Source organism: Tribolium madens, unplaced genomic scaffold (assembly GCF_015345945.1).
Source record: "Tribolium madens isolate multiple individuals breed KSU strain unplaced genomic scaffold, Tmad_KSU_1.1 Scaffold_91;HRSCAF=231;Tcas5.2_LG7, whole genome shotgun sequence".
Classification (NCBI taxonomy): domain Eukaryota; kingdom Metazoa; phylum Arthropoda; class Insecta; order Coleoptera; family Tenebrionidae; genus Tribolium; species Tribolium madens.
Window position 1 is genome coordinate 6,731,863 of NW_025401063.1, and position 144,179 is coordinate 6,876,041.

The 144,179-nt window shown below is 32.7% G+C and overlaps 8 protein-coding genes and 1 long non-coding RNA gene across 12 annotated transcripts; 3 read left to right on the top strand and 6 right to left on the bottom strand.

The window, feature by feature from the left end:
• Positions 1-20,034: 20,034 nt before the first annotated feature.
• Positions 20,035-22,205, bottom strand: LOC123010715 (protein fork head). The gene has a single exon (XM_044407797.1). The coding sequence runs from the start codon at positions 21,968-21,970 to the stop codon at positions 20,675-20,677; it is 1,296 nt and encodes a 431-aa protein (XP_044263732.1). The 5' UTR covers positions 21,971-22,205; the 3' UTR covers positions 20,035-20,674.
• A 9,568-nt stretch (positions 22,206-31,773) lies between these two features.
• Positions 31,774-41,913, bottom strand: LOC123011497. 2 transcript variants are annotated; one of them, XM_044408948.1, is made up of 5 exons: positions 40,995-41,913; positions 34,635-34,729; positions 33,292-33,435; positions 33,210-33,239; positions 31,774-33,005 (listed from the first exon to the last, which is right to left on the bottom strand). In XM_044408948.1, the coding sequence occupies exons 1-5, from the start codon at positions 41,697-41,699 to the stop codon at positions 32,837-32,839; spliced, it is 1,143 nt and encodes a 380-aa protein (XP_044264883.1). In that variant the 5' UTR covers positions 41,700-41,913; the 3' UTR covers positions 31,774-32,836. The 2 variants fall into 2 exon arrangements, with proteins under 2 accessions (XP_044264883.1, XP_044264884.1); XM_044408949.1 differs by lacking the exon at positions 33,210-33,239.
• LOC123011500 lies at positions 34,014-37,381 on the top strand. The gene is made up of 4 exons (XR_006413150.1): positions 34,014-34,550; positions 36,369-36,525; positions 36,589-37,170; positions 37,248-37,381. It is a non-coding gene; the product is annotated as an uncharacterized LOC123011500 (long non-coding RNA).
• LOC123011499 (protein D2-like) lies at positions 34,765-38,968 on the bottom strand. The gene has a single exon (XM_044408952.1). It carries the CDS (start codon positions 36,157-36,159, stop codon positions 35,623-35,625), a length of 537 nt encoding a protein of 178 aa, XP_044264887.1. The 5' UTR covers positions 36,160-38,968; the 3' UTR covers positions 34,765-35,622.
• Positions 41,914-42,303: 390 nt separating the features above from the next.
• Positions 42,304-71,818, bottom strand: LOC123011496 (hypoxia-inducible factor 1-alpha). Of its 3 annotated transcripts, none has more exons than XM_044408947.1 (12): positions 71,571-71,816; positions 62,180-62,367; positions 61,974-62,125; positions 61,739-61,921; positions 61,490-61,689; positions 61,329-61,435; positions 56,096-56,243; positions 49,394-49,686; positions 47,667-47,890; positions 47,269-47,611; positions 46,952-47,220; positions 42,304-43,602 (listed from the first exon to the last, which is right to left on the bottom strand). In XM_044408947.1, the coding sequence occupies exons 1-12, from the start codon at positions 71,609-71,611 to the stop codon at positions 43,354-43,356; spliced, it is 2,397 nt and encodes a 798-aa protein (XP_044264882.1). In that variant the 5' UTR covers positions 71,612-71,816; the 3' UTR covers positions 42,304-43,353. The 3 variants fall into 3 exon arrangements, with proteins under 3 accessions (XP_044264882.1, XP_044264880.1, XP_044264881.1); XM_044408945.1 differs by lacking the exon at positions 71,571-71,816 and adding an exon at positions 63,344-63,704; XM_044408946.1 differs by having other exon boundaries at positions 61,974-62,367; positions 71,571-71,818.
• Positions 59,156-60,189, top strand: LOC123011498 (lopap-like). Its single transcript, XM_044408950.1, has 3 exons — positions 59,156-59,315; positions 59,363-59,651; positions 59,704-60,189. The coding sequence occupies exons 1-3, from the start codon at positions 59,196-59,198 to the stop codon at positions 59,964-59,966; spliced, it is 672 nt and encodes a 223-aa protein (XP_044264885.1). The 5' UTR covers positions 59,156-59,195; the 3' UTR covers positions 59,967-60,189.
• Positions 71,819-73,236: 1,418 nt separating the features above from the next.
• LOC123011007 (mitochondrial intermembrane space import and assembly protein 40-B) lies at positions 73,237-73,861 on the bottom strand. The gene is made up of 2 exons (XM_044408252.1): positions 73,618-73,861; positions 73,237-73,571 (listed from the first exon to the last, which is right to left on the bottom strand). The coding sequence occupies exons 1-2, from the start codon at positions 73,859-73,861 to the stop codon at positions 73,387-73,389; spliced, it is 429 nt and encodes a 142-aa protein (XP_044264187.1). The 3' UTR covers positions 73,237-73,386.
• Position 73,862: 1 nt separating this feature from the next.
• Positions 73,863-74,422, bottom strand: LOC123011008 (ribonuclease P protein subunit p14). Its single transcript, XM_044408253.1, has 2 exons — positions 74,241-74,422; positions 73,863-74,160 (listed from the first exon to the last, which is right to left on the bottom strand). The coding sequence occupies exons 1-2, from the start codon at positions 74,270-74,272 to the stop codon at positions 73,863-73,865; spliced, it is 330 nt and encodes a 109-aa protein (XP_044264188.1). The 5' UTR covers positions 74,273-74,422.
• Positions 74,423-95,304: 20,882 nt separating this feature from the next.
• LOC123010625 lies at positions 95,305-98,226 on the top strand. The gene has a single exon (XM_044407662.1). The coding sequence runs from the start codon at positions 95,349-95,351 to the stop codon at positions 96,072-96,074; it is 726 nt and encodes a 241-aa protein (XP_044263597.1). The 5' UTR covers positions 95,305-95,348; the 3' UTR covers positions 96,075-98,226.
• The last annotated feature ends 45,953 nt before the right edge of the window (positions 98,227-144,179 follow it).

Sequence of the window (144,179 nt, forward strand, 5' to 3'; positions counted from 1 at the left end):
GCACCGGGAGGAATCTAAATGCATCACCGAATATAATTAAAGCCACCCGCGCAAGTCTAATACAAGCGATAAACAGTAAAATCATAATTGATAATGATGTCAATATAACAAAGAGTTGTATTTACATTTACATTAAAAAATCGGTGGAATTTACATAGTTTTATTAATTACACCTACTCAATAAGTAGAATAAAAGCAGTCAATTTTTGACGTTTTTGCTAGGGGCGAGCTGAACGAAAGGGTGGCCAGTTATAAGCTTGCCAGGATTAATTCAATCTCCGATGTATTTCTCGCTCAATTGTTATTCTATTAGTTCGAAAGCTCTGTCAGTATGCTACTTATCTTATACAAATTTTTGTAGTTCTAAACAAGTATGTACTATATTAATAAAATTTGTTATAAAAGTTTACAACTTCGAATGAGATGTTTTGATAAATAGCTTTTTTTTATTTAGTTTGTTTCACCATTATTAATGACAGATTAAGTTAATACATACTTATATTAATATAAATCATCATTAAACATTTGCAAATATATGAGAACAAAAACAATTATTAAAAAATTGTACTCTCATTCTCGATTTATTTATCTATCGTGTAGGGGTCAGCAAACCGCAATGTCGATAAACTGTATCCCAAAAGCATACAAAATCATGATGATATAAGTTCAAAAAACTAGAAAATACTTATCATTTATTCTGATTATCGCAAATTTAATACCTTAATCTTTGAATTATTTATCTAGCTATTAGCTGTAAGCTATATCACAAAACTACAAGAAATCCTAACAATTATAAATTTATATTTTACAATTATTATCCTTGATTAATTTTTCAAACATTGATAGGATTGTTCAGTTAGTGACCTTAAATTAAAAAAAATGTAGATAATGTTTAAGAGTTTTTCAGAGGGTTGACTCAAAAAATGTCTAAAAGAATACAAATGCATACAATTTTTTTTACATTAACGAAAATGGTTGTACTTCGGGTTCTATTATTATAACAAGACTGTACATACTAATAAAGTTAAGTAAAAAAAACAACAAAACATCAGATTGACCTGTAGGCATGGCAAATGTCTGATACATCAAAACCTGAATTAAAAAAAAAAATGCTTGCCCTTACTTTGATAAAAAATTTGTATAGTTTACAGGAAAATTTTTGCCAGACTCAAGATCTGTTTATTATCATCATTTATTAGTAACTGAACATTTTCCTATTGTTGTTGATGCCTGAAAAAAATGGTACCAAAAAAATTCACTAGCTTGTGAACTTGTACCTATTTCTTTTTCTTTTTATTAGGAAATTTGTAAAATTATGTATTGCATCCATTGAGCTAATTTCAAATATATTTTTCCAATCAATAAGAAAACAAATTCAAAAAAATGTACAAAAACTATCCAAATTTCATTTTTAACAATGGATAGCATTCATTAAACCACACAATGTGCAACCTTTTCTTAAAACGAATTACTCACTTACTGGTAATATTAACCTGTCCATTTTACAAGTGTTTCGGTCAATTTAAGTGAAGAAATATAGTAATTGGGAGAAATTTTCCTCTTCATTAAAACGAACTGTTCAAGAACCTATTTTTAAGGCACTTAAATTCTGCCTCAGACAAGAAGTAAAAAGAAGGTTGTTGACATAAGCACCACATGGTCCGGTAAGACCCAAAACACCACTTTCTAAATAATTTGAAGTTCTAATAATGTTATACCGAGCGATCAAGATAATTTGTAATCGAGTCAACCTTGGATTTGAAAACGTATGTCTGTAAAATGTCAAGTAAAATGACAAGTCAAAAAGTAAAATGGCATGATCAAAAAGGTGATGATTATAATAACTAAATTTATAATTTACCTTCAAAAAAGAGCGGTCCTACTCGTATTATTATACGTCGGCGACTAATTCCAGCCCATTTTGCCGTTTTACCTTTTGACTTGTCATTTTATTTGACGTTTCACGTGCAGTTAGACATACGTTCTCGGATGTAAAGGTGACTCGATTACAAATTATCTTGATCGCTCGATATGTTGTCATACAGAAAAAATATGTTTGTAAATTTGCAAAAATTAGAAGAGTATTAAAAATGACTCTCTCGTAAATATACTTAGTATTTTTTTAATCATCATGGTGCAGGAAAATCGTTAAACGATAACGAACTTTGCCTGTTTATTCATGATGATATTATTATTTTAAACTCATGGCAAGGATAATTTAATGACCGATTAGGGTTTTCTATTAAAGTCCAAGGATACATAGTAAAAGTCGTTATCTTGTAGTTTGTAATTACAGCATCATCAGTACCAGTAAATAAATATATTTTTGGAAAAAAGATTGATAAATGTTATAAGCACCAAGTAAAATATGACTGAGCAGTATCTTTAGGAAATCGATTATAATTGTAGGTGCTATATGCACCTCATTAGAAATGAATGTTCCGGAAATAATAAAACATTGTATGTAAATATTAAATCTTTCAAGTCCATATGTTGCTACTAAAAAATTTAGCGAGTCAAGTTGTACCAGGGCAGCAAAACAAGTACAGAACAATAAATCGCATTTCGTACCTACATACAATAAAATATGACCCTTTATATTCCGTCAAAAAGCTTACGAAACACGAAACGGAATTATGTAATTAATTATTCAGATCCTGTTGCATTTTATACAAGGGTTAAACGCTGCCACAGCAGTCACGCAATTTTGCGTATGCTACACTATATTTTCACTTTAGGTTCATTTCCACCCCCCAACACGTAAAACTAAGCCGAATTATAGATTAATTTGGTTCTCTAATGTATTTTTGGCGCATATGATGTAAAAGTTGTGCCGGAAATACAGACGAGCGATAGGGGGATGAAATCTGGCGAGATTGGAATATTCTAATATCGAACAGTGTTTGTTGAGAGAGCGCGCTGAAATATTAAAAGTTGAAGTCGGGCTGAGCCCGGGGCTGGAGGACCGACGGTCCTGATGATGGCGGCGGCGGCGGGGCCGCCCCTTTGTACTCAACTTTCTATATTACTTTTCAATTTTGTAACTGTCAGAAAACGACTTCCGCTCCTTCACAATGAGTATATTGCTGTTTGAATTTTTCAGAAATGAGAATGTGAGGATTAATTATTGGCGAATTTCAGGCCGCTGATTGCAATTTTGTCCGCCTGAAAGAAAGAATTAAAAACGGTTCGTTAGTCAAGTGAAAATTAGCGTCTTTTTTACATTTCATTAGCAAATCCAACAGTCTTTAAATACTTTGACAACTTCTTAAATTACTTATAATCGAACGCCGACTTTTCGATTCCTAATTCAATGATCTTCTTTTAACTCACTTTGTGTTAATTTCGATGGTTATTAACGCTTCAATTTGATTTTTTCATTAAAACAAGTCCCGGCTTTTATACAGAGCTGATTCTCAATGTCCCGCGCTCTTTTTTATCCTCTAAGTAGTCTTTTAAACAAAAACTCAATAAGCGGTTTATTATATCGACGAAAACGCTCGATAGCTCGTATGTTTTCATCGAACAAAGGAATAACGTTCAAGTTCACCCTCACTTGTTATTCGCGTCAAAGCCGCTCTGTTTTTATGATTGGCAGATGATCAAGTGCTTCAAGGAGCAGGAGGAGAGTTTTATTGGATTTTTGAGGCTGCGAATATGACCCACAGACGACATAGTTTGAACAAGAAAAATCAACAAGAAATCGCATACTCATAAATCCACAAATTAAACGTTTGCTGTTCATGAACATATGTGGAAATTATGTGTTTGATTAAGACTGGACGCGTTACATGAATCACAACGCCATCTTTACTCACGTGACTTCAGAACTAAACCATGTCTGATGTAAAATCAATCCTGACCGCTGAATTTTTCATGTGACATTATGACAAACAGCCTTCGTGTCAGTCCACAAAACACCCTCCCCTACATATCGCATAAACAAAAAAATTTTGGAGCAGGATTTTTGCTTTAAAAAAATGTTATTGGGGGAGATCGAAAACCGATGACATCAGCTGAAAGTAGTGCTGATGTTGAAATTTCCCGGTGAGAAATAGATAACGAGAAAATATGTGAAGACAATTGGACGTGTGTGTACGTGACATCCAAAATACAACAATGACACAGAAAAGATTTTCTCTCGATTTTATACATAACAAGTCGACAAAAGCAAATAGAGTAGGTCATAAAATAAAACAACATTCTTGGAAAATCATATGAGAAAGCATGGCGGAAACGCGGACCGAAAAAAACAGAGTCGAACGAGCAAATACCTAAACGATTGTCAATAGAGAATTGTGACAAGTAAATGTTTACCGTGTAGCAGATTTCCGAACCTGCCTCGCCTAGTCTCATCCGACTCATATCTGCATCTATTCGGCTGAGATAACGACATTAACACGTCGAAATCTTCGTTTTTTCAAAATAAAATAAATAACGGGCAGCGACTTATTTTTACAAAACTTTGTCATGGTTAAAATTAAATTAAGAAATAAATATTTATAAATGATAAGAGCAAAAATCGTTGACATTGGAAAAATGTATGTAGATATGTTTACATTACCCTTCCGACGAAGCAAATAAGGATAAGTCCCTGAAAACTACAATGAGTCAAATTTACTCCGAATGTGGCATTCTTATCAAAAAAAATCGAGGTACCTAATAATTATTTACATTATACATGCGGTAGGTAGGTACCTATAATTTTACAGAGTGAAGTTTTAATATTGAAGCTCGAAGCGAAGCCGAGAGCTTTTAAAAAAGTGAACGTTGTAAAATTCCTAACGCACAAATAATAATGTACAAAACTTTTTGGCTGAAGGCCGTTTTTCGATTAATTTAAATTTCGATTTGTAGATTTGTCAATACATAACGGGTCTATGCGTTTACTATTTTCACCACGAGATAGCGTTGAGCAGAATCTTGCCAAAAAAAATAATTTTGTGTATTTTTGAATACTAAATACTTAGATAAATTTGTGCGGTAACTTCTTTCAGCATTAACGGACTTTATTTACCATAAAGTATCTTTTTTTTCGGAGTCTCTGAACGCCTAAAATCTTCTTGTTATTTTACTGCACTGCATGCGCGAAACTGCACAAATGCTTTGTAAAAATCAGATACCTACCGTAGCTGTCAAAAATGTGTAAAAATGCCAGTTACAGTTGTCAAGGTCAAAAAGAATTTTATCTAGTTCCATGTTCAAATTTTTAATCCAATTAGAGAAATCCCTGTTTTCGAAATTAAGTTATCAACACTGAACAACGTAGGTACGCGAAAAATGAACTACACGGCCAAATTTTCTTGTAGGTGTGAGAGACAGAACAAAAATATATAATATATTGCACTTTCAAATACCTACTTAGGTACATTTTAACAGAAACTATTTACAGGTTGTCTAGAATAAGAAAGACACTGAGTCGCGGGTGCGCAGTGGACAAAACAGGGGTGAGGACAAAAGCGACAGTTTTTTTGGCCGTTGTTCATCAGTCTCGTACAGAGACTCCCTCTTTTTATCTTCTGCGCATCTCGCGGCATTTCTTATTAAAGACAACCTTATGTCTACTGCGCACGTAACTGCGCCAATAAACTTTGGTCGAGCTATACTCTCATAATTTCTCTCTGTACTTTATTCAAAGTTGCCAATTTAATTTAAAACTCACAGATTAAAAATATACGAAAATACGAAGTAGCTACTAATTATTATGGAAGTGTAGGTACCTATACTTAACAAAAATTTGAATTTTTAATGTGCTAGTATTTGATAACTTAGGAAAATGTGTATAAAGCTATTTCATCATCTAACCTGTCAGCCTATCTACCATAAAAAGATGTTGTAGAAAATTAATAAAAATACATAATAGCTTATTACAGTTATTAATAAAACGTTGTTACGTAAAACTAAAATTATATATTTTTTCTATTGGTGGTTTTTATATTACAATTCTTATCGGATTTTGACTCCATCACTTTACATATTATGCTATCTATACTATATTATAATCATAACTTGTCTCACCACGCAGGTATAAGTTTTTTTTTTTAATTTTATTTTATAAATCGTCCATTTTTTTCATAATAGGCACATCATCTATAATAATATAGGGTGTAACGAAAAGATGGGGACAAAAAGTAACCTGGAATTTCCCAGCTCCAAATAAAGCGATTTAATCCACCTTACCTTTATACTAAGTTGCAACGTTTAAAAGTTAGAGGACGCCACGCAAATTATGATTTTTTTGTTTAAATTATTAATTAATTAGGTACATTATTGTTAAATAACACAAACATAAATAAAGACACAAAACCTATTTTTTTTTTAATTCAAAAACATTTAAGTATAATACCTAATAATTATAGTCAACATCCAAAATTTTAAAACGTCTACTTAAATTATTTTTTGCTCTAAAACAAAGGACGATACAAAAATGTTTTGACATTTATATTTATTTATAAAAGCAACCCCAATATGTTGTTACAACATGATTCGTCTATCAGTTCTGATTTCGTTAACCCTACACTATACAGGGTGTATCAGAAATACGTGTGATAATTTTAACATGTGAAAGAAAGAACTCACCAAGTAAAACAATATTACATTTTGTAAAATTCTTATTAATTGTTTTTATTGTTTTCCCCCATAATTTTGTGTAAACGAGCCGTTCAATGTTAATAGATAATCACAACAATGCAGTTCTTTTAATGTAGTTCCGTTTCTATCACAACGAAAATATTTCGTAATTTTTAATTTAATACCCATAGGCGGGTATACGTTTTGATATGTTATCTTTAGAAAGCTTTTATTGAAAAATTACAAATAAAAAAATATATTATTTATCAAGATGCGTTACATTTTAAAATTAACACACGTATTTCTGATACACCCTGTATATAACAGATAAAATTCATCTTTATAATAGAGCCCAATACCTATACATTATAGTACATATGGAGTATATTTAGAACAAAGCTATAAAGTGATTTAAATACGGTTGGCAATTCGTCTAATAACCCAACAATAGGCACGCTAATAGCTATTGCGACAAAACATAACCGAGGGCGTAAATCCACCCCTTACAAGATAAAGATACAATCAATCTGTCCAAACCCCCGTTACGTTTCGGTCACGGCTGTTGTATGCGTGGTGAATTCAACATATGGACGCTTAAACGGGCCTTTTATGCATGTTACAACGGCAATAATGTTTTGTTTGTCCACAATTATACTTTGCAGATTTTTTCCCGGATTATAACAACGTGCAACATCCAGTCTAAAATAAAACAAGCGCGGGATGTGCGTCTTTTATTGCGTACAATATCAATTAATTAACATAATTATTTAAATAACATGTCATAAATAAAAATTTTATAATGCGATAAGCATGAAACTAAGTACCATATAGCATTAATTTTTTTATTAAGTTAGTGTCCTTAGCGTAAATTAAAGTCACCAAACACAAAAAGTGGAAATTTGCAGAGAGCGCATAAAAAATGCAGTGATTACACAACTGGACGACACAGTGACAAGTTTAATTTGTAAAGAATTTTGCAAGTGGGTGCGAAAGCGTCATCATACGGTTTCTAAAATTCATTCGCTTTTGATTAAATTATTACCATATGTTTGCACATAAACGTGGAGAAAAGTTTCGAAAAGTCGAATATTATCGAATGTACTCAGTCGGCAAACACAAAGAATCAGAGTTTGTTCAGGACCAAGTGGTCTATAGTCAAAACATCTTATATTTTACCTTTCCATTAGTATCGTCCCAGTATTTCCTGGTCCTCTCAATGAAATCCACAGTGACCTACCTTGTTTCCACGAAATTTTGTTTAGTGGTAATGTAAAGGTAAGGTCAAGTGAGCCTCTTAAACATAATTAACTTTTTTAATGTCTCGCAATGATTATCAAGTCGATGGACACTTGTGTTAATGGATATCTGCTCTTACAATATTCATAGCGGTTCATTAAAACAGTGAAGAGGTAAATTATTTAACAATTGCACGTCTCCGGCTTGAGTGTATAATCGTACACTTTACAAAAGTCATAAAATCCATACTAATTCGAGATTGCGAGATCGGATTTATGAGGAAATTGGAGCGGCTCTTTAAAAGTAATAACTTAATAAAGCGATATATTAATTAAGCGATTCACTGCAAATATGTGTTCACAACAAACAAATTTGTAAATGATAACATCTAACTACTAAGCCAATATAATTAATACCCAATTATTAACAAGATAAATAGTTAAATATACTTATACTTTTCCCAAACATAAACATTAAATAAGTACTCAACAAACAAAGTACAATAAATAAGGAGAGTGTATTTAACTATAAAACAACTAATCACTCCTCTCTCTCGCAACATATACGGAGTGATTGAGTTAGATGTAAACAAACAGTGGTGTTTGTGCCATCAAATATTGGTAGGTACACTAATTTACCTATCGTTGTAAATACGATTAGAATATTTTGATGACAGTAAATTATTGCCTTAGTTTTTACGTTCTGTTTGCACAAATCATTGAGGTAGGTTGGGATTAAACTTGGACTAATTCTAATCTACTATTAGCAATTGACTTTTATTTATCGATTTAAATGACATTGTTGGAGGAGCACTGATTACTGATTATTTGCACTTAAAAGTGTTTTTGTTAATGGGAGTAAATAAATGCACAATTTTTTGTTTGTACATACAATATAAAGTAGTTTGTTAGATAATAATTACCGCGTTTTTGTTTATATATTTGTCTAGTCATTTATTTTTCCGTAAATACAACGTTTTATTTCTGTTGATTTTTCTATAGACGTGAATAAATTTGTACAAACATTTTATTGACTAAAATTATATACAATATCTCACTTATCCTACGGTTGTAATTAAAAATATCTACTACTATTTGCAATGTAAAAATTTACATTACAAACACGACATATCCCTGTTTATTGAAGCTTAAAGTCTGTTTTCTCGTTCATGCTTTTTAGGAAACATATACACCTTTGTGTATGACATGCATACACCAATAAATACTACACACGCTTTTTATATTTTTATTTATAAATATTTTCTCAATTTTTTGTTATGGACATTATTTAAAACTAACACTTAAAGAAGAATAAAGAATGTAATGCTAATGAAGTATCATCGATATTTTAATTTATTATGTGCTAATAACTATGAGCGTCCAAATAAAAACCTATGGTCAGGAGTATATGAGTATAATGACAAAATTCTCTATAGTTTAATTGAATACTCGTAGCTGAGTGAAGAAAACCAACAACTGTAAAAATTAAGTTTTGATAAAGTGAAAAAACACATTTTATACTACTCCTTTTCAATCTTACATCGAAATTGAGCTTAATGGTAAAAAAAACACTCAGCGGTAAGTAAAATTAAATATTACTTCATCAAAAATACAGGGTGTTTCAGAACTTGCGCTCCATAGAAAAGTGCCATGTAAGATACCAGGAACATGGAAAAATGATTTTTCAAAGTTTTTGCTACACGCTATTAGAAAAGGAAAAGCTGTATCCTAAATTGTAACTATATATTTAACATATATTTATTTGTGACTCTTATTGACAAAATTTTTACCATTAGGTACTAAATAATTATAAAAAAACTTACCAAGTGAATAAAAAGTATGGAACCAAACGTTTTTTGCTTAAACTATTTATTTTTTGGAAAAACTAATTAATGATTAATAAAGTTCTATAAAAATGTAAAACATCACATTCACAAGAATAAAAATTTTCGAAATTTTTCTTTGTTTTTGAGTTCTACAAAATTTTTTATTTTATTAAATGGCAACCCACTATAAAACCATTTTTCTCATAGGTAGAGAGCCATAAAAAATGGGATCGTGTTTTGAGAATTAAGTTTTATTTTGTTTTTGAGTTATGACTAAAGTCATCATATACATTATTACTGAATAATAAAAAAAAACATAATCGCGACTATATGCACACAACAAAATACTTGCATCATCTAAAAGAATATTTTGAAAAAGATGCGGGTACCTATGTATTAAAATTAAACAGAAATGTACATGAACATTATACATATGATTCATAAATTACCTTAATCTAGAATTATAAACTTTATTTAGAGCTTTTATGGTTACAGTTTGTCAGTTATGTAAAATATGTATATTTTTCATTGGCCTAATAGGAAAATAAAGCACCTGTGTGAGATACGATATCCCCGATAAGATAAAACTTAATTTATAATTTTAACGATCCAATATTAACAGTAAGTACACATCGTAGAGCATTATGAAACAGACACTAATTAGTGAACGCATATTCAATACGGCACCACCAACACGATTCCAATCAGACGACGTGGAACGAACCCTACATACACATCCACATCCCAACGAGGATATCCATCGGGTCGATAACGGTGTGATGTTATATAACCTAGCGATAACATACAGCCTGTCCAGGCCGTTCCGGCGGACGATTTTCGTGTCCTGGTTGTAGTTGGATGGATTAAAGGCTGACCCGACGTCCACTCGGCGCTGATTCATGAGGGAAACAATGGACGACATCATCATGATAAATCGAGTTATATGTCGAAATTGTGTGATGTGTTTGGTGGGCTTTGACCTTTTCACTGTAGAGCCCCAGTCGAATAGATAACAAAATTGGGTCGTTCCATGTTATTGCCTTATTATTACGACATGGAATCTTTTATACTTTAGAAATGGATCGATCACGATTTATAAGCTTGATCCTTATTTTCATCTGTTAACAGCTAGACAATAGATACCTACTGAATCAGATTTTATGAAGACAAAGAAGTGGGACCAAAAAAAAACACATCAAAGAGGAAGAGATTTAATTTAAATTATGTAGGTACGTCATAAAAATAAGTGTTTAATCAAAAAAAATTGACCAACCAGACATAAGATTACCGCGAATTTTTTATGAAAAATGGTATTTCGAGATTTTTATTGGAGTCATAATTTCGTCAAAACTGAGTTTATTTTTATCGATTAAATAAAATAGAACAGCCGAGACAAACAATCCATCTGATTCATAATTTGATAAGTTTACTTAAAGTGTGCTTTAAACAACAAAACTATAGATTTATTTAACCTTGTTTAATAATTATTAAAATACCAGTACAAGTGCATCAGAGAATCAGTAAAAATAAAGTAATATTTCAAAAAAATCATAAAAAAAAACTAAGTAATAATTTTAATACATTGGTAATTACAAGCTAGAAACAGAATAGTAGATTACATAACGAGGTAGAAAATGTTTTATTTCTTTATCTTGTGACAGAAATGAAACTTTCCACCGAGGTTTGTTTACAATTTTATTCATAATTGCATCTTTAATTGTCGTAAAAAAACCTAAAAAGAGATGTTCAAAATGTGTGACTTTTTGATCATCTTAGCCGCTTTTATCGTCATGATAACAAACACTGCAATCAACATAATGATGCTGTTCCACTAATAGGTGCCTTTAACTGTGACAAAAATGGAACTAAAAAAAGGGAACAGTAATAGAGGTAGGTAATAAAGAAGTCAGTAATGAGTCTCTTTCCAAACTCCGTCAAGGTTAGAAAAGTCAACATTCCTACATATAGGGTAAAACAGGGAGAGATGACGCGGCGGGAGAGACGACGTAGTCCGATAATTCGCGAAATCGGTGTATGTGGCGTTAGTTGCCCAAGTTAGGTACTTATAGAGGATCTACTCTTGCCGTTCAGGAAAAATCGTGGTAAAAGTGCAATAGTCTTGCAAGATATTTGGTGATATATCGTTGGTAGTACTACAAAAGTTTGCAAGATATTTAGTTTGATCTACTGTTTATTAGAAATTCTCTAAAAGGCGACGTTCTGACGAATGTAGTTTAGAGTTCGGTTATAGTAGAAGCTGTATTCACAAAGCAATTGCTACATCTCGGAATTTCTTGCAACATAAACAGGTGTGTCATCTATCCTATGGGTTTGGGATAGATGACGCTTAAGGTTTTCGGACAGATGACGTACTAACAATATCCCTGATAGAACACTACGCGCACGCTTAGCAAAAGAAAAATTCATTAAGTGTAGCAGTATAGGCGGAGCACCCTTTTTGGGCAAAGATGAAGAAAGGAAGCTGTGTAACCACATAAAAAAATTGCAAGCTTCTGATTTTGCACCTACGTCGCCCCAGATGTCTTCATGATACGTGCACACTCTTTAAAAACTACTGTACCTATGCCTTGTAGGAAGAAAACAATTGCTGAAAAGTAACGAGATTGTGTTAAAATCCTATTAGCAATCTCTCCCACACCCAATGCGTCGTCTCGCCCATGGGGTGCGGGAGAAATTGCCAAATTCAGAATTTTGTATTATTTTTTTTTACGAAAAATGTTTGAGTTTATTATGCCGTTGAATTTATGTAATAAAAGTTTAATGCCTAAAGCGTTAGTTATTATTTTAGAACCACGTTCAGTTTAAAAAAGTAGATGTTTGGCGCGTTTTTCAAAAGGTGCGTCATCTCTCCCGGTTTTACCCTACTGTTGTGAATAATAGTAGATTACATACCGAGGTGATGGGAGTGCCTCATTACCAAGGCGAAATCTGATTACCAATCAGATCACACAATCACCTTCCTTCATGAACAGGAAACCAATAAAGAATGTTAACCTGATTTCGTGGAAGATGGTTAGCGACGCTAGCGACGAATTTAATGATGGTTTTTATTTCCCTTTATCCTGCAAACCATCTTCCACGAAATCAGGTTAACATATTTCAAGGACAAGAAACACAAAATGGAGAATTTCACCAATAAAGAATTTATCAAATTTTGAAAAACATGACATAGGACAATTCAGGTTGGCAAGTGGTCACTTCCTTGTCAGTTTTCTAGCTGGCAAGTGGCTATTTCATCTTGTATTTCATATCACCAATTGTTAAATGAAGTTAAAATTATTCTTTCCGACTTTTCACATGCAAGGTACATAATTTGACTATTACTTTATGATTGTGAATAAAAAATATTACTTAATAATTATTAATACTATACACCCAATCTTCAACATTATTCTAGCTACACTTTTTACGTATAGGTATTTGTTTTGCTTAGCATTCAGAGTCAGAATCGGAGTCTACAGAAGACTGTTCGTATACAAACATTTTATCAAACAATAACACAAATTAATGTACATACTCATAATTATTATATTCTTCTAATTAGCTTAAAAGGAATTCTAGTTTTCTTTATTCAGATTGTAAATTTGTGAAAAATAATGAGATTGCTACAAAAATTATTATACACTATTAAAAAAAAACAATAGGTACCAATGCTAAACTTATTGATAAATTAGTACCTATGCCTAAGTAATATACAGTGCGATCAAAAAGTCTTTCTATGAAGTAAGCGTCCTAGTTGAGGACGTATGTTGGTTGCATGGCAGTTCGTATGTTATCTAGATGTCAAAAAATTATTTTATTAAAATTAAAACATTGAGCTAATTAAATTGAATTATTCTATGAAACGTCTCGAAACAAACTAAAATAAGATTTTGTTGGTGTTTATTCATAAAAATCGTTCACCACGGTTTCCTGTCATAATTTACATAAAAATTATTTTGACATTTCTCATTTGTCTTTGTAACATTTTATCTTCCACAGACATACGTTTTAAATTTCTACGCTTGCTTAATAGACAGACTTTTTGATCGCACTGTAGTTTTAACACAGAAGAAAATCTTAATCTTAAATACGACATTGCTTTTTTATAAAAAATACCAAAAGTAATCTTCCCTCTCTAAAAAAATGTCAAGATTTATCCCTATAGGAAGCACTAAATTCATCATGTAGATACACCTCGTGACTTTTTTTATAAGAATTTTATCACTCTGCATAAAATAGTGGTTTAGTTATAAGTACACATTTTTTAGTTCAGTAAAATATAATAGGTCAATAAGAATTTGTGTAGGTGTATTATAGGTAGGTATAGAAAGTTATTTTTGCGAAATCTATTTTTATTTAAGTACAATTTTTTTATGCAATAAAACTGAATAGATTTCACAGATATTTTTTATCTGACAATTGAAGCGCAATGGCAGTTAAAACATGAGATCAGTTCCATTAGCTAAATTATTTAGCAAAAATACTCATTTATCAAACTTATGTTGATTAGATAGTGTAATGACATAATAATATAATTTTATCTTTATTTTCGTAGGTGGGCACGAAACTTACCCACAAATACAGAGTGTCCGGAAAGTCACGCACCTCCGTGACACTGTGTCATTGGGCGATGCCCTAGACAACAAGACAAATGTTAAAAAAATGTATCTATACAAATTTTGAAGTTAAAAGACTTTAAATTTTGCACTTTGACTCTATTTATTTTTGTTGGAAAAATAATTTTCTAAGTTTTTTTGCTACAGGCTATTAGAAGAGGAATCAAGGAAGCTGTATCCTAAATTGTAACTCTGTTTAATGTTACTTGTTTGTGGCTTTTATTGGGAAAATTTATGTACCTTTACTAAATAATTATAAAAAAACATATCCTATACAAGATCATCAGTATCATCAAATACCTACACATAAAAAAATCTCAAATGTCAAAAAATAAACGTCAAATTTTTTTGACAGATAGAATTTTTTAAACATTTTTCAGTACTCTGGAGGACATTCCAATTACTCCCTTTCAAGGAAGTGCGCGATTTTCCGGACAGCCTGTATAAAAAAGTTGAAACTAAAAAAATAGTTTCTTTACATTTCTTTATTTTTAGTATTATTTTGGAATAGAAAATTAAAAATTCCATTAATTCTTTCATCCCTTTTAAATTTACACTTTAATGTCCACAAAAGTCAAGCATATCCCTATTTATATTTCATCGAAACAATTTAAGTCCACTTTATTCGTCCGTTAAAGTTTGTTTAGGATCTTTAATCAACTCTTATTACTTGCGTTATATAATTTTCCAATTTTTTCTGTGAGTTACAAGTGAGCTTTCGATAAAATACCACCGCAGAAGCGAAACAACGAAATCGAATTATCTCCAAGTCAAGTATAAAAAGTCCTTGAGGCGTCCATTTTGTATAAGTAAACAGATCTCGTCGGGCAGCGATCCGTCGTATGAAATTCCGTAGATAGGAAGCGGTTATATCAAGTTAGTTACGTTTTATCGTACCACGGCGAGCTCTTCAAGCACGGATTGGTGCTGGTATTGACGGAATAGGGGGCGCAGGCGCGCCTCCCTCGCCACCCCGAGCCCCAAAGCCTCCAGCAGAGACAACCAAAGTGAAAACACGCCGATGAATTATTCGGGTGAAATGTCCGAAGACGATTTCTGGGAGGCCCGATCGCCCTTTGAGCTCTTTTCCGAATCGGCGTTTTAATAAAATGATAAGAACGAAGCCACACAAATTAGGCTGTTTGCAGAACGATGAACAAATCATTAAAATATAAAGAAGGGTTCAACAATGGAGAATAAAGAGATAAAAATGATAAACCATAAAACGTTTACTTGCGCAAATCCATGCTTTGACTCAAAAGGAATACGAAATGATGAGACCACCGATCCGACGCAAGAGCGCAACCGGCCACTGCTGCTACGCACAATAAAACGATTTTCAACTTGAGTATAATATAGCATGAAAGTGGCTTATTTTGGGTTTAGGCAAAACCGGGCTCAGGGTATTTGAGATAAAGCCCACGTATTTTGTGGTCGATGAAGTATCTAAGCAGTTATTAAGTCCGTGCCTGATGCATATACGCTTTTACAATCGCAACAGAAATTTTATATAATATAGTTGTATGTAATATATCAAACTATACATTTTGAATAACTACACATTACACAATTAAAATAATATTTTTTCAATTAATCTCAATTACCTACACAAGGTGTTCTGTTTTTATTGTTACAAATTTAAAAAGAGGATAGAAAATATTCTGTCTATTCTACAGGGTGTGTTAGAACTCGCGCCCCAGAAAAAACATTTCAAGTACCAAGAACACAGAAAAAATATTTCAAAAATTCTATTTGTTAAAAAGTTTTAACATATATTTTTGACATTTGACATTTTTTATATCCATTTAATGATACTGATGATCTTGTATATGTTTTTTTATAATTATTTAGTAATTATAATTATTTAGTAAAGGTACAAACATTTTGCCAATAAAAGCTACAAATAACATTAAACAGAGTTACAATTTAGGATACAGCTTCCTTGTTTCCTCTTCTAATAGCCTGTAGCAAAAAAACTTGAAAAATTATATTTCAAACAGAGATAAGTAGAGTTAACGTGCAAAATTTAAACTCTCATAACTTCGAAATTTTTATAGATAGAACTTTTTAACGTTTTTTCCATGTTCCTGGTATCTTACCTTACATGGCATATTTCTCTGGGGGCGCCAGATCTGGCGCACCCTGTATCTAATTAAATACAAGAGATGCAAGTATAGAGAAAAGCCAAAGTAATTAGAGCAAAGTAATTAGAGTAGGTACTTTTTACGCTATACTCCCCAGTTTGAGACGCTCCTGATTTAGACATATTATGATCTTCGAATGTGGATGAAGGTTATCATCTGTACCACATTTTGTGATTTTATCTAGATAATGGTTTCTAAAATATTTAGAAAAACCCATTAAAAACGCACCCCTTTCAGGGGATGTAGGAATTATATAGTATTTTTTGATACATCTTTATACAGGCTGCCCCACCTAAGACTTTCGGATTTAATATTATTTATAATATTATTTGCTAACGGATTCTAACGAAATTTAAAACTAGAATATTTAGTAGGTAGAGATTATAATATTGCACCTACTAACACAACCCTAGGCCTTAAAATGAGATTTTAACATGCCTTTTAAAATGCTAAATTACATAAAATTTATCTCAAATTGTTAATCGCCAATAAAAAATGTGATATCTAAGCAAAAATCTGTCCTTGAAACAGGTCTCGCTAACCAGTTCAATAGGTACAACAAAAAATGCTCGAAGGTACCACCATTGGCATCATAGAATTCTAAAGATTCTAAAGGTGTTCTAACTTAATTTACCACAAGTTTTTAGGGTTGTTCAAAATGGTAATTCGAGACGGTAAACTATTGTTTTAAAGTTAACTTTTAACAAATAACAACATAATCCACGTATTTCTGCTGATTCAATTAATTTTTGTGCAGAGGTCTTTTTTTAGTTAGTGCTTAATAATGTAATAATAATTTCGCTTAATTTTAAATTGAGAAAATACGTGTTATTACGTTATTATGTTTTTTATCTTAAGGTAATTGTATTTACTAATTGAATCTCCACCTTTTAAGTTGTCTACATTTTAAATTTTAAAAATTCGTTGACAAATAAAAGAGATATTAAACTCGAAAGTCTTATGTGAGACTCCTGTAGAAAACTTTTGTTTACTTGTCTAAATTTGTAAAATTAAGAACGAAAGACCCTGTACTTTATTTGAATATATCCACAGCTATTTTTTCAATGGCTGCTACCAGTACTAATTTATTACGTTCGTTCTCCATTTTTAGAAACTTCCTACACATTAAAAATAAATAAAAAAAACTACAAATGCATACGAGTAGTAAATTTTAACGTAAAAACATTGTTTCGGACTTGTAGAACATTGTTTTCGCACATATTTTATCACTTGAATAAACTTTTCTATAGGGACGATTGGAATTTATTTTGTAACAATTTTTAGAAAAATTACAAACAGCACAAAATATTGCACCTACTACTTTTTCGGATAATAAATAAGTGCCTACAATAAATCACTTATAAAATAGAGTACTTATATTGGTGGTGAAATTTGTCCAGTTCATAACAATTTGAAACAAATTTTATACACCAAATACTTAGGTACCTTACATAAACCATAATGTATAGTGTGTGCGTAAATAATTTGAAAGTGAGTTAGCAGAAAACATCTTCAAAATTAAAAAAACTTAAGTACAGTAACTTTAATTTTTAATGTACGCACCCAAATATACAAAAGTCACAGAACACTGGATATAAAAATACACATTTAATTATTTAATTTTTGGAAACTCATGACAGTAGTTGTCAAACTGATCACTGTTTCATTAATAGTCATAAACTGCAGTTTTTCAGAAACAATTATCATTTGTTCTATCAAGAGACGGCATGAATATGATTGTAGTTTATCTATCTTAATCACTAACTAACTAAAAACGTTGTAATTTTTGAAAGGGTGAACAAACTAGAGAAGATTATCTAATTTTTCAAAATTTGTAATCGAGTTCGTATCGGAATATGTGTTATTGATTGCATCTTACAGGCGCAGGCCTCGTAAAATTACGTGAAACACTCTGTATAACTAAAAAACTTAGGTGTATTATAACAACAGAGACTTAGGTATAGTTTTTCGTTTTTATACAGTTCAAGTAATATTGAAAGTTTCATAATTAAACCGTTAATATGTGTATCTTTTACAAAGTTACTTGATTTCTTGAAATGTTTTATTATCCTTAATCACTTATACAGAATGTTTTCGAGGATATAGTTAAACGTATAAATATCCGCAAAAACAGACTTTTTAGTATATAGGTACAGTATACAGTTTTTGTAAGTAATTTAGATTTAAAAAAAAAAACAATAATTAACCCACAACGAGCAATTGATTAAACAAACTTTTCACTCTACATTTGTGTTTGATGAGCATCAGGACAAGAAAAAGAGAATTGAAATCGTGGGGTTGTATAGGTTTGCAAAATGCTTAGAAATAGTAGAAAGCTGCGATTAATCCTATTAGAGACTTTCTTATTGTCCAGTTTAAATTTCTAAAAACTGATGTTTTTCTCGGAAGTCCCAAATTCATTAATGTTATATGAAATTACACAAATATCTAATATTGTTACTAGTCTATTAGTTAATAAATATCCGCCTTTCAGCCATTAAATTTATGTGTTATCAAAATGTCGGCACCAGTAAATAATAATCAATAAGTGATATGCGATTACTACAAACTTCACAGAAATCGTTGCGGTAACACAAAAAACATGCGATATGTAATAATATACCTAATAATTAATATTCTTCAAAATACATAGAAGTGAAACTGATGAATAGAAAAATGTAAAAACCTAGTCGAAGCATCATAAAAAGGATATCTTGATATGAAGGATGAATGCTAATATAAATACCTATTGTTTGAGTTCTTGTAAAAAATGTATTTTTTTGTAAAGGTAAACCTAAGTATTTAACAGATGTAATCAGTTTGAACGAATATTTCATTCTCACTTACAATGAATGAAGTGCCATTGAGAAGATTTAAACAAAGATTAAAAAATAAATTGCTAAAAAAGTATTTTTTTTTTCTTTTCTTTGTTTGTAGTAAAATATTATGTCCTTAGTCTTATTATGAAAAGTCCTTATTTTCTTAAACATTAAAAATATCTTTTTATTTTTTTATTATATATTATTAGGGTGACCAATGTGTGACGAGGTTTAAAATGTTTCCTAATCGTGAATAAGTACATATTTTTTTCAGTTCAATAAAAATTTAATTACCTACATATTTATTACAATTTCTGTCATCTTAAGATAATAATAATTAATAAATATTATCAAGTTAACAAAAAAATACCAATAAAAAAATTTGGTCAGTTCGTTAGACGAAAATGCATTAGGTACCTAATTCAAGTCCTTGTAATTACAAGAATTTGTTGTATTAATGTTATCGTCAATTAAGATTATTTCAAAATTATTTTGTCATATAGGTAATTGAACTAATTCAACTCAAAACAAATAATTATTATTAGATAGGTACGAGCCTCGATAATATAACTTCTTTTTTTAGAAAATTATTCAACTAAACAGTATAATTTTGTATAAGTAAGTGTATAACTAAATAAATATTACTTATTTACTACGATGGTTACAAAGCAAGTATTTGCCCATTCATTTTTACTTTGTTTACCAAATTTAACACAAGCATCAATGACATGAATTTTATAATATAGGAAAAACAAAAGAACGGACAGAAACTAGGAGTAAAATAAAATTAATATAAAGACAAATAAAAGACATCATTAAAGAGATTGACATTTATTGTGACAAAAAGTCAGTTTAATACATTTACATCATATAATATACATTTTTCTATAATTTATGTACAAATTTTGGTTCGCAGTTGCACATTTTCCTTATATTAAAAACCTTTTTAAAATACTTCTAGTAAGTACCTTTTTTATAGTTAGGTATGTATAATACAAATTTCAAGTATTCGATATAAATCATATTTGAAACATCACAAATTCTTTAAGAAATTTGTACATTTATTACAATCACTTTGTACATAACTATCAACAAAGTTCGTAATTAAAACACATCAGAATACAATAGGTAATATAAATAAAAAAGTAAGAAACTTATAGGCAAAAGAAATACATATTCTTATTTGAGGAAACAGATTAATAGAAAACCTAGCAGATCGAACGTAACGACGAGATTTCGCGGAAAATGATAAAAAAATTCCTCATATACTCACTCGCGCGACATAGATAACATCTAAGCAAACGATATTTGCAAAATTGAGTGCTTGAAAAGTTGCATTAAAACACTAACAAAATCTAGTATTTACAATGCACGTTAAATAAAAACGTATTGTTTTATACAATCAGATTATATTTACATCATAAATTTATTCGAGGCTTTCTCTTATGCCAGAGGATACTGTCACAAACTCGTCGTCCCTGCTGACGTATGGTACAAGGGGCTGTTGTAATAATCGTTTCCTATGGTCGAGTGGGAATGCACCGAACTCGGCAATGGACTCAAAGTGTTATATCCATACTGGTGCATATCTGCGTACATTTTTATATCGGCTTTGCTTTCAGCGGTGGGTAATAGCCTGTTTATGGAAAAGGGATGATTCGAGGAGGTGAAACCTGACGGTTCCTGTTTCAAATGATGACTCATGGGGTTGTGATGCAGCATCGCTTGATGCTCACTCGACAGACTCAGCGGATGACACCGATTCACCATCGCCGAGAGCTCCTCATGCGACATATTCTGCTGATGATGCTGCTGATGCATATTCAGATCATTCGAGTGAAGAAGATTCATTTGCTCTACGTCCAGTTTCGACGGGTGGATGCTCAACATTGTGCCCAAGGTGTTTTCGGGGTTTTTATCCAAATGGTGATTTTTATGGGAGTCATCACCGTGTTGTATCGACGTTTTCTTCTCAGAACTGTTACTGTTGTCCACAGAATGCGAGGGACTTTTGTGGGTCTGCCTTATAAGTTCCTTTTTCTCATCTTTGAACCGCTTTTGTCGTCGCAAATAACAGCCGTTCTCGAACATGTTGCCCGAGTCCGGGTGCAGACTCCAGAAGGAGCCTTTTCCGGGCTTGTCCGGAGTTCGCGGAACTTTGACGAAGCAGTCGTTGAACGATAAGGAGTGCCGGATCGAGTTTTGCCAGCGTTGCTGGTTTTGTCGGTAAAACGGGAACAAGTCCATGATAAATTGGTAGATTTCGGAGAGAGTGAGCATTTTCTGGGGGCTGTTCTGAATAGCCATTGTAATGAGGGAGATGTAGGAGTACGGAGGCTTCGCATGGGTGTAACTGCGACGGTAGGTCTTGTCGGCTCGGGCCCGCTGCAGGGCCGTGTTAGGCGAGGTGTCGCCGCCGCCCAGGTCGCCCCGACCGAGCGTGCCGACGGTGCCGTAGGTGTTCATGGTGGCCATGGGGGTGGCCATACAGGCCGCGTTCATGTTAGAGATGGGAGAGCCGATGGTGGTGTAGCCCATCGACGAGGAGGTCATGCCGTTGCCGTTCATCGACATGCTTCCGGGCATACCTGAGTTGAGCATGCTGGAGCCGAAGGATGCGGCCTGGGGCGAGCAGTTCATCGACGGCATCGACACGCAGGACATGGAGTTCATGGAGTACGTGGGAGTCATCGGGGACATGGCGTTGGACGAAGTCGCCATCGTCGTTGAGTCGGAATATAACTTCTGAGTCAACATTTTGGCATTGCACTGTTATTGCACTCGGATGGGACGCACTGCACTCAGTTAGTACACACTAAACCCGGATCAATCAATATGATCTTAACTCGTCATCGGAGGTTTTGTTTCATTGTTTACATCACGAGCGGATCCACAAACAAGTTAACACTTTAGGTATTCCAAACCAGCACTGATTGGAAAAACAAATACTCCTTGCTGCCTGTTTACTTAGATACTACAAGCCGATGTGAAGTACCCTGAGCTTTAGGTAGTCAAATACAGAATCGTCAGGGGAGGGTGGTTGCCATGGCGACTTGCCGCCCAATCAACACCAAACGCTTGAGTCGCCATGACGACGGGCGTTTTAAACAGGGCTCGGATTGGTCCATGCGTAATCGACAGCGTAGTAACTTGAGGGGAAGCGGTCAGACACGCCCATATGTCACTAAACGCCGCACACGTCCGATGAGGGAACTAATAATTTCGATTCGGCCATCCGTTGCCCGTCAACTTGTTTCGATTCTTGCCATAATCTTCATTTCAGTTGTCTCGGTTTGATATTTTTAAAAAGAAAAATGCAATAAAAGTTGTTGAGTTATATATACTACAGTGTTTTATTTTGTTCGTGAGACCGACAATGGATTCATCAGGTAATTTTGTTTGCATCAAATAATATGAACAATTACAATTATTTTAATTTATATTAATCCATTATTAAAGACTATATTCAAAATTTTATATAATTAACCTTCTCGTTATTATAAATTACAATTTATGCTATTACCTACCTATTGCAAAAAAGTGACACACAGCATGAAAAATGTAAATTGTAACAAAATTCCAAGGCAGTGGTGAATAAATAAATATACAAATATTTATTTAATGGAGGAAATTTTATTTTCAGTATTATCTACGTATTTTATACCTAGGTACAGTTGGAGACAAAATACTTTGGTCGTCACGTTTCTGACACTTTAATGTAATTCAAGCTTTAATGAATGACAATTTCAAATTAATGACAGCTATTATATTTTTCTAACAAAAATATGTACAACTTGTCAAATATGATTGACAATAAGCTAAAAATAAGGTTAACAGTCCTAAAGCATGCTTTACAATTTAATGTCACTCAAGTGACATTGACGACCAAAGTATTTTGTCTCCAACTGTACTTATATAAAACTCAATGAGATAAAATTCACGTTTCGATATAATTATATCGTCAGCACGTGATTTCTATAGGTACTTTATATTTTCTATTTCAAACTACCAAATTAAGTTATTTCGTAGAATGTAGGTAAATAGGTACCTATAATATTTAAATATGAATAACAAAACAAAGTAAAAAATGATGGAAAACTAAAGAACACTTTTTTTAATCAATAATCATACAGCGTCCATTCTATAAAAGTACCTAATAAAAAAAAAATGAATTGAAAAAAAAGCATCAGCAAGTTAATTGCTAACTTTGAACTAAAATTTAGATAAAATATTTTTCTACAAATAAGGAACTACGAGTAGTGAAACAGTTTATAAATAAAATACTTTCATTACACACTCGTATACACTCATTATGAAGAAAAATAAAATCGAGTAAGTAAAAAACCTTAATAGCACTGAACATGTTTTTCTTGAAAGTTGTCCGCTATTCCTATAATAAATAAATTAACGATTAAGTGACAAATTAAGTTTAATTATGTTTGTGTATCGTATGTAACCATTAGTGCAACATAAACACCGATATATTTTAACAAGATGTTAATAGCAGCGTGTCCAGAACAATAGATAATTGAATTGCTTTTAGAGCATGGTTGAGGTAGGTGTCATAATGTAATTACGAAAATATAAATTAAACAACAAATTATAGTCAAAAGGATAATGTGCTTGTGCATGCAGTTTATTGATATATTTAAATGGTGGAATTCTAATCCTCAGTCATTGTGAATGTTCGCATAAAAAAGCAAATATTGTTGTTTGTCAAACACTCGCTGATTATGTACTGACTTAATAAATAATTTCACTATCATTATGATCCATTCTCTACTACAGGAATCGATTCGGCAAGAATAAAGCTTTTTCAAAACTTTGATGATAAACAAACTCGAAAAACAAAACAAATAAAATGAGAGTAACTCGTAAGTTTAAATCAATAAATAATAATTTTATTAATAAAAAATAAATTGACTCAATAGTTGATAACAATAAATTTAAAGCAATAACTAATATTAAGAACAAGTGCCAACATTTATTTTAAAAATTACATTAAGTTACAACTTCTCATTGTTATTGTTATGTTGTTATTATGTCCCATCAGGTAGGTACTCAGCATGGCTGAGTCACAATAGTTTTGATGATGAAAACAAGGCAATTAGATACAAATACTGCCATAACAGTCACTCAAGATCCAACTAGTTCTAAAAGATATTATGTGATTCATGAAGAGAGTAAACAAAATAATATGATGTTCAAAGTCCAAAAGGTCCTTATCCCTTTGTCCAACTCAATCGTATAGAAACCTAAATAAAAGTGGAAGAAATATCGTATTAACTTTCCGATATTTCACGATAGAAAGAATCATTAGATATATTCTGTGTGAATTGGAAATTAGGTAAATTAAAGAAAGTAGAAGTTTCTATTACTAAAATGCAGAAATATATTTACAATCTACTCGTAAAAAAAGTATTATTGATTAATGAATAATGACGCAAAAGTGCGATTTAAATATTATAACTTGCAAAGTTGCTGCAGTTTTATAAAGTCTTATCAATTTAGATTTGAATGTTTGCAAGTCTTATTTATCTTCAATGTAAAGTTTTCCTGTATATTGCAAAATTTCCAAATCTATGAGTCACAATTTATCTTAATTCAAATTTGGGTGCGGCAGAGATAAACGAGGAATGTGCTGTTCCGGCATGTATACTCAAATATCTGTCGGTTAAATCAATATCAAACCCAATTTGCGACAATTATCTAAACTAAATAAACAAAATCGCAAAAAATCACAATCATCGTCAAATCCTTCCAAATCGAAGCCTGACAAAAGACAGCATCCTCGTTAAAAGCCAACTTTGGCCCGACCAAGGGATCATATTCCGCTTAATGGATAAAAACACTAAACCAAACCTTCATGTGGCATATGCCATCTAATCCCCAATATAATATCTCCCAGTAATAAAAAACCCGGAATCGATCGGATATCATTCCCTTATCAGGGTTACGTGGGTTTGGTGAGAGGACATATTGCCAGGATAAAATAATTTGCCATCGACACCAAACTGGCCCGATATCTAGATGGAGCCGTGGATGAGATCTTGGATTAAAAGGGGGCGAAGAGGATGGATGGAAGCGGCGCGTGATTTTTAGCTGGATCTGCAGATTGTCCGACGGACTGCAAGCCCGAGATACCGGCTAACTAGATTTTAATAGCCATCCAGGGTGCATCCGACGGTGATGTATGGGGTGGCTCATGAATATGCGGGACGACACTGATTTTTATTTATAGACTAACACACTTTTTAGAAATACGGAGCTTGAGGAGATTTAAGTGTGTAAGCTGCACAGCTGCTCTATTGAGATGTTCATCTTTATCTCTTTGTTGCAGCAAAACACACTGTATAAAATTTTACGATTGTTTTAGATCAACTTTTTATGTGTGAAGAAACAATGGATTAAAAAAGTTGCTTTGATATTGTTGCGCTGACGTTTGATGACGACAAATATTGAATGTACAGTTGAATATTTAACAGGCATATTTGTTTGATTGTTGTTTTGATTAAATAAAATGATTTTGTACATAAAGACAATATAATTTTTTGGTGACGAACTATAGGTAAGGTAGGATAAACATCTATAAAATTTTTCCAAAGAGATAAATTATAATTACTGTGCCCACCACAACACAAAAATTGGGCAAAATATTTTTCTATTTCAAAAAATTATCTACAATTTTTTTACAATTATAGTGATGCTATTAAAAAAGGCTGTTTTAGGCTGCGAATAAACCTTGATTCACCCGGTATAAAAAATATATTTGACTGATGTTGGAATAACTTGTGGGCCTAATACTAATTAGTATTAGACCCACAAGTGATTCTAAGTGATTATACAGGGTGCGCCGGAACTCGCTAAGATATCAGGAACATGGAAAAAATGTTAAAAAATTTTTATCTATAAAAATATGAGGGTTTAAAGTTTGCACTTTAACGCTATTCATTTTTGTTGGAAAAATAATTTTCCAAGTTTTTTTGCTATAAGCTATTAAAAGAGGAAATAAGGAAGCTGTATCCTAAATTGTAACTCTGTTCGATGTTATTAGTGGCTTTTATTGGCAAAATTTTTCTCTTTACTAAATAATTGTAAAAAAACATATACAAGATTATCAGTACCATTAAATAGATATAAAAAATGTCAAATGTCAAAAAATAAATGTCAAAATTTTTTGAGAGATAAAATTTTTTAAACATTTTTTTCACATTCCTGGTGTCTTACCTTACTTAAAAAAAATTGTGGGGCGCGAGTTCTGGCGCACCCTATATAAGTAAGTGTAAAATTACGCGAAAATATATGTATCACAATTTGTCAAAATATAATGTAATTGTGACCTGTCAATTAAAACTTTATATTTTCAAGTTATTTTAGAGAAATGGAATTAAAAGCTTCCTTCATACTGTCTTTAGAATAGCCCAAAACTAGTGTTCCACAAAAATTGTGTTTATTAATTTCTTTAGCAGAGTATTAAGTTTTTCCATTTCCATTTCAGTTTGAAAAGCAGACATTACTGAACATTTTTGAGTGTTTTGGAGTAAAGAAATGGCAAAGTAATCATTTAACCAAGACAAGTAGTTATAAAAATGGAAATAGAAAATAGCTTTAGTATGATGTCAATACAACATTAAAGACTCTAACCGATTTTCAGACGCAACCCAAAATACATTCTCACAGACACCTTGACTTTTGTTTGAAAAATATAGATTATTAAATTTAAATCAAAGTGGTTGTTGATATGTCCTTCATTTTTGGCATTGTCATTAATTCCACTTTTTTCACTTAAATTCAAAATGTTCTCAAACGACAAAAAAACTGAATGGTCTTGATACATTGAAAATGTCATAAAATACTGTGGCTGATTCTGTAGGACGCCTTCAATTTATAAAAACTGGCAATGTTTATATCTTTGAAAAATTTAAAACAGAACATCAATAATTATTAATAGTATCTGAGAATGTATTTTGAAAATCGGTTAGTCTTTATTCTGTATGACTTACCCTGTATTTTTTTAATGATTTATTTTTTATTTTTTCCTCTGCGTTATTTGCGTTAGGTAAAGTGATTTTTCTGGTATTAAACATAGCATTTACTATAGTGTGAAGATTAAGCTTGTGTAATTTAACCCTCATCACTCTTATTTTCTCTTTGGTTAAATTATTTTTCCTTAAATGATACTGACAGCCAATTAGCAAACCAAATTTACATTGTAAAAAATCAATTTCGTTTTTTTTGAGTTGACTGTATTTTTCAAATTCAGTACACAATATTGGACATTATTAACAAATCATTTCATTAAAACATTTATAAACCATAAAATAAAGCAGATAAACTCGAATATACTGTGGCGGACAATATGTATACAGGCTGCATTATAAAAAACGCCCGAAGCCATAATTTCATTAGGTAGGTACTTTTAAAGGCGTTATAATAATTTTTGCTCAAAGTTGAACAGTCAATAAACTAAAAACATGTTTTACACCGTATGAGCATCAGTGTATTCTATACAGTATTTTCAGTAATAATTATTAATTTGATGTATTATAAACACTGATACCTACCTGGTTCGAAAACACTTAGGTATAAATACGTCATGGTTCAATGATTTTGACATTCATTGTACACAACTGACCTTTGCTAAATTTGGTAGAATGATTCAACTTAAGACAAAATATCCATTAAAAATCTTTTCTTTCATATCAAAGCTTTTTTGCTAACACCTCTCGTATACAGGTGTCTGGTATATCAATCCTCTGTTTACTTCAAGAAGTGACCATGATTATTAATCTTCATATCTAAATAGGTCAATACCTAAATAAATAAATACCGTAAGTAGTCATTAAGTGACGCAAAAAAGTACAACGTCATGATGGTCCATCAAATCAATATTACCACTAGAAAAAATACTTTCTAATCCGAATTTAAAAAAAGATTTTCCGTTCGTATATTCAACTTAATAGAGATATAGGTAGTGGCCTATTTTTGCATCTATACCGTATAGGAAAACTTGAATTAAACACTTTGTTGATCTTCTTGCAAAATATAACGCAATTGACACTGAGATTAAATACACTTACCGGTGGGACAATTACGTTTTATTGGAAGCTAATTATGTCATTCCCTACGGTGTAGAAGGTTGAAAAATATTTGATATGCTGTTACAAGTAATTTATCCTTTCTTTGTTGTCCCGACCGCAAGATAAACAAAGTAATAAACTCGATACAAACAAATAGAACAATATTACTCTTAATTTAAACAAATGTTATAAAACCATGATGATGGAAACAAACAAAGCGCAAGTGGAGAAGCTCCCGTATTTTTAAGATTTGTCAGGTGTGGTATTCTCTTCACGTTCATTAAAAAAACATGTTATTCTTTATCAATTCACACATTCAGCCTGCATCATCTTGGTAAACAAAGAGTGCTACTGTTCGGCCATTATAAAAAAGCACTCAACGCCGTTCCCACTCCATGTCGATAAAAAATCATTTTACAGTTCGGGATTAATAGGAATGTGTGGGTTTGGAAACTTTATAACCGTATGGCATTGTCTGTACCAAAATCATCACATGTCTCCAAAACTTCCAAGGGGCTCCCACAGCGAGAATCAAATGTCACGGCAATATAAATCTCTGACAATTTGTGAGGAATGAATTTGAAAACGTTTCGTGGTGCTCACTTCCATCAGAAATAAAGTAGCACTCGAACATATTCAGTCGAGACAATCGCCGCGCTGAAGACTCTTCAGCACTCCTTTTATGGACCACACACATACAAAAGCTTTCAACATCTTCTGGTACGAAATGGAGAATTTTATGTCATCATCGCACTCGGTTTTAGCACATCACGCGGTAAAAATCATCCATTAACAATCCTCGAATATTATTAATTGATTCAATGGTGCGATAGTTTGATTAAAAGGATTTTGAAGGGTGGCCGCCGCTGTTTGCGTACGTGCCGACCCCCCTAAGCCACACCTAACCGTCCTATCATAACACAACTCAAAAATAATATTCAATAACCTCGCAGGTATTAGTTATGTGTGTCAAAACCTGACCCATCCTTGAGACGTTTTCTCCTGAAAAATCAGCTTTCTACGTGTTATTTCCCAATCTCCGGACGCAATTGTTGCATTTGTGTTATTCTTCGACGTTGGTTGTGTTGGTGTAAGTACTGCCAATCTGTCTCGGGGCTTCTATGTTTGTACAAGCTTAGTCACTGTTCAGCACGTGGGGGCCTCATCCCCTAGCAAAGCCTAGCTGAAATATCACCCAATTACCGACTCATCGCGACGATCGTTGACAGCTAGACTGATATCGACTGATAACTCAGTGTGATTCTGTTAAGTCATTGACCAATTATTTTATTATTCACTGACGTGCACCTGGTTTACGGTATTGTCGTTCCACGCTTCAAAGATCATGGATTTATTAAAATGGCCCGTAAAAACCGACTTCACGCCGTCATTTAGTCATTGGATATTAATAATTTGTTAATAGTTAAATCATTTCACAAAATTTTTTGTCTAATGTGTATTAAAAATGGTGTATCTATCCAATTAATGAAAATATCGATAAAAAGCCCTAGTATGAAATAGTCTCAGATTTTTCAAAAATTATTCTAAATCCTTGCTACACCTCTTTTTTACCTCGAAATGTTTTTTCAACTGAAAGTTGTTTTAAAGGATTACTGACCTCCAATTTGTTGGCATAAAAAGTCGATCATGATTTTATAAATACACTTTTACTGTACAATATTTTGTGCCCCTCAAACACTTCTCTCGTGAATGACTTACATAATTTGTATGCCAGAAGAAAATGCTGTGTGGGCTTTAATCGCACCTCGTTGAACCAGCATCATATACGAGTATATATTCGTATACTAAAATTTGCCTCTCATTATGTTTGGCATTTTAAGAGCCATTGAGAATTGTAGACATCCTACAGATTACGATCTGGGAAATTTCAAGTGAATGAAATTACTCAGTCACTAGTTAGAAACTCTTCAAAATACGCTATTTTTTAAATTGTTATTCAAAGATTCGGAGATTTAAAAAAATGCACATTTAATATAGTGACTTAATACAGACATAAAGAGAAAGCTGATGCAAAGCTCTATAAATTAAATCTGTGATGTTTATGGCAAAGTGCTATTAGGAGCGACTGCACCAGATTATTATTGTGGGAAACGCGTCCAAAAGTGTCCCGTTTTAATTGAAATCTCATTGCAAACGAGCGTTGTCTCTTTATTTCTAAACTCATTTTCTCGCTTATAAAAACAAGTGTAAATATTTAAAGTCGATAGTCAGTGATCTCCTCCTCTCTATATTTTGATCGGCAATCTCTCTGTCTATAGACATTTCCGGCAGTGTTTGCTTTAATATTTTTCATAAAATTGAGATTATAAGGCTTTTGTACATACTTCGTTTGTAAATATTTTTTCGGTGCACTTTTATTGAATTATTCTTTCACAAATTGCTCGCTAATTGCCTTCCATTTTCAATCGCTGAATTATAATTTCCGTTTCACGTCAAACTCAGCAACTTTTACATTGCAATTAAAACCGTAAAGTCGGTCTTAATTCACAAGACAATTCGAATTTAGTCATAATAAAAGTCTAGATGGTGTATAAAAACGTGTTAATGCAACCAGATATTTTTTCCATTGGGAGTCGGGACCATGCATAAAAATACCGAAGGAGCTAGTTAACACCTCGGTGAAACCTCCATGGGTGGTCCAGCTCGAACCCACAAATATTTGATATTTAAATACATCAACCCTTAAAACAATATACCACCAGGTGAAATTATTTACTTTGGATCCGGACTGAACATTTTGAAAACGACAAAGCACATAATCGGCATCCACAAAGCATCAAAAATAATCTTCAGATATTATAAAATACGAGTAGACAAATAGTAGTTCTCATTTTTTTTTATTTATGTTCAATTTTAATTGATTAATAATTGTAATTAACAAAAGACTATTATCAAATAAAACTCTCCTGGAAGAAAATTTCCTGTATGTGTATTCCTCTGCTATTTCCTGCTGATTACAAATGAACAGGTTTCGTCTTCCGGTAATTTCCGTTATCGTCAGGTCAGTCCAGTAATAACCTTTTACCGCAAAGGGTTACCTAGTAGAGCCACCCCTTAACCTGGGAAACAATAACGCAATTATGTAAATTATTTGAGGAGTATAGAATGACGCTAGTATACTTCCTGCGTCTACCGGAAGTGGGTAGTTCTGACCGCGTGCCTTACACGTGACAATAACACGCTCCCACTGTGATGTGGTAGGTCCCATTTATAATTCAATAAGAATTTCCCATTTTTACTAATTGGTAAGGAAATTGTATTTAATTCAGACAAAAACGAGTATCGTCCAACTAAAACCTAACTGTTTATCTCTGTCGTAACCCTTATAAAAGGATAATGTCCTTAAGACTGTTTTTCCTTTTATCTTTAACACGTATCTATAACATCCATGTTTCAACAACTGAAGAGTTTCTCACCGACGTGTTATTTTGGGGGAAAAGGAGAAAAACAAAGAGCATATGTTAGAAAAATATAAGTATTTATTATTTTTGGATTAAACATCACTATTCTAAGTAAATTCTGATGCACCAGTCATGTTTTACACCATTACAGTCATTTCAGAAAATATATCTAACAAAAAAAAAATTACTTTATTAATAATATCAAATGGAGTAATTTTCTTATCAAATATTCGGAAAATCCTAAAATGACTGCATTTTTTCAACTAAAAATAAAATCTAGCCATCCCATTGGAATGTTATTCAATCAAGTAAACAATTATCGATTACGCCTTGCTTAAGTACTTGATTCCTACTTGAGTTAGGCAGTGTTACAAAACAAATAAAAAAATTGTACATCTTAGCTATGGCAGAATAAATGAATAAAAAATCATTATTATTGTAACGGGTGTTTTTTTTTAATTTGGCATCATAGTGGGTGACTATATTTTTAAGACGCCTAGAGAGGTGTGAAATGTCAGATTAATAACTTTCAATACGATTGTTCCTTCACATTCAAACTTTCATGGACAGCTTTGGCGCCAAATTTAAAAACACCCGTTACATAGGTATTATGATAAATCCAAATACCTAAATATTTCAGGCGGATAAGAAATATGACAAAGTAAAAAGCGTTTGTTATACAATTGAATAAAAATCTTCGTTTAATTTCGAAGAAGGCACAGTTATTCCCTATATTTTACATCATATTGGATGGAATGTTTCCACAACCTTAGAATTTTTGGCGATCAAAAAATTATAAAAAATAAATATAAAGATTACAAACCGTTCTAAATACACATGAACATAATTTTCTAGACATGCATGTGTAGATTTACAATAAAAAATATGATATTTACCTTATTTCTCGTCATCAGTATCTTAATGTTCGGTTATATCTGAAATTCCAAAGTTTGATAAAATAGCACTTAATACAATATAAATAATATTAATATTTACTCAGAAGACCGACAGTTGTGATCATCAACTAATAACGTTAAAATGTTTCATTATTATTTTTAATATGTTAAAATAAAATCTATCAAAACGTATTGCTGCTAATATCAAACATTGAAATAAACCAATCATAAATCAGTGACTGGACCTGACAAGGTGACTCTTGGAACGGCCTGTGAAATCGACGATGTAGTTGTCACCGAAATGGAGTCGATTGAGTTAGTTTTACCATCTTCGGAAGCATCCGACGTGCAAATATCATTTCGTCGCAAGATATTGGACAATTTCTTATCCAACCTGTCCAAAAATGCCAAATTCAAAAATTTCCAAGCTTATCATTATCAATAACGGTCGTTCTAATTATAACTCAATCTATCTACCATAGAAGATAAAAATGAAGAGAACTGTGAGAAATTAACTCAATGTTTGTCGAGACTGATAATGTAAGTCAATGACATAAATCTGGGGCTGCATACATGAGAAAACATTTAGAAATCTTACCAAGAAATCATCTCGAAATTTGCCTCAATGCTGACAGAACAGTGCTATTTTAACTGGTGCAAAATGGAAGTTAGATACTTACTGCAGGAGCTTCTGGTCGGCTTCTTCTTTTTTGGCGCGAGTTTCCTGAAGCTCCCGCCGGAGAACAAGAGCTTCTCGCTCTAATTCGAGCACTTGGCGGGCGGTGGCACTATCTTCCGGCGATGCGTCCTCGGTGTCTTCAGTTCTGGAAAAAAGCCTCGAATTGTGCAAAAATATTGTCTATTTTGCAATGTAGATTCTTGGAAAATCAAAAAAAAATAAAAATTAAGCAAAACTCAGAAAAATCAGTTCCTTCCAGCTCTTTCTCAAATTTTGGATATTCTCAACTTGGAAAACTATTTGAAATGCCTACTATGAGAAAATACGTGTACAAATAAAAATCGATTAATTTCCGCGTTTGTAAGAGCTGATAAATAAAGTTAGCGGCAAAATTATGGAGTAATCTTATTAAAACTGAAAATATTTTGTTTTGGCAAAAATGCCCAAACAGGTAAATTTTCTTTTTAAAAAATACACAATTTTCAACTTGATTTAAAATTTTACACTTTTTGATTTTGGAGGAATGACGTCATCGACATTTTTTATAATGGAAACCCCTAATTTTATTAGCCAGTTCGATAGATCTTTTAATTGTCCAAATGACAACACTAAAATATTGAATATTACATAGTATTCGAAAAAAAATCATCCTAAAAGTGAAATAATATCAACAAAAAACAAACACAATTTTAATAAATAAGATTATTCCATCCATAATTTTGCCGCTCACTGTATATATTTTGAAACGTACAATCATTAATTTGTTTGGCTTTAAACTTTGGCTTTAAACAATGTCAACACAATACTATAAAGTTTAATTAAACGGAGAAAATATTATATGGAAAAAGGTTTTGAATTTTCAACTCCATTTTTATGTAATTTCCTTCCTTGGAGGATTTAGGTTTCGTCCTTTTTGTCAACTGTTTAAAGCGGTAATGGAAAACCGTTTTATCAGTCCTGATCCAGGACTCCGCTGATCGTCGCCTGATATAAAAAAAAATTGGTTTCGATGATGACCGTCGATGGTAACCAGCCGGCCACGCACGCTTCCACCGGCGACCGTCGACCGCAGATAGCAACTGAACATGCCTTATCGCTCGCCATATTTTCTCGCTAATACAAACACACCAAGAGGCGTCCCCGAGAAAATTACACCGCACTGAATTATGTGCTCAGGACGTTGTTCCGCCCCGAGGTAGTAATTCAACGGCTTCGGACGGCCGACGCGACGTTTATTAACGGGGCGCGAACCCTCCACCGGTAAGAGTTTTTATTACCTGCCGTTATTAACGCCAATTATAACCTCGTAATGATTGATGCTGCTAACTAAAACTAAAAACCCACCTCGAGTTGTTTACGCTCATGTTTTTCAACTGCTCCTCCAATTTCGAAATGCGGTCGTTGTTGCGATTCTTCTCACTCACCAGATGTAAATGGTTCTGAAAGAAAAAACAAAACTGCAAATGCACACAAATAATAAGAACTAAAAAGCAAAATAATTCCCTTTTGATCTTTCCTTTCTTAATCCAGCGGCACAGCGAGAGAATTAAATGTTTTTATATGCATACATATAAACATATGTAAGATGTTCCGAAAAATCGAAGGACGTCGAGAAAACTGCAAGCAGCAATAACTGCAACGTCAATAATTCCGTTTCTGGAATAAACCGCTCCGGGTAGCAAAATTCGCTCAAAATTTCGACCAAAATCGAAAAAATTAAAAACTTTAAATTGAACCATTTATACCTACTCTTAGAAAAATGCAAAAACATTGTAAAAATGCAAGAAATAAATTTTTGAAATTTTTTTGTGTAAGTCTGTATGCAAAACGCTCTTTGTGACACTGTTTTTGCATCACTGACTGTACATACTATGAAAAATCGTCTTTTGAAATAACGTTTAAATGAGTGCCAGAAGTTTTTTACATAGGTAAAACACCCTCTCTCTATCTCTTACTGTGCCACTATCTTAACCTCATTTAATCTAGCAAATCACCCAAAGCGACTTGTTAATAATTTTGTTAATTATTATTTGTAAATTAAGTACATAGCTTTTTATTCTTAGATTTATTTTCTTTACATTTTCTTTTCCTCGATATGTTCAATTATTTTTACTTAAACTTTTTCGAGGTGTCTTAAAATATCTTCACATTTATTTTGGAAGCATTCATGCAACGGTTTTTCGTTTGTCTATTTTTTAAACTCTACAATCTTTTCTTTGCATTTTAAGTTTAGAAAATGGGGATGGTAGTCATTCTTCAATGCTTACTTAAGGAAAAAAAAAACATTTATAAAACTAATTTCACTTTATTAACCAAGATATTACAACAAAAACTACATTCCCAACTTCTTGTACAAAGTCGGGACATAATCGTCCCATTCGGCTTGGAAAAAATTCCCAGCCAGGGGCTCCCCCAACTGATACTTTTCTGCAAATTTCTTAATAGAAAACTTCCCGCGTCCATCTCCCGAAGTGCTAGGCAAACGCTTTTCATTGCAACTAATCTTCCCCTTTTGCTTGTAAATTACCAAAACGTAACGATGCAATCCTGACCCTTTTGGAGGTCCTGATCCTATGTATCCCGAAAGAACTTCCCCTTTTTCAATACTATCACCCGGAATGTTTACGACGAGCCAATGATGCCATTCCCGAAACTTGGGATCTTTCCGACTGGGAGCATCGGGATCTGTCATACAAAGAGTATAAAATGCGTCACTTTCAGACTCCCATTTGACAGTTGGTGGGTCTTTGACTTGCGTGGGAGTTAGAGTATTCCCCAGCTCGACTTTCACACCTTTTGCATAAGTAACATCGACAACCTGTTTCGGAACAACAGAAAGAACATCAGGAACAACACCGTGTTTTTCCATTCTTGCAAAATTTTACGCAATTGAGTTATGTTTGACAGTGTTACCACAGAAACGTAAGCACTTATTGATTTTTCTTAACGTCTTTAAAAAAGTTAATAGAAATGAAAATCAATTATTGATGTATCAGTTGAGGCACATACGTGCCCCCATCCCTTGATTATTTTCGTGGCACAATCATGGCCGTTATTGATTTTATTAAGATTTCCCAGGCCGAGAGTACGTGGACAGCACTCTGTCAATATTTGCTCGGAGAAGTAGATGTTCTCATCAAGTATAGTGGATGGATGGATGGTCGCTTAGATGGCCATATCAGATTTCTGAGCACGAATGCTGAATCCAAAAATAAAAACACTGAAAAAACTACAGGTATGAACAACCCACACAAACAATATTTCATTTTATTTGATGTTGAGGTTGATCCAATTTCAGACCGACCAATGGAATTACACTCCTTTCGCTTTGACCGCTTAATTGCCGTAATGGGCTGAATAATAATCCTGGATGGGCGCGGAGGTTAACCCCTCAAACTGCGACTGGAGCTTCCATTAGGGCAATCTTGTTGTTTGCGTAGCCATGCCACCAAGGCCCGTATCGAATGTCGCTGGAGGAGTGTACTGTCGTCATACACTAGCTTGGAACAACACTTGCTGGATGGTTATAATCAAAGGGAATTGAAAGAGTAAAAATCAACGCGACGGCTATAATCACCATTGATTATTTCAGAATTGAGAAAAATTCAAAAAATACTGTTCCAAATAACTATCAGTAAACTTAATAAATAAATACTCCTGATCAATTTGAATAATTTTAATAATTATTCAGCAACAAAACAGAATTGTTGGAAACAGACAACATGATTATTACTTAGCTTACCACAAACTCGTTAATTAAATTACTAATTGCTAATAAATTACCCTAATTGTTTTCACTGAGTTATTTACTGGTACGATACCCACTGGTGGGAGAAAAACGAAAAATGGGTCAACACTCATTCAGAAAATTACAGCACAGGTAAACTTTGTGGGTGGCCGAGTTACTAAAAGCGCGAAACCGCACTAAACAGTGGTTAAATGGTGTTACTTCCGTAGGTTTATTTGACGTGATGTTGAAAGGACCACCACTTAACGTATCAGTCAGGTTTTCTACCTGGACAAGAAACACAACCAACAGTTACGTTCTGTATACCTTTTATTTGCCACAATAAACGAATATGCTAATGTGATCTCGCTTTTACGTGTCCCCGCACATTTGCTGAAGCGAATTTCGGCATAAAAATAAAATCCCGCCCAGAATTAATTAGCACGACTCGCGGTAACAAAGAGAGGCATCATATGAAGATTGGACAAATGAAAAAAACGGATTAGTCCAAACGTAGTCCAAACAAACTTATTTTTCTTATATCATACAAAAAATATTCGAAAAAATGATAAATACTCATTTAAATGGTAGCAATATACAGATAAATTTATTAAAAATTAAGTATAACCATAGAGAATTTAACTTTTCCACAAAAAAAAACGGATTTTAAGAAACACCCTTAAAGTATAAGCGATAACACTGGTAGAAAATACTATAGAAAAAAACAATATACATTGTCTTACAATGTTTTTATAGAATTTAGTGCATGTTCTTGGATCCCTTGGATTGTGCCCAGCGGCCTGAGAATAATCCTTGACTGGTTATTCCATTCGGGAATACCTAAATTAAACATACATATTATACGAAACCCCTGGATTCAAGCTCTCAAGACCGATAAATCGAGCTCCGTGCTGGTCAAACAGCGGAATAAATCACGCACTTCCAGGTTAAAAAAGATCATTACGCCCATTTGATCGCGCCTGCAAATACGTCGAGCTCAAAGCAAACACCGCGTGACGAAAGAATGGTGTCGGTCTTTTTTTATCAGGCGTCGCGACGCTAAATAATTAAACACGGCCTCTCGCTGCGAATTTTCAATTTTTGCCATCGGCATATTTTAGCGGTAAACGGTGGTAAATACGTCGACCGATGATTGGAGTGAAAAAACCCGGCAAAATTGAATAGATGCACCGAGTCTACATGCCGATATTGCTCGGTAAATATAAACAGTGTACTTTATATTATGTACAAAGCATACATGAGGGAAATATAAATTTGCACAGTGCTTTAAATACAGCCGCGAGAGCCATCTAGTGCGAGGATTACACACTAATGTTGCGGTAATCCGGAACGTCATCAGCTCCGGAGCCGGCCGGTCTCGAATGAAAAGTGCTGATTGTGATTGGATTTTTATTGAAAAATTAAGTGTTTTAATTGCGGCTGAAAATTTAAGATAACAAGTCGAGTTATATTAAAAATGGAAAGAATGAGCAACAATAAAATACAAGATAGCTGCTACACCATAATTATTACATAAATATGACGTTTCCGATACTAAAACATTCTCGTTTGTAGGGCTAAAACCGTTGAAGATAGTGCTATAGTGTCGAAACTTTTTTACGCAAATTTGATTCTTTACAACACTGTCCTCTACACTTTTTTCTTTAATATTTAATTGTATTCGCAAGTTGTCAAAAAATGAAAAATTTCTCTTTTCATAACTTCATTTTTTACTGTGGAGTATTTAGTTAATGTTCAATCTGCCCGTAATTTTTCTGTTTGTTTTGTCATCTTCATTCAAAGAAAGCAAAGTTTCATTTCGAGGCTCTTGAATTTAAACACGCTACTGCGCTGTGCTTAAATTGAACATAGGACAGGATTATAATCAGAGTTACAAAAATGTCTATGCACATATCGTAGAACTATAGAACGTAAAATATATACCACAAAAACAGTTTTTGCAAGTAAACCAACAAATTTGGTCAAATTGTTTCATCAGTTTGTAAATATATATTGATAATTACTTCCCCCATAAAATTAACTAGAAAAAAATAATAAAATTTCGATTATTTCAACCACTTTTCTTGACATGAGTGTATGTAAAGAAGTAAAATAATTTTGAATAAAAGTCAATATTTTATTATGTATTTTTTCAAATAATAAACTGGTAAAATGGTTTTATACTCAAAATATTTTGTAGTAATATTTATAAAAGCCTTTAATACATTTTTTATTAAAAAAACCATAAGAATCCGTCCTTTCGTATTTTTCCAATATAAAATGTATTAATTATAGAAACAAACAAGAAAAAACATAATTCGTCACTAATGTGCAAAACACGGGAAAAACAAAACCGGTTCTTTTATTGTTAACACAAAAAAGTGCGCAACTAGACTGAGAAAGAATGACAGTAAACATTATTAGGTGTTTATTCCATTTGAATACGTGATGATTGCGGTGTACGCTAACATGTAACAACAGTTCTTGACAAACCGTAAAGGTGTGACAAGTGCTTCTTGGTAATGGTAAGTTTTTCTGCATTTTTATGTATTCTAATAATTTAAATGATGAATTGAATTAAAAAATATATATTTGTTAATAATGTTTTTATGCTTTGAAAATATTATACTAAAAATTAAAGTGCTATAAAAATGTAATCGTGTTTTAAGAATTAAATTTTATTTTCGAATTATGCATTTTTTTATCAAACTGGCAACTATGAAATATTTTAAAATACAGATAGTTGGAATCCTTAGAATACAGCCTTTGTAAAAAAAAAGGTTTTATAGTAGGTTACCATTTAAAAAAAATTAATATTTTGCAAAATTTAAAGAAATGAAATTTCAAAAAATTTTATTCTTGATAAACGTGACAGTTTTATAGTAAAGTCTGTTTTTTCTTTAAATGGAAATTACCATGTCAAAATTTTGGTGAAAAAATTGGTAGCAGTTTGTCTCCATAGCCACAAATTTTGTTTGCTCTTTATTTTTGTCCTTAGAAATTTTGTAAAAAAATTATGGTTATGTTTTCAACTTGAGATGTTGTCAAAATTTTGACTTTTATGAATGTTGTGTGCCTGTTTGCTCTTTAAAAGCGTTATAATTGAATACCTGAGGACAGACATCATTACCTAAGGTATAAAGACAGAATTCAGTGCTAATAATTTTAATAGAAACACACCGCAAGTAAGTACAATGTTGTGGACAAAAATGAGGATCTTGCTACAAAAACTTTGAAGAAAAAAGATGTATATACAGAAAAAAGTTATTTAGCAAAAGATACAAGCAGATATTATGACTGGCAATAAATTTCGTGTAATTTCAAAGTTGATGTAGTTTATAAATTCTTCTTCAGCTTTAGTTTCAAAATTGTTATTTTTTCAACTCCTTCCTCAAAAACGATGCACAAGACACTAATTTAATTTCCTTCTTTCCGAAGTTGTTTCTCATTCATGTTTATTTTGTATTCTTGTCAATTTTTTGCTAAAAATTGAGAATGTTTAGCAAACCTGCATTACAAATTTCGTCTACATTTTAACGGGCCCTTTTTCTAACATCCTGCTTGCGAACTATTCGTTTCCAAATTTCTAAAAATTGTTAACGGTACCGAATTTGTTCCTTTTTTGGTGTTTCGTCTCTAAATTTTCTTAGACGATTTTTTGTGTTGACGTTTAATGACCACGAATGAATTTACTAGTGGTGCCAACGTTAAGACTGTTTGACATTTCCATTAAAAAAAAAACAGACTTTAGGTACTTTATTATTCATCAATTAGTTTTTTTCAAAAAATGAATAGTTTAAGCAAAAAAACATTTGGAACCATACTTTTTATTCACCTGGTATAGGTACTCTGTTTTGATATTCTATTAAAATAATTTTTTAAAAATGCCGATTTAGCTTTAGTCTACAGTTTTTACTAAATAGCGGTTTTTAATGATCAAAACGACCCACATTATTATTAATTAAAGCAATCCTTACCATACTCAGCTGCTTTTCTTCAATCATGTGTTTAACCTTGGCCAATAAGGCATCCTCCCTAACTCTGGCTGCATCCCTAACTTCCCTTATAATATCAGCCAACATCCCTGGCTCATACTCCCTGTCAAAATGTCTGGAATTTTGTTGCTGCTTCAACATGTTTAGTTCAATCCTCATCTCCATAACTTCCCTAGTCAATTTTCTGTTGCTCTCTTTCAAGACGTTGACTTGGTGAGTCAATTTTTCAACAACCTTACTATCTATTGAGCTTCCACTATCATCACTATCATTTGGTAGGCCTGGATCTGAGTATCTTCTCTTAGTTACATCATCACTCTGATCGGCGTTAGGCACAGGCAAACTCAGATATTCGTTATTGTCACCATTCACTGAAGGCACAACTGGTTGTTTTGTGGCACTCAAAAAATTGAGATTGGGGTTAGATGGGAAATAATTAGGGTAGTTGATGGGATAGACGGGCAAGGACATGGGTTCAGATGGATTTGGATAATTCAAGTATGAGTAATAAGCACTAATATCGGGGATACTTATGTTGTGAAAGTTGTTGGGGTTTGTAGGAAAGTAGCTGCAGTGCGACATGTTGAATTCTAAAGGATTTAAAGTTGGTGCTGGTTGAGGCTTCTTTTCGCGATTTTTCTTCCGTTTGGTAACACTTGGAGGGTTTCCATTGATTTCTGGAGACATTTCCCACTAATTCAGAACAACAGCCAAAGCATTGAGGTTAAGATGAGTTGTGTTTAGTAGTTCTACCAATACAATTAATTACCGATTTAGATTTTAACTAAGTATTATTGCTTTGATTAGCAATAAATATCTCAAACTGCTTTTATTGCTTAGTTCAAATAAAAAATACAAACATTTGTTTAATACGTCACTGCAAAATTTGTTTTGACGGCATTTTTGACAACTACAGCGACATCTTCACAACTTCACATAACTGGGTAATTAAACGTTAAATAGCTAAGCAGATTCCTGTAAAAAAAACAGTTGCTGCAACCAAAAATACATCTTATAGAAAATTCCCTTGTTTTTTTCAAATGTGTTTACAGCAAATTTAATGCTTTTCAAAATAATTAGGCAACTAAAACAAAACTAATATTGATATAATTTATTTTACCCGAGTACTATCTTCCCGTAACACTTACTTTACATATCTATACTTTCTCACTTATTAGAAATTAAGATACATTTTTAAACTAAAATGAGTAACACTTTATCAATCTATAATGCATCTTTTTTAAAGAATTTCAAGCTTCGATCTAAGACCCGGGCAAACAATATAAAAACACAGATTCGAACTCTATATTGCAACTTATACAGCCACTACAACTAAAAACAAAAATATAAAATCTGTGCAACACCAAATTCGTTTTTTTATTTTGAATTTTTGTATTATTTAAAAAATGTCTTTGACTTTGTACCCTGTCTTAGCCCATAAAATATTGAGAGAATTTGATGTTGCAGAAAAAAACGTATTGCAAATTTATAAATCAAATTCTTTCTTACCCTATTTGTTAATCTACTAAATATTTTTCAAATGCGTCATCCTTCATCGTTAACTACAATAATTATTAACATTTTATGGCAGTATTGCAAAATGATTGTATAAAAACAATTTTCTTTTAAACATATTATTTGGTTCTACATTAGGTACCTATTTTATCATGTTTAAAGAGTGTAAAAATCTGACTTAATATAGTTATTAAAAGTTCACATAATAAAATTATAATAAAAATAACAGCACATGCTGTTAGAATAAAACAATTTCTATTTTACAAATATATCACTACATTGTATCATAGCAGTAAAAAAGAGAGCTTGAAAGTAATGCTGAGACTCCATATGATGAGAATTTTAAAAATTACATGGAATTAACAATATAATTTAAAATGAAATGAGGTAAATTGATTGCTTACATTAAAAGCTAATATTTACAATTTGGAAATGTCTATTGTAGGAATTATAAAATTACAAAAATATTATATTACATGATTACTAAATGAGGAATTACATAAAATTTTCTACCCAAATTACTCTACACATTATAAAATAAACGCAGAAAATATTGTGCAATTTACAAATTTCTTTCAACAATTCTATATTTTCAGCCCCACTAAATAAAATAATATACCAGAGAATCTCACGAATCAGGTGTATTATTTTGCTTGACCCTCAAAACCGTTAGGACTCCTCATTTCAGTCACTTTGCTATTAAATTATTTTGTTATTTACCAACAATATGAACATTTTCTACCGTAACACTATCCCCTTTTATAACTATAAGCGGTATCATTTCAAACTCTCGTGCAACTGCTGTCTCGTCAGCAATCAGCTCTAGCTAAATGGGCCCATTTATGTCAAGCGCCGTTAGCAAATCCGTGCCTTGAAGGAGAAGGTTATTCACAGGTGCATTCACTTCAAAATCTTGTTGTGTCAAATCGAGTAATGACGGTATGGTTGCGTCGGGATCAAGCAGCGAAAGGGAATTCTTCCGAATCGTATTCTGTCTTGACTCGGTGTCGGCATGTGGGGGGCCCGGTGGTCGTCCCTTGTCCCTTTTTACAGATGTTCGCTCCATGGAATCATCCTAATCAAAAAAAAAAAATTAAAATCACACAACAACAATTAATAAAAATACCAGTATATCAGAAAGCTTTGACATCAATTCCTCATTTTTAACCTAATTAAAGACGTGCGATGTTTGTTTGTTAAGTTCATGATATTTTTATTTCCAAGGTCAAACATTTGGACTCGATACTGCCCTGTGATCGGATCTTTACGTAAATGTTAACTTATAAACAAATTACAATGTAAACATGATAACAATATACTAGTTTTATAGATAAGAGACAAAATTGGCGAAATCCAATTTTTCCTGTTTTTGTTTCTTCTTAGATAAACATAAACCTTAAACCTAATTTAACCTAAAACATAATTCTAATTAGAAATATTCGGTTAATACAAAGAGACACCTTTGTTGCCTACTTTTAATTAGTGTTACCTAAAGTGCTATAAAGAAAATTTATTGTCCTTTATTGATTTACAATAAAAACAGACATGTTGCGTAAAGAACTGAAATACCAATAAAATTAATACATTACTGTCTAATCGGCTTTATGAGTTTTCAATAACTATTTCTATTACCCTAATTAGACAAATAGTAAAGAAACAATGCTACACTAAAAATAATTGCTACATTAAAGTGCATGTAATACAGAAACAGTGCATTAAAAGTTCAAAGTAACTCTAAAGACTACACCCATTCATTATGTTTGTTATTTTAAATTTCCATTTGGAACTTTTCACCGCTATGTTGCGTCTGCAGCACATTACTATTATTAGATAATATGCTTATGCAAAATATTTACATGTCTACCTTTAAAACAGTGTTGAAATATTTTCCAATAAAAAGTATTAATATAGTAGTTATTTTTAAGTAAAATGGTACTAAGTGGAGTAAAGTAGAATTGATTTTGTTAATCAAATTCACCTCTTATAGTTATTTTTCTTACAAGTTACAAGTACCTAAAATACAGTTTTGCGAACGAATCTTTGCTGTTCCTGGACGAGGCGAAGCCGAGTTAAAGCTCCCAAAAACACGGTCACACCTCTTATTATTTATGATTAATGTCATCAGAGCAAAAATTTCTCGAAATTAAGCTTCAAATTTGAATTCCCATAGTAACCAGATTAACTTTTTCGTCCATAATAACTGTATTCTGAGTACTAGTACCCAAAATAACTATTTTGCGTACAATTTTTAAATTCACATTTTGTAGAGTCAAATGAGTCCCAAAAATAGCTATTTTTGGGAGTGTATACAAAGAAATAATTTAACGTAAATATCGCAATTATCTCTCAAAAGATTTTTGTGTGTGTCAAAATTTTGTCTTCTGCAGATAACGTAGGTAAACTTACAATTGTTACAAGTATCAAGTAAAAAATAGCAAACATCATTGCTCTGCTTTGTATTTATTGTTCCTAGATGCTTAAATAAAAAAAAACAACTTTACCGTTTCAATTAAGAAGTTTTATTAACATAATTATTAGATTATTTTTTTGCATCGATTTTAACGTAATGTTAATAACATTTTTAAATATAAATTGTATTGCGCAAATCATTATTAATATTTGATAATTAGGTACATTTAGATTTTAATATTGTAGAGGCCTTTAATAAGACTATACCTATTTTACTCGTCTTAGTTTTTAGTTTCTTGTCTGTATAATTTCAATATAAATTACATACTAGTACATACAGCTTTCGCACCCTCACTTAATAAAAAAAATTGTCAAAGCAATAAATTACATGCAAAATTCAAAGTGTACATATTTTTTTTTTATATAGATACTTCAATCCCGTTTAATAATTTTTAAATAAAACACAAAAATCTTCTAAGTAGTGATTTTCTGTTTCACTTATTTCGTGACTGCAGAAACGAACAAATACAGATTAGATAAACAAATGATTATAAATTCGTCTTCACAATAAATGCAATTTTAGTTTTTGTAATAATATAATAGAATCAAAATTTCATCGTTTAAAAAATTAAAAAAAAAATAAGTAATGAAAATACAAATTGAAAACAATCTCAGGAGCGATATTATCAATGGTCTTATTATTTTATGGCTGCATCAACCATAAAATACAAAACAGCTTTTATGTACTAGGAAAACTGAATTTATTTTTAATGAAGTAATAGGACATGACAAGCAACATCAGAACTGACATAACTCCTCTTTACGAGTTGGCATTCTAACACGAAAAGAACTAATTAAAAGGTTACCCGTATAAAGTTTCTGATCTTTTAGTAGGTACTGTCTCTAACACGAGTTTTGACAACAGAAAATGCAACTGTAAATTTGTTTTACAATGCGGTAAAAATTCCATTACAAATTTACACAAACTTGCGATTAAAATTCCAATTAGATGATGAATGTAGTGCTAAAAAGTTCATTGTGGGTAAAAAAGGAGTCATTTTTATAAATATGTTTTATTTTCTCTTACAACATGAGCATATTAACAATATGCTTAAAAAATAAATACACAATAATTAATATAATCTAAAAATAATCTTTATAAAAGATTATACATATCACTGAATAATTATTATTGCCTTAACAATAACAAGGAAACTATTTACAAATAAATTTTTATTACACTTTTGAAATACACATAGTCACACCGTATGCTCAAAAGTGTGTACAATTAACTGCATTTTAATTCGTTACATGGTGTTTCGTTGTTAACAATTTGTACAAATCTATTTTTCTAAAATTTTAAATATCCTTGAAAAAATGTTATACCAAACATTTATATGAAGTTTTTGAATACAATTTAAGCGTTTTTACTACAGTCTCTACATCAGTTACGGTGAATGATATGCAAAATAATGAACGATATCATTTCCCTTGGTCTAAGAAAAAAAAATAACAGAAAAAGATTTCTGTTTGCTGAAATTAGTAACATTTTCGTAAAATACATTGACAGTCAAAGCTTTCTGTAACATCGAGAGTTAAGTAGTGAAAATGAACTGAAGTGGAATGTGATACATAAATAGAGAGCTTTTCAGATAGTGTTTCCTATCACAGTCAATACAGTACGCTGTCTCTAATTATTACTTTCGAAAATTATTGGCAGTAGGAGTAATTTATTTGGTCTCCCTGATTTCTTGTACTTTTGGCAACTCAAGAAAGGCATTTTAGTTAGGAAACCAACGGTTTCAGAATTCATCGTAAAAAAGGATAAGACGATGTAAAAATCCACTCGCTTCCATAATAAAAATATATATCTCTTTTCCTCTCCGCTTTAAATCTAAATTCCCTTTTGTCCTAAATTGAGCACAGCGTACTCCACATTTGAACATTTCACTTCATCTCTTGGACTTAGAAGGGGTCAGGCAGATATACCCGGCTCGTATATCGAAACCGCTTACCAAAAGGTTCATCAAGACGCTGTCACTCGGCTGACTTATGCAAGCCGCTTTCTGTCCTCCCGAATCAAGCAACCAATTACTTTTTCCCCTCGGACGGCCCCTATGGTGATTATTTGACATTAACTGTTGTAAAAGCTCTGAAGACATTTTCTCTTTGGGCTCATTTCTCGATCTTTTCGTATTTGACTCGTAATTCGATGTGTTCGATCTTTTGTTTGTCCGCTCTAACCTAGACGATATCGACGACGACTTCCCGTTTATTGCAGTATCTAAAAATAGCAAAATAACAAAAGTTCGATCAAACTCACTGATTTTACTTTTCTTATTGTAATATTCATCCACATCCATTAGCCGATCCGGTGAAATCAACCCTCCACCGTGATCGTTCGGCCGCGAATGTTTATTTATCGACGAGCATAACAATTGTGCTAAACTCGAACTACTGTCAGGTGAGGCTCTCGATTTTTCACTACTGCTCCACATGAGATCGTCTGAGAGCAGCAGAGGCAAATCGTCGCCCATATTCATAGTAATATACGGAGCCTTTACCACCAAATCCGACTCATCTTCTGTGTGCAAATTCATAAACGTTGACAATCGATCCTCGTCGCTTAAAGAATCACTCGGACTATTTAACGAAGGTAAACTACACTCCGAATTCTAAAAAACATCGCATTGAGACATGCCAATTCCTCCCACCGATCTCTAATAATACCTTTGAAAGATTCGGAGATAATAATTGAGGAGAATTATCGTAGGAATCTCTGTACGAAATGAAAGGGTCGGTGGGTTCGTCGGTAAGAAGTGGTTCAAAACTATCTCTGAGTAAGAAATCGTCCAACATCTTGTCGGTTAAAAACGGGTGGTCGTCTAGAGGAACGCAAACATCACCAGCTACTGGAGCCAAATGCGTCAAATCGTCAGGCTCGTCCTTCAACACTGTAAATAAGGAAAATTCATTTAGCAAATATAAAACGACCAAAACCAAATCACAACTCTGATAAAAACATTACACTGTTCGACTATTTATATTAAATTATTCCATTATGATGATACTAATGTCAAGGCTTTCATGCTATTTATCGAGTTAATTGCTGATTGAAACTACTGGCTCTAAATTTAGAAAGAAGGCACGCAGTCTTGCCAGAATAATAAAGACAATATTGTTCAAACATTCAAAAAATCTATATTTGCGAATTTTTACAATTATGTAACGTTCACATGATTGCCGACCTTCGACGGTCCATTACGAATTATATAATGCAACTGATGAATTTTACGCGCTTCTATACGAAGAATAGAAAAACAACATACACATAAACTTCATTTATCAACGTAATTTGTGTTGTAATCAGACATATTCATGAATTATGTTAACTGATTGTAATTTTTCTTATTCATGTACATAACTAGATAATAAATTCTAGTGGACGACAATACTACCGTAAACAGCAATTGATAAAAAAATAATGCAAAATGCAAGTGACGCCTTGTTTAGAACTTTACTCTCGTTGCGGTTAATTTTTCCCTTCAAGAAATGCAAATCACGGCATTATAATTATTCAACAATTATGTTCGACATGAATTTCATTGCGTTTCCAAGAAAATAATCTCGGTGATTACGACGGAATTTTTCGCATCCTTTTTGGCACTTCTCACCTTGAAACATTATGCACATTAATTTACACAACAGTGTTAATAAAAGTAGCAGTTTAATTTTTTTGAAAAAAAAATAAATATTTACCATAAACTTCAATCAGAATTCTTAAAAAGTAAACAAACCAATTATAAAATTCCAATTGTTAAACAATTATCTATTTAAGTATAATAATACAAATTAAGGCAAGTATGCATGTGGCTTCTTATCACATTACTAGAGGATGTTCTTTTATTGTTTCTCTGATGTTTATTTTCGTCTCTTAAAAATCATGAGATACTGTTTTATTTCTGCTAAATTTTTTACACCTCACTTTTTTTAGAAAAACCTTTAGGTGTGACTTGTTTTCCCCATAGACGTGTTATAGATAACGTGTCGCTCAGAAAATATTAAGTACAATTACAGTACAACTGACTTGACATTTGAAATTATGTAATGAACACTCAACTAAATCGGTTGTAAGTTGTTATTAATACAGTTGATAACCTCTCTCCAAATAAGACTTCTATGGTATTGGCCGATAAAGCCTTAACTGTAGAATGTTATTTATTACAAACATGTTATTGCTACCTACAATATTTTTGTAATGCAGTGTGAGAATCTCAGAGCAATTACTGCAGGTGAAATATAACGTTTAAATATTTGCAAGCCTTTTATCTTTATTAGTCAAACGAATATCTTCAAGGATTTTTTTCTATAAAAAAAACTCCACCAATCGAAGGAAAAACAGTGGAAATTTTCAGTCGAACACGAATGTTTTTATTCCGGTTATTGGTGGTACTTACTTGTAAGTCCTGGCTCCTCATCGGAGAACATCAAGAATCCCTTGTTCATCTCTTTAGTCCTCGGTGCGAAAATTTTTGAAGTCGCCGTAAGTGGTGGTTTCGGCGTGTTATTATCCTCCAGGTAGGAGGAAACCACTTTCTTGGTGTTATTAAGCTCAGCTTTTTTCACCGGAGTAGCCTCCGGAACCACTTTCTCCACAAGTACGGGTATATTCTCGTTAATGCACAAATTTTCTGTTTTTACCGACGCCAATTGCGACGACGAATAAATCTCATCTTTACATTCGACGCCACTGCAAAATAAAACCAACTTGCTGGGTGGTGGAGTTTTTGGTAAACTCCTTATCAGCAAACCGCGCACTCGGATATTCCGGAGGAAGGTTTTCGAGGTACCGTCTCGACTCGACGCACTGGATGTAGGCAAAACGAAATCGAATAATATATAAACCCGCTATCAGACGCGTGATAACTCACTTATCTACAGTTTGATTTGTTCACAAGACTCGATGACTCGATGCCGACTGATTCGGAGGATTGCCACACACCACTACCCAGTGGAGTAGTCGCGTGGTCGCCCCCTCCTAAAGCTACCGGTGGTCTATATCGAGAACTCTCGATGGGTCGACAAGTGAATGTGGATGGGCATGATAAGCCTCACGTGATGGAAGCAATGCACATTAGCGGAAGGCACGTGATCGACCCATAAGACCTTAGATAATTTTCACTAGGACGATAATCTAATCCTGCGACGCGTGATTTATCATAATTATTATCTTAAATGAGGAATTTTTGTAACGTTATCTAAATCACGTAACCGCACGACTTGAGTAAAAATATTTCCTTCATTAAAGACCTACACTTTTTCAACATCACAACATAAATTCAACTATTATTCTAAAACATTCCATTTAATATAATTGAAGCAAATTAAGAAAAATGAACAATAAATAAATTTGACCGACAATTAGAACCTTTGCGTTAATTTATGCCAAAATGTACGATGATATAAATAGAAAGTATTAAATTAAAATTCTCCCCGACAATTGTGTGTTTATTTTTACAATCATCCACACCATGGGAGAGAGAACATCCTCACAAAATTAAAAATTAACACTCAATCTCGTAGCCATTTAAAATTCCTCATTTAGCAAAAACTCAATTCCGACTGTCTCAAATCTCAATTAGGTGAAATGGAGGCCCGACGATAAGTTAAGCTAGTTGTAGCCACTGTGAGGGTAAGCAATTGATGCTGATTGTGCTACATAATATGACGACACCAGTTGTATTCGACCATTAAAACGTCACATGCATTTATTAACCCACGACGCATCTGTCTTAATTAAACCACTTTAGAAGAGACTATTTTCAATCTGGATGTGGAAATTTTAAGGGAAAATATAAAGTAATTTTTCTACATCAACTCTTATTTACAATTCACTTGACATAGCACTATCATAAAATAATTTTTATAACATCATACCATCATCGTTAAATGTTATGATAAAAACGATAATTAATTCGATAAAAACAGTTATTATTAATATGCACAATGTAAACTTGTTAGGGCTGGCTGGCTAGCATGAGAGCTAAAACGCGACATGAATTACTTACTACGTCGTATTGTACAAATATTTTTATAATAAAGTTGATATTGTAGTAAATTTGAAATAATGACAAGGTTATTGCGAAGAGTAAAACTAGAAAAAGTAGGAAAAATATTACTAAGGTTTAATGTTGGAAATTTGAGAGAAGAAAACACTAATACAAATTTCACTGTTACCATTACCATTACACCCCGGTTATTGTTTATGAAAAAGTTTTAAGCTATATTTAAACAAATAAAACTAAATCAAATCAAATCTGTAGTTACTGTCATTAACAAGCAAGATAATTACAACGAAATTAAAACAACAATTAATCTGCCCTTAAAGTTAATTAACCAATTTCTAGTACCAATGAGTCTGCTAATCTATAAAAAGTGTCTGATATTTTTTCTAGCAAAATTTCAGATAAAAACAGTCTCGGAAACAGTTATCTCATTTAGAAAAATTATGTGTGCCAATTTTAGATATTTTTACACCCTTGTTATAAATATAAAATATTACAAAACTTTTTTACTTGTTTTATTAAACAAATATGATTGTTATTTCATCACGTCAACATTGATAAAATCTAATGTGCCACACCATGACCTACCAAATATTATCTCATCTAACTAAACAATTTTTTAACCGATCTGCACTTTTTATAAAACGTGATAATCACTACAGAACCATAATCACGAAGATGATTGGTGTAGAATGACCTTGTAGTAATTTTTTTAAAGTTATTAACCTTTTTAATTTTTGTTAAAAAAAATTGTGCAGCGCTATCACTAATACAAGTAGTAGTAACTAGAAACACGGATTTTTCAATAACGGAAATGCCACAAGAATTACGACGCATTGTGTAATAGGTAAATGAAGGTGGGTATAAGAAATTTTATTGTCACATAACGTACAATTAAAGACAAGGATTATTGTTAGGAATTACTAGACCCAACAAATAACAATTAAAGTCGATAAACTAATATTCTGTTCAAGTAATTAAAAGTAGAAGAGAGCAAACTACGTAAATATGCAATTAATTACAAAATTATTGTTATTTTAGTTCATATTTATGAAATAACCTTTGCAAAAATATCCTGTGATAAGAGTGTTATTGAATAATTAATTTATCAAATAATATTTTTTATCGAATAGAAATAGCAATTAGAATTACCATATTTTTCCACTTCCTCTAATTAAAAACTAGCCATTTTCTTCCAATCAGCTGTTTGCTCTTCAATTCCATTAATCAAAATACCGGAATCAAACCGGAAAGCTCTCCTTTGGTGTCGGGTATCGATTTTACTCGAAGGGTGCGCAAAAAGTAACCTTGAACTTAATTTAACAAATCAAGCTCTTTTGCTAGACACTAATCAGCTGTATTGAATTTAAATCAACCGTTAAAAATCTACTTTCAGTCTGGAAAATTAATGAGGAAACGGAAGAACTCCCAAGGAAACATCACCAAAACAATTTTACGTTCACTGACCTACCTCAAAGAAATTGATCCCAAGTTTTTATCCGGTTTTAGGGTCCCCAGATGGTAATATCGCTTCGTCACGAAAACTTTAAATCAAAATTGATCACGTGATAAAAAATGGCAATTCCCAAAATAAATTCATAGTGTGATCTAGGTAAACAGTTAAACGACTTGCCAAATGACGTATTTACTAAAATCTAGGCCAAACAATGAGAGTATTACCGTAAAATGTAATTAAGTGACATTGTATAACAACTAAATTATCATCACATCGTCATCGTTTTAACAAATGTAACGGATGGATAGAAGGTCAGGGACTGAAAAAATTAATCCGGATTTTTCTACAATCCTTTCAAACAAACTAAAATGAAGATTGGGATTTGAACACAAATCAAGATTGTGTGTGTCATGTGATAGTAATGTCCTTTGCCCTTACAAATAAATATTATGGAACTCTTTTAGTAAGCAATAAAGTAGAATTTATGTTCTAGACGTTATTGTCATTCGACGTTGATCTCGGAATTAATTGATATTTACTGAAATGATCCTAAATTGTAAAAATCTCTTAAATACTAACACTAATTTACCAAAATAATCAGTTTTCCCATCAAAATTTAATAATTTCCGCATCATATGTCGCACTTCTTTTTGCATTCAATGAAAAAATGTCTATAACATTTTTTGGGTTAAAACAACCCTTATTCTACTACATGAAAACTATGATTGAGCACAGATATGTGTATATCAGAAACACTACAACTCGAATGAGGGTTGAATGTAGAAAGTGAAACCCGCTATAATAGGGGATGGACGTCCTGCGACCGGCGCTTTTGAGAAAATCCCTTGGAGGGGATGAATCCCACGTCTGTGACGTCACGGAGGGTAATGTTTTGGTATATCTTGAATGCAACATTGTGCAACGCGGACGTGGTCAAATTAAATTCGAAACATTCAAACACATCAATCAAATGGCACCGAAATTCAAATGGACAAATACGCCCTCGACTGACAAATTAAACAGATGGTGTACTTATTTTAGCGAGTATTTTAAGAATGATATACTTCAATGATCATGATTTGACTTTTACAACTTTTATTTATGAAGTTTTTCGGTGGCAATGGGGTCACAAACCCCAAAAACTCATTCCAACAGGAAATATTTGCAGAAAAACAATAGCTATTTCGGAAACAATGTTGGGTCCAAGTTGGAAATATAGAGAAATTGCGCATTCCGGGCATGTACTCGTAATTAGATACAATATCGAATTCCTGTATTCTGATCTACTTACTCCACGACCAAATAAGGCCGTAAAGCTGTACATTTAGTTTAGGAGAAAGAAAGAAAAAAACAGATTAAGTGACTCTAAAGTAATACAATTTTCTTATACATCTTTCACATACCTACAAAAATATGGGTATGGCTAGAATTAAAAAAGGAAATTGCCAAATCATGTTCCTAAATACAAAGCCGAAAAACAAGTAGGTACTTTAAATATCTAAAAATTCCATTCAATAAAATTCCAGCTGGCATCCATAAAACGCATCACAATTTAATCGTGTCATAATAATGAAAGTTTGGCCCGACTCCATCCAATTTGTTATTTTTCCAAAGCAGCAACTTTCATCGCAGTTTTGACTAATAATACCTTGCTTGCAATTACCCCACATTGCACAAACCAGCTAATGAGTAAAAAACCTCGCGTTTCTGATGAAATCCGCAAACTAAACATGAAAAAATTTAGGGCACCACACCTCTTGCCCTAAGTTTATCGACCTCTTGTAGTCTGCTACCGGTCTACGACGGCCAGCAACTTTCGATAACTCATAAAGTGAAGAACGTGAGACGAGTCAGGTGATACTTTGAAGGTGTGTTCCGGAACCATGACCTAAGATTTTCTGCAACCGCATGACAAAATTGTGCAATCGCTGACAAAGTATTTCAACAACGGTTGAAAATAATTCTTCCGGTGTGAGGACGGCTTTTTCGACAAAATCAATACCGAAAGCGGGAAAGTTGGAGGATTAGCAAGCGGTCTTGCATTGACAAACTTCAATTAGTCTTATCATGTTCTATTAAGAAGTTATGGTTCCAACAATTTCATCAACTTTGGCGGTTTCACTAAATCCGTCACAATACCGATATTTGCAAAAATGATTCATTTTTTTATTAATAATTGCATAAATCAACATGCGTCAATGAACAAAACAACACATAAACAGTAGCGATTTTGGCAAAATGCCACCCCTATGCTGTAACACATTCAAGGAACACTGACCCAATCAGATCGTTGAATTTCTCTAAATTGCCAAGGACACTTATTTACGACGTTTCAATTTTTTAAATGGCGACACTGTAACAATATATTTTTTAATAATCGCATGTTATTTAGGTATTTTGTTTTCGGCATTACGTAAATAACGCAGGCAAATATTTATCTGAGTGACTCTCTTGGCCTCTTATTTTTAAATTTGGTATTTTCCGCCTAACTTGTGACATTGAATACTATTTTCTGTTCAGCATACATGTTTTGACACAAACAACAATTCATTAGCCTCAATTATATAACTTTTTTGCGATCAAAACATTATCAACATGAAGAAAAATTTGAGAAAACCTCATTGCAATAGTAGAACAAGGTCTGTGAATTCGTTATGTCATTTAATTAAAATTTATTATTGAGAAAAGAAAGGCTGAAAATGAGATTGTGGCACGACAGGGAGTAGTCTTTGGGGTATTTTGGTCTTACTCCTATTTATAACAAGTCTCTGATGCAGTTGTCAGACACAGATAGAACGAAAGCATTTGCCAAAGTTACAGCTGCGTGATAAATAAATTCCATACCTAATTTTCGTATGGCAAACAAGTAAAAATGTCTTTTTATTTATTTGTGTATCGCAAACAAAAAAATAAAGACTAATAAACCTTAGAAGTCACAAGTTTTTTTAGCCTAGAATGTGCGAATATTAATCACCTATTGACCTCTTTCAATTGGCACGTACTTATCTAACGCAGTAAATGTTTTTGACCTCTTTGTGCCAAAGTCTTGTCACCTGAACACTACGTTTTATTACTAACAACTTCTTCAGATTGTAACTCCTTGTTCACCTACTTTTTAAATATATTGCAACTGCTGTAACATTCAACCCTCATTTTAATGCTCATGTTATTTAATTCCAAATCGTCGATTCAAATTATATCTAGAAGAGTTCGCATTAGACATGTGGTTACGCAAGGTTTTACTTCCATGACGACAAGAGATATCAGTTTTCTTTACAATACACATGGTGTTACCATTACCGTTTCAACCTGTCTAGCAACTCAATCCATCAAATTTCATCCTAACCCAAATCAACAGTAAAACAAAACATTTGTTCGTCTATTACAAAAAATCGGGTTATAAATAAACGCATTTAAGAAAATCCTCGAAAACCTTCCTAGATACGCAAAACTTTCCACCGAACCGATCCGGAAAAACCAATAAATTATAATACGGGAATTTAATTTTTTATAGGCAACCAAACTAGCAGATTATTTATAAAGCATTATACTTACCTGATTCATTTTATATTTAAAATTTTGTGTAACTAAACGAACCGCAAACGCACGTTAACATTGGTAAAAAAGGAAAAACTTACCTTATGACGTAGTTCACACAAACGACACTTTGCGGTTTCATAGTTTTGTTGTCGTTGATCAAAGTGGCTTGAGTGAGAACCCACACGTATCCTCCGGTTTTCGCAAGAAAACGGTACCGATTGGTCTCACACTGTCCTTTGGAAAATACTGAAAAAATACAAAATTTGTACTAGTCAAGTCAAGTGCCAGAACTTTCGCTTTTCTCAATTTAAAGCCCACACGTTTAATTATTTAGCACACAGTTTAAGGTCAGTATTGATCTAATCCGGCAAACGAAACTATTAATTACGCTGCAGAAAAAATCCTTCAACTAGTCATTTCATGTGACAAGGCGACGGCGACGCCTCAAACACCGTCCCCAGATAACAACATTCAAAGAAAAGTGCCAAGGAATTTTATGATGGTCGGCCGACTTTATGACCGAAATAAAGCTCGAGAAAAGCAAAGACTTTGAGAAATCAATGAAAGTTACAATCTCAGTTTTATTATCGCAAATCTGCAATTTTGTAAAACAGACTTTTACACGAAAAGCTCGATAAGGGTTCGTCATAATCAGGGCCTGAATTTTGCAAAATTGCAAGTTACTTTCTTTACGATCTCGTTACGGCATAATGACGAACCAGAGGCAGAAATACATCGTAGAGACAATCTTCATATTTTTTTGCATATTATTGTTGCTGTGGGCTTCCTACATGACGAGTCACACGTTCCGCCTTTGTGACGTAAGACCAAAAGGACAAAGGACTATTTTCAGGCGGTTCACCCCGGACTCCCGACAGTCATCCTTAACAAAAGACAATTTTCCAGCATAGGGATTACAAGCAATCTAGATCTTCGGCCACAGAAGTGATACGCGAAAGTCGCCAACCTCATTCGAGATTGATTTAAAACTTAACTTGAATGCGTTTCTGACAAATGTTAGAATCCCTTATTTATATCACGAACTCCCTTTCGAATGGAAAATCTCAACATAATATGACGTCGAGTTATACATGCCAAACAGGATTATAACTTCCCTGAATCAGTTTTAATAAAGCTCCAAACAAAGAGTAAAAGTGAATTAACAAAAATTTGAAGAATTTGATACCAAAACGTGTTCTACAAGACTCGGGTAGCGGCAGTTTGGAACAATCATGTAATTTAAGACAGCTCCAGAATATTAAATTAGATTTAACTATTCCCAGTCACGACAATCATTTATTATTATCTAACGTTGTTTCATGCGTTAAACTAACCTACTTTATTCTTAATTAAAATCTTTACACTTAATCCCTATATTGGGAGCAATTCACCTCAAGAATGACAACGTCGTTCGACATATAAAATTCCAGGCGTAAGGAATTAATTCCATTTCTAAGAGACATATTAAACTTAATTTCAGACACAATGCCTCATAAAACAGAAATAAAATAATTTGGACAAATGTAGGTGCTAACAGTCAAAATTTAAACAAAAAACGTGCCAAGGCAAAATTTAAAAATAAAAGTAATTACGATCTTTAATTACATATAAAAAGAAAACAAGGTTTCAAAAATTTACAAAATTGTGCTAAATAAATAATTTTAATGTAGTAAAATACATATATTTTATCCCAGAAAATTTGGCAAAAACCATATTTTTAAATAATGAAAATGAATGAATGAATAATGCAGTTGTAGTTCAATTAGAAGCGGCTCCACTGAAGTCTTTATTACGCGCAATTTCTTTCAGTTCACAGCTCACGTACACCTTTAGACTCTTTTATTATATATTCTGTGCCATACACAACATTCATTACTATTGCAAATTGCATGCTCTAGGATGATTTTCCCCTTTTCCTTTCATTCTAAAGAAGATTGCAATTTTTGCTAAAGAAAATTCTGTTGATACTTTAAACATTACCAAAAAAATGTTTTAATTAAATTATAAAAAAAAAATGTTCAGAAAGTTTTTAATGCCAAATATTATTAGACGCAATATTTCAGCCTTTTTATGTCCACAATAAAAGTTATCAAATGTTCCATTTACCTAATTAACACAATTATGCCAAGAGACTTATGAATCGTAATAAAATTTTGATGGTTCCTACCATTTATATTGTCCTGAAATTAATTAAGTATACTAGAAATAAAGTGCAAAATTTAGGACATCATAAAAAAAACAAACTATGAAGAAAATCAACAAATATAAGCCGGACAAAAAATCCTCCTGAGAGTAATAATATCGTTTTAAGTCAAGATAAGATATCGGATTTCTACATCCATAATTTTCAGCGAAAAACTAAAATAATAAAAATAGTCTATTACAACATTACAGAAAAGATATTACAATTTAAAAAAGATGGCCTTAGATTTGTTGAAAAGCTGATAAAATATTTTAATAAAGAGTCACCCTCCGAAAATTACATGTCCATTTCCAATAATAAGCCCCCTGCGATGTTACTAGCATAAGAATTATGATTAAGTTGAAACTTCTCGCTTTATATGCAAATAACATGATTTGGGTCAGATTACTTAACATTTACCAAAGAAAATAAAACAATTTGCATTTTTACTGCACTGTGCATAAAAGCTCTTCCGCAGATGCATTAACAAATGGGAAAATATACATTAGGGAACATCAAAACATTAGCATAATAAGATCTAAAATGCGGTAAATTTTCGAAGCGATGTCAATAAAGAGTGACAGTATTAAAACAGACACCTATAATGATGTCTTATCGGAATATACACAATGTGTAATCGTTTGTTTTACTTTAGGAAGGAAAAATCTCGACCAGCAGGAAAACTAATTTATTTCTGCAAAATATTTGTTAATTTTTAAAATAGATGGTGAATTTGAACTTGTTGGTATATATACCCAAGTGAAAATAAAATCAAACGAAACTTGTAAACACAAGTTCACGTACATTGGCACCAATTCAAAAGAATCAGGTGATAGCACAATTACTCAACAACAATCTCAAACACCGTATTAATAAAATCTGCAACATTTGTTTACTGAAGTAATTAACTCTAAATTCATGCTCTCACTCCTCGGTAAACAAACAACATGACACTGAACACGAGTATAAGATGTGCAACATTATCTTTTTATAACACTGGAGAAATTTTATTCAAAATGAAGCACACGATCGTATTAATTTTAACATTAGGTTCTACTCTTTCGTTCACGGAAAAAATTGTGCACAGACATTGCAACTCGTACAATATCAGCAACTACAATTTTATTCTTAATCAGGTAAATATTGAGTGTTATGTATATATTTCCATTAGTCTTTCTCTCAGTTTCAAGGAAAATGGTACGAAGTAGCGAAATATGGTAGTCCAGATAAATGTGCCACGTATTTTTTCACACCCGTTTCTGGCAGTCTCACAAATGTAACCCGCTTCAGCGGCACAAAAAAAGACGGCTATAAGTATACGACGTGTCTTTTGGCTCAAAAAAATCCACACAGTATAGAGTGTGAATTGCAAATAGATAATAAGACCATTCCAGCTAAGATACTTACTACAGATTATAGCAATTATGGCGTAATTTGGACGTGTCGAAATCTATCATATGATACAAGCTACCGTAAGTATTGCCAGTTTTCTTAAGTAACAAACATTAAAAATAATGTTTTCAGAAATGTTAATTGTTTTAAGTAAATACAATAATACACGGCTTAAGGATTTGAGTGTTGTTAAACATGTTTTAACAACTCTGAGCAGTGACCCTACAATATTATCGGAAACCGATCAATCGCCATTTACTTGTAGTAAAAGTGTATTCAACAACACTTTTACCAATTTTACTACAATACATTCTGGTAGCTCTAGAGTAACTATGAATTACATTATGGTTATTACTATCACTTGGGTAATGTTTGTGTTTTTTATTAAGTTGTAACTTTAAACCTTCAAAAAAAGTTTACGAAAATACTGAAGTTCGAAATTTCATACATTGTAATACCGTCTGCATAAATAATATGCATGTGAATTATTTCAAATAGTTGATGTAATATTAATTTATCAAATCGTGAATATTTTGAAACAATAGTGTGAAGTATGTTTTATTTTAATATTAGTTTAGATTATTATTTATAAGTACATATTATGCGAATAAAAATAACTACATATATAATTATAACTCCTTTAACACGTTCATTGCCTTCCAAACAACATTTGTTATTATCATTTATAAATCTTCAAAAATAAAAATGAAAATTTTGCCAAGAATTTGAGACAGATTGTAATTTACAACTAAAGTCATGTTTCTAGCGTGATTTTTAATAAATGAACTCATTCTCACATAATTTTAAAATAGAAAAAAATTAAAAAGCAACTTTATTTCAACCGTTTACTTATGAATAATGTACCTAATCAAGTTTCAGATTTAGTCGGAAACAATTAAAAACAAAAGAACAATTATTTTTTAAAAAACACAAAAACTAAAATAAGCTAAATATAAATCAATTATTAAAATATTATAGTCCATACATTCTGATGCGATTTAACTTCAGAAAACTTAACCGTTTTTTTTATTTTCAAAATTAAGTATGTATAAAAGCAATGTAATTGTTGTAATAAGTTACGTCATATCTTAATTTAAGTGCCCAATTATAGAAAAACAATTTAGGATTTCGTCAAGATAACAAAAAATAATCACTGATCATTCATCTATAGATACGAATTATTAATTATTTCTGGAACATTCCTTGACCTGTTTTAATAATTTGCTTTTTATTTATCAAAAAAAATACTAACGAAAATTACAATGTTACACAAAACATTCTAGCAAAACCTAATGTTTACTCAGTTTCATGCAAAAGCGCCACCTAGCGCAACTTACTGACACTAGAAATATAGAAGTTTCCTATGGTAATAAACCCAATTATGTAAACTTGTGAAATATTTTGAAAATAAAATAAACTGTACACATTCACCAAAAGAAAGAATAGATTTTATGGGTGTTTTTCAAACATCTTGAGATGATTTAAAATTTCTCAATTTGTAATTTTTATAATGTTAACGTTATATGCAACCGAGTGACGTCTGATTCCAATAGTTTAAAAAAGTTCTAAATATCCTGTCGCTAAATATTTGTTCTCCTTGGTTATAATAAATAAATGCAATATGCCAAATCTTAACACTATTAATTTGCAGTGCATGTCTAATAACCGCAGCTGTGATTATATATAATTACCATACCAAGTGTGCAAATATTGTAAATCAACCATTTTTTCTTATCACATGACTTAATTATACTTACAACACTTGAAAGCTGAACAAATCGCATCACTATCCATAGCATGGTGATAATCATAAACCGATTTGCCAACCAAATCTTCCGAATCGTATCCCAAAACATCCATCATTCTGTAACAATTTACGTAAAAATCACATTAACACTTTAAAAAACGTAATACAAACATTTTATCGTCGGCATGCGTAAATTTCATATCCAAACTGTGTTTTGTTAAGAATGTTTGACGTGGTAATGGAGCCTCGATGTTGGAAGGATGTGGAATAGGTTGTCCTACTGCGACAAGACATCGACGTAAAGTTCCTTTTGGATTTTCTTCATTTCCATCATCTTCAGTTTGCACAATGTGACCAGTGCAATGAATGACCTGAATTTATCCAATAAGCAAAAATTTCTCTAGTTATCCTTATTAATACCTTGTAAGTAGCCGACTTGAGATTGACCGATCTGCCTTTACTCGTAAGGGTACATTTAAGCCTAATAAAAAACGATTTAGGCGCCTCTGACTCTTTACGAGCTTTTGTTGACAAAATTTCCTTGATTTCTTCATGATCGCACGGATGGCTGTATTCATAAATATTCTGACCCATCAAGTCAATCTAAGAGAAAAAAGTCAAATAAATTGCACAAAATTGCAAATTTCCAATCCACCTGTGAAATTCCAAGATACTCGCTGACATTCTCAGACATATAAACAATATCTCCTTCTGAAGACATCACCAGCAAAAATCCCTCTAATGCTTTTAAGAAAATTGAATCATCGGTTAAAATTTTGTGGTCGTCGGGTTCCGGAGGTTCCGGTACTGAAATTTTTCGATTAAATAAGCGGAATTTTAAAATGGGAAAAAACGTTTTACCCAAAGTGATCATATCCCGCACCCGCAGATATGCAATGGCTAATCGCATAACGGAAGCTTTATCCAATTGTGAAACCTGTTCTTGTGAAATTGGCAGAGCGTTACCTAAGTCGGTAAAAACTTCGGTTTCTTTAGAGCGACGAGATCGCGCTGCATCTCTGGATTTTTCCTTTCGTTTCTCATTATTCCTGGAACAAAAAAAAACAAAATTAACTGTAAACCATGAAACAACAAACACTATTAACATTTTCAGTAAAATAATTATTTTTCCTAACCCAGAGACTGTAACAGTTCATAAATCCTGAACGGACTCTTACTACTATTCAACTGAAATTTGATTATTTAATCATTACTTCTCAAGTGGTCACCCAAACTACTCATATAAAAGTTTCCCGAGAAAACACATGACAGATCCCGTGCCTGGACATTATCCAAGAATACCACAAAAATGAATACTAATCATGTGATTTTATAATTGTGATAAATAAGTTAATAAAATTAAAAAAAAATAAAAGCGATGCATATAATTATAAATATGCCTTGTCATTATTGCCATTAATTTATTTTCCTTTCTAACTTTTCATAAAAATTGACATAATCTAAGAATGACAAAGTAGACATTATTTTTTATTCTTCTTATTATACAGCTGTTTAAATCCGCTTTGCTACGAATAGAAGCGAAACTAGTAATTAGAAAAAAGAAAAACAAAATTTTAAAAAATGGCGGTCTCCTCAATGAATTAGACTAGGAAGTGTTTACCCAATCTCTTACATTTATTTATTAATTAACGTTCCTGTCTAGTATTATTACACAAGAAAATAATCCCATGGCGATAGTAAAAGTGACACTCTAAACTATAATCAGCTACTGATAAAATCTAACCTCTAATATCAATCGGCAATTTATTATGCCATTAATTTAGTAACGAAACAAATAAAATTTATAGTAAATTAAATAGACTGATAATTAAAATTAAACTATCCAAGCCCATGGTCAAGTATAGAATAAAAACTTGCCCTTTGATGCATATTAGCACCGATTACATAACCTTTATCTAATGCAAATAATTCAATCAAACATTTTCAAAGTGCCTAAAAAAAATAACACTTTTAACTATTTGTCACATTTCATCGTTGATATATTTGATCAGCTGTATAACTTACATGAAGTCTTCAATATCACCCAATTCAACAAACTGGCAAGTGTTATAGCAACCATCTGCATAATAACTATAACACTCTGTATAATCCCAACTGGAGGACGACTGGCACGGTAACGCCATACGGGCTAAGAGACTATTTGGTCTAATCCGACCATGTCCATTTGAAATCGGTTCAAGAGTTGCATTACTTAACCCGTAACCGTTCGGACTATTCACATTTTCCAAATAAGGATGCGTTTGTGAATTTTGTTGCAGAAATGTACTACACTCCATTTCGATAAATTTTCGATTCGTATTTTTAAAAATCGACTAAACTTTTGCAAAACACCATTATATTCAACTGACACGTGCCTAAAAGTCGCAAAAACGCGAATTTAACCTACATTATGTATTAGACGAGGTGATACTAACTTAACCGTAGACTTAAGTACTGTCTTCTGGCTTATCTAATCTTTTATACTTGAAAATGTATCATATTTACTGATTTTCTAATGTTACAATGACGCTTGTCAACAGCTTTTCGTTAAACAGTCCACTTTCGTCTTTCAACTCTTCTCGCTATTATCATGCAAATAGCTATATTGCAGAAACTTGAATGATGCTTATAACATTATACATTTAAGTAATGGCTAGGATTCATGAATAAAAGATAAAAAATGGGGTTATATGCGACAAAATAACCAATAGTTTGTATTCCAAACCCCTCTATTATTCTACGTTTATAAACTCATTCAATAGATAATCTTTATTTTTATTAATAAATTCCACCCTTAATATGCCTTTCAATATGGCTTCCAGGATTTTAAATGGTCCACAGAATACATAAAAAATATGAAACTAAAAACAAACTCTAAATATTTCTTCCATGAAGATTTCCACCACGACAATTATACTCAGACTGAAGCCTATAATCGTAGTCTCTTCAGCTAATAAAAATACAGGGTGATTTTTAAATATACCGACAAAATTTTATCACATCTTCCTAAGGTTAAATGGAGACAAACTTTACGCTTTTTATGTTTATACCTTTTAGGGGCAAAACCCCCTTGATCAGTGCCACTTACGGTGTTTATGAATTGTTGCAATAATCAAGTACGTTAATACCATGGTTACCACCACCTGTGCTAACACATCAGTGGCGTACGCTTTACTTCGAAAATAACTTTAATAAACTTTATTTAAAGAACGTTAAAACAAAGGATTTTTTAAATATTTTTTCCAGCATGTTCTCATTTGATACTACCAAGGATAAAATTTTGTCGGTCTATTTAAGAATCACCCTGTATCTCCTGAGAATAAAAATTATTTTATTACGACATAAATTCTTGATTCTTAAAATCGAGAAGTGTGATCCCATTTACTTTAGTAAGAACCGCGAAGCTTTCCACGAAAACTATAATTAAGATGCAGCACATTATTAAGTAATACGTGATAGAAGTAACGTTTTAGCGCTGTAAAAATCAAAGCTCTGTTTTTCAACATGCAAATCATGTTAATAATACAGCAATCTCGGCAATTAGAGATTGATAAGTCATTCCACGAAATAATAAGAAGCTTCAAACAATTTAGCATTTGTAGACCTTGGTGATAAATTTATTTTATGAACAAAGTGCGAAAAGAAAAACTATTCCTATTTTAGACGTTATAGCAAAACCTATAATTACCGACGAGGATACCACTACAAACCAAATATTTACAGAATGTTGCATTGCAATTACCTTTACAAAGTAAATATCATAAAAATATTTTTTTAAACAAGGGAAAAATTAAGGCATTGTAAAGTACAAAAATAATTTGCTATCGTATGACGACCTCAATCTAACGGAATTGTTACTATCGTAGACGTAGCACCAGATGATAAATTTGAACCATACTTCAGACTATCGTCCTAATGATACAATGTAACAATACGCTTATCGCAATCTAAACGTTACCAGATTCGTATTAAAATTTATTGGAACGGAAAGCTATTATAACTATCTACCAAAATCTAGAAATTATTAAATCAGATTTTTGAAATATCATATCGTTTTGAAATTATTTTTACGATCAAAAATAAAGAAACGGTTGTTTTAATTTTAATTAATTTTTTCCAAAGCCCTGAAAGCTTCCACTTTTTAATCTTTTGATAAATATGTCAAGTCAATCTATAAACTAATTGAAAAAAACAATAAAGAGAAAGTTTATTTTTGCATCAAATCAGATTATCAACGATTAATTTTGTGCCTCAAGAGCGATTTTTCCTGCCATTTCTTTCAAGTAGCTTTGATAAAACTATATTGACATTAACAGCATCAAGGCTATTCCAAACCTTAACTAAACGTTTTATTTAAAATAATTTAGTTCGAGCACCGACTGTTTACCAACAAGTAATCAATTCCGAATATGACTTAACATAAAATTAATTTATTTTTAACGACTTTGAAAAATTTTCGAATTTTAAAAGCATTAGTTAGAACGATTAACGTAACAAAATTCCTCTGATGTCCATCAATCGTCACTGAAATTATCCAAAGTCTGCATCCCCGCCAAACAATTTTGCGACATCGGTGATGACGTCTGTACAAGACATACAAGGCTATATGTATAATACAATCACAATTCAATGCTCTTGCTATTTCCATCAGGCCACAAACTGACTACTTGCACACGTTTGCAAACCACCGGATGTGGACAAGTGCACAAAGCAATTTACCATTCAAAAAAATAAACGCAACGAACAATTCCAAAACGGAAAATTTGCATCAAAAAGACGGACACGTGCTAAAAATGATAAATCTGTAACCACTTGATTTCTAGACAAGTACTAAGTTTTGATCCTTAAAACCGAAATTAATTGCATAATATGAGATGCATATGCATTCATTTTGCGGTGTCTTGCATCCTGTTGGACGACTATAAACAGATGATTTTGATTCAAAGCTCGGAACTATACCGGAACAGAATCAAATGGAAATATTACAAACAGGAAGACTGTGGTTTGTATTTATTCATTCCTCGCATCACCTCATTGATCAAGGTAAATGAGACAAAATAACGTAATAAACTCTTTAATTAATTATGTTCTTCGATGCTTTATTACGAGCTTTCCGATGCGTAAAGACTCCAAAGAAACTAACAAACCCAAATCATAGTCTAAAAAGTATCCTCGAAATTATCTAATCTTCATATTTGATCGAGCAAATTCACTAAATGACCTTGACTTGTTTATACTTCCCACATTGCAATATGATGCACTCTCTTTGTAATTAGCAATTTTTGCCATTATATGGTTTCAACACCTGCATTTATACATAAGGTAATGAGTGAAAGCCTAAAAACTTTCATACATTCAAACATTCAAGATCAAAAATGCAACACTACGACAAACTTTATTCACAAACAAACGCTTCGAAGGTAAAAAAACATGGAATAATCGCGTGATCTTATTGTAAACCTCTATCAAAAGACGATAAAAATACATTTTTGAAGTGTAATCTTAAAACACACCTAATATGTACCTATCAAATGCAATAAACAAGACAAATAATTTTGATAAAAGTTTATGTAACGAAATTTTTTTAAGACCTTGTAGACTATCAGACTCCTCCAAATTCGATTTATTTCATGAAATTGATAACTTGTTGGTTGTACATTTTAATTGCAACAAATACGAGAACTAACACCTAAAATACTAAATTTTCAACAACCGAAATAACCTTGGCATATTTATCATAAATGCGTTACACAATTTAAGTTCATCGACTTACATCATAATACATATAAATGTATGTACGGCAGAATGTTGCATCCTTTTTTATCGTATGGTTCGTGTTTTACAAACTGACGCTTTATTTTTTTTTTCAAGGAATAGAAGAATTATCGGTGCATTGATTTTGTAATAATAATAGACATATTATTATAATATTGACAAGATTAATTAATTAAAATCGTCCCTTCAAACTAATCTCTCGAATGATTGACATTAATAGAGCGATTTATTAAAACTGTTTATTTAGAAAAATAAAATTTTGTTATTTTGGCTAGGTATTTATGTCACAGAATGATGAAATCTAGGAGAAAAACAGATTTATTTTACACTTGGTTTATGTCCATCGAATAAATCTGTTACATAACAAAAGACAAGAATCAAGCAATTCTAAACGCTTCCAAAATGTTAAGTTGGCGTAACAAAGTTTTTATAATCTTTTCCGTTATAAAATTTCTGAATCTGCTATTTCATAAAAAAAGTTTGTTTTGAAATTTTGCAAAATAACTAAACTAAGTGAGATTATAAGAAAAATCATTTTATCAAATCAGATTTATTATTGAAGATAATACGATCATGCGATTCAAAGGTAACAAACAAATTTACAAATTATATAAACACTTGTAGATTACTCAGTTTTAATTTAAATTGTACACTTCCTTATCAGTGAATAATGTAATTGTAAATCATAACCACTATAATTTATCCATTATTGACACAAAGATGTTCTTGTTGCAAATATACCAGCTTCGTGCGCAAGAAAATTAAAAATAGTGACACTAATAATATAACCGTTTGATCAGAAAATGTAGTACATAATTACAATACAATAGCTGAAACAATTACTAGCATTTTTCAATAATTTCAACAATTTCTTCCAAAAGTAATAATTAGTACCCAAAGGAGAACATTTTTTATAATCAAAATTAAATAAATGACCATGATATCAATAAACAACCTTCGTTTTTATAATTTTATCAAAATATATGCAGCTATATTAAACTACAAAACAAGAAGTTTTGCTCCTACTTTTATAATAATGAAAAGTTGTTTCAAATTAATTTTGTACATAAAAAACTATGAAACTGGTTTTGCCATTCTGTATAAATAAAGGAAGTAAAGAAGTGACCCAAAAATTGAATCAAAACAAAAACAAATACCATATAACATGTAACAAATGAAAAAAAATTCTTTTGTCTAATCACAATGTTCCAACAATTCAGCGGTTTTTAAAAATATGTAGTGCTTTATATTTTTTACATTGTTAACACCAAATGTTATCTGGTTAGATCTTTAAATAATACCAAATCAAACACACAATTTGTCAAAATTAATGTGTTATTAGGATCGTTATTGAATGATTAACGAAGAAATAGGTCAGCCATACTGCTGTTCATATTTGAAGCCGCTACTTAAACAGAAATGATTATATTGCGTCCAATGACGTCAAACAACGAACCATGATACATCCATTATCAAGGTAACTTAAAGACACAATACAATAAACAATACTGGAATTACCCTTCATTTATAATCTACGGATTCATAAAAATTTCTAGAGGAATCGGATGGTTAACTCTTGAAGATGTGAATATTTAAGCAAAAGTGTACACTATTGTTTCATACTCAGATGAATGCCAACAGTTAAGTATTTGAATATTATTTACATCACACTACAAGACATAATTAAAAACAAATTTGTCCCGAGAAAATCTTATCTAAACTGAAATAAACATGCGTTTGTGTGGACGACAATTATTTATTTGAAATAAACTATTCCTAATCTGTCAGACTTACAATAAAACATTGTCAATGTAATGACTCCTAACTTAAACAAATCATTTTATGACAGGAATATACCCATTTCGTAATCCATAGATAAATTTTGTTTTAAAAAAATTATGAAAATACCGGAATTTCTATTAGGTATACCTACAAAAAATGTATTCGACAAAATCTTTTTGGGAAACAACCCAGCTTTGATCGAAACTCAAGAAAACTGCAGCATTACATGTTTCGTATTTCATACAGGAAATACTCCTTCAAAATACAAAATATCTACAAATAATTCTAAGAAATATAATAACAATCTGTGTCAAAGTTTTTGCAAATGATAAAAATAATTGGCAATAAAAATTGTCTCTTCTCAGAAATCACTTTCTCGCAATATAATTACTATATCAGGGTATCAATAAAATTCTCTCTCTGAACGTAACTAGTACTTATAATTATGTATGGTTTAATAATTTCATAACGGTAGAAGAATACCAGTCATTATTTCAAAAATTCCACCTTATTTTTATCAAAAAAAAAATATGCAACGAACAAGGTCAATGATCAGAAAAATAATAACAAAATTAATTTTTTTAGTTGAAACTCATGCAAAATTGATGAGCTTTCAGTCAAACTTATCAGTTTCGCAAGATATCTCTTGTGCAATTTTCATGTATGTTATAATTAATTCTTTGACACTTCGCTTTCATAGAAGTATGGAAAAGTACATCTGGTGAAGCAGCTTTTTATATACTTTTATCAATCAAATCTGAAAGTACACATTTTATGACTCAATAAAATTCTTTTGGGTTTACAAATTAACAGGATACATATTTTAATTCTCTCCAAATTGCTTTGCCCCCAAACTAGAGTCAATGTCGAATTTTTCATACAAGTGCATTGTTCCCTTTAATCTTAATTCGAACCTTGAACCTGCCACCAATTGAAGGGGAACATAACATGAGCAACAAATGAAATTGTATCGCCAACAAAAAGAAACTACATATACATATTTTAAAACAATCAAATTTAAGCAAATGAAAAATGTTTCATAAGAAAATCCAACAAAATTATTTGCTTAGTCTAATTTAGGTATAGACGCTCTGGGTAATAATAAATTTTACAGTCTTGTTGACAAAGTAAATAAAAGTTACTATTTGAATGTAATCTGGAAAGGCAACTTATAAGTCCAACAGTTAAAGTACATTTCACAAAACATTACAAATTACTTTTGCAAAGAAAGTTCAAACAATGACTAACTATATTCCTATATTCAAATATTTTTATAGTACTTAACAAAAGTTATTTTAAATTTACTATGTCGTTAAAAAAAATTACTTTACTAACCACCAAACTGCCTTTGTAATTCAGTAATTCAGATTTTGTCAGGGATGAATAAATAAGATACCTTTTCTAATCCTGATTTATGAGTATTAAAGTTAAGAACAACTTTCCACATCGTTTTAAATGAAAATAAATCTTTTATACTACATCCTGTAACAGTTTACAAATTTGACTCTTCCTATTTCTTAACTTGGACAAAAATATGGATAGGTAAGTAACCCTTTGTCGAATTAATCTGGTAAAAAAACACTACAAAGACGATACTCTGAGATGATTTGCAACTTATATGGTTACCTCTTTGATTGAATATTTTATTTCTATAAACAATATGAACATGTTTACAAAAAATGCTGCATTGAATTCAAAAAATATCCTTCACTAACTTTAGAACGCATGCAAATATTTTAAACTTCTTGTTCGCCAAGGGCAAAATATGTAAAATAAGTTTTGCCAAATATTATCATTATTCAAAACAAACAAATTTTTTTCGTTTAACACTGTGAATTTCTAATATTTTCCGAAACTGCTTTTTGTGCTGTTTTTATTGGTGATAACAAAACTCTTAGAAACCGATAAATAGAGCATGACAGTATCTAATACAAAATTTAAAAATGCCATTGACCCCAATATTCAAAAAAAAACTGCAACGAATTCAAAAAATTCAAAAGAATTTCGATGACGCATCATTCCTTATCTACCTATTATTATGATTAGTGATTTCAATGGGCATAAAATTGGTGTAATTCAATTTTTATGGTTAAACAAAAGAATAATTCTTTACATTATTAAAGCTGATGTGTATAAAAATAAGTGTCTGAGCTGAAACAGCCCTAATGACCCAAGGCAATGGAAATATACCAGAGAAAAGTCACCAAAATTTGATATGTTATCATCCGATTACGATGAAATTGCATTTATTCAGTGTAGCCTGACAGTATCAAATGTTCAGGATCCCATAATTTATAATTAATTCGCTGAAGGGAACCAGTTTGTTTTAAGAACATGAAATTACTCAATTCACTGGATTACCCAATGTGTTTTCAACGTCGAGATGGAGCCTAATTAGTGTTAAAAACCCGAATATTTATTCTTGGGACAGGTCTATAGGTACCAGAGCACTCAGGAATGATACTAATAATAAATTGTCAAAGTTGTGGAGTCTTGGGGGAAAGTAGGTTGGTTGCTTTAGTTCTTGTATAAAGAAAATTGTCGGTCAAAATATACCCTTGACAACGACACCCAGCCGATGCCATCGGCTTTAACAACTCTAGACTCCGATAAATAACAATTTAGTTGAAGAGTAATTGGCTAATTACCCCCCGAAAACACCAGGAAGAGGTTGGTCTATTGTATTTTCACTAACCTGCGTTTATCTTTCGGTGCTGTTTTCGTTTTATTTTCCATAATACCTGTGTTCTTCTTAGTCACTGCTAAGGAAGGACACTAACGTTTCAATCCTTTATTCAAAACACACTCAAAACAACACTAATAACAATTTCTGAAGAGAACATTAACTTTCTGTTTGTGACGTTCGTTCCACAACATGAACTGCATTTCCCGACAGCTGTTGGAATAAATGGCAACTAATGGAAGGCGGGAGGTTTGAATTTTCCTTTCGCATTTGACATACAACCTTGGAGGTTGAAGGAGGAAGCTCGAATAAAATGTGGGATTACATATTTCTCGTACTTATAACATCTGTGTGGGTGGGGTGGAACAATTTAGAGTTTACTTGCAGTGCTTATCGCTTTATTTAAATAACTAATCGTCGCAGATAATTCTTTCTTGCAGTATATCGAATAAGCCTATTTCCAATATTACTAAGTTATTATAAGCTTATTAATAAATTATGAAATCTCTTTTAGTAAGCCTTTCAAATTTGATAATGTAAAAACAAACCACACTATTTTTTTGGATTAACGTTTTATTTCCTTGTTAAATTTAAAAACTCTTACAAAATAGAACCCAACAACTGAGAATTGACCAAAAAAGCATTATTTTCTTATTATCTTTGCTTCACTAAGTCTTTAGACTCTACAGCATAACATAAAAAATGTCCATAACATGTTTCAATAAAATATACAAAAATGCAAATTCTTTGCATACTTTTAAGAAGTTTCTGCAACAAATTCTTAATATTTTTGTGCAATTTTACAAAATCCTCACACTGTATATCAAAAAAGAATGCTTCGTTTAAGGTTTAATTTTTTTCAATTATTTATACATACTTACCTACTTAGTTCTACACCACATCTCATTATGCAGAAAAAAATTTAACGATTGTGTAGATAATAAATAATAAAACAGTTATAATAACATAATATTTATTCATTATATTTTTTTCCTCTTCCAATGTTATTTTATTAGAATCCTTGAATTTTCATGTAACTATATTTAGTAGATTGTTTTACAAGTAAAGAAAACTGAAGGTTTCCTAGTATAACAATTCAGTTTTTATACACTACTTTTGATGTACCCAATGATAAGGTTTGAATTAAAAAATAATTTTTTAGAAAAATATCTAAAACAAAATAGAAATTAATAAATTAGATAATTTCCGTTTTCCCCATTTTGTCTTAATCACTTCGAGAAGGCGTTGGCTTCACCACCCTTTCCGTTTCACTTTTTTAATACCTAAATAAAATAATTGTGAAAAATATGAATGTGTGAGATGAAGCTTTGCTCAAAGATTCGCCTGAAATATTAGCATTAGCAGCACAAGAAACGACTTCAAATTTAATACCTACAAAATCGAGACAAAATCAAATGTGACATGTTTTTCAATGTGACTGTGTTAAGTGATGCTAACGATTAAAATAACAGTTTGCTTTAATTTCTACCTACCTATTAAAATCACTGTTTTCCATTGAGTACACAAAACACAAATATTAATGGTTTTGTTAATTAAAAATTGTTATCCGATATTTTGTATGAATATTTATAAACAACTTTAATGCATGTTAAAGGAAATATGTTGTAAAATAGTTTTTTGTTTTAATCTAAGTTTTGAATAGTCTAAAAGAGCAACAGAAATTTAATACAAAATAAATTTATTTAAAAAAAATTCTTTCAAACGTTACAATTGTGTAGTAACATTCATGTAACAATTAGAAAAAAACTAGACAAATTAGCAAAGATTGTCCCCTAACTGTAACAAAAACTAATTACATTTTAAGTTCTTATGATTTTTTGTCTGACTTTGCAGCGTTATCAGAAATTGGGGCTGCGCTCTTTTCAACTGATTCCTTTTTATCTGAATCCATAGAACTAAAGTCGTCATCGTCGGCTAAATCTTTGTTATATAAAGTGGGATATTTTTGCATGCAATTTTGCATTGTTTTAAATAGTTCATAGCAATCGCTACCTAAAAAGCAATTAGATTAAGTAAACTAATTTTTAGGAAATCTCACCTTTAGGTTCCGCTTCAGAATAATGAAAACAACTAAATGCATTCCTAAACTCAACCCCACAGGGCCCAGTCGCCATCCCACCTAAACATGGACAATTCCAATTGATGTCACCGTTTGGAAGAATCAACCCTGGTTGGGGATCAGGTTCGGGTAGAGTGACACTACTTGGTATCTTATGGTCCTCTGGAGTGGCAAAAATAACTATATCTTTGCCCTCAGGCCCTAATCTTTGGCAGTAAGACATTTCAATGCTCGTATTCTCTACTGTCACCCTGCAGATTCAGCAAAAGTGGGCTAGCCTTATGAATCTTGTAGGAACAAATGACGTTATTAAAACTACCACACAGCGTTAAACTACTACGAATTTTCACGTAGTATTCGGCGGGTACTTTTAATATACCACGTCGAGTTAATGAATTGTACTTTAGAACGTCTATGTCTATACAAGTTGCAGCTTCTCCAAATAACTCAGACACTGCACCGATTATGTGTTTCTTAAAATACACGACTGTTAGTTCATAGTCGGGATTATCGTGCAACCTCCTGCAAGAAGACAGAAAATTATTAGTACCAAAACTAGGGCATACGTGGAAGAATAAAATGAACAACTAAAATATACTAACAAGGAAATGTCTAAATAATAGTATTTGCTCATTCTAATTTACATGACTACTTGCCATTGAAGAGAAAATTACTGTATTGCAATACCGGGAAATAATTTTCCATCGAACATAACCTACAAAAAATTCTAGTACCAGCAGGAAGGCCACCCGCAGAAACATAAAAAGACTAACTAAATCAATAAAATATCAAATACAATAAAATAAATAAACCAAAATAATTACAACTAATTCGAATAAAGCACGCTATAATATAACCTACCGTTTCGTAAATTAAATGGAAAATGTTTCCCGTTGTTATCTAAAGGTTGGAAACATTGAGAGCATTTGACAGCTTTGTCCTTTTGTGAGTAGGTTTGTCTCCACACTATAATAAACTTGTGGAGCTATTGGTTCACAGATGACACCACATACTTTAAATAAAACTTTTAGTTTAAATTTAGTGATTTAATGTCATAAAGTCAATAAAATCGTAATAAAACTAGTAATAAGCGAGAATTACATAATTAATCAATTACTTAATAAAAACTAAATACTCTATACCTTACTTTTTTGTTTGTACTTAAATAAAAGATAAAAATTGTTTAACAATAAATCAAACTTATATATTAATTTATAATCTATAAAAATAAGTACAGTCACCTCAGTTTTAATGCATTCCTAAAAAGCGACTTACAATGCCCAATTACGCCCAAATTACACCAGGAAGTGAGAGAGATGACTGTAAATAGGTAGCAGATAAAAAAATTAAATCAATATATATCCGACTAATTACCTAAGCACTGTGATTTGTTTTCCTGTTTTCCGAGTCTGTTGGCAATACTGAATTTAATTTTTAAATGGTATCTCTGGTTATTCCAACTTCTGGTACAATTGGAGATAAAATTCTATGGTCGTCAATGTCACTTAAGTGACATTAAATTGTAAAGCATGCTTTAGGACTGTTAACCTTATTTTTAGCTACTGTCAATCATCATAGTTGTTGTCATTAATTTGAAATTGACATTCATTTTAACGTTAAAGCTTGAATTACATTAAAGTGTCAGAAAAGTGACGACCAAAATATTTTGTCTCCAACTGTAACCTAACATTGACAGCTACACTTGCTAACAGTCACTGACAGTACTATACAAAAGTTCAAATTTGGAAATCTAAAATCAGGAATTTACGCTGAAACCTGAATTATGATATATTTATTAAGATGGCATACTTTAGAACAGCGATTTATGATTCGAATACTAGTTAGCAATATTCACTACCTACATAACGAGATTTTTTACATTAAATATCTGTAAATTAAACCATGTCCGGTTGCAGTGTTTAAACCGCATTCATTCTGGATTATATTGTATAGTATTATTAACTAAATTACTAAATATTAAATTTAAAATCAATTTCGAAAGCATAAAATCTGAGAATTTTCATAAACTTATAGGTACAGTGATGGACAGATTAAAAGTGTAAATTAGTCTTTAGGTTTTCCTAACCTTGTTTCAGAATTTTGATTAACGTTTATCACGTTGAGAGAATGCTCGATGCGTCTTGCTACTTTTTACCTTTGGTCTTTGAAATGGTGTCCTTGATATACCCAAAAGTATAGAGACACGTCTTTGAGACATACATACCTTCTTGTACCAGAGAGATGATAATGTTTATTTTATTAAACGCATGGCATGTTCAAATTTGATTAAATTTGACAATACTTATTTGAATGTCAGTTATCATGACAATAAAGCACAGACTAGGTACAGTGAATTTTTGTGAATTCACAGAAATTGTGTGGACGAAATTCACTATACCTACCTACTTTTGACCACCCACATTACAAATATGCTGTTTCGAAGAAAAAAATTCTGATAGGGACTTCTAACTAAGTACATAAGTGTATCTAATTCTTTAATTGCAAAAAGGATCTGCAGGCGAGCAGACGTCCTTCGTAATAACTTTCTAGACAAGAACTTTTATAACTATTAAATGTCCCTTACAAAAAACTGTCTAAAATAATAAATTTTTATTTGATTGTTTGTTGTTGTAATATAAAAATAACTTTACCTGTTATGTTATTGACTAATACACTGAAACGAATATCTAACACAATAATTATATGTTTAAAAACGGTTGGACTAATTAAATACGAATATTTAGCATGAAATACATTTTACTATTTTGTAATACCGCTCCCAAATAACTCGCTGTTTCTTTCAAATAATAATAGCTTTCGAAATTTGTGTGCAAAATAGTGTTTCAAAGTCCAGTCACTCATGCGTGAATTAGTGCAGAGTTTCACACAGAAGTACGTTTGTAAACGCTGCATTACATTACTCATATTTTTTAAATCTTGAAACAATAACCATTATTTATATTTTCAACTGTAAGTGTCCCACAAAAAAACAGGTGATTACAAAAACATACATTATTGTTCATTGTGTGATGGCTTAGAGCACTTAAAATATGATGAATCTTTATACCTAAATGAATTTAATTGTTGATGGTGAAAACTCATTAATTACGGTAGAGGCTTTAACAAAGGCCAGATCTACTTTGAAAGTCTTTGTTATCTACCTAGCCATTGTCTTCGTTTATTGCAGGCATCAGGTAAATTGCGTCTAGTTTATATTTTAAGAACCCTCGGTATTATTCAGCGAAATAACCCAATTATAACAAATATAAATTACAGAAGTTGACGACAAAAGATTTTATCATTTCGTTGGAATAAATTCGCATTTCCAATTGAGTAGGATTGAGATTCAAAAAAATTTACGATCCGTCATGTAATTAAAATCTACAACTCTGGCCGAAGGAAATATTAAAAGAATTTTAAACTCCATTATGAGATGAGAGATAAAAGAAATGGTAATTAAGGAGTTCGGAACAAGGCAGGTCATTATTACATGTCTGTTTCTCTTTATCTGATTGAAAAGTGATTTCTGTCTCTTTCTAAACATGGGCTGTCGTTGGCGATTTAAATCACGCATCGATTTTTTCAAAGTTATCGTTAAAATTATCTTCTATCTACATTTACCCTATTCATGGCTCCTATTGTAAGCAACATATCAAAGAAGAGGTTGCAACTCGCACTGCACTTTATTTATCGTTCAGAATTCTTATTCAAAGAAATTAGAATAAAATTCCAATCACCACAAACGATAGCCGATAAGACTACCTGCACTGCTGGATTAGGGTGTGCGGCATAAATACAAAGTAATTTAATTTTATAGTCAATTTAAGGGTATATAAACTAACTCCGATGGCCGTTAAACATTTACCTTTCTCGATCCTTTTACAGCGGCTCTAAACATCCAAATTCGTAAAAGCACTTATAAAAACATAAAATCAAAAGTTCGGCCGACAGTGGATTAAATGAAAGTCATAACTCCTGTTTAGAATTAGCACAATTTCTTTAATGGTCAGATGGATTCGAAAGAAAGCTGTTCCAAGTAGAGGATACACCCAACATGCGTTCAAAGAAATTTTTTGACATTCTTTCGTTTGTTCGTTTGGAACTTGAAGGAAGGTTTTACGATTCCAAAGTCCTCCCCTAATGCGAAAGGCCTATAATCTGACAGGCGGTAGAAGAGTGGTTATACTAAATTAATGTGTCGTACATTTCACGCGCATCTGTGCACAAATGGCGCTCCTTGGAGAGGTTTTCGGCCTTCTTCACGTTAATTATTGCCATGTTTATTACGTATGTTAAGAAAATTCGAGGAAATTTGGCGATCTACTGCGTAGCACTAGGGAGAATTTCTAGGTTTATTTTTTGATAATAGTTTGCTTTGTCAAAGTAATTAAAAAAATATTCTTTTTACTAGTGTCTTTTGTTTTTTTTTGTTTATTTTATTCAGTACATAGTGAACAAATTTAATATAATTTTTTTTAATAATGCTTACATTTTTGTAAAAACTATTTTTCGCTAAAGTTTTTATTATTTTCATAATTGTCAATTTTTGTATATGATAAACAATAACAAGGAGACTGTAAAATGTGACTACACATTTCAACTTTAAATTTAGTAAATGACAAAAAAAATTAAGTAGGTAATATGTAATTTATTAATTAAACTTTATTCACTCAGAATGTCAATCTCGTATCCTGCTAATAACTGAAAAAATGCCTTATAACAATGCAGGGTGTCCCAGCGAGTTGAAAAAGTCCTTTAGTGACCTTTAAATGATAAAATTAAAAAAATATATATAGCACATTAATAGATACTAATCTAGTCCATCGTCTAAATTTATTTTCAACATACAGCGTGTCTCAAAAATAAGTTACAATACAAACTGTGTTTTTTTAATGAAACACCATATGTTTCTTAGCGTTTTTGGATGTAGATTTTAATGATTTTTAAACTAAACTTTTATTGGTCGATTTTGCTTAGTTTTAAAAATAAGACAGTTTTTTTGACGAAAACATGCACTTTTTAAAAATTTATTACACAAAAACTTCTACATCTACAAATGTTTTTTTTACTACTGCAAAGAAGAAGGTACAGACTATAAGGTTGTAACATTTTTTTAGTGCATTTGCAAAGGTAAAAAAATGAACGCGTTTTTTAAAAGTTCAATAACTTGATAAATTTAAATGGAACACTCTATTTATTGTTTTTGCGTTTAAAAAATTATGAAATTGTCTTTCTAAAATTATTTACTTTTAGGTGTATATGACCAATGACTAAAAAGATATTTAACGTTAACATTAAAAAAAATAATTACTATTGTTTCAGTAGCCAAAAAGTGCACAAGAGATGGAACTTAATAATCACAGTTGTGTTAAACTAAATCTATTATTCGTTATTTTTACAATAAAATAATTCGAATTTCAGTATTTATAACGACTTTTACAATTTCTGGATAAATCAACGGATAAGTGATCCATGGTGGAATTACTATTGTTGCCATCATAGTATCAACAATGCTCAGATACTGTTAGGCATTGTTGCTACAATTAATATTGAATGTTAAATATCTTTTTATTTATCAATTCTAGACATTAAAAGTTTATTTTTTTATATAGTCAATTTATCAATCTATTAGATGCAAAAATAAAAAATAGAGTGTTCCATTTAATTTTTTAAGTTATTTAACTTTTAACAAACTTTATAATTTATTAATTTTTAGAAATGCAAAACACTAAAAAATTGCTACAGCTTTAAATTCTGTACTTTCTGTACTTGCAGAAGTGAGAAAAAATTTCTCTGGCTGTCTTAGTTTTTGTACTAAGCGAAATCGACTCATAAAAGTTTAGCATAAAAACATTGTTTTAAAAGGATGCATCCAAAAATGCCAAGAAACATACGGTTTTATTTAAAAAAACACAAGTTTGTATCGTAACTTATTTTTGGGATATACTGTATGGTTGAAAATAATTTTAGGTGATGCACTAGATTAGTATCTATCAATGTCCTATACAATTTTTTTTAATTTTACCATTTAAAGGTCACTAATGGACTTTTTCAACTCGCTGGGACACCTTGTATAAACAAGTATAATATGAAACCGATGAGTTTTTTAAATTAAATTAAATTTTATCGTAACATTTCGAGAATCTGACAGTGTGACTTATACTCCCTTAGATTATACCTCTTCATCGGTAACCATAAGGGTGGGGTATTGATCAACTTATATTGTAAGAATTGTAGTTGAAAAACGTGTTTTCACTCCTGACCCCATAAATATTTAATATTTGATAATGGTGATAACTACTCAATAGAAGTTAAATTTCTATTTAGCGAATTCCTTAATATTAATCACACTAAAAAATTCAACAACTAAACAAGTATCTTAGAATAGCATTATAAAAACTAACTGCTATAAATTCACGGATTTGCCAGCTGCAAGATGTCAGTTCGATGTTGCAGGTAACGGCGCCGAATAAATTAAAATTTCCCTATGTTTTCCATGAAAAAAATATTTATTGCTTTAGTCCTGCAATTTTCCCGTTTAAATGGCCTTGTAATTTACATAACAAGTATTCAACATCATCCATTCCTCACCTACTTTTTATTGTAAATGTTCCAGTTGCCCAGTTACTCTCATAAATGTGAGTACAAGACATTTAAAAAAATAAAAAATCATCTAAAATTTATAAAATAATCGAATAAATGATCAGCTTTCTGAGATGTGCTACTCAAGTGCCTATAAAAAATTCTTCCCAAGACTAATTACTTTAATCGCTTTTAATTTAGTTTAAGGTAAGAATAAATTAAAGGCAAGTATCCGCCCTTTGGGATCGATATGATGGTGTATAATAAGTACGTAAGAGGATAATAGCATCCCAACCCGAAACCATATACCCAGTGGATACATGATAAAAATCTATATTGTTAGTTCTGGGTATTAGATTGCATCTAGTGCAAGTCCCCTATTGTATTATTAAAAGAAAACCACGCAGAAATTAGACTCGTGTTTTTTGATTTAAACGGAATCTCCGTGCCATCACCTCGAGCATTTCGGGTTCATCTCTTCTTATTTCATTCCCAAGCAGAGTAGTATACATGTGAATTGGTATCTTTGGCTGTGGAATATGTTCCGTGCGTTTGAATCTCCCCGTATAGGCAAAGAGTTGGCTGGAAAGCTGAATCGAGTGGAGAGAAGATAAGCAACATTTAGAACTCCGCCGGATGTTGATAAGGGTTTCTATAGGAAGGAAAGACCTGAGTGAGGAGACTGGTGGTGCGTGAGAACGGGGCCCGTCTAGTTGATTACCACTCCGAATTGGAACCTAAAAACAGTAATTACTAAGCCAGGCTATGATGTCAGTTATACGTGTTCTGCATGCTGCCTGCTGGCGACAACAGGCCCCTGGCTCTCGACGAACACTTTTTATTCAATTTCGACGTCATTAGAACATTTTCAACACACCTCCGCGCCGGAACGAGCTGCAACTGGTTCTCTCTGAATACTCATTATTCAAAACTAACTTATCTTCCAACAAAATGTTAGGATGCAATATGTATTATTATGTTATTACCACTGAGTGTTTTGGTTATAACAGTTTTTACTAAATCTTAGATAAAACTTCATTGATTTAATTGTACTGTACCTATTATTGATAACTGATGACAATTTAAAATTACGACACAGAGCACAAAAACCATCAACCTTTTACGTCAAAATTGTTAAAACCGTTAAAACATTTATATATCATAATGTGTCATTTTGTAGACGTTCATCATCATAAATAATTAAGCACAAGTAGGATTTGAAGTCAAGAGCACCCGTTGCTTATGACACAACAAAAATAATCCAGTGGTGGCGTAAAAATATGAAACCAAGTAAAAAAGTATAGGTTTTGTTTGCATTATTAAACTTTCTTCAATTCTATGTGGATGAGTGCAGTCGTACATGAAAAATGAAATATTTATTCACTTTTAATCATCTTAACGCGATTATATTAGGTACAGTAAATGAAGAATTTTTCAATAAAGCAATCACTTTATGGGTATTTTAATAATGTTCTCCCCTTGTAATATTTCGCCCTTGTTTGCAAGTAGTCGACTTAATTCAAATTGTTTTTTTGCGTATTTCCCCCCAAACGCGGTGTTTTCGTCTGACGTATCGCTAAGCTAATAGCGCTATTGAATGAAAGCTTTACCACTCCGTTTGGCACCCTTTGATGGACTTGCATCGTGCGCTAAAGCGAAACAGATGGAAGCCTTTTGTGAGTAAACGAGAGACCGATAGAAGCTCTCTTCATGTCAAGGTATTCATTCTATTCTTGTCAAGTCGAATACGCCGCCCGTCTGCAATAAATATTCAAGGGATTTCTAAGGGCCTCCGCGCCTCCAGACAAAGGATCAGACGGCGCTCCATGTGCAAATTATTTTTTTATAATCACAAATTTTTCGTGAATAAATAAGACGACGGACGAAAAGTGTTCTCAGAGAATATTTACTGTAATGGTCGTGAAATGGAATGGATTGCGCTATAACCATAGAAAATTACAATAGTAAATTATATTCAAGATATGAATAGGGCTGCTAGGGTACTTTTATAGAAACGAAAGCCTTAACGACCTTTTGAAATATAATGTCTGGTGGTATCAATTGTGTGCATTTCCAATAGATTTCACCATTACGGGCGACGACCGCGTGCATGGAGAGAGGTTCCAAGACCCAACAGCTTGGAATTGCTGCACCTAAGGGCGGTAATCGACCGGTTTCGAATGATTTGTCTTCTCGAATGACGTCTGTTATTCAGCATTATTCAAATGATTCCGAGATTAAACTTTCCAAATTAATAGTTCGAAAGGTTGAAGTTTCATTACTCCATAAATTAATTTTACAACCCATTCGATAGACAGAACGAACGAAATGATGTTTGCCTGTCATAAATTACAAGAAGAAGGCGATAGCTGACCTATTGTATTCATTATACATGCAAATGGCTAATTGGGATTTGAAAGGACCTTTACGTATTGATTTTGTGATTCGCACTTACTATTTTGGTGTGGTCCAAATATCTTAAACGTTGTTTCACTAACTGTATATTAATAGCTCAACAAAATTTTGTTTTTGACATGAAAAAACATTATAATCTATAGCATATTAAAGTCACTTTAGGGGTAATGGTGTTATTATAGCTTCTGGAATTATACTTTTAGGATAAAGTGGATAATTCCTATTCCGTGAAAGATGATAAAAATTCAAACAGTAGGAGATAGAAACGCTAATAACTAAACAGATTAACTTGCGTTCTTATCAAACGGCAAATAACGTAAAGAGATTAAAGTAAACTGGTTGAGCAGATTACGTTTATTGAAAACTATTAAATTTATCAAAACTGTCACTTATTAAATCTAAAATTCCCACTCTCTAATATGTAGTTATACTAAAGATGTAAAATCGTTGACAAATTCATTAAACACTAAGTACATTTTCTAACACTATGTTATGCAGTGTAAATTAAAAAAGCTAAAAATAAAAAAAAAAATTAAACTAAAAACTGAAATCCAAATTAACCCAAAGTTTAATTCAATAAATACAGGGTGTTTCACACAACTTTACGAGGCTTGCACCTAATGTACGCACCCAGGTACACAAAAGTCACAAAACACTAGATACAAAAAATACACATTTAATTATTCAGTTTTTGGAAACCCATGACAGTACCTAGTTGTCAAACTAATCACTGTTTCATTAATAGTCATAAACTGCAGTTTTTCAGAAACAATTATCATTTGTTCTATCAAGAGACGGCATGAATATGATTCCAGTTTATCTATCTTAATCAATAATTAACTAAAAACGTTGTAATTTTTGAAAGGGGTGAACAAACTAGAGAAGATTATCCAATTTTTCAAAATTTGTAATCGAGTTCGTATCCGAATATGTATTATTGATTGCATTCTACAGGCGCAGGCCTCGTAAAGTTACGTGAAACAGCCCTGTATAATAAGAATAAAAAATTTACTTTGAAATCTAGGAAGGATTTCGCAAATGATACTTTGTCAAAAAATTATTTGTTAGAGTAATCCTAGAACTTTCTATATTGTTGGCATTTTTTATCTAGAGGTGGGCCTGGGATTCGCGATATTTTGATAAAATTTAACGTTAAGTAATGCAAACACAGAATTAGTCATATAACCTCGATATCTCTAATAGTGTAATATCAATAAATCATTAAATAAGTCGATCGTGATCACAACTCCAAAAAATTCTCCGAAACCATGCTCTCATAAAAATATCTTATTGTGTCGCAGTTAATAATTTATTAAAGTCTATTGTAAAAGCAATGTTTGCGAATTAGATCTGATATCAATGTTCTTTTGCCAGATTTGGAGTGTCGATAACGCGCTTGTTCGCTTGTTGTTTCCCATGTTTGTGTTTGTCTTTTATTCTGCAATGAGATAATATTCAGAAAAATACAATGTCAACAGTACAGATTACTGTGGAAATTCTTTCTGACTAATTAAAAAGCCATCTTTTTCATAACATTATCACCATAAATAAGTAAATACCTACAACTAAAATCTTCCACATTTCAACAAACAGAAAAAAATATTTCTCAAACGTAAATAACTATATATATAATAATCAATTTCCTTGTTGCTTAAATACTGAATAAACAGATAATAGGTATAATTACATTCTCGAAATGCTATCACTCGATGGAATAAACTTTCCAAACATGTTTTGATTATTGAGGCCTATCGGCTTTTAGGATTTGGGAGTAAGTGATGCATACCAATATTACCAACCCAAATTTGTTATGAACAACAGCAATTTCGAAAATGTTTCACAATTTATAAACAATGAACGGATTGATATTTTTATTATTACATAATACAATGCGAAGAGATTTAAAACTTATTGTTATTGACCCAAATATCTTATAAATTTGCCACTTTCGTTTGACGACAAGTCTTGTTTGTAAAGCCGAAAAAATAATTCGATTATCTGTAATTGCGTTGTTGATGTGCGTTTATGTAGCATGATTAATTCTAGTCGCTTGAAGATTTTATCTACATTAAAAAGATTTATTATACATTTTGTATTTTGTCCGTGATAACGTGTTCGATGTTAATTAATAGGAAATTATTGTAGAATTATCTTTTTCGTGAATACGGTCGTGTCGCAATAAATCACACTTAATTTAGTTGAATTATCTGCGAAATTTATGGGAAAGAACGTAGAAAACGTCTCAGCGTGGACAATTTAGAGAATTATCGCATTTACGGATAAAATACTATTGTATGTATTCCTCATGGGCTTATTCTAATGTCGCCCTATGATTTAGTTGATACCGCATAAAATATTTTCGTTGCTACCTCCACTAATGTTAATGTTAAAATAATGTCACGTTAAATTACAAGTTTTTAGATCAAGTAATGGATTTTTTTATGAATTATGTGCCGTACTTTAGCTTAATAGCATTCGTCATTAGTAATGGGCTATTAATGGGAATTATTCCCGTTGTGCACTTTAGATAAACAAAAGTAATTCAAAAGCTGAAACGTCACGATTACATCAACTTGCGGATGATAAATGCAAAAGTCAAAACTGATCATTCTTTGAAACATAATATCCAACCTTGCTTTTCACCGAAATTTCAATAAATCCTACTTTCCTACAATAAATCTTATTTCATTCTTTTCTTTATGGAAGTGCAAGAGATAAATGTGTTTCCTTTTTTTTACCTTCGGCGTTTCCACATCGATGAATTATTAATTTTAAATTGCAATTCTCGCCTCCGACTTGGAAACTTGGAAACTGAACGGTCAGGATCAGACTTTCATAATTCTCACGAATGAGCGAAACTATAAAATGAAAACTTGAATATAAACATCGACCGTAAATAAAGTTGCAATTAATATAATGTCGGCCTTTGTAAATTAAGCGAAAGTACAAGAAAAATGTATCACGTAAACCTGTAACATTAATGAAATTACATTTATTAGAACTGTTTACGGTCTGCTAAATTAATAAATATTTTTTAATGTAAGTTTTTTTTATGTTGCAGGTTTTAAATTATTTAAAAAATTTCGTTATAACAATTTTCGGTCATAAATTGTAAACATTGAGCAGGCAGTTCATAAATTTCGCCTTTATTGATCAATATGGTATACTTATCGATAATAAGTTTTTAGGTCTTTTATTTTCTTTGATGATTTATTTATCCATTTTTTCATACTTTATTTAACATTTTAAATTCATAAAGCAATAAAACCTTTAAATATCTCTTAAGTACTTGCAATCGTTAGAAAACAATTACGAATGAAGGAAAGTATACATCAATGTAAATGCACTTTAGACATGTTTAATTAATTACAAACATTTTTTCTTGAAATCATTTATTAATTATTGTATGTGAAAAAATAGACTTTATAGTCGTTAGTTAGATCGTTAAAATAGATTATTGTTAAAACATAAAAAATATCTAGGGAAAACAAATTAAAAGAAAGCAGTTATGCTTTTATATTTCGTTTCTGTACATGAAAAATGATGCTTAATAAAAGTTTATGATGGGGAGATGTAGAGCGAAATTAATGTTTCAGACTAATACACTTTATAAAAGAAGAACTTTACTGGATTGTTATAGAACCTAAGCGAAAGCTCCTAATGATACTAAATATCATTATTAATGATGATCTCTAGCGAAATAAATTATAGCTGGATTGTAATGGATGTAGTGGTAGGTCTGATGATGGTGAAATGCTAAAATAGGCCAAAAAATAGAATTAAATATTTTCCAAGCAAAGTAAATTTGTTATTAGCGATCATAAACCTTTTATTAGAATTTACAGCGTTATATTTTCGTTGGGGTCGTGAGAAAACAAAGCCGTTCAAGAAGTTGACTTCCTGTTAAAATTTACGCACTGCTATGCAGTGTCGTCACTAACAACAAAGTTTAACACAACCATAAATAATAAATCATGCTCTGTAATACAGTGTGCTACTTTTGCAATTAAAACGGAATTTATTGCACCGTAACCTGAGACATTAAATTGAAATGCTTTTTAATTACATTAACTTTAAAAATCATGTGTTCATTTTGAGTAATCCAGTTTTAATAACGTTTGAAGTCCTGTCGTAAAAAACAGGAAACACGCTGGAGACAATTTTAATTTTAAAATTGCGTAGTCGGCGCTTTTTGCATAAAACACCCATAATATACGAGATGGAAACGTACAACTATCGTGGAATTATAGAGACTGTGTGGGAAAACACCGTTTTTCGCGTTTGCAATAAAAATGAAGCGATTTCGGTTCGAGGAAAAAAGAAAATAGAAGAGTCACGCAATGTTAGTATACCCTGAATTTATTTTAATTAATTCATAAACACATTTTTTCCTGCACCATTAGCCATTAAAGTGTCATTAAGCCAACATTGGAGCTAATTGATGAAGCTTGTCGCTAAAGCGAAAAACAGAATGTTCGGCTAAAACGGTGCATGCAAAGGTGGACGCCGGATTTTAACTACTGAAAAGTAGTTTTTTTTTATAAAAACATGCAAAACCACAAGCTTGAATCTAATAGAATTAAAAATTCCACCGGCAAAAACGACCTCATCCGGTTGTAACCATGTGATTTTCTCTGCCACTTCCTTGTTGGTTGAAACAATAACATTAGATATAGCATCCCATTTATAAAATCCTTCTTGATAGAAAGTTTGCTATCGTTATTGTTAACCTTATCTTAATAATGAGCGCATCTTTTGTTCGTAGAAAAGAAGTGATTCTATTATTATGTAAAAAAGTGGTGTGGGTGCAGAGGTTCGTCTGAAGCCTTCATTCCGGTAAAAATCTCTTATAATTGAAAGTCCACAGCGGTGTAATTACAGGGGCGGCTCCTGATGGCTTCTATGTCGTGCCATAGCATGGAGAACTGCCCAGAATGCCAGTCATTAGGCGGATGACGAAGGTATAGTGGCACTCCCTAAACTAGACGGCGAGTTTCCCGTGCCTTGCATGCTTGCGGTTATGGATTATTGCACCAGGAGTCCGCAGCTGCCCCTGCCCGGGGTGACTTAATTATTACTTTCAGAGAGGAACGCTATCGATAATTACGGCTTCACGTCGATGCCGAGTTGATGAGATCGCAGAAGAGTCGACTGGGAACCCGACGTTGATAGCTCGTAGATAGGAGAGCTCCGGATCATCATCAAAATTAATTGCTTATAAATATTTTTATTGAGGCGACGAACGGGGAAGACATTTCCGCAGAGTGAAGGGGGCACGCAATTGGGAAATTGTGAAGTCATGGAAAAATTAATTGAGTACTTCATATGGCGATGAATATTGATTCATGAATTTTTCCTGCGTCATTTTCAGAAATTTCTAATTTATGCTTCCTGACTATCGAACTACGTAATTAGAAAACAGGAAATTATTTGCATTCTGAAAGCACTTATTTATGAGCTTTAATAAACATCCCTTCGAGGGTTAACAGACGGGCTTCCTATACTTGCTGACACGTGTCACCGGACTTGTTTACGTATTCTTGTTTTGGAGGTTTCTTAAAGCGTTTCCAGATTGCGTCATTATACATATCAATCGGGTAGCTTTCCGGTGAACACCTACAATACTGATTGCACGAACAGGATGAAGCCCTACTTAGTTCAACTGAGCAAACAAGCGACGAAGACCTAAATGCATAGGAAATACTCATTTCAGCTCCTACAATCTTGTAAATCTATTTTTGGTATGTGTGGTTATTGCTAACATACGCCCATTTGAAAGTCAAGAATTCACTTTTTAGGCCAAAAGTAATAAATAAAAATTTCCTTTCGTGAGAATTATAGATGTAATGAAGTGACGTTAGCTAATAGATAGCAATCTTCTCTTCAGTATTAAATTCAATACAAACAATACAGCTAAAAGCTGTGACACTGTCGTAAGTAACTTATTGTGTTTGAAAAACACAAACCTTCATTCTACAAGTCTTTTATTATAATTTATGATACTTAATACACATGTTGCAATGTTATCCCTAATCACGGAGAGTAAATCAATACCTTAGATACAGAGTTTATAGTACGTTTATAAAATAAAACAATACTTTTCAGACAGTACTTAGCAAGTACTCTCGTACGACAAGTGTTTATCGATTAGCAATTTTTTTTGTATGTAGTTCTCAATTTGAAACTATTTTTCGTAACCCAAATCTGGGAAAAAAATACTATTTTATTACTTTACATATTAATTACTTCAAATTAGAGCTAATTAACTGCATTTCAAACTTTCTAAAATATGCATATGTAATATAGTCAACTAAAACCGAAATTACTTATTTTTAATTGAATTTAATTAGTTTTTATAAAATGGGCAAAAGTCCAACACCTATATGGATTTAGGTCATTTTGACGCTCAAACAACATTAGTCGTCAGCAAAGTGTATAATGCATTATTATTAATTTTCTTGAAGCAAAACGCATAAAAGTAGTAACTAAAACTACAACTCTATTATAGAGTCTGTAATTTGTAATTAACCACGTATTTTAAAGTATGCATTGCTAATTATACTATTAATATTATCTCTTTCAGCATCAGATCAACAAAAAGCGGTAGTTATAAGTATTAAGTTAATCTACATAATCTTCCATCGGTTAAAATATTCCGTAAGTGAAGGTTATTTTGTTTTAAGTATGTGCAGCATGTTGCTGTAATTTAAGAGATATTGTCTGGGGCCCTTCCTTGTATTAAAAAGAGGCCATTGTTGCAGTGAGATCAACTCGACTCAGTATAACGATTTGCTGTAACATATATAGATTATATCTGTAATAAAACTACCCTAAAAATTACTAGAGCGAGGCAACTGCTGTCGGGTTCTATGCTTTATTCGCCATATATCATGTTACATTTAGATACGAAAAACAAACCCCCACAGTGTTCCAGAACCCAGAGAAAATCAATTGCTAAGCTAACAGTTTATTGAGCAAACATTTCATATAAAATTCAATAAGAAATACTTTTTGAATTTGATTTTCTTGAGTCTAGAACGAATCCAAAGTCGTATGCAGTAATGTCACATAATTACAACAAAGATATCGTGCCGCTTGCTGGAAGGTATATGTATGTACTTAGGAGTATACCATCGTCTTCGCTTGTTAGTTTCCGCTGCCGCCGACTCACCCCATAACGTGTTATCTATGCGGCATGTCCTTATAACTTCGGTAATGTCCGACTATTATCTTGTTTAATGTTTAATTGCTTTGGCAAGTCTCACTATTTTTGTTTGAACGAGTTGGACGACTTCCGGCCACTAATTACGTTGCTAGTTAGGCTGAAAATGTCAGTTGCCAGCCGTAATTTCAGAGCAGAAAAGTTTTCTGTTGATATAGTGTTTATTTAAACTTATTCCAACCTGAAGTAATTACAGAAGGACACTAAAAGCTGTCCTGTAATTTACTCAGGTATTTATAACCGAGCATGACTCAAAACTTACAAAATACACACAAAAGTTCCGTTTCTCATAAATTGTAATTTAAACGTCTCGTGACAAATAAACTGCCTTCAGACGGCTAAACTAATTTTCTATAGATGAACTAAAATTTCCCAAAGAGAAAATTTTCATAATATCGACTTAGAGGCATTACTTAGTACCTGCATTAATCTCACAATTATCTCTTTAAATATTTCAGAAAACTTTTAATTCCTTATTACTCATAAGAAAAAAGCAAATAAATTAATAAAGAATTTGTTCTTTACCCCCCATGATTTCAAATACGCCCCTAACAAGTAGCAACCAACGATGCAATACAACAAGGTGTGAAGATATCTTTCTTTGATAGTGTGTCAATTTGCACATTTTACATTTAATTTTCACAATAGCAGATTAGTTCTGTAAATGTTTTTTCGGAAATACGAATGTAATTAAACTATTTTGATGTTTATTTTTTATTTAATATTTTAAAATTTGTAATTCAACAGCTAGAATTACGTTTTCCTGTCCGTTTCTAGTATCTGTAAAAATTGGAGCAAAACACAAAAAAACAGAACACATGCATTCGATAGAACAAACATTACGAAAGAGTATAAAGTTCTTGTAAGCCCTAGAACGACCCTTCTTTTATTTTTTACGTTTGGAGGCACTTTTTACGACACTGTAATATCGTGTTTAAAACAATTAAATATAAGCAAATTATAAAATATCTATTACCTCAATTAATCTCTTTAAACAATTATTAAACAGAAATGCAAAACAGTAGATCTTGAACTATAAAAGTAAAAAAAATATATGAAATGCATATTTTAAGTTTGATATTTTTTCATCCGACTATTGACAAATAACATCGCTTTTAGTAATAGGTACCACAGAGGAAATATAATATTTCATCTATGGTAGTACCATGGTAATACTACAAAAAGATCTTTCTTCGAAGTTTTAGTGGATAGGGTGGTAAATAGAGAATAAGATGTAGCCGTGAAACTTTTGAGAGTAATTATCGAAATAATTTACGAGTCGGTCGACCGGATATTATCCATCAAAAGTAGAAACATTTAAAACCCATTACCTACATGCAACTTCCATATAATTTCCTGAACGAAATTCATCGCAAGTGTTGCTCGAAATCACTTATTTCGCTTGAGGTTTTAATGATGGTTCGTTTCTATGTTCTTGCTAAATTACCACCCGTCTGTTGGAGTCCCCCAGGCCCGCATGGGTCCCCCGGCGCGATTTTTGTCACACATGCAGCCATGTGGAGAGTGCATGCCATTAACCTTTTATCTGTAGCATGAATCTCACATAAGTTGTTACCATCAGTCTCTATTCACTGCACGTTCATTTAGTTGCCTGGCCGTGGCGGGCTAAAATGCACTCGAACAAGATAAGCATCCAGGTCCGTATTAGAGAAAAAACGCATCCTTTCTGAAGCAGCAGCTATTACGGAAATTATATATCCACTCAGCCATCTGCAGCTAATTCTTCCGCTCGGAATGGCAAAGCACACGGTGACAAAAACCGCTTTGAGCTTTCGAATTTTGAAAAATGCCGTGCATTGGGCGAAATGCAAATGCGACCATGTGGTATCTGTACGTGTGTAGAATAGCATGGGTTGAGGGTCGGTAACGCTGGCTTTGAGTGATAAACACGAAAACAAAGCCGTGGAACGTTTCAAATAACAGTTATTTAGACTAAGGAAAATAACGAGTTGTTTGTTATATTATACAGTACTCGCACGCGATTTTGTTAATGACTTTTGGATAACAACTGGTTCTTTTCCATAGCACTTAGTAACGTATCCGAAGAATATACATTAACCTCCGGCCATTATTATCTCCAGTGGTAGTTTTTCAGCAAACGACTTTCATCCGCCATTAGAAGCGACACGACCAAATTAAATAATTGCTTCTATTCTCTATAAAATAAGTTAGGAAGGTTACGACGAGGCAAGGGGGTTGGAAGGGACAGAGTAAACAACACTTCCCGCTGTGTTCTGATGGCGTCTGCACCCCCGGGGCTAATCACGACATGCCACTTTACTTTTCATAGAATGTAGGTTAGGGTGGTTCGACAAAAGGGTCGAAGGGAAAATCTCCTGTATTGTTTTGGAATTCGGATATTTGATCGCTAGGGTGATGAGGGATTAAGCGGAACATTGCTATTGAAGTTGTTATCAAAGGTATAAATCTTCCTTTTCCAGACATTTCTAACAAAAAAATCAATGCGTCTCTAACGGACTTTTTAAACCAAATGGACCCTACCACCGGCGCGATTGTTATTACTTTTACAATTTCTTTCACCTTGTCAAGTCTTGTGTAAGAAAGATGGGCAAGTATGAATTTTCGAAACATAAATTACCTATTCTGGGTAATGGTTCTATAGAAAACAAGGCATAGTGGGACACAAAAGCAGAGATTTTCTATTATTGCCAACTCTTCATAACTTATCCGCTTTCAAATTCTAGTAAACTTAGTCATTATAGAATTCATAATTCAATATCGCTATCATTTTGGTAAAAAAATAAGTAGTTTAAGTTAATAACCTATTAAATATTAAGCACACGTATAGATAATTTTAAATGTCAGTGCCATCAAATATAAATTTTATGTTTGTAAAACGTGTCTTGCAAACATATTGATAGCGATAACAAAAATTCAAATAGTTTGCAAAATATCGACTTGACGCCCAGTAAACCCAAATATGCTAGATAACAAGAAAATATGTAACTAAATAGTAATTTATAAATTATAAGCAAACAAAGATAATATCTATTATCAGCAGTTGCCAGGAATAAATAAAAAATTAATGGTAGAATTTGAGCAGCTTTTTCCTAAAATATTTTTTTAGAGACTAATGACTAATAGTTTTTATACTTTAATCGGTACAAAAAAATAGGCTTTCTCTTTTTATCAGCGTTTTCAGTGCGTTTTTACGCATAAGTGGGTATGAGGAAAGCGCTCGATTTCTCAAAACATGTTGAGGTTTGGTAATGTTGATTGAACACTCATGCAATAAACTGCTAATCCCTACATTTGGTAAATTTCTGTAATAAACCGCTAATGTTTATTAGAGTGTGTGGAGTCACTATCCCCGGCCGCCATATTTATTAATCGTAGATGGGTGCGTGTGTGCAGGATGTAAATATTTATTGCAATGTTCTTTTGGAAGTAACTTGGTGAACAAAATACTAAATCGTATTCTATGAAGAACATATATAGAACCGTTGATAAGATAATACGACTGTAATGTGGTGTTTACGACGTGCAATAAAATAGTCGTTGATGAGATCTGAGGACAGACTGAGGTCTTGAAGCCTTTTATGTAAAATAGTTTGTAATCGAGCGAGGCGCCACTGACGTAACAAGATCCCTGGTGCTCTTCATTATAGGTAAAAGCACTAATCAAAACAGATGTAGCATATGGGGCGACGACGACTTATAGATTCAAGATTTTCTGAAAAGGAAATGCGCTTGAAAGTGACTATGTTGATCGTTTTTCAAGTGTTTATGTTTAATTAAGGATAATGTTTACCGATACACATTTGATTAATCGATATCAGAACTATTATGTTGATTAAAGTCTATTGAACCTACTGGATGTTATAACGGTTGCACCTGCCCGATTTTTCTAACAGCTGTTTTACATAATTTATTTTAATTAGTTTTATCTCTATTTCGCTGATTTCAGGTTCAGTGATTCTAAAAATTTATATCATGCGTCACATACATCATAATTTTATACTCTAAAAATTGGTACAACATTAGAGGAAGATATGAGTTAATTATATAATTTATGTACACATCCTTTGATATTTTTCTTTGAATAGGAAATTAATTGACACAATTAACTTAATTAATAAATTAATTCAAATATTTAAAAGCGAACAAAAGGGACAAATATCTACATTATGCAATATGCAATTTAGTAAATCCGAGGGTTGTTTGATGATTTGAGGTAGAAACAGATAGAGCAGGCTTTCCCCATTCGGGTTCTCCAATCTTTTCTTTAATTAATTAATGTCCTATTAGCGTTAAAATTTTAAAGGATATCATTTTGCTCTTAATTGATGCCGATTTATAATTCTGTTGTAAACACGCAACCCTACTTGAAATGAGAATTTTTTAGAGCAGAAATTTAAATATTAAATGATTCCTTTTCACATTTGACTTTATAAAAGATAAACAGTAAATTATAGATTATGTATAAAAACTAATACATATTAGATAGTGAAGATATTACCGAAATATTTATTGACTTTCAGTGTAACTTGTAACAAATAGAAGTTGCATAAATTATTATCTAATTAATATTTTTATTAAATATGTAGAGGTATGTATGGGTAGTGTCATGTACTAAAGACAGAATTTATGACACGGATTAAAAAATATTATTTCCTATACGTACGTGCATACGGCAATCTAATGCGCCAATTGTTACAGGATATTATAAAATAATAAGAAGATGTTTTATTTCATATTTAGGTATTTATCATACCTATGTACCTTAGTGCATGTATTTTTCGTAAGTATGTATAATTCTATAAAATAGAAAATAATGATGACAATACCTTTAAAACAGTCTACATTGAACTTACGATAACAATATAATTAGTTAAAAAGCTAATTTATTGATTCTTCTCATTAATAATTATTTCGTATACTCATAGCATAAATTCGATGTTTTCATCAATTTAAAATGCTCTATTAAATTGCTTCACTTTTTAAATATAGAACAGAATGAGTATAGCTTTAAAAATATGATTTCTCTAAAATTAGTAACGACTATTAGTCAGGTTTTATTAATTGCTTTCGGTTTACGTTTTTCAAACATTAGCATATAATTACTATAAGTACAATAAATTTAGTTGTTGGATTTTTCTGCAAATTATGTTTGTAGAATTATCCCCTGAGTTAGTTCTAGTGAGAGTTTTGCGAAGGTTGTAAATTGAGTGGATTGTTGACGTAAAACGGTTGAGAAAGAAGAATCCTTTGAGAAAGCATTAATAAGTGTGTTGTCAGGTCCGTAATTGTAAAAATTGTATCGGTCAATTACGCTCGTGACGTAACGAAGTTAATCACTATCTCCGGTTGTGTCGTAAAGTGTGCTCCGTAAATAATTAGAACACGTCGGTGATTGAGCCGGTCGGCCTCACGCATGTTGGCGGCCCTGGCGACCGAAAGACCAGCCCATGACGTAGTCTCGACACAGACGTACTCGTAGACAGTCAGAATGTCGGGAGCATCGATTTCCTACCCCCACCAGCACGGGTTCTCCTCGGCAAGTACGGAGCTGAAGTGCGAAGCTCAGTCGAGGACCGATCCGCGGTCAGTAAACATCGCCATGGCGACGTGTTATCCAGCGTATGAGTTGACTCCTCCTCAGAGGACGGTGCAAGTGCCTGTGCAGAAGGACTATTCGAGACCGCTGCACGTCGACTGCAGCGTCGAGTACGAGCTGCCGAATACGGCGAAGCCCCCGCAGGGCGTTCGCAACGAGCCGCTGCTGATGATCCACCCCTGCTACTTCCGTAAGATCGAGAGTCAGAGGAGAAGCCCCTTCGTCAACAATCTCCCTTCGCGACAGCCCCAGCCCGCCGTTGCCGCCAAGCGACGGGTCCGTGCCCAGCCCGCACAGCCCCAGCAGGCCGCCCAGTACCCGGTGCAGTACGCCGACCGCCAGCAGCTCTGGGACCAAATGCCCAATCTGGTGCCCATCTCGCAAGCCTATTGCAAGCGCGACCAGCTGGCGACGGCATGCGCCGCCTACACCGGCTCCGGAGACTCCGGCCACTGGACGGACCCGGACCGCAGCCCGGACCGGCCCGAGGACAAGCACATCCTCTCCGGCAAGTACCGACAGTACTTGAGGGCTCACAGACTGCACCCCTATGTGACTTCTGCCATACCGCTGGCCTCTACCTTCCCGCAGATCCAGCAGGTGTGCTACAACGTGTGATCGCTGTGATATGAATTCGATGCCGATTTCGACGACTTTTGTACGGATCCTCTCGTTGCATCTATGGTGTCCGTAACCCTTCTTGTGATAATAGTGTGTAATTCTGTGACGGAGATGAAAGAGCGCAAGCGTCGTGCTCCGGGCGTGGTAGTGATTCCTCCACATCAGCTGTGTTTGTGCAACTGCGACCTAACCGCCGTCTATTTGGATTTCTCGTTCTCTTTTGGATTATCCTGTCTCGCCGCCAATTGCGTTACTGTTGCTAAGGATGCCCACCCGTTTGCGACTCGATCCTTCCGAACACCGAAACCCAATACCGCGAATTTCTAGCAAAAACGACGACTTGCTGTGGAACCGGCGAAACTTACTCTAAATCTTCTCCATCAGCTGATTTCTACCACAGTGTCAAAAGCTGCCAACAAAGTTTACTCTTCTAAACAATTCTTGTGCACCAATAACGTTAGTAAATTCAAGAGAATCCGTTAGTTAACTTTTCTTTCAATTAGGTGTAACATGCCTTGTTATAGTCATTAAAAGCTTTTCACTACTGTACGTAATTAGAGAGGTTTAGAGCAGCGTCGAACTAATCCATGTTTGGTCGTTTCTGTATTAGAAAACCTCAATGCCATATTTAAAAAATCCTAATTTAGTTTATAAGGTAATTTTTATTCTGTACATATTCGTGTTGCTGTTTTGAAAAGTTGTAAATTTCGTGTCCCAATTCAGTGATTATTTATGGAACAATAAATGCAATAGCATCACGCATCTTCCGAATTTATAGCTGACATTGCAATTTATAAAATTATGGTTGGCTCGTCCTTTAAAAATCTTGTGTAATTTGATAGCACTCACAGTGTTAAATTAAAGAAAAAGAAAAAAATCAATAGATCAGACTGTGTAGTAAATTGAGCCAAACAGGAAAAAGTAAATAGACAGATAATGCAATAGAACTGACATCGTAGGTCCGCTTTTCAGCGGATTTATATTAATATCGCTGTTATCACATGAAATATTTACGTTTTATGTTGATTACTTTAGATAGGAAGTTAAATATTATTTCCTGTGCATACAGCTGTTACATGTAAAATTAGACAAGTCTAGCGTAACCTTGTGTCTTTCACTAGATTTAGGGTTAGTGTTTGTAATATACACCAAAAAATTCTCCACGGCAGAATATTTACGGGTTTTAATCGGTGTTATAGCATATAGACAATACTTTTTCTAAGGATTATTTTGTATAAAGGCTTGAAATTTTGGACGACGTCGCAAACGCTTGGGTTCCACCTTTCGTAACAATTTTCGATGACCCTAACGTTGTTTGTTGTTAAATCATCAAAAATGAAATTAATTATTCAAAAGCTTCCGTCGGATGGAAGCACGCAGTCATGGAAGATTGTTTAGTGATTTTGGGAGTATTGCCCTCTGTAAATTGACTGATTTTTTTTGTAATTAGTTCAAGGGAAGTGTAGATAATTTTGTTACCGGATTGTACATTTGTATCTTTTAAGTTTTGTAATAGTAGCATTCCGTTGGTTTCCATGAACAAAAACGTTACAATGCCAATTTAGGGTCGCAAATTGATGCCATATTGAAAAAGTGCCGAGAGCATTTCATGTAATCGTTCGTTGGACGATTCCAGGGATCGTTTTTGGATCCGTGGAAGGGTTCAACCGTTTTCGTATTTATCACAGTATACCAAATAACCTAATTAACTTATGTATGTACAAAATCAGGTGGCAGGACTCGCCGGCTTAAAAATTTCAGGGTACAATCCTCGGAAAAGAACTGAAAAACTATTTTGAATATTTTTGACTCGTAGATTTTATTTTTGTAGCTCGAACTCGTATCAAATCGTTCGACTAGATTTATTTCGGGGGATCTTTTGGGCCGGCTTGTTCTCCCGCAACCAATAGTATGAAGATCTGATTAAAAACTTATTCGTTCTATGGCTACTACTAGACCAAAGAAATATCTATCAACTGTATATATAAAAGTGAAAAAAACGATCGGTTTCAGACTTGTATTGCTGCGACCGGTTTGAAAAAAATTGTGAATATGTATAAAATATTGCTATATATATTGTACAGCTAGTCATAGTGAAAATACGCTTATAAAATATGAATAAAACGTGTTACTGTTTTTATAGAATGAACTATAGTTTTATTTCACCTCCTCTCCGTCGATATATTGTCTAGTGTTTCCGACAGTGCAAACGGCTAAAATTGTGCAAGACTCAAGTAAGTAAACTAAAACTTCCATTTTGGCTGCTTGCGATGCTTTAATTTAAGCAATTCGCACTTTTTTGCATGAGCTATCGATTTTCGTTTGGATTCGCATTTAGATACAGCTTATGGCTTCGCGTTGACATTCCAAGTACGTCATTTGCAAATAGACTCAATTTAGCTTTAATTGTTTGCTGCCTGCGCGGTCTTTTACATAGTTAGTAGCATCTGCTCGTCGAGATTCTACCAATTCACGTCATGTGCCTAACCCTTTATTTTTTCCTCGAAATAAAAATACCGGACGTATAATCAATTAATGTCGAAATCGGATTCGGTGTTTATTCAAAGATTAAATCTGACATGGAGAGAGCTTGAAATAAAAGGGTTTTATCAGCAAAAAATTTGCAGATGGGGTTGGCATATTGCCTAATAAAGCAATAATCCGTTTCCCAGCGTTTTCGTTCTTGCGATAACCGATTGTGCATGCCGAGTTAAATTCACCTGACCTAGTTACAAATTTCACAAATGCTGCTAGTCATGAAAAATGTGGATTACACGTGACGCAAAAAACGAATGCATAATTATTTTTCTAATTGAGCTAACATCCGTAACGCTAATGACTAAACATTTTCTTGAAATCTGCAAACAAGATTTTAATTAAAAAACGAAAGTGGCGTTGCGACATTGCTGGAAGTTTACGATACATTTCTGCTAACACGAACTTATCCTGGGATTATCAGCGATAATATAATACCTCGGATTGGCATTGCAAAATTTCCTTGTCTATTAATATTTATGAACCTCGAAGGACTAGCAACAATAAATAAATAAATTGAGGCTAAGAGTAAGAAATTAATTGGGGCCATAGAATTAGTTTCGGTTAAGCTTAAATGATCGAGGATTAATATGTGGTTAGAACGATGATTCATTGACGAGCTAATGAAACGGTGGGCTTCCTGCAAGTTTTTAATAAATATCCTGTAGCACTAGCAGAATATTGATAGCACATTTATCATTATAAATGTAATATTGTATCAATATTTATGCGATAAAGTTGCCACTTGCTTTAATTATTTGCGTGTTATAACATAAATAAACAAACATTATTATCTCAATCTCCGACCTTGTTTAGTATTTTCATTGAACAATGTGTTGTTTCAGATGTGTACCACTGATGAATTTATTGCCAATTTATACTTATTTAAGGGCCATAAAACATTGGGAGTAAAATTCTTTTCAGTGCTCCGTGTAGGGCGCATTGGAAATAATTAATTTACAACTAAAATTACGTCAAATGAACGTTTATCTCAATTTATCGATGATTTTGTTTATGTTTGTAATAAAATAGCTTGGTTTGCAATTACTAGAATGAATAAAATTGTTGTAAAATTAACTTTATCGGTTCGGTTTCTGTCAAACCGTTACAAAATTATGATTTTCATTGCGGAATTTTCAGGAAAAACATATTTATGGACAGCTGCTCTTTGAATAAACATTTTTACTTTATAACTATATTTAATTATATTTGAATTTTAAACAGTCGTGAATAAATTTATTCAAAACAAAGCCGTTCTGATGTTTATACGTTTTATTTTTATTATTCAAAATGTAGATTTTGTAAATACGCTGTTTGCGTCATGATTTTAAGAAGTACTTTTAAATGATGGATGATTAGACGAAATTTAGTAAAAAAGTGGGAAAACTAATCAGGTCGGCATGAATTGTTGAACTTTGATTCGAGTAGCATAAATTGATTCGGAGAATTTCTCGGCAACGTTTCAGAAGTGTTGTAAATAGCACTGTATTTAATCCGAATGAGTCGTTTAAAGAACGAAAACATCGAATACAGTTAAAACGGAAGCGGGAGAAAGCCGGCAAAGAAATTAAATGTAAATTAGCTAAAAAGTTGCAGGCGGTCTGAAACACTGAAAGCAGAATGCTACATTAGTCTTTTTCTGTCAAATCGCGAGAGCTTTAGTTCATGAAAATAATTTTCGATTACTGAAACTAGTATGTATTGTATTATTTGTGTTTTTTTACACTTGATTCTTTACGTGAAATTAAACAAATTACATTTCTAAAAATGCGATTAAGTGATCCTACATTGAAGTTGTTTTAACCAAATTGGAAAGGATTTAATTAACTCACACAAGTAAAGGCCTCGATTTTATGACTTCGTTTAACAACCAATAAAGCGGAGCATTTTCCGTTACGGTCCTATATAACCATTTAGATTTTTTTCGGTCAATAAATTGTGTGCTTCGAAGATAAATTGATGCGACATCCATTGACGCAGCCGCAATAACGAGAATTGTAAACAAAATATTTTTCGATTACGTCTGCACCAACACGAGTTTACAATTTCGCTAAAAAGGTCACACTGACAAAATTCACATACTTTCTAAAATTAAAATATTAGCCAAAAAAGTTCGTATGTGAAATTATGATTAATTATAGTCAGCGTTTACGAAGCATTTTTGACGAGTTAAACAACAAACCGAATATTGTTTGCTGGAGAAATGATTGGAAGCGGAAGCTGCAATAACGAATTTTATGATTGTTCATGCTCATGCATTGTGGCTTTGTCATTTTACTGCGAAATTTAATCAGAAAATATAATATTGTTTGGATAGAATGGACGCAATAATTTAAGCAGAATTGATATTTTCAAATTAATTAAATTTTGATTTAGCGAGGGTGATTGAGCTTTGTACGATTCACTCTGGCAATTAAAATTCTGTTTGTTTCTTTCAGATTGTTTTTCGTAGTGTATGACGGTCAAAGGCCAAAACGTACAATGAGCGCTCTATTTGGTTACTCATTCTATTATACACATTTAAAATTTTATTACTTCAAGTTACATAACGCAAGAGTGGTAACCCAATTTGCAAACTGTAATGAAAGGAAAATTCAGATTTTAATAACGAAACACAAAAGTTATGTAGTTATATAGCTATGTATTATAAGAGGAGGGGTCAACATTTTATGTGATGTATAAGACAAAGCAAACTTGAAGAAAAAATGTAATAAATTTCAGCGAGCGTATGAAAGCTAAAAGAGGAATTAGGGAAAAGTGGGTTTTAGTCGAAGAATGTTATGGTACTTTTCAACGCTATTAATAAATTAAATTCAAAAACAAAAGTCATCACTTTAAACGCAAGGAATCTTTGGGTATATAAGCTGAGTATCTTCAAAGAATAACTCAGAAATACATCTTGTAAGTAGCCTCCATTTAATTCTCTACTTTATTTGTTCAGACATCTTTGAAAAAATCGGAGGAAAACTTTTCCTTTCAAGTATCGACATAAATTGCGTGTGGGATGTTCATAAAGTCAGTTTGTAAAAATAAAATATTACTCTTGTAGAAGATTAAACATGAACTTTTATTGCTTTTTTAAAACTATTATCTGAAACAAAAAGTTTACTAATGATATTTTGAAAACATAATTAGGTTAAAGCAACTAGATAGGACAAAATGTATAAATTTATTGGTTAAATAGATTAACTTTTGACGCAATGTTTGCAGTTAAAATGGAAATCGTGTAATTAATTAAAAAGCGACGTACTTTATTATAATTACCTATAAATTTTGGCGTCACTACGTGGTCACAGTGTTATTTCATTTTCCTTCAAATATGCTGTAGTAAAATTTAGCAAATTTTAAATTTAATAAAACATTTGAGCACGGTGGGAAATATGTTTTTGATGTCGGAAATGGTAGTATATCTTGAGGCTGAATGGGATAATGCATGGTTGCGTCGAGCGGTATTAAAAATAGTTGTGCCTTTTTGTGATAATAAGTGGCGTCCTGGAGGTATTTTAAAGTTTAATAAAAAAGAAGCTGCTTCATTCGTAGGCAAACGTCGGTTTCGCTAGCAATCAATAACAGTTTAGATGACTCAAGGGATAAAAAGGAAATATGACGTTTACATTAATGCCCGTACCGCATGGAATGCTTTTATGATGGATTCCTTCCATATTACTCTGAAAAGAACGCAATTCCCTTGAAACTTTCAACCATAAATGTCGGATCGTGTGGCCGCAATAAAATTTTTGACAAAGTATTCAACGATAAGTCAAACAACAACGATGCTTGCGATTGCTTGTTTATTCAGAATTATTGGAGGTTCGCGTGATAATTAATATCGCAGAGAGACAAACCATCGGTGGCAGAAACGTCGTTTTTCTTTGCTCCGTGGTTTCTAACGCCTTTAATTTGTTCTTCATTACAGCTCATTAATATTAATGACCGCTATTAACGGAAATGGGTTATAACTCGTGTTCGGTTCATGACATGTAAATTATTCGCATTTACTTTAATTATCATCATGAAAGTTAAGGAAATTGAACAGTTTTTAATATACCTACATTTGTAACACCGCACGTTGTCTTATTATTCGAGTTCCTATTTTTGGCACGCTGTTTAAACAACAAAATTTGAATTAATCACATGTTCAACACAAGGATAAACTGTTGGATAATAAGTATGATGAATAATTACTTTTGCTGGAAGCGCCCACTTGAAAGTATGTGCACTGTAATTACCGTACTGGCTGTGTAAGAATACTTAATACATTGTGGTAAATTAAATACGGAAAGACTCGGCAATATGGGAATGGGAAAACTCAGAAGAATACACCAAATGAATTCTTTTAACTTTTGTCACTTCCACCTGCAGCGATCACAAAATTGCACACATCTGTTTCGCAAATGGGAGCCATAGTTGTAAAGAAGGTTTCATTCTTATATTTTATTTGTCATGAGAATTACTATAGACAGTAACATCTGGTCGAACGGCGTATTTGGCTTATTTGTTATCGTCACTAATGACGATATTAAGGAAAAACTCTTTTAACAGAATGAAAACATGTTGCAAATCCTGTTAACATTATAAAATACCAGAATACGCTGTTCCTGGAATACCATTAGAAGAAATATTCAGTGAATGATAAACAACATTTATTGAGCAAATAAAATTTAATTTATTTTAAGTTTCCATCAAATTTCTTGCTAAAAATAGCGAATGTTTATCAAGTTAAAACCGAATGAAGTATGCCTAATGTAATTGGCAGCTGTTCGATTATTTTCAGGAAGAGGCGAAAAATTAATATGTAATTCTCTAAATTAAATTTTCTGTGTAAGATAAGCGCAAATTAAAATTGTTTGAAGGATAAAAATGTCGGTTAACGTATTTTTTCTCATACAATATTTATCACCAAAAATGTTTGTGTCTCCTTTTTTAAAACAGTTTTTAATCAAAACTGAGTATTCAGATAATATCAATAATAATAATTAGAATAAGTATAATGTATCTCTGAAGATTTTTATAATAAGAATATTTATCTTTCTCCACCCTAGCTAAGAAGACGAGGGGGAAAATAATAAACTCAGCAGCTGCCTCGAATCAAATTTCAAAATACAAGCAAACATTTAAACGTACCGGTGCTACCTATACGTTTATCAATTACTGGAAAACATTAACAATTAACAATTTTAACACGACAAACATTAAAATGTACAGAAACTCGTAAAAAAATAGACAATGCTCAAACGTGACTCATTTCAGTGACACTTTTATGATTTATTTTGTCAGGTAGTAGAATACCAGTGTTTTTTCAAAATTTATGATGATTAAATTCAAGACTAATGCAACACGAAACTCATTATATTTTTAGTTGAGAGTAACAAATACCACAATTATTTTTCTGAAATTCAAAACTGTGCATCTATTTACGATCATGAACTAGTCAAATTGGCGTCAAGATCAAACGCAACTGTGGAAAACATCGTTATAGTTTTATTTTATCGTTGTTCCCACTTTAACACCAAATGCAATTTTTTACATTCACGCAAAAATGTAAATTGGTTGTAAAATGTTTATTTTTGTAGTTGTAGTATTTTTTTAAATTCTTTGTATAAGGCACTTAATAGAAAAACAAAAACCAAAAGTTTAAGTAAAATCCCAGTTATCCAAGTATTTGTATTTATTTTTAAAATTTTGAGTTAAATTGATTGCTTTTAAATTGGTATTTGCTTCCAATTACCCACATCTTGACTGCAAACACGTATATGGTTTTCCGATATAATTTTCTGGGCTAGTAATTCAGGAATAGATTTCGAATGCTGTTATCGCAATTTATCTTTGTTGAAAATAAACACACCCGAGGAAAGTTCAATCTTGCGCCAAGACACTGTCTCCGAACCGAAGGGTAGACTTGATGTTTCATCCCGGCTGGCGACTGCGGCTAATTAAGAACGAATTGAATGCTTTATTGTGGTGGAAGAGAACGTGTTCGAGATGGAATCTCTTGGATTCGATGCCAGCCACTATAATTTGCAACGCGTTCGCTTAATTCAACGCCTTTGGAAACTATAATTAAAGTGTGCTAAGGTCCGACGTAATTCTTCTGTAAGTTTCGTAAACACCACTTGCACATTTTTCCCTTTTCCAATGCCCATTGTAATGGAAATTGCATGGAATTGTTCGACCAAGAAGACACTTTTAACAGGATAATGGAAGCAAATTGAAATTGTTGTGTAAAAAATTTAAGACGCAATTGCTGAACGGTTGGGGAAAATACGACCGCTTGGGAACAAAGCCCTATCGAGGGCAAGGACACCAAATCAATTTCAGACGCGCATAATTTCTCACTTAAAAGGGCATTAATTCGATTATTGTTCAACTGAGAAATCTACTATGGAAGATTAGTTTTAAAGTGACGAACATAGCTTCAAAAAATTAATACAACTCTAAGAACAGATATTTCATTCAGCATCGAGTTTATTCCAACAAAACGTTCACATAACAAAATGAAAGCTATTTGTAAAAGTTGAGCTTTTATTTATTCTTTCTTACTGCACAGAAGTTTCAAACTTTTGCAACTGTTGTCGTCAGGTTAATAAAAGCAGAATCAATTTATAAACGTTGACATTCTGCAATGTTGTCACGTTAAACAGTGTGTTTTTTTTTAAATCTGTAAAATTTCTTTAGATGAGTTTTAAATTTAAGATAAAACGACGGTAAACACGTTCCAAAATTATATAATCCTAAGTGGCATTAATAATAATAATTAATTAAAATAGCCGCTTAAGTAGTTTCCGGTAGAATTAGAAATGGTTTTTTTCCAAACTAGTAGTCGCTTTACATTTAACAAGCATTTCCTAACGGACTGAATTAATTAATGGCTTTTTACAAATATGTACTATCAAAGCAAGACCATAAGCGACACGTTTTAGGAATGGTTTTCGATCCATAATTCAAAATCCTGACCGTAAATGACGATCATACCCATAGATAATGCACGCAAACAACAGATTAACATGAGTTATAATTGTGTTTTCCTTGAGGTTTTCGAAGAGAAAGAAAGAGACTCGTTCCAGTCGCAATATTAATTGAAACAATAACAATTAAAAGAAAATAAAACCATTCAGTCCTGTAATTATGGTGGCCAAAAGCAATTACAATAATTGTAGTAATGAAAAAAAAATAGATAGCGTTAGTTATGGTTAACTAGTGGTAATTATTGCAAAAATTGCGTAAAGTAAGGTCGTAACTTTCTACAAGTGCGTAACTAAACGTTTAAATGATTAATGATCAACAATAGTTGATGACTTTGCGCTTTCCTGTAAAAGGCGAAGTTGATGTGATGGTCGAAAAAAAGCTTCGTAAATAAATACACCGCTGTATACTTACGGAATTAAAAATTTAATTAAACGTCAGTGAATTAATTTGTTCTGTTTAAAAAGACTTTCTGCGATAATGTACTTCTGCACACTTCATTAAATTGTTAATAAAAATTTCAGCTTCAGCAGTTTTATTTGATTCGGTTGAGGAGCAATTTCCTAACGTTCGGGTTATTTTCGGAAATTCGCAATAAGAAAAAGGGCGAAATTAATTAATTTCAAATGTACGGTCTTGTTTTTTCAACTCTCTTATTGATTCTTTTTAAATTAAAATTTTAACAATCTTGACCTCGTTTAGTAGTATTAATTTGCGTTTAATTTTAATTTAAAATATAAAAAAAGTCATTACAATAAAGCAGTAAGTCTAATAAAACTGCAATTCGACTAAAGCTCTTTATGGGGTTAGGAATTATCGAATTTGCCTCAAGTTAAATAGTCTAAACTAGACGAGTTTATAGTAGATATTCTAATGGCTTTTTGCCTGCTAAAAGGTAATAAAAATGCATAGTTATGTTATTAAAATAAATTTCTCTCGATTTAGCGCTGTAGAAATAGGTAATCGACTGTAGTAAAAAAAACAAGAGTTGATAATGCAATAATGCACGATTGGTGAGTTAATTCGTCAAAAATTTCCATTCGTAAATTAGGTGGAATTAAAATTCCAAAAACAGACGTGACCCACATTTACATAATTAACCATCTGATGATCATTAATATTTCCATAAATTTCGAATGCACGTTTTTTACATGCGTGTTAAAAGCACCAAAGTTTTTGGAAAAGCAAGCCGAGATGATCGATGATTCTTTTCACGTTGAAAAAAGTAATTCCCCTTAATTAAGGATTGATGAAAAAGTGCCCCAAGTTTTAAGTGAATTAGAGCAAGAGAATTAATTTGATTTGTGAATAAGGGTAGCTTTTATTTTAACGTTATATAGAACGGATTCCGATAACCGAATAGCTCATTTTTACAACGCTGCTCTATGCATAAGCTAATTAATTATACATATGCTAAATTTTTTACTTTGGACATGTAAATTATCTCTACAGTAAAGTGTAGAGTCGCCTATTTAAGAAAATTATATTTTTATATTGCTTATAATCATGCTCATTATAAATGAGTTAATTTATTTTCTCGGAAATAATAATGACTGAACGTTAAATTTGTAATTTTTGTTAATGACGATGTTGTAATAACTGATTATAAAAGAACTTTATCTAATTTTGTATTCGAGATCTACTACACACTTTAATTAGACGGGAAATTAAACCAATTTGTCATTATTAAACCTAACTAGGTATTTAGTTAGGTTTAACAATGATACATTTTAGGTACCTAATTAATTAGGTTGTCTATGATTAATAGAGCTAAGTGTATGTGAAATATTTTTAACCAAAAGCTCACCAAAAATTAAAAATAAAAAGAACCACAGCAATTTGATTAAAGTACTTTCACAAATTTAAGAAAAATAGTTTTTGAAATTAAGTTACTCCACAATTGCTAATTTTAAGCTCATTTGAAAACTAAAATATTGCAATTATATGCTTTTAGTGTGTTATATTTTTACTAACGTTTTTATTTGCTTTGACGTCAACACTGTTCACCTTATTATAATTTCGCTGCTTTGTCAACATTCTGTTAGTTGCATATAATGGTTTTTGGAAACCTTTCAGACATTCTTTGCGTCACCTGTGCATAATTTTAATTTTAATCAACTTCCCTTTTTACTACCAAAAAGTCAAATTAAATGAAAGTGCACGTTTGTTTTAACATGTCAATGAATAATTCAACCTTTCTTATCAGAAGAATTTAAAGGAAAAATATTTAAATATTTATAAATATATTCCAAACATCTAGATTTCCATACATGGAAGGGCATTGTCCTTATTTAGAATAGAAAGATTATTTAGCTCGATTCGTATAACATATTTTATAGTTTTTTTTATTTATTTTCCTTATCCAAGAAATGTTGATTTTAAGCATCACACGCATCACACGGTGTGAATTTGAGTTTATTGATTCGACTGGAATTTTCGTTATGACCGATCTCCAGTGAGCTCGCACAAATCCTCTCACTTGTGTCGAAGAGTAAATTGAATAATTTTCGTGGTATGAAATTTTATTTACGAATTCTAAATGTACTCACGTCACTCAGCGTCGATTTTAATTACGGAACATAATGGAAACCAATTAGTTACGTGTTCAACATGAGGCAGGTTTTACCTTAAAAAAGCCGTATAAAAATGTAAATTTGTCCAGTGACTGGAAACGAATGTTAGTCGTCCAGCTACATAAACGTTGATATCCCTTATCTGGTTACATTTTGATTTGAGGAAATCGTAAAATACGACATTTTTAATGATAGAACTGACGATAATATTTTATTTCCTTTGAAGCAGACAATTTTCTATGCTTTCTGCCGTAAAATTTTATTGTGGAGAATAAAGAGAGCTATAACAATAGCGGCGGTTGTGGCCCGAATTAGGCCCCAGTTGAAAAAATTCACAAGAAGTCTAGTGTCAAAATGAGTATTCCGTGAAGTAATAACTGGAAGAGTCGAAATAGCCGCTCTCATTCCATGTTTTATACATAGAGCTGTAGTTTCCGGGAAATCGCGCTCAACTTTAAATTTATGTCGAGTATTTTTCATAGTTTGAGCGGTCTGCTTGATATTACAAGCCGCGATGGGGTCTCCTAATGGGTTTAGCCTGTACTTCAAAAGGTTTTCTAACGTGCGTGTTTGCTAAGTGAGAGGGCGAGGATGAAAACCCGTCGAGACGGTCGGATGAAAGCTCTGAGATTCACTGGATATGTTGCAGCAAGTGTTCCCCTGCAGCGGTCGCTGCACTAATTTATGAAGGTCCCCTGGCAATGCCCCAAAATAAAAGACAATTGGGCCGTAATTAATGCCCAGGAAATTCACTACTGACGCAATTTGCCACATTCACACAACGCGCGACCGGTTTACTTTATCACAAATTATACAGCTAGACAAAATACACAACTCCCAAATGCAAAATACACGCCTCATGCATTTTATATTTGACCGGAATAAATAATTTCGTGTTTGCTAAATAAACTTACTTGACCGGTACAACTATGCCATGCAAATATGTTCACATACGAGTAGGTATAATATTTTTCTAAATTTTCATCTAAAAACTCTGCACTAAGAAGACCTCAAAAGTGGGTAAACAACCTTAAACGTACATACATTTGATCATTTTCAAGCTTTTAAGTAAGTGATTTATTTCGTTGGCTGCGAGTAATGAGAAGTTAAAAAGTGAGCATTTCAAGGCATGTCACATACATTACAATAAATTTTACAACTGCAACCGTATTGCGATCAAAACTGATTTAGAAAATGGAATGAATGGGATATTTAAAGCTGCTTTTAACATAAACTCGTACATTGCGTAACATGTTAATAAGAACTGAAGCTTGGCAGCGATCTTGCTCGATTCTCTAATTAAAAAACTTGAAGTGGTGACTTTCTGATTATTATACAAACAAGATAATTTCGTTACAGTAAATGCGATTTTAAGGTTCACTGGAGAAATTGAGCAAATCCAAGTAAACAATGAGATCTCCAATTAAAAATAATTCAAAATAATTTAAAAAACATAATTTTTTGAAGGAAAATTGTCTCGGTAGTTACAAGTGATATAAACTTTTTCAAAGTAATTAAACAACAAATTAAACTGCAAATGTTTTACACCCTCAACATCATTGCTGGATGTGTCGGGTTTATGATTTTAAATTAAAAATATGCGATTATATTTGATATTTGATTAAAATAAATGTTTAAGTGGGTACGTGTTATTTTTGTTAAATAGTTAAAATTTCATATTTCAAAATTAAATGACTCAGTCTGACCTAAAAACAAAATTTTTGATAAAAACACGTTTATCTTTATTATTCAGTCTATCATTCCAATACAGGCTGCGCCACAACTCGCGCCCCAGAGAAAAATGCCATATAAGGTAAGATACCAGGAACATGGAAAAAATGTTTAAAAAATTTTATCTATAAAAATTTCGAAGTTATGAGGGTTTAAAGTTTGCACTTTGACTCTATTTATTTCTGTTGGAAAAATAATTTTCCAAGTTTTTTTGCTATATGCTATTAAAAGAGGAAACAAGGAAGCTGTATCCTAAATTGTAACTCAGTTCAATGTTATTTGTGGCTTTTATTGGCAAAATTTTTGTCCCTTTACTAAATAATTGTAAAAAAAACATATACAAGATCATCAGTATCATTAAATAAACATAAAAAAATGTCAAATGTCAAAAAGTAAATGTCAAAATTTTTTGACAGGTTCTGGTGCACCCATTGACTCAGAATGAATTTAAATATTGTCTTGTTGTTTAACACATCACAAAGGCACAGTACTATGAATCTTATCAACAGTTTATTAATTAAACAAAGTTCTTAATATTTAGAAGACTTTTTTGAGTTCAGAATCCTTTGTCGACAATTTACTTTTATCCCTACTATGTGGGTGTTGCAGTCCAGTTCATCCCACCACATATTTGCTTTTACAGCTTGTCTTGGTTCTATGTCTATAGGGTAAGTGAAACTAATTAAATTTTCTTTTTGCATGGTTTCTTGACAGATCCATTGTCAATAAGTTGTAAAAAAATGGTCAAATAAATAATTGAAAGTACTCTTAATTTAAAAATTATAAAATGAATAACAGAAATACCAAGAGAACGGATTAAAATAGAAACTTCAAAGACTACAGATTACACACATTGTTGGTTTCATTTACTTCTCAGAGGTCGCAAAATCTTCTACTTAATCCCTGGTTTAAAGACAAAATTATATGATCTGAGAAGTAACACGTAGATTTGGAAAAGGATTGTTGTTATGTCTGCTTTCCATAGAACCATAGAATGTTGACAATGACCGTTTATCCTTTATTCTTGACATATTGACATCCATGGTTTATGAGCAGGATTTTAATCTTCATTGCTGTCAGTCAAAAAGTTTCCCTCTGGATGCATCGTTCTTCTATTCAATATGTATCACAAAGACGGGTTTTATTATAGAATTGCGTGCGTAAAAATAAACAACAAAATACATATTTTACTGTTGGAGTCGGGACAATATGCCACTGACAGTGTTTTATATGTCGGAGTCAGTTTGGGATTTTGCTACTGAAAACTGTAACTAGGCAAGAATTCTTTTTGTTGAGATAAGCCAAATTCTGGATGGCATTCTCTTCATACATTAGCAATAAAAGAAAAAGTGGACTAGATTTTTCCATTGTGACGAGGCAAAATATGCGAGCCGATATAATAATTTTTATCAAGAAAAATACTTTGCGTAAGCGCACTAAATTATGTAAAGTTATGTGCATGTCAGTGACAACAATAAAAACAAGGCTCCCAGAATAATTCAAACTTCAAACATACTTAGTGTACGAATTTAAAATGGAAAGCGACGCAAGTTCAGCATATAACTCAAAACAATTGTCTATTCATTCTTGAAGACGGCCATGCATTATTTAGTATTGTTTGCTTCGAAAGCAGCATGATAATAGCATGTTTTGTCAATGCTCGCATATACGGCCAAGTTTTTACAGTTTCCTGTACAGGAACGTATAGGTTGTGAAAACAAAGCCGGCAATCGGCCTTTGTTTAAATTTAAAATAGATTCGACCCTGTTTGTCGGGAAAATTAAAAATACCGGAGCGATAATGACCACAATGTAATTATCCTTTCGCCCACGATATTGTTTATTGTCGAAGAACATTTAAATATTTAAATGTTGGCAGAGGATTACAATTGGTAATTCACCACCTTAAAAATTTATAGTCATCCCACCGGCTTTGGGATAATAGCGAGATACCGATCTTTCCGAGTCAAACATTCCGCCGACTACTCCCGGCTTTCTTCATGCTCTTCACGTTTTCTTCATTATGCTGGTCAAATCAGCTCTTTTAATTTCCCGACCCATTAAAGACCATCTGGCCTTCTTCGGCACAAATGTATTATTGTACTCCACACTTTGAAACAAATACACAACCGAAACAAATAACAATCAGCTTGCTCTATTCAGCGTTAAGTTAATTAGTTGAGCCAAACGCAACACGACCCTCTGGGCGTGAAGATTGATTTATCCTCGCACATTGTCTCAGAACAGCAGGAGGTCCGAGTACACGAGAACGCTTAAAGATTGTCTGACGAATACAAAAAGAACACGACTTGTTAATCTTGATGAAGTGCAAATTTAGAGCAAGGCTACAAGGATTTTTCTTGATATTTGTTTTGCGTTGTTAGATTCAAGGAATTTTTAATTAATTGACATTCAAAAGTAGTTGATTACTTCATGTTTTATTATTATGCATTCATTTATTAGTGAATGATAAATGACTGTTTTGTTTATGTCTTCTGCATACGTTATTATTCTTTATAAAAGTATAAATGTTGGTAAGGTCGAGAGAATAATAAATAATACCTATATTTTATTATACATACGTTTGATAGCCGCGCAAAATATTGAACCTACTTCGTGCACTTTACATCCATAGAACTCTTAAAACAGATAGTGTGTTTAAGAAATTAGAAGTAATAAAAATAATTTTATTCAATTTAACCTTTGCTAACATAATTAGCTCATGACTCATAATTCTACATTTAGCCGCTGTAGTAAAAATAACTTTCAATAATGAATGACCTTTCAAATTGTCTGTACAGTATACATATCCAGCATAGAATTTTCGAACTATATTTTTAACTCTAAACATTATTTCTTGGTGATTCAGAAGCTGATAAGAAATGTCATTTACAAAGAAAGAAGTTTACTCTTTTCTAAGTATGTAATTTTTTTATAATAAAAATACGGTAAAGATAGTTTGGCAATATTAAAAGCTTTTAGTAAAATGAGAATTTTTTCTTTTGAAAACCTTTAAATAATTAATATAAATGATAGCTTCTGTCAATAGTGTTATCGTGTTTCTTATCCTGATATTATACTCTTCATTATATTGAATTTTTAAACAGTAAATTAATATTAATTAAAATTTATAGCTATACCCAAATCTAACTTTATTAGTTTTCATCTAAAGTCATCAAAAAGTAATGAGTCGAAAATTACTGATGTTTAATAATCAAATATCAAGTAGATCTTATCATACAGGTATTGCGAGGATCTGCGTCATTAGAAATAAGTATAATTATTTCAAAGAAATACAGAGTAAGCATAAAATTGTGAAAGTCATTAAATGGAAAAAATATTGCAATTTCAACACGACTTTGCAGAATTGCATTAAAAAAGCTGTATTGAAAAATTCCAATTAAAAATGTGATACATTCTTCGCAGAAGATTAGTTTGCATGGAAAAGATAAGTATCATAAATTCTTTGTGAAAGTTCTAAAGGTGTAGGCTATATCCTACAAATCAAGTTACGTCCAGATTGTGTGGCCTCCGTGTACCCTCCGTTTCCCCTTTTCGTAACAGTACTCTTTGCAACACAATATACCCATACTCTGCACAAGGAGAAAAGAAACATATCAAATAAAATGATCGACGTATTCGACATATCAAGAGTAGTGACCGCCATACCTCCATCAACCATCTGTATTCAACATGATCTCTTCACAAAAAGCAACCAGTTGAATGTCAACACACAGAATGTCGTTTTTCTATAAACGACAATCCGTCTCTGCTGCAGTTCGACTTAGACCTTTTTTCTAAAATTTAATCCGAGTTCGTGTGGGGTATCGAAACTTAACAATTCGCAACGATTGTCCTGAAATATTTACAAGGGGGACAGAATGTGCCACCGGGGCTTTAAATATCACGGGATGTTGCCAGGCAAGGGTAAGTTTTCAATTAGGATACTCAATAAACTGTCACAGGATTAGAGGAGATCGATAGGAAACCTTACGACCTGAACTATTCGTTTTAAAACCGGTCAAAATCTCCTGCCAAGGGCTTAACGGAAGGTGGGATTTATTAAAGCTGCATTCAGCGTTACTTATTTTCGAGTTAATTAGGCCTCGACGAACGAAAGTTTGATAAATCATTTGGTGGAAAGCAGGCACTGGATGATCAATTACTGACCTGCTGACAACAGTGATTCATGCCATGAACAGGGATTGCAATTAGATGTAATTCGTTATCTTATTATTTACAAATATGACTTTAACGCGATGTTTAATAACTTTCAACGTTATAATTAGTATTCAAACGCCGAGAATAATTTGAATTATGATAATACTTCTATCGCTTTTATGACTTTGGAATTTCTCAATGTTTTTCTTTGGCAATTTATATTTCCCTACTCTAAAGGTCAGGCATAAATTAATCTTCAATTTGTGTATTTTCCCACTTAACAAATGGATATTTTTTAAAAATTATTTCCAAACTGATGAGTCACCTCTTAATTTCTGTTAATGTCAAACAAGGATTTTTGACGAGATGATTGTAAGGTCATAAAATTTATTAATTTTACCAGGAGAATGATTAATTATATTCATATTCACGCAACGATCAGGCAATATATTTAATTTTATTTGCTTCTAAATAAGGACAAGAAAAACGTAAACTGAAAATAATTTTACGATAGTCTGTAAGTGGTTATTATTGTGGTATAAAATTACTGTAGCTCCTCGTGTCATTTATGTTGTAGTGCTGCCAAGTTAATTAATCAAACATAATTGAAACTAAGTTCACTGAAAACATTCGTCGACATGAATTTAAAATGTCGAGATTTTTATGCCATAATGAGAGAATCGTGTCGACAGCACGTAACATTGACGTGTATTTATTTTCAGTATCCTGATTTCCATGAAAGTAAATTTTGAAAATGGGTCCAATTTAAGCGTATAATTTTGTTTGGGGTTTCGGATTTGCATAACGTAATGACTGAAATCCGTCTCATATTTTATGTATTGCCTATCAAGACCGACCCTCCCATCATGTTATTTATGTGAGCGGCAGCGCAATAAAAACCCCTGTAACATCTCGATGCAAGCACAAAAAAACAACAATGTTATCTAAAAACCTAATCACAGTTTTAATTCTTGTCTAAAAATCATAAAAGCGTGAACATATAATCAAGACGAAATTTAATACATCGTAAAGGTGAGCTGTCCCTCCCATTAGTTCTTGTTCCCTTCCAAGTTAATGGTCAAGCGATTCCTCCAAGAACTCTTGGAAAGTTGTAGACGCCCCTAACTAGAACCAATCAATGGCGATTTTGAAAAATTACCAAATAACTCAAATTCGTTCGGCGTTATTAAAATTTACTAGGTATAGATGGTAGATTTTGTACACCACACGGTCGTGACATAAAAATCCATTATCCAAAGTCTAATTAAGTCGGTGCCGACAGCCTCTTGCTGATTTTCTAATTAAAGAATAACGACCTCGCGCTTTGTATGAAAATAAAACCGGTGGTCATGCACTTTGTCATTGAAAAAGAGGACAAACAATTACTTTAAATGTCACTTAATCACTTTACAAATTTGGTTTTGGAATAGCAATAATTGAAAACAGCCTTTCTCTTTTCCGCTCATTAACATTTTGAGTGTGGTACGTGGGACAACACTCGAATACATTATGTTGACAATAAAATTTATCAATGAGTGTTTTATTTACTTGACCGTCTTTTTTGTTAAACGACAACCGTTATAAAAGCAATTTGAAAAGTAGATTTAAATTTTATAACAAGCTATAAAGAATTAAAACCTTTGCATTACAATAATTATAGCAGTCGAGATAATTTTATAAATAAAACATCAATCGTGCAGAGTTAATGTGCTTATAATTATTAATTATTTTCATAATAAATTCAACCAAAAAATCGCGCCCTAACTGTACTGCTATTGCAATGTTATTTTTCACGGAGGCCACCTGCTCACTGCGAGCTATAATCTGGGGCGGAGCCGGAACAGGAAAGACCCATGGCCGTTATCCTGTCGTTCTAGGCACGATTCCTCCGGGATTCTCGACTGACATCCTCCCAACAAGATCCGGAGCTCTAATCTACTGTCTCTCACATTCTGCCACGTCCTTTTAGATACTTTTATCCTTCACACGTTTTATTATAGAATTTTCTACGCGATTATACAAAGTAATGTCATTTTGGCACAGTTTGCAATTTGCTCTGGATAATTAAATTTGATTTGTTTGGTAATTACGGTCGTAATAAATGTATGCAAGAATGGGATCGCCGACATATATGAATGCTTGCAGAAAGTGTAACACGGATATTTATGTTGGTATTATGCTTACAGACTACAATTATTATTATAACACGCTCTGTGGACACCATGTGTTTACCTCGGATACATCAGCTCGATTAGGGCAGATACGAAGGTTAATATACCGGGAAATTACCAGATTTTTTTAATAATAACTTGTTTGATGAATGTGTTTAGATAGAACACTATGTTTTTATGATACATGCAAACCATGCACCAACCACGTTAATAAGCTCTATAAGTCCTAAGTTATATTTTATTACAACACAACCCGGTATCGGCTTCCTCTCCCAATTAAATTTTTACCTACAAGTTTCTATCTGGTTGCATCTGAAATTAAACAACGTTTCAAGGATACACAAGATTAAGATAAACTAATCTCAGGCTTTTCAAGACATGTGAAACGTCTTGTTGAACGGTTTAATTTTGCCGCTCTTAATATTTAAATTTGTAAAAATTAAATTAGTTGCATAACTTTCTAACTTTGTAAAAAGGTAAAATTTCATAAGCTTTTTAATACTGCTGCATAGTTTGGAAACTTTTGCCATGAACAATAAAATGTACTCAGATTATGAATTTTTCTCCGAATACCATTCCGGAGAAACGTGCCGTCTCGTACACATTCTTGTGTACCTTGTTTGGGTGGATGCTGTTGGTTTGTTACCTATTATTAGTTATTTCTGCTGTGTAATGTGTTTACAAACGTAATGCAATATAATCTACAATTATTATTAGTTCTGTTGCAAAATGTATTGATATTATTCATATTAATAATTAATAGATAATTAAAAATTAGAGAAAGAAGTGGCACCTTATACCAACAACAACATAATTATTTAAATAAGTTACTCATTAGCTCTCATTTTCTCCCTCATGTTTTGATTTAATTATCAATTAGTGCTATCTTTTATTACAAGTCAACAAGACTGCATTCTATTCCTACTAATTAGAGAATATAGACAGAATAGTTATAAATGTAGATATTTTGTTAAATTCGTCACTTTTGTTGTTATAAAGAATAAGTACCTACCTTCACTTCATTACTTTGAATAAAGTACTTACAAAGTATCGTAAAAACTTTTGTGTTATCTTTTCCTAAGAATTTCTCAACTAGTCATATACTTTACGAAAAAGTATAAAGGCTCAGTAAGAAATATTCCAGGTACAGGAATAATGTTTATTTGAGAATATTAGCCCGTAATTTTATTGTAACTTTTACTTCGGGTTCTTATTTAGTTCCCGCAGTCCCCAGTACTGGAGCTTTCACAACCAAGCATAAACTTTACATATTTAGCAAATAAACTAATATTTGTGTTTATTGATTGTCATTACATTTGCTCCTTAATTTGCCTTTCAGCATGTTGTTTATTAAACTTTTTCATTTCAACAAAGAAATTAATTGCACTTATTTTCTGAAATAAAATTTGTTCCATAAAAGAAACCAATTAGCATCAAATACCTGCGTTCATATACTTTTCACTCTTTGATCCTAAAGCGCTGCTTTATTGAATAGATCAAGATCCGTTTGCCTTTTTATCGTTCATGATAGTCCGTAATGATAATGAAACAAGAATCGTTGCTTAATTAGCACTAGTGTAAAAGTTGAGTTTTCAGGAAGAGAAAAAACTCGCGTTCGTGTCTGCTTATCGCCGGAAAGTTAATCGAGTATCCAGTATTTTAAATGGAGGGCCTAAACAAAAGCCTCATTTATCTTTTGTACAAGGATATGGCATCCTGTCAAGCAGTTACGTCACCGCCATGGTGAGAGTCCTCTGCGAGAGACGCGATAAGAGTTACTTCCTGGAAACTTCTTTTGTGGCTTTTGCTGAGTGGTTTTCGTCATGCTGGCAAGTATTCTCCAGAGATTAGATCCATTTTAGGGAAATGAATTTAAAAATCATGAAGGCGCCCTAATTACGTAGCTAATGAGTTTAAAAACTCGAGTCGTTGGCGGGTTTCTCAACTAGCTTAGAATTTACAGTTAACACGAACAAAAAAGTAAATATTTCCAAGGATCATTGGATTAGGTCTTTATAAGGTCTCCGACATAATCGGGTTCGTTCGGTGTACGCTAGAACTCACTTCTATAAAGGGAAATAAAAGAAAAGGATCGAACAAATATTCCCGGCAGGCAATTCGTACAGTTCGGCTCCCAAAAGAAAATGACAGGAAAACTGTCTCTTAGCGATGGCTGGGTTCACGAGAAAGTGTCCACATTTCAATAGAACATTTACGACGACATACAATAGGATTTTTTCCTACTTTCAAAACCATCAATGCCAGTCTGATTTTTCGTACACAAAAGTGGGATATATCCCAAATTACTTTTTTATTTTTATGAGAAAGCAGCTCTATCCGCGCGTACATAATTTAAACATTTATAAACAACATTTACCACATATGTGCGACCATAAACTTAGATTATTTTATAAATTGCAAAATGTGAAATAAAACTGTTACGTGATAACCGTAGAGTAAGAAAAATGAACGGAGAAACTGAATATCATGTAACGAAATATTTGCTCGTCGACCATAAAACTCTGTAATTTCAGAAAATGCAGAAACAACTCCGATCCCGTTACTGTCATATTAATTTTGATCGAAATCTTACCCCTATGTGGCATTTCCGTTGTACCTATAATAAGACTGCATTGCGAACTTGAGACTTGACGGTAGCGGTTACTAACCAATATAACCTACCTTCTGTGCCTTTTTTATTATTCATGTGTTATTTACAACATGAGTAAGTAGACAAACTGTGTCTCACTGATTATCTAACGGTCGCTTTTACAATACGATAATTTAAAATTTATGTTAGGAAAATAAATAAACAAAATTTTTACCAGGCAACAAATGGCCAAAACTGTGATTGATTCATGCAGCCACCATCACGGTTGCGTCGTTGTTTCATTAATAATACTCGCGGAAATATTAATCAGTTTACAAAACTGAACGGTTATAGCTCGAAGTGATTGATTTACCTGTTAAATATTTATTGACGCTTAATCGTTTGTTCATAATTTCTAACCATTAACGATTTATTTAAGACATCTAATTTATTGTTCTGTTGGGATTTTTGCGAGCAGGAAATTCCTCAAGCGTAAAACAATACAGATTCAGGAACTAAATCAGAATCACCCATCCTCTCTGTTTTTACTCCCGGGTATAAAAGCAAACTGAATTTTACTTTTCTTCGATGTGTGTTTTTTATCTCTTGCGGTTTCCGGAGACGTAGCACGTGCGTGTTTTGTCTCAATTAACAATATATTGGAATGTCTCATTATTATTATTACAGAGATGGCGTTTCAGTTTCGTCATCGATTTTATTTATATGTTATAAAGAGAAATGATACCGTTTCCATATTAAATGTAGTTGAATGAAACATGACGTGTTAATTAGAGAGTAGAGCTTATTATGAACCGTAAACTAGGAGTTTTAAAAGTTTACTTTGCTGTACGAAGCCCGTATCTTTGTTATTTTCTACTTGAAATGAAAAATTAATTGCTATGCTTTTATGAGATACCATATTTAGATCGCAAAATTATCCCTTATAGCGACATTTACATCGCATCCACCGTACTTAATTGGATGTACATAGATTGCATGAAAATTTAATAAGATCATATATTTACTCTAATGCGCATTATAGACTGACATGCTTCTATATCGTGCCTTCGGTTCATGTAATTTTTTTTAATGATTATTAAGTTTTTAATGCTTTTTGTAATTACTCACTGACACATTTATCACACGCCGTAGGTAAAAGTGAAAAATTTAACTTGAAAAATACTGAAATAACAACAGTAATTAATTCCTGTTTGCTTGAATGTCAAGAAAGTAAAATATTTTGTCAATAATGTCTTTTGAACACAATAGTAATAAATGCTTTAAAATTTGAAATTAAAAATACTAAGTTACTGAAATGCCGAAACAGCGTTACCTACTATGTTTATCAATTTAAATTTTATTGATAAAATGTTTTAACGAGAGATTTGATTAGTTTTTCCGTTTCTCGTAAAAAGACCCACACACTTTTTTTAATTACCTGCCAGACATAAACAACTTGACAGATGGAACTAAAATGTTCAGAAGCGCTTCAAGCTGACAATAGATATTGGTAAGTAATCAAGAATGAATGAATCTGTTGGCAATCCTGACTTTAATTTTTAAAGGAAACCACTGAAGTATGCTTCTGATTAACAACAATTTAATAATCTTGAGGTTGTATGTCCAGTATTTGTCAAGCAAAACGGTATCCGGTTGCAGTGTTACACATTGTTAACAAAAATACTTTTAAATCTGTTGTCGACTTAAACAGTCCTAAATGATCACGCTGTATTATATTCCACCCAATAAAAAAAACTTTTCATTTTTTTAATGAATATACAGGGTCGCTAAAAAGTATGGATACAGTTAAATATTATAAAAACTGTTCATCAAAACTTCTTGAAATTTGGTATATGCTTAAAAGTATTTAAATTCCATCGTCTCAGATGTTTATCAAACTCCTATACTCATTTGTTCTGGAGATACAAGGCAGATTTGATTTTTTTTTAATGGCAAAAAGGGTCAAATTCAATATTTTTAAGAAAAACATTTTTTTCGGGGTTTGTGATGTAACACATGCATACCTTATTTTCACAAAAAGAAAATCGAACTAATTAAATTTTGAAAAATGTAATTTTTTTAGCCTTGAAAATGTTGTCTTTATCTATTGTTATCTCTTTGCCGCTTAAACTTTAATCAAAAAATAAGTAAACTACTTTCTAAATTTCAACGTGCTCTGCTAAACCGTTTTGTATTTAGCTGTATCCATACTTTTTAGCGGCCCTGTATAAGTATACTTTAGTAATTATTATTTATATGTCCGTATTTTCAAAAGCTGTGTTTTTCCAACAAACTAAATAGGTATCTATGTTCATGCCACAGGTAAAAATTGTACTTTGTATTAGGGCCAATTTCATAATCGAATTAAAGGAACTTTAAAATTAATGTTGGTTTATAGAATGTGAAATTTTTGTCAAAAAGTTTGTAGCAATTAGCATATTCTAAGCAAACATTATCTTTAATGCCTCTTTTATTCGATTATGTAATTGGACCTAAATTTATAAAATTTGTTAGTGATTTATAGGTATTTTGTTATGTTAATGTCCTGTGTCAACTAGACTGGAATAAATTATAAAAAGGGATTTTTATTTCTATAATTACATCTCTACATACAAGCACTAATAAATTCAAAATCTAGTCTTTGATTTTGTCCTTTTTTGAGGTTTAGACTAGTCAAACGATAAACTACTAATGTGTATTTATGACTCATTATGAATAAATAAATAAATAAATGGTTTTCAGACATAATTATATGCTGTAAGGATACTCGTATAATAGAAAAATATGTAAAGGGAACTTAAAATAATTACTGGATGTAACATAAGGTGCTACAAACAAAGAAAGCACGCAATTTAAAACAAGAAATGGCTTTTTCGAAGCTACAGTATACAAAGGGTGTTAACTTTCGTTCTTTTACCTGAAATTTCAAAACTTTTTTCGTAATTACCCATGACACAACGGCTATTTAAATCTTTTCATCTTCTTTAAAAGGAAAAAAAAACTGTATAATAACAATAATTCCTTTCATAAAGGATAATATGAAATCTCTGAGACAAAATAATAGATACCTTCGTAACATTTTTTTTTCGTTCACCTACCTATTTCAGAGCTTATTAAGTGTATGAATTATTTGTTTCGAGTAGCCCATTGAGCAACTGGAACAAAAAGAGCATTATTCCTTGTACTTTTATGGTAGTGTTTAATTATTCCCAACACGAAACCCGATGTTCAAATATCGACATGTCCGTGTTTCACTTAATAACGAGTACGTAGCTCTATCAAGAACACAGACATTACCATCAATTTGTGAAGTCCTTCCCACCCACCCGAAGCAAATATAATAAGATTGGCAGCGTCTGAGGCGATTGACCTGAATATCCTTCGTAAAAAATCATGTGTGAACTGGTGAATCAATTAAAGCGGCGTTCATTCATGCTGCGCTGCGTGGGAGTTTTTAATAGCGGCACAGTGCCGTGCGTGGGGGAGGAGAGCGTCCCAAGCGGGAGGTCTGCTCTAAGTACGCCAGCTGCCGTCTCTCACCGGCACTGAGCTGGAGATGCGGCGGGTGCCACACACGAAGTGGCTTAGTTTTCCACTAACCATAGGCGTACGCTGATTAAAACCCCAATTCGAGCTTGAGTTTCTCAAACTGATTCGCATTCGATTCCTGCAGGTGGACAGCAGCAGGAACCAATTCACGCACTACTTCGTTCTATTGTGACACTCAGTGCCCTTCTCTAATAGGAAACGATGCAATAACTCAACGATGACAACAGGATAATTCCTTCAAATGAGTTTTTCGATTCGATGGATAAGCAACAGACGAGGAATTTCAATGCACTTCGTCTCGAACAGACACAACTGATATATTTCATGTAAAGACATTGAGGATTAGGGAAAGAAGGCTGAGTCCTGGAAATCAGCTGAAGCCGGGATCAGCAAGGGATTTTTATACAAGAAGACGATGTATGAGTGTTTTCAAACTGTATTGGGAGTATTTGAAATTACATACTTTACAAAATAAGAAGCAACAAAAATTATAAATGTTTAAAAGTATTTCATTTGAGAACGGACGTTAAAAAGTTCAACTGCTCACTCGAGGAAAGTTAGTTAGTTATTTTTACACCTGGAGTTGTTAATATGTTCATTAAAATTGAAGAATAAAACGTTACACCTGAATCATCAACATAAAAGAGAATGAAATAAACTCTTATGCATTGAAATTAGATGGAATAAGTTGAAAGTTCCTCAGTGTAACAAACAATTGAGTTTTGAAAGTTAACAAAAACATTATTCTTTCTGTTTATTCATTATTTCGACATGATTAGCAAAATATACCTCTTCTGAGTCACTGAGTGGTTGTAATAATATTTATTGGTGTGGGGAAGTTGGGAAGTGAAATATAAATGAGCTATTCTAATGCACAAAATAAACGACTTTGAGGGAAATGAAATTGGAAAGAATAGAGAATAAAGATGGCTTTATAACTTGTAATATAGGGGATAAGTCTATTAAAAGTTTTATTACTATTTTCCTAGAAATTAAGAGCCATAAAAACATGATTTTTATTATAGAAAATGGTTGTCACATATCTTTCGATTGGTCATAATATCTAAAGCTTGCTACATTTTGTTAAATGAGAAAATGTAATATCATAAAACTACTACAGAAAAAATTGTTTAAAAATTTAATAAAGCTACTGTAAAAGAAATTTAACAATCTCAACACTGTATCGTTAATTGGAAATTATTAAAACTACATATTTATATTTATAAATATAAATATAAAAAAAAGATTGGTGTTTATTTAGCCCAAACGAATTCTTTGAATAGTATGTAGATTTCCACCATTCCGTATGCAAATTTTTTTTCATAATAAAATAGACATTATTATTTAGAGAATATTTTATCTTACGGACTGACTATGAATCTAATTAACATAATAAAAATACTTCTAATAATGGCGAGGTTATGTAAAAAATGAAAATTGATCGACACTTGTCAAAAGCATAAAGTAAACAGATCAAATCATACTGACTGACAAATAAAAAAATTTAAAAGGTAAAACAGATCAAAGCAATGCGTTTCAAAATGTACGACAGAGCTCATTTATTCAGTAAATAGCATTGTTTTGGTTGTGTTAATACCTAACTAATTGCACTGAAAGGGTTTAGATTTTTTATTCACAATTAAAATTTATCCAATTTTAAACATTGATAAAAAGTTTTCATAAATGTAAACAAAAACAACTGATTTTGACGTCGGTCTGTTTCCTGCAGCTTTTGCATTTATAATGAAATTCAAAGACAAGCATGTCAGGAAACTTCTTTGAAAATTTGTGAATTTCTGTCTCGCATTGATAGGAACGGCATTAAACACGCATACATAACCCCCAAACAACCGTTATAGTCAGAAATTCACAGTAGGAACGGTCGGACTGAACAATCAGAATTCAGAGTGAACACATTATCTTGAATATTCAGCACGAATGACGCATACTATATCCAACGAACATGTCAAGCACGGCCGAATAGATAGAAAGATATACAACAAAGACAGAATCCTCTGATATCATAACTTCTAGCAAAGTTCACTCTCTGAATGTTGGTAACGCTTATTTCAACGTTAACGGTGCCAACTGACAGGAAATGGCGTGTTTATGTGTTCATCAGCTTCCACACCTGCTGAAATGCGCTGAAGCTTCGATATGCATACAAGGCGCCATGACGCCTTGCTTCAGCTACTGCTGAAACTGCTGAAAATGGCCTAGGCATCCATTGTGGGAGACGTAATTGAATTTCATCTCAATCCAATCAATCATAAATCGATAATAATTTTAAAAATTGTTGTTTTAATTAAAAATCACTTTTATTCAAATTTCAAACAAATTCAGGACATAGAACACATTAAAAATGTTGAGTGAAATGACATTTACAGAGAACACAAAAGAGTGTTTTGAAGTGAACGGCGTATAAAAAGAATAAATTAAGTGTGACATTCAAACAAAAATAGGTAAAAAAGAGGAGGACACTGCGCCAGGGCTATGAATTATGAAATTTCACAAAGAGTCTATGGGACACAATGGAGATTTTCTATTTTTCGAGAAAAGCACAGGAATTTAACAAATCCTGTTACTTTTCACGTTCAATAACCGGAAAAACGCAAGAAGAAAGTTTGGGTGTTAAAAATAAAACGTATGGTTCAGTGGAACGTCGTAAATTTGTATTGACAGATTAAACAAACGCGTCTGTTTTCGAATATTCACATAAACAGGTCGTAAAAGCTCATTTGTATACAGGGAATTGCATACAATACCCTTGTTTTCACCTAAACCACCGATTTGAGGTAGAATCGATTTTTTTTCTTGATTGACTTTAGGTCGTCTTCATGATTTACTCAAGTCCCCGCGGACGAAGGGCCGAGACAATCTAGCATTGGCCCCCGGAGAAGATAAACATTTCGAGAAAGTCTGGCCAACAACTAACAACAGTCAATGCAATTATGTATTTTCTTGGGAACGTTCTTTCACAAGACGTTTTAAATTCACAATTCATTCCCCGTCGTCTGACGAGAATGCTTCTAGTGTATAGAGAGTGCAGATAAGTGATTACATAGCACAGTGAGGGCCTTTGTGAGAGGCCCCTTCGTAAAATGTATATTCGGCGGTGGTGCACTTCACAAAAGTTCCCGGCCAGTTTACGAACTTGTTTTCAAAGAACTTATTTCTCATTTAATCTGGATGAAGCCTATTTGCCTCGCACGCCTGCTTATTTCCTAATTTATTTTACGGCGCCATTGTCTGGGGCTTTACGAATGTGTGCTTCTTCCAAAGCCCAATGATTATCAATTTTAACAGACCAGAGCTCAGCTTACCCACTATTTATGGGATATCAGGAAACACGCCGCCGTACAACTAACAAAATAGTTGAGTTTGGGCTCTGACAGTGCATTATTTCGCAGATGCACCAAATTGGTATTTTAACCATAATAACGTTACGCTTTGCCGCTTTCAGCACACCATCATTTCGTAGGCTGCGAGTTTTTAAATTAACACAAATGGCAGAAATACAGGGCTTTGCTCTACCTAATCAATGTATTTAAAGACAAATTAGTACAACAGTGAATCATCTCAATTAAATCTACCGTTGTTGGGTTTCTGGTCAACTGCTCGCAGAAGCTTTCAGGTAGGGGAAACCCTTCAAGCTTAAAAAATCTGTGACTAATTTTGATAAAAGCGTTCACCGGAGCTTATCTCTCGCTCGGTGTCGAGCAGGAAGTCCGCTTGATGAGCATGTGGTTGTACTGAAAAGCTGCGGTTTTTCTTCGATTATTCTCTGCCGGTCAGACTAGTCGTTCCGTTGAAAGTCTGGCAAATCGGATTATATGTCGTCCATTCGTCTCTTCAAATAATTTGATACACTGACGAACCCACTATATAGATAGTCTATTAACAGCCCCAGGCAATTCCGCTATGAAAAGTTTCATTTCGACATGCTTTTGCGAAATAATAGATATGCGAGAATTGTAACTTTAGTTATGGGTCAATTACAAATAAGATCAGCACGTAGGCGGAATTTTGAGCGATTAATATTCACAGGATGTTATATTACTAGGATACGCATGGCAAACGTGAGGAATATTAAGTCATTTTCGTAACGGTTTGTTGCAGGTTTAGCTCCAGAATTGTAGGGCAATATATTGTTTTGATTGAGAAAAATAAGAAAGTAAAATGAAAAATCTTTTACATGTTGTATACCTATTTGTTCCTGCGAGGGTTGGACCCTATCTCGACCCCAAACTTGTTTTAGATCGATCAAACTTTTTTTATTACACTGTATGCATTTTGTATCGAAATAAAAATAAATATAGGTTAAAAACTTATTTTTATTTAATTTTCATCTGGAATATAAATTAGTGAACGTCACAGATATACTACAGAAGAATGTAAAACGTGTTACTTATTTACTAGACACTATAAATTATCTAAATTTAATTTTAACATGTTACATACCGAATCGATATACGTAATTTATGAACATATTTTAAAACTTGGTAGACGATAGAAATAAAAGTTCAAGTTTCAAGAGAAAATTTATCTACACAGAGACGACGTTCAAGTAAATTTATGTCATTACCCACTTTTCAATTCCTATTTCTATCACTTTAGCATAGTAGTAAAAAGAATCTACATTTCAACCTATTTGAAGCAAGTAGATGAAGGATAATATCCGTAGAAGTTCATCATTAATTAAGTTTACAACTGCTTTGTCACGATTGGTCATCAACTAGAACTAATAAAATAGTTTTAGATTGAAATTACCGTCTTGAGACATAATTAATTTTGAATTTTAATTAACTTTATTTGAAGCCACATAATTTTTATTTAAAACTTGATCTCATACGAGTTTGGCAAAATCTTTGCAAACATAAAAGACTATAAAAGTACTTTTTACAATAAACAAATGTTTTACGTAATAACATTGGTTGATAATGTTTAATTTCTATCACGACTCTGCAGGACTATTATAATCATAAATAAAAATGGAATAACCCGTTGTTACATTGTCGTTGGTTGTGTTTCTTCGTTTTTCTTTACTTTTTGAATAATTTATGAAGTGTCTTGTGTCTCTTCATCAAAATTTTCAAATCGGTGTATGAAAAACTGGAAACAAAGTTGAAAAAGTTGCAATATCTAAAGCAAAAGTTTTTCTCAAAGTGCAGGTGGATTTGGATGTTTTATGGTCTCGGTCTGCAACAATGCCATCTAAAAGTTGCAAATCTGCAACAGTGCCGGTTGTTGGCTCGCTTGATTTATGCCAGAAATCCGATTCCCTTCTAACAAAACACACAATAGGTCCGTAACATTTCATTTGTAAACGTAAATAGATGCATCAATCCCAGGTCCTGTTCAATATTTTCCGGCGAACAAACACAAATCAAGTTTCTCGTAGCTCAAGAAGGGCCCCTGAGTAAAACTAAGCCGGCTGTGTTATTCGTTGGCTTCAAATGGGCAAATACCTCGGCTTTTCTCTTCAGTTTCATCTACAGGACAGAGACGGATTGCTTGAAAGGTGTCCGAGATATGCTCCGGATAACCCACGGAACATAAATAACAGAGAGATGTGTGTTTAGGACGCTTCGAAGTAACGTCAGAGTTCGGAGCTGAAAAATTTGTTTTCCTAATTCCAGTTTTTCAAGAATGTGGTCAATTTAAATTTACAATGTTTGTAACAAATATTTTCCACTATAAATCGGTGTAAAATTTGAAAATTCGCTTTTTATCTTTGACAGATGTGTGTCCGATCGTCGAACTTTAATCAAATCAAATAAACACAAACAAATATTATTCCGTCTGGATAATTTGATGCAAATCCAAGCACAGATGTATGTACATACTTGATCAGTAAATAAACCAAGTAAAACTTTGCAGAAACCTTAGAAAGTTTCCTAAGCCGCAAATTATACCCTAATCAAAGATTTCAGTTTTGTTTCTTTCCGAATATGCATGGCATTGCTTGCTGTAATAACATGTATCTACCAGTCTTTTACTATGTTTAGGGTTTTCAGGCCGTATACCCATTAATATTCATAAATTATACCGGGGAGATATGGACAATAACTTCAAATTATAGATGTTGAATATGATGCATGAGGCAGTCAAATTAACGGAAGGGATAATTATAATTAATACGCCTTGTTTTTGATAATAAGCAACATTTACTAAGGCTATTAACAAGCAGTTTCACAAGACTCGACGAAATTTCGGTACAGTTTGGGTGCGACTACGCCCCTAATAACTGGGCTAATATTAGCGAGAAAACTTTTACCTTGTTAAAACTGGATATTCTGAAATTGCAAAATGTAGTGAAATATTACAGAAAGTATTTCCAAATTTATGCGAAAATTAAGTCTGATGTAATTTATGATTAAACACTGCACCTAGAATTACCGATGGGTGTGCTGGGGTAGGGTTGTGTCTATTCTTATGGTAATAAGTGGGTGCTGAAATAATAAATGGAGGAACATAAAATAAATTAAAAGTGAATGTATAGCATCGTGGCAGACTTAACGTTATTGTTTCATTACATATTTACGACTTCCCATCATTGTTGAGTAACGCAACTGGTAACCAATCTATCGCCATTAAGCCAGAAAAGTATGTTAATGAAATCACAAGACAGGTTTAATCATAACGCACTACCCATCTGTTCTGTAGATGAAGTTGTGATAAAATTCATAAAACAACCCTCTGCGATAAGCGTCTACTCCTCTCCTTGTTTTAAATTAAATACGATGATTGTGCACTTATCCTGGCAGCGGTGTCAGGAACAGGACACTCTCTCTTTGGATCTTTGTTCATTGGACCGTGTCTCTTTACTGTTTCCCCCTAAACCAAAACCATTTAACATGTGGTTGCTTCTTCATCGTCTTCACTGTTCTAATTTAAGCGCTTTGTAGATGTTTCGGATTATTTTACAAGAAACGACTGCATAATTCCAGGAAATTTACCAAAGTCATACACGTAACTACATATTACATTGAATTAATTAAATAAAGCTTTCGAAGTTAATCCCCCACTATTGTTAAGTCGAGCTTTGCCATCGCAGCTGCGAACAATATTTGTTTTTCCTCTAGCGGGTATAATGCTAAAGCCAATTTAATCTAATTCATTATTACTTAGTACTCATTTCTGTAACATAGTGAGCTTTTGCTGAAGCTGAAAGAATAAACTATAAAGGATGCTGAAACTAAAATACTTAAAAGAGATGAGCTTTACTTGTTCAAACACAATTCTTTTAAATTGCTGGTTTCAAGCCCGTCACCGCCAGGCAGGAGCCCATATCTAGAAAAGTAAATAAGTGGAGCGTTTGGAACAGTAATCAAACAATTTGTAAAATAGACTTGCGTATTTCACATTAATTAAACCTAATTGTCTTGAATAAATTTAGTTAAAAAATACAATAGATTGGAAAGCTGAAACATTCGTCGGCAAATAAAAGAATCAATATATTATTTTGTTAGGAAAGCAGTGTTTGTTCGAGGTTGCACGTTGCAATTGAGAATTTAAATCAGCTTTTATCTCGGGATGGGTATTCCGGTAGTGACTTAAATTAATTGCATAATCCTGCGCTTAACGAATTTGTTGCAGAACCTAAACGACGACTCTAATAATTTATAATCGCCGCTGAGAATCCTCTTGAAACAAGCCGACCGCATGGCAACAAGGCCATGTTTCCCAGATATCGTATCCAACGTCGACGTAATCCTGCGAGAAGCCCCGCAGGATATCAAGTACGTCGCAGAATACGACTGGTCACCACCGGATGGGTTATTCTAGTCCAGCAGGGTCGCCCACTTCCTTTTTCCGCAGGATGTTTACGTTATCTGAACGCGCCCCTGCTTCCAATATGACATGACTTGAGACCGCCCTATCAGCTATATGAGGTTACACCAGATATTGACTTCGACTTCCACTTACTCCAGGAAATTTGTTCCATTTTCATTTCGTGATAGATCCACTGGACGGTATTTCATAGAAGATTTGTATGAGGTATTGTTCCGTAACTCTAAAGGCTGGCTCTCATTAAGTTATGATTAAAGAATCTGGTTTAAATTGGTTGAATAGCGTTCGAAGTCACGAGGATCTGCAGAAACTAGAAAGGCTTACTGATTATCTGATGAGATGGGATGGCCTTTCGCTATTGTTCCTTTTATTTTAAAATAAAGTGCACAGGAGATTAAAATCGACACTGACGGGAGGTTCTGCTCGCTAACTTACACGGAAACGGTTATAATAGACGGTGAGGTCATTGGAGCACTTTTTGTAACCAACTACCTTCGTTAAAATAAAAGCTACATTCTGCAGTAGGTTCCGTGTAAAATTTCAATACAGTTTAGCAGAGGTCGTTGTAAAATTTATTTAACGTAATACCGAAACGCTAATTTAAAAAGTCTTGAGTTTATGCCGTCTACGTCTTTCCATGTGGTTTTAAAATGGAGTAAAAATATTGTTTTTATTTAAATTTTATTCTTTATTTTATCAAGAAAAAAACTGATACATGAATCTTGGCTCTTGTGAGATTAAGATCTGCAAACTCGTTAAAATTTAGCATTGCAGGTGGTCCCTCTAATAAGTAAAACTTCACCACAGTTTATGCCGTCTACGTCTTTCCATGTGGTTTTAAAATGGAGTAAAAATATTGTTTTTATTTAAATTTTATTCTTTATTTTATCAAGAAAAAAACTGATACATGAATCTTGGCTCTTGTGAGATTAAGATCTGCAAACTCGTTAAAATTTAGCATTGCAGGTGGTCCCTCTAATAAGTAAAACTTCACCACACGCTTAAAGTACTTCCTAATCGTTTTTTTAACGGTTACAGACTTAACGGGACTATTGTTGCTGAAAATTGCATTCTCTTGCAACCATCCATTAAAATTGTACGTGAAGTTTTTAAAGCTGACTTAATTAAAATACGGGTTACAACAAGAAAATCTATGTCAAAATTAGCTGGAAGCCCATTTGATTATTGTAGGAACCGTTTAAATTAATAAAAGAGGTAGTTATTGTTGAAATATAGTAATCGTAGATAATTAACCTAGTTAAATAAGTTAATTACTCATTCAATTATAGTAATAGTTATAAGCTAATTGTAATTTAGTTTACAACGTGCTAAGTACGCATTATGCCTACTGTTGGTCATGACGCAAACTCCTATGAAGAACACCATAAAACACTATCTTAGTATTTTGTAAATCATGTAAGAATGCCGCTGACTCATGAATAATACAATCATAAATACAAGATTATACACTTAAGCTCGTCATGTACCCACCAGTGCTCAAAACTATGATCATTGGAGATACCCATATACATGCATAGTTACCAATGGGGGCTTGCATAAATTTATACTCCCAGGGAGATTTATGAATTGGATAAATCCCATACAACACAAGGCGCTTTACTAGCTCGATGAAAAAAGCGGATCCTATGTTACAGATGGCTCCGATAATACATGTTATTACACAAGTTTTAAAAATTGACAAGACGTTCAAAAATGTAGCCCTTCAAGCTACGCCAAGTACTCATTCATTGCGGTTTCCGTGGAAAAACGTTTCCGGTTTCGTGACATTAAAACCGAGAAGGGGCAATGTACAACAGGAAACAATGATCTGAAGAATTTCACAATAAATGTTGGCATTTATCTAAGTACTATTAATCTTCTCCAAAAAATATTACCGTCTTTGACATGGTGAATAATGGCCGTTCATTTTCCGATTGTTCCGCTCGTCCTTTCACTGTATCGCGCCGCGCCGCTTTAACCAAACTTTCCACAATAACGACAAAAAAACAGCAATTCATATTGTCCATAAAAATCCAAAGGTAACGACTGGCATGTGCTGTGTAAAGTGTAATTAAGGTATGTAAAAGATCCAAGCAAACATTCGGAATATTCCTCGAACACGTTAATAAAATTCGTTTGTATAAACAGCCGAGTTCCCGTGGCAAAAAACAGCGCAAACCGGACGAACAAAAGTCAACAAATTGTTGAATAATTCAACGATCTGGGGTATAGTATAGACCTATAAAGAAATTCGGAAACTAGCAGATATCAAGCCGGTGCAGATAGTTATCTCAAGAAATATTTCCTCGTTCTGTTATAATGCCCGCTTGCTATTCGTGTCTACCTTACATATCTTTTTTTCAAGTCGATAGCGTGATTTACGATAATGCTTGTGGTCCTTCTTTATTAGCATTTATTTAATCTTGTAAGGGCAATCTCTCTTCTCTTGCGTAAGAGGGTTGGGAATAAGGATAAGAAAAAAGCGGAGGACTGTAGTCCTAAGGTTCTCCCAGATTACATTATCTCTTCTTTCGCATGTTGCACTCACATTGTTGTTATTCTTATTTCGTGAAAGATTTTTCTAGAGGTTGCCCCACCTCGTGATTAGCATATTGAGTCCGAGTACGACTTGGTGCGCACATAAGTATTAAGTTAATGCATTTAAATACAACAACTTCCCTGTTAAAGTCGCAGCGGACATAATAAGATTCATAGCTACAAGCTTTTCACATGTAGCATTTAATCAAAGGGCAAAGTTGTAAAGAGGAATCACAGTTTGTAGATTAAGTATCAGCAACGAAGGAACTTCTCAGCTGGTCATTACTTCGCACGCAACGGCTCTGTCAATCTTACTTACAGTGAATTGTTAAGGTAATGGGCCAATTTGAAGACTGAATACACTTTGGGAATTATGCAAATGTGCAGTTAAGACTTGTTACATTCATTCCACCGCATGTAATACTGTATGACTGTACGAGTACGTGCTGTCTGTCTTATTATAAACCGGTTGAAATTCCCTATTATCTATCGTAATTGAAGATGTAACGGATGTGTAACAGAACCAAACTTACTTATTCCATACAACATTGAACGCTTATTTATCCTTTTCGATTTTTATAATCATTATCGTTTATTACCACTTTAAACAACTATTGACATTGTTGCTTTATCGATATTGATATTAAAATCGGTGTAGACACGTTCTTGACTAGTTTTTTCGAAATAATTTCTTTGATGTGGTTAGATTTTTTCAAATACAACAATTTACTGCGGTTTATTTTTATGGTTTATGTTCTATTGTAACATGTATATTGCTTTTGCGTTTACATTGTTTCAACATGTTTACAGCTGCTGTTTTCCTCTATTACCCACGATTTTTGTTTGTAGAACTTTTTATAATGTTCGAAGCATATCAATATAGCCAAATTATACAAACGTGGTAAACAACATTGTTGCAACTTTTGCAGTCGTTTAATTAATAAACAAATCTTCTCTTTAGATTGTTACAACAGAGAGTGTGTGTAACACGATCATTTACAGTAATAGTAGATGTTTTCAATAATATTAAATTGTAATCAGGTCTTATATTTCTAACCACATAGGGTACTTATTTCAAATTACTCGTTTTTTAATGAGTATGGTTATCTGTGTGTAATCAAATATCTAGAGGCAATGTTCCTCATCGGTTTATCCGCTAATCATTATTTGCTGTTTAATAGAGAATTTAATGATGAAATTTTTTAATTATAGGAGTGTGAGTAAGTGGATTTGGAACTCGTTTAGAATTTGTTAATTATGAGTGGCAATTAATTCTCACTGTGAGGGTATAGGTATAGGTTATATACGCAACGTAATACGTTAGTTGGCGACCACCAGCAGCGATAAAAGCAGTAATAATTATTGGAACATTAGCTAGGTATAAATTGTACTCTTTTTGCTATTAGAATTTACCATTAAACTGCCACGAAACGTGATACTTTAAATTAGTTTACAACACTCAATACAACACATAAATTCAAATTTAAAAGCGACAATTAACTGAGCACCCGTATTAAAATCTCTAGTGTTTTGAATAAATGCCGAGGTATGTACCCGCAGGTTTGACAACATCTAGAGTTTTCAGTGTCGCTAGACAGTTTTCGTTCTTTCGTCTGAGAAAAATTGTGTCATATGCAACTTGTGTGCAATTTCCGTAATTTTATTTGAAGACATAAATGCTGTGCACTTAAACAAACAGCCCTGTAGAACTTTCAGGGGTCTGGAAGAGAGAGAACTATTGAAGCGTTAATGGAATGAATTCATGCGATCACACCATTTTCAATAAACTCAATATTGAGAGAGAGAAGGCGATGTTTTCCATTCCCTTCTTGCTTCTTTCAAATCGAATTACCTTCCTGACGACTTATTCATCAAAAAATAGTCTGAAAGCTAATAAACGAATTGCAGTTACCCAAAAGAGTGAATAATTCACAGAAATTACTTCCGAAATGCCCGAAATGACGACAAGAGAGACAGATAAAAACGTGCATTTGGTCTATGATTAAAGTCGAATAACATACATTTTCGTTCTTATTTCCCTAATAACATTTTAATGGGCGTTAGGGAAGTGTACAAGTGTATACGAGTCACAACTCACAATGGAGGGTTGGGTTATAGTGGATATATTATTGTTATTACAACGTCTTTATAGAACGGTACAACGTTGCAATAACACTACATTATTTCCTTATTTACTGCGTCTACTCGGACTATTTCCAATTGAAAGTTATTGTTATCTCGTCAAGTTGTTGCATTTGCTTGTTAGTGCCATAAAACAATACGGACGTATGCTAATGAGGTTATGTACGAGCAAAATTGAATTTCAAACAACTGGAGATTAAAACGGTGTAAGGAGTGTTAGCAACCCAACTTTTTCAAAAAAGTTCCGACTTGTTGCAATGAGAATTTCCCTGACGATAACAGATGCAACAAATTGCAGTGTATTTAGAGATTGTGTGCATTATCTGAATTTTGGTTCCGCCGTGCGTCGATATCGAAACCTTATTTATCTCGAACTAAATGGTGCAAGTGTGGAATGTAAAAATCACTGTGGTTTTGGGGCCGGGTGTAGTTAGTGCTCGTGAGAATGTTATTTCCAGCGGTTTGAGGCAATAGCATCGAATATTGAGAAGCACTGCAAATGCTCTGTTATTTCCAGACCGCTTCGACCGGATCAGTGAGCCCCAGAGGTCACGGGACAGAAACTGCATAATTGCCTCATGCTGAAACATGTGCCTCGAATGGGGCGAGTCAGACATGTGAACGAGAGGGGTGGTTGCGTTCCCCCGTCCCAGAATATTGGAGAATTTATAGCGGCCGAAAGAGATTTTTTCATCGGTTTGATCTATTACCGCGTCGAATTGGATTTTGATCCGGCAGGAAAAAAAATGAATTTGCATCATCTGCTTATAATTTAATAACCTTTGGTTTCAATGTTTTTTAATTCCTTCGAGTAAACTCATGCATAAATCATGGGAGAGTTCGCTGCCGTCGCAACATTCTATTCACTAGTTCTACCACATGCTACGAAGGATTCACGGAAACATAATCTGGTGTCATAAGAGTTTCAAACCATTATCTTGGCACTCTTGCCACTCACAGACAAGCTTTAGTGAACAACTAAGAACGGGCTGCATGCGATGGAATCCCAGACATGTTCACGTTTATCTGACCGTCCATTGTTCTAACTGCTGCTGTCAATGTTTTTGCTAAGTAAAATGTGAATCATGTTCTTTGAGTTATATAAGTCCGAACGAAGAATGCTCGTGGGCTACTTTATATGCTCCGCATGAAAATTGTATAAGCTTTGCAGGAAATTCGCTTCAATGTTTCTCAATGGACGACTGTCTTGTCAATGGAACAATTATTGGTTTATGGCTGCATGGTTATATGCATGTTAATCATCACCAGGCCACGAACGACGTTTTATAATGCGATAAACTATCATCAATTCGTGTTTCCAACTCCATTCCCACCTCGTAACACAAAACTGCCAGCAAGTGCAAACCCACACACATAAAGTATCAAATATACACTTATTTTTTATTTTACTTTTTCACTTCATTCATTTTTGTTCTTGAAAAATATTCAGGAATAAAATAGCTGAAAAAGATAAAGACGACCAAACCAATTTGCTATTGGCAAAACTGTTATAAAACTATAAACTTAAGAATAACTTCTCTGCAATCACCTTATTTTTGTATAATTGACCGAGAAAGTTTAAGCAAGGACACTGTGTGATTGCTGAAAGCTATAATTATGTAAAATACTGTTTTGTGACCAATGAATTGGAATTAAAGTCGCGGTTCTTTCTAGCGAAAAATTGTGACACATAATATCAACTGATCCAATTATAAAATAATCTTAATTTCATCCACTTAATGACTTTGAGAATGAGCTAATTTTTATTGTCACACGCTATATAGATATAATCGATAAAAGTAGGTAAACACAATGTTGTGCGAAAAGTTCATTAAAGAAACTTGAAATTGGCAACTGTAAAGTAAATGCAAAGTAATGTGCAGCAACTGAAACAGTTTTATTCAAGAGTCTACGACAACTTTTAAAAATCAAAAAATACCGATTGTAAACTAAAAATGAACTACGCATAGATGTGGCCGTAGTCCCTTCGAAATAAGCTAATCGATTAATAAACTTTTTATGGAACAAAAACTAGGTTCATTAGAACGCTTTATGAGCGAATTTAGTGTCGATGCTTGTGCCCTAATGCAATTCTCAACGTTGCAAAACACGTCCTCATTAGCAAAACACCATTACTGACAATAGTCTAAATGTCACGAACAGAAGTGCCCGTGGTGTAATCACACTGGCGGCGGCGGCGTGTCGTTGACAGCAAGTATCAAGCAGTGGAACCATCTGCCATCCTCCCATCCACCTCCCGATAAGGTGACACTATTTCCATCGCATGGAAAACATGAAATTCAATAAGGCTTAAATTTATCGGGCGTGAGGGCGAATGTAGTGTCGAGTAAAGAGATAAATGTGAAGAGGGAATAGTAATTGTGGGCGTGCAAGATTAAAAATTAACAGGAACTGGGATTGGAAACGACAATGGTAGTGATGGGACGAAACGTCGTTTATTATTGAGCGAGCGGTCCGTTGAGACCCTCATCGCTGGGAGACCAAATGGGACCATTGTGCTGGGAAAAAGCGACATTTTTTAAGTATCAAGTACGAATGGACGTAATTGGTAATGGGGGTTTGGCATTAGCATAACACCCCAATTTCCATACTCGTTAATCTGGATCTATTATCAAGGATAATTCGTCTCCCACGTATAATTTAGCAATAAGTAACGCTTTACGGTATTTTTCTACAGTATCGTGCATCCGCGGCCTAATCCCCTGTCTAGATATGAATCCATATGAGAATATACGAGCAGTACGCGACAGTGAGTCCCAATCCGTTTACGATGAAATGTCTGCCTTCTAGCTGCTGTGCCTCTTGTAGATTTTATCTTACAGATCTGAATGTGAGGTCTTAACGACGTTCCAGCTTATGATTTGCATCTACTTTAAAGCTTAAGTCACATCATCAATGTTAACTTTTTCATTACAATTCAGTAGATTAAATCACAAAATGGGAGCGAAATGACGACAAGTTAATGCTGGCTCTCGAAGAGCAAAAAGCAAACGCAAATACAGACATTCTTTTCATTTTAAACATTCACATATGTGTGCCAAATGGAAGATGACACGTTCAGTCGCTTCAAATTCACTTCTAATTGAATGCATATTTAAACTAGTGAACCTTTATTTGCATCGATCGATGCTAATTCTACGTTTTTAAAAAGTTGACTAATTTTCTACATCCGTGGATAGCCAAAATTTGCTTTTTTTATTCCCGTTGTGAAAAATAGCGTAATGGTGCTAAAATAAGCCGTTGGAAACGTGTTCGAATTTCCAACTTACAGTCTGGTGTTAATTCTATTATAAAGAAAGGTTTTTTGACAAGGAATGTTTGCTGTGCAAGTAAAAAAAACTGTCGATGTTTCTTGTTTTCCTAATTACTGTTAGTGGGACAAGATTTTGGCCTACTCGCAACCGAGACAAACACCTGTTATCTAGCCCGTTGTGGGCGTATAGCCTTAATTTATTTCCAACTTATTAAAATAACTCCTCGGGGGAAATTACAACGGAAATAAATTTTCTGCAGCGCAGAACCTACGATGTGGGCAGGAATATATTAAATTTTTTCATACTCGAGAATGCGAGGAAACTCATGCTCTATGCATAATGTTGCCCGCATAGTATTACTAACAATAATTGTTTTTTGTGTTCTTTGTGCGTTATGGGTGCAGTGCATTTTTCCCCGTCAAATCAAACTGTTATCCATGTGTGACGGAATTACAGATCAACCTTCAACGTCTCGCATCTACATTCACATTGAATAATAACAAAAAGTGCCATTCATCGAGCGTCACAGGGCCGTAGCGAGACGCATGACAAATTCAATTATGACACGTATTGAATTAATTCTTTTTTATTTTCGTTTTGAAATTCAACGACCGCTCAGGGCTGCACTACTCAGCAAACTGACCGAAACCAACAGAAAAGTTGAAATAAATTTCTACCGGCAATTTTGAAATTTATATGAGCATTATGAGGAACCAAAGCATTTTCTAGCTCAAAAACCAATACAGCAATTTTTAAATCTACAATTAAGAACTAATAACTGAAAAGTATGGTTTTTAAAAGATAAATGTTTTACTTTCTTTATGTTTGACATTTATAGACAAAAAATTATTGTTATTCAGACAATCTATTAATAAAATACTAAAAAATGATAAAGGCTTTTCTGGTATAAAGCTTCCTAATCCTCTAGAAAAAAGTGTGTTACATGACGTTGTTGTAAGGAGTTTGTGTCAGTTTTAAAGATCAATTAACTTGATTAACTAATGCGTCTGCTGATGATGGCTCATTCTCGTCAGAGCCGTATTCGATGGCTCCAAATTTGGCCAAAAGTTAATCAATCACGCCCCGAGAAATGTTAATAAGACTGGACCGTTCTAAAAAAAAATTAATGAGCTTTATCATGAGCTTCTTTATCTATGAAATGACAGAATTAAACCTCGAACCACGCCGGGACATAATCTTTTAACCCCATCAGCACGGTTGATTGAATATGATGGGAGTGACTTGTTTAATTTGCGGGCGGCCATATTGTTATTATTATTGTTATAAAAGTTCTGGCAACAGCTGCACTACTTATAATAGTCTCGTCTAGCAAAACCACCACTCGAACTTTATCAATCCTATCAATCATGTGAACTGTCAAAATAACCGCAGTGGGTTGAACATTCATTATCGTCGTTCCTTCTTGCGTTCATGCTAATGTGTTTCCAGCCATTTACAGGCATGACTAAAAGCTTTCACATTGCATTCGAGTGACAAAGAATATTAGGGGAAATTGGTGCAATTGTCGACTGGATCTGGAAACGGCCACGTTTCCGTGAATGCAGATCTGATACCGAAATAATCAACCATAAATCTAGTTTCTGGATGTCGTGTGAACTATTAATCAAATCGTATAACGAGATATTCAAGATTTCGCTTTTGATTGAATAAGTCACATTATTCTGGGTTAATTCTAATGTATTTATTATTTAGGGGCAGCTGCAAAGCCAGACTTGCTTGTCCTAAAACAACAATGGAACATCTCTGCATGGGGAAACTTGTTTATGTCTGCCGAGTCGCGATAAATACTGATCCGGCTCTGGTTTGCGGCCTACGGTTGGGCTATAAATAATAAGTCGCAAGGGGCCACCTCCAAGTTTTAAGGGCGCCCCACACAACAACCCACCACAAATTTTCTTGTGTCTAGGATTTCCAATTATGTTTCTCTCATTGGTATGCTCATTCTATTTTGTTAAAACAAATACGAGGAAGGTTATTGTGTTTTTCGTGCAATAGCATACTTGATGGAATGGTGAAATAGAATAACAAAGTATTTTGTTATTTTGTTTGTGTTTATTTAAACTGTCATGTACAAAACTGCTGTGAAAGCACGTCGATTTATCTGTCCTTAGCAATGGATATTTACTTTAATTTAATTTAATTTAAGCTAATCAAACACATAAAGGCTGATACACAATCAAAGTATTTAAATTTTAAATTGATTTTTCAGAAAGTTTCTTCGCTGGATTCATTTCATAAAGTTGTTTCTAATATTTTCAAATAATTTTCCATATTAAGTTTTCAGGAACTAAAAATTAAAAGCAGTAAACAGAATCTCTTGACGAGGTCTAAGGAATTTATTCCAACTGAATTGACAGTTAGAATAGTAAGTATTTGCATTTTTAGAAGAATTCCTTTTACTTTTTTAATACGATTTTCTTATTGCTGAGAGGAATAAAGTCGAGTCAAGCGCCTCAGTGCCATACATAAATAAATAAGAAATTAATACTTTTTAACAAAACATTAAATGTTTCCAATTGACATTCACTACAACAACAAAGAAGCAAATATCGTACCTTTAGTTATAATATGTGCATATTCTATGACTTGTAAATTGATCAGAACGTCATTAATTAACACAACAAATTCGATGTCAAAATAATCTAAACAACTAGTTTAAAGAAAAAGTATTTGTTTCTGATTTAATACATAAGTGTGACAAATATGCTTGTTGTTTTATTCGCACAAATTTCCCTTGAGTCTGAAGAGTACTTTTATCATCATCTCGTATTCCGCTTTTGAAAATCCACACCTAATGGAAATATTCCCACCGTAATTTTTATTTATAGGATTCAAAACCGTTCCCTATTTTCCAATGAAACTCAGTATGTATACAAATGTTCAATAAAAAATAATAAAAACAGTGGTTGGTGTTTGATATTGTTCACGATCTATATGACTAAAATTGGCTTTTTACAAACGTGTCGTTCTAAAGGTTCATTTGACTGCAAAAATGTAGCTACAATAAATCCAGCGAAATCTCTACAACGCGTTAACAGCGTTAATGAGCTCCATAAATTTACTAAATGGAAAACAAAAGGTCCGCCGCTTGAAAAAGTTCAGAACGGAGAGAGATAAGCATAAATAGGTGATTTAGCGATACAGATTGAGATAAAGCAATTACTGATGTAGAGATAGGAGCTGTGGTGTAACATATTATTATCCTATCAGACGCGGTTCGTGTAATATGTTTTCCCTCTTCTGGTCATTTACATATACGAGGGGACGGACATTGGATCGTACTGTATGTGTTTAGTGCCCTCTATCTCTCTGACACACTCAACGGCGAGTGCATAGCTTATTACAGTGCCATATGCACGTGCATGCACTATACCATTCAACATCATTCACTAAAACGTTTTATAAACAAGTTAGTGTCCAGCTCTGATTACCACTGTTTTGTTATTGCAAATTGAAAATCAAATTTATCACTTAATAACTCGCTGTTTTCGTTTGGTCAAAAAGCTACGAACAGAATAATCATATTGCTCAATAAATTTTTCTCAAAACAAGTCAATAGCTTTCCCTTTTTAAATTACTAAGAAAGAAATTTTGAAAAATACATGTATTCACGAAACTAATTTACAGTTTGCATGTGTCCTAAGAAGGTTACATTTATTTTTAAGAGGATGACACATAAAAAAAAATTATATAATTGAGTCATAGTAATTTCTTGTCCAGATGATGTACTATGCGTATGAGTCATTGAAAATCGTTGGTGTAGTGTGGTTCATTCGTTCGACTAGGATAAAGTTGTCAGACGTAAATTCAAAAGTTATCTTTGTTCTTGGAAGATAAAGTAAATAAAATCTCGAATAGACTTCTGTTATGCAGATAAGCTCGCATCGTTAAAGAAGATATGAATACATCAATAAATCGCGTTTTCTTTTGCGTCTCTTCCTCCTATATGGGAATATCCTTGGCACCATCAGCGGCAGCGGAACTGCAATCGCCGTCTAAATAACAGATATTAAAACATCGTCTGTTTCCATTAAAATTAATAGCATGGAATAGTGAGTCGGTTGGCAGCAATGCACTAATAGCAATAAGCAATGACGCGGCTCCATAATTAACAACTAATCTTGTTAGTGGAATCGATAGACTGACACTTTGCATCGAACGAAGCGGTAGACGCTATAAATCAGGACTAATAAGGAGTATATCGTGAGTTTCCAACTCCCAACGATATCGTATGGCATTGGAGCACTTATATTCAGTCCATTTATAAAGACTTATTGCTAATTCAAGAATGATGTAGCGTTCGAAATAAGCGTTTCAAAGGGAACGTTGTTTAAAGAACCATAATGTTCCATACACGCATCTCAACTAGGTCAGGCCTAATGCATGGTAACAAACGTGAATATTTCATGGATTCTGAAAGTTGCCATTCTTTCACATGTGCATCCACGTTTACGGAGCTTTTTGAATTTTCCAGCATCAAGAATTTCACGTAAAAGTTATCATTGTTGGAAAAAAGAGATGGAATTGAGTCGCTTTGATGCACAATCTCGACTTATAAATTTATTTTATGAAAAGTTTTAATTAAAATTATATTTTCTGGAGCATTTAAAAAAACGGTGCATTTAAAACAGAAACTTGAACAAACAAGAATTTCAAATAAAATTACTTGCTGTAATTTTAGTTTCAAATTGTTCGTTTCGTGGAGTAATTATTGCACGGTGCATGGTGTTTGTCATTTTAGATAATTGTTGCTTTTATGCGTCACGAATTTCTACATACGAACACGAAAAGAACAAACATTGTTTTAGGCCAATTTAACACTCGCATTAACGTAATTATTAAAACCATTACAATATTAAGACGATAACAACATAATTATTCTGTTCGATTTTAGAAAGTAGATAAACGTTTAAGACCAACAACATTTAATTATTGATTAATTATAGAATGAGGTTTTTCTGTTAATGACATGATCATGAATGGGAATTTAGGTTTAGGAAACTTGTCACTATAAAACTACATCATTTGCATGTGTCACAAAAACTTATCTATCTATTAATGAAGTTGTTAAAGTCAAATATATTGTGCCATTTATTTTTATGCTGATTGCAAAATAATGCAAAAATTTTTTAAAGTAGTTTTAATTCTAACGGTATAAACTTTAGGTAAAAATTAGCAGTTTTATTAATTCTATAACGGTATGAACGTTAGTTTAAAATTAGACTTCTTTAAGGATAATAACGATTTCATTTACTCTATGATCTACGTTCTTTGTGAATACCGTAATGTGCTTGCTAAATAATCTTCAGAAGATAAAGGTTGTGGTAAATAGTTTCTTCAATGATAGAGTCATTAAATAAATAATTATAGGGAAAGAATAAACCCAACATTATTATTATAAGAATTATGTATTGCCATCAATTTCGCTAAATTGGTTGCTATATGAAAAGTTCAAAGTTTAAAGAGTACAGCGTTAGTACGTGTCTTCCATAATTCATTTATGTATGAATTTCTACTTCTTTACTTGCATTGCAAATTTTTACGATCATCTTTCAATTCTTTTAGATTTTTTCAAAAATTGGTTGATTCATTCTGTTTTTTGTCCTGCTTTAATGTAAAGTAAATTTACATTAGTCATTTATGTAAAGTACAGACGTTACATGATCGTGTGTAATTCCACCGTCAGCGTTTCCCCTAACCGTAAGTATCCCGAATTTTCCCGTTTCAGTAGCCATTTTCTTAAATTGTTGTCATAAAGAGGGAACAGAACTGTTATCCTTTCACGCAAAGGGAATGTCAAACGCCAACGAGTTCCAAATTAAATAAAAGCTCTAGACGTTTAAATTTACATTCCTTTGTCCATAATTTATCGTATCCTTTTCTTTGACACATAAATTCCGAACATGGAAAAAGACAGTACTTCGTACTGCATAAATTGAAAATGTAAATTATCACTAACTACACAGTCAGCTGTTCCTGAATATGACGTGTTCAACAGCAAGTCGTCCCGTGAAGAAAATTACACAAACGAACCCGATCAATTTAGTAAAATGTTATTTT

Excerpts from the sequence above, each read along its gene's own strand:
- LOC123010715 (XM_044407797.1), bottom strand. The coding sequence starts at position 21,970 with ATGTTGACTCAGAAGTTATATTCCGACTCAACGACGATGGCGACTTCG.
- LOC123011499 (XM_044408952.1), bottom strand. The coding sequence starts at position 36,159 with ATGGAAAAACACGGTGTTGTTCCTGATGTTCTTTCTGTTGTTCCGAAA.
- LOC123011497 (XM_044408948.1), bottom strand. The coding sequence starts at position 41,699 with ATGTCTCCAGAAATCAATGGAAACCCTCCAAGTGTTACCAAACGGAAG. Across the intron at positions 34,730-40,994 it reads AAGAAAAGCAGCTGAGTATG|AACCATTTACATCTGGTGAG; the intron begins GTAAGGATTGCT and ends TTTTTCTTTCAG. Across the intron at positions 33,436-34,634 it reads ATGAGCGTAAACAACTCGAG|AACTGAAGACACCGAGGACG; the intron begins GTGGGTTTTTAG and ends GCTTTTTTCCAG.
- LOC123011498 (XM_044408950.1), top strand. The coding sequence starts at position 59,196 with ATGAAGCACACGATCGTATTAATTTTAACATTAGGTTCTACTCTTTCG. Across the intron at positions 59,316-59,362 it reads ACAATTTTATTCTTAATCAG|TTTCAAGGAAAATGGTACGA; the intron begins GTAAATATTGAG and ends TCTTTCTCTCAG. Across the intron at positions 59,652-59,703 it reads ATCATATGATACAAGCTACC|AAATGTTAATTGTTTTAAGT; the intron begins GTAAGTATTGCC and ends TAATGTTTTCAG.
- LOC123011496 (XM_044408945.1), bottom strand. The coding sequence starts at position 63,615 with ATGGAGTGTAGTACATTTCTGCAACAAAATTCACAAACGCATCCTTAT. Across the intron at positions 61,922-61,973 it reads AGTATCTTGGAATTTCACAG|ATTGACTTGATGGGTCAGAA; the intron begins GTGGATTGGAAA and ends TTTTTCTCTTAG. Across the intron at positions 56,244-61,328 it reads TTGTTCAGCTTTCAAGTGTT|TATTTTCCAAAGGACAGTGT; the intron begins GTAAGTATAATT and ends GTATTTTTTCAG.
- LOC123011007 (XM_044408252.1), bottom strand. The coding sequence starts at position 73,861 with ATGTCTTACTGCCAAAGATTAGGGCCTGAGGGCAAAGATATAGTTATT. Across the intron at positions 73,572-73,617 it reads TTCTGAAGCGGAACCTAAAG|GTAGCGATTGCTATGAACTA; the intron begins GTGAGATTTCCT and ends ATTGCTTTTTAG.
- LOC123011008 (XM_044408253.1), bottom strand. The coding sequence starts at position 74,272 with ATGAGCAAATACTATTATTTAGACATTTCCTT. Across the intron at positions 74,161-74,240 it reads TATTATTTAGACATTTCCTT|GAGGTTGCACGATAATCCCG; the intron begins GTTAGTATATTT and ends GTCTTCTTGCAG.
- LOC123010625 (XM_044407662.1), top strand. The coding sequence starts at position 95,349 with ATGTCGGGAGCATCGATTTCCTACCCCCACCAGCACGGGTTCTCCTCG.